Source organism: Lytechinus pictus, chromosome 1 (genome assembly GCF_037042905.1).
Source record: "Lytechinus pictus isolate F3 Inbred chromosome 1, Lp3.0, whole genome shotgun sequence".
Lineage (NCBI taxonomy): Eukaryota > Metazoa > Echinodermata > Echinoidea > Temnopleuroida > Toxopneustidae > Lytechinus > Lytechinus pictus.
The window spans coordinates 34,739,663-34,863,955 of NC_087245.1; the positions used below are offsets into that span (position 1 = coordinate 34,739,663).

At 36.1% G+C, this 124,293-nt stretch overlaps 3 protein-coding genes and 1 long non-coding RNA gene across 6 annotated transcripts; 2 read left to right on the forward strand and 2 right to left on the reverse strand.

The window, feature by feature from the left end:
• Positions 1-4,462: 4,462 nt before the first annotated feature.
• Positions 4,463-30,598, reverse strand: LOC129261572 (dolichyl-diphosphooligosaccharide--protein glycosyltransferase subunit STT3A-like). 3 transcript variants are annotated; one of them, XM_064101184.1, is made up of 16 exons: positions 30,513-30,598; positions 27,716-27,854; positions 26,124-26,306; positions 22,953-23,098; positions 22,190-22,387; positions 20,459-20,650; positions 19,764-19,920; positions 19,219-19,371; positions 16,429-16,511; positions 15,695-15,865; positions 13,772-13,960; positions 12,096-12,212; positions 10,759-10,861; positions 10,383-10,448; positions 8,317-8,439; positions 4,463-5,909 (listed from the first exon to the last, which is right to left on the reverse strand). In XM_064101184.1, the coding sequence occupies exons 2-16, from the start codon at positions 27,819-27,821 to the stop codon at positions 5,764-5,766; spliced, it is 2,133 nt and encodes a 710-aa protein (XP_063957254.1). In that variant the 5' UTR covers positions 27,822-27,854; positions 30,513-30,598; the 3' UTR covers positions 4,463-5,763. The 3 variants fall into 3 exon arrangements, with proteins under 3 accessions (XP_063957254.1, XP_063957264.1, XP_063957258.1); XM_064101194.1 differs by having other exon boundaries at positions 27,716-27,942; positions 30,233-30,552; XM_064101188.1 differs by having other exon boundaries at positions 27,716-27,929; positions 30,215-30,544.
• A 6,342-nt stretch (positions 30,599-36,940) lies between these two features.
• LOC135155696 (uncharacterized) lies at positions 36,941-49,585 on the forward strand. The gene is made up of 3 exons (XR_010294884.1): positions 36,941-37,076; positions 46,220-46,589; positions 46,815-49,585. It is a non-coding gene; the product is annotated as an uncharacterized LOC135155696 (long non-coding RNA).
• A 3,045-nt stretch (positions 49,586-52,630) lies between these two features.
• On the forward strand, positions 52,631-88,303 carry LOC129266311 (solute carrier family 12 member 8-like). Its single transcript, XM_064104412.1, has 10 exons — positions 52,631-52,720; positions 57,262-57,414; positions 66,526-66,717; positions 69,175-69,406; positions 70,405-70,694; positions 72,503-72,649; positions 76,155-76,629; positions 77,414-77,502; positions 83,079-83,254; positions 86,564-88,303. Exons 1-10 carry the CDS (start codon positions 52,631-52,633, stop codon positions 86,892-86,894), a joined length of 2,175 nt encoding a protein of 724 aa, XP_063960482.1. The 3' UTR covers positions 86,895-88,303.
• Positions 88,304-104,651: 16,348 nt separating this feature from the next.
• LOC129261589 (very-long-chain (3R)-3-hydroxyacyl-CoA dehydratase 2-like) lies at positions 104,652-118,982 on the reverse strand. The gene is made up of 6 exons (XM_054899649.2): positions 118,778-118,982; positions 116,403-116,520; positions 115,290-115,397; positions 114,565-114,726; positions 111,885-112,023; positions 104,652-109,852 (listed from the first exon to the last, which is right to left on the reverse strand). Exons 1-6 carry the CDS (start codon positions 118,876-118,878, stop codon positions 109,773-109,775), a joined length of 708 nt encoding a protein of 235 aa, XP_054755624.1. The 5' UTR covers positions 118,879-118,982; the 3' UTR covers positions 104,652-109,772.
• Between the last annotated feature and the right edge of the window lie 5,311 nt (positions 118,983-124,293).

Genomic DNA, 124,293 nt, shown 5'->3' on the forward strand with positions numbered 1-124,293 from the left:
TGCCAATCATTGCTCACTGAAACCTGGTTCACGGAAACTCCAAATTCCCTATGCACCCTCCCGAATTGTTAATAATAAAAATAATATATGGATTTATAGAGCGCAGAAACTATTCCATAAAGTATATATTCTACTGCGCTTTATGGGACTCCTAAAATGCTTGTTATTGATTAAATAGATGTGTTTTGAGCTTTGATTTACAGTTGTTTACAGATGGTGCTTTCGTAACTTCCAGGGGTAGGTTATTCCAGAGATTGGGGGCTACACAAGCAAATGCTCGATCACCTAGTGTTACTTTTGTTTTAATGGATGGAATCTGACAAAGCAGAGGATCCACTGAAATGCGCAAATTGCGACCATGATTACTGGTTTACCTCGATAATTCTGTAATGTAGCCAGGAGCTTGACCAAGAAGTGCTTTGTATACAATAAGTAAGACTTTGAATGCTATTCTCTGCTGTACTGGCAACCAATGTAGGTTTCTTAGTAGTGATGCGTGCATATTTTGTACAACCACATGTGATTTGCACCCTATGCAATTTCAATAATTGAGAGTCAGGGATCCCATACAGTAGACATTTTTACCGAAACGTTTCTAGCAAGTGAGAATGGTCTCAATGGTGTCAAATGCACTGCTCCGTCAGATCCATTAAAAGTAAAAGGGTGACTTTCTGAGAATCCATAGCCATTAACAGATCACTTTTTATTCTTAGCAGTGCAGTTTCAGTGCTGTAGAATTGTTTATATGCAGATTCGAGTACATGGCAAAAGAGAGTTGCGTCTAAGATGTTCTATAATCTGTTGGGTACATGTAGCTCCACCCTCGACCAACTTTGATATGTATTTCAGATTGCTTACAGGTCGTAAGTTCTAAAAGTCTGCATCAAGGACGGGTTTTTTCAATAACAGGAGTGATAAGAGCATTTTTCCATATTGGAAAGTGACCGGTCGAGAGAGATTGATCAATGATGTGAACACAGGAATGAGTACATCGACACATTGGAGTTTTGTGGGTATAGGATCTAATGAGCATGAATTTTTGCTGAGGTATTGGCAATGAGTTTTTCAACTTCGTACTCAGAAAGAGATTTAATATTGCTTAAAATATCTACTTCGTTGAAAGTGTCATCAGGAGGATCATTCCTGGGATCACAGATTGCATCTAGATGTGTTTCAATATTCTTTTGGATTTTCAAGACTTTGTCAGAAAAGTGATTACCTAGGTCATCGACGAATTCATGTTTATCAATAGTACATGGTATCGAAGGTTGCTTATTTGACATGTTCACCATTGACTTGACAACACTGAAAAGCTTCTTTTGATTATCCTTGTTTTCCAGGATGAGATCTCTGTGGTATATTGTGTACGAGTTTTGTTCAGAAGTTGCAGTGTCGCATTTCGAACTGACTTATATTTGTCCCAATCATTAGCAGCCCTAGTCCTTAGCCAATGCATTTCAGTTTTTCTCCTTTTCCTTTTTTCTATCCTCACACCGTTAGTATACCACGGTACTTGAGGGCGTACAGCTACCCGTTTGGTAACACCAGGAGCATGTTTCTCTAAAATATTACTAGGTGTGACATCATATAAGATGCTTATTCAGTTAGATCACCAGGTGTGTGCTTACAAAGCTCATTATTAGCTATGTCTGCATTGTTAAAAATAATATGAAAAACAAAATTGGTGGGGGACTAGCAATATATATTCCATCTTCATTTGATTATGCAATTAGACATGAATTTGAAAATATGAATATCATTGAATCCTTATTTGTAGAAGTAAATATAAAAAAAGATGAGAAATTTCTAATAGGTGTTATCTACAGACCTACGCAAACTTCTTGTATAGAGGAGTTTTTACTTGCTACTAATGAACTTTTGCAAAACGGTGAATTGCCAAATAATTGTATCATCACTGGTGATTTCAATATCAAACTTTTGACTAGTAATCACTCTTTAACAAATTACTTCCTTGAATTAATGTTATCCTCTACTTTTTTGCCTGTTATTTCCAGACCAACCCGTATTATTGATCATTCTGCTACGTTTATAGATAACATATTCTGTAACTCTCAGCCTCTTCCGGAAGCTGGTATTGTTAGTTAAGACAGACGTGTCTGATCATTTTCTTATTTTTACCCATTTCCAAACAAAAAATGGAAAAGAAATATAGAATCTGTCGCAACTTTTGTGATGAAAATATTGAACGCCTCCAAGAAGGCTTAAGCTCTACTGATTGGTCTGATGTTTATAAATGTTGATGACTCATTTGAAATATTTTTGAATTCTTTCAATGACTGCTTTATTAGATTCATGTTTCCTTTAAGGAAATATTGAAATTACAAATATAAACGTGTTCCAAAACTCCCATGGGTTTCAAAATTGATCGGAAAAATAATCTGTATGTTTCTTATAGATCAAATCCAAATGATTTTTCACAGAAAAGATATACGTCTTATGAAAATACCTTAACAACTACTCTCCGTTTAGCCAAAAGGAGATTTTAAACAGAAAAATAAAAACGATCTTAGATATACATGGAAAACTATAAATGGGGCTCTAAACAAAATTAGCAAATCTAGTGCTGTTAATAAATTATGTGTAGATTGAACTGTGGTTGAAGATACTCTACTATAGCCAGTGAATTTAATACATATTTCTCTCAAATTGGCCCAAAGTTAGCTGGAAATATTATGCCCGTAGAAAATTCTTTTAAAGGGGAATCCAACCCAAATAAAAATTTGTTTTTATAAGAAAAAGAAAAATCAGACAAGTTGATAGGTGAAAGTTTGGACAATATTGGACAAACAACAAGAAAGTTATGAATTTTTAAAAGTTGTAAATATTGGTAATCACTATACCCATGGAGACTTCAAATTGGCCGCATATGGGATGTCATAGTGATGTAAGGCAAGGACTACTCTTCCATGTACTCCAGTACATATTATGGCTAAAATGTCATTTTTCCCAAAAGTTTTATTTCAAATTATATTTTTCTTTCATGAGGACATAAAACAATATAGTACCTGGGTTATATTTAGATTACTGCCCCAGGGGAATGGGTACTTAGGAGAAAACCACAAATCCCTGATAATAAAGTACATGGCCTATGGGAAAGTTGTCCTTGCCCCTTGTCATAATTTGCTTACCCAGTTGCCAATTTGAAATCTACATACTATTAATGATCTCAATTTTAAAGCAGCTATAACTTTCTTATTGCTTGTCCGATTTCTTTCAAACTTTCACCATTCTGTTTAATTTATTTTTCTCCTTCCCGACACTACATTTTATGGCCAAGGCTGGATTCCCCTTTAAGGACTTTTTGGATGAACAAAATGAGAATTCAATATTTCTTACTCCAGTTCATAGACAAGAATAACTTGAGATTGTATCTAATTTGAAGGTAGAAAAAACTACTGGTTATGATAGCATTACAAATAGAGTTGTGAAAAACATTATACTTTCTCTCGCTGATCCTCTGCTTCATATATTTAATTTATCATTGCAGCTTGGCCAGGTCCCAAAGAAGATGAAAATAGCTAAAGTTATACCCATTTTCAGAAAGGGAGACCAATTAATTACTAGTAATTACCGCCCAAAATCTTTGTTAACTTCGTTCTCAAAAATTCTTGAAAGGACAGTTGCTTTCTTTCAAAAATATAGTATCATATCATATTCCGTTTTAGAGAAAAGCATAATACAACTCATGCTATTTTGACATTAATAGATAAAATATCTACTTTTGAAAATTCTGATCATGACATACCGTAGGGTTGTTCCTTGACTTCTTGAAAGCATTCGATACAATAGATCATGAAATACTTTATATAAGCTATCAAATTACGGTATCAGAGGGACAACTTTACAATGGTTCAGGAGTTATCTTACTCATAGAATTCAGTTTGTTAGGGTAAATGAATCAGGTCAGTTGCATGTCAAATTGTTTATACCTATATTAATTTATAAAATTTTGCTGATTATTTTACTATATTCATTATCATATATTACCCTTGTATATAATTTTGATAGGGGGTCTACATCTTACAAGCTTTGCTTTTTAGTAGGCCCCTCCACTTTTTTTCATTTTATCGGTACGTTTCAAAACTGCACATGCAGATGTTGTATATTTCTACTATAAATGATTTATTATGAAATGTACTTTTAGAATTTGTGGAATATGAATATTTGAATAAATAAATTAATAAAACCCCAACCCCTGACCCTAACCCACACCCATAACCCTAACCCTTTATACGTGGGCAGGCAAGACAGCGGGCAGCCAATGGCCGTCTTGCCAAGCTGTCCCGCCACATGAGCAATATTAAATTCAACATGAATTAAATGTATTTTCTTTAAAAATAGCTTTGTAATGTTAACCTACGCCTATAAATACAGCTTAGCTGATGAAAGAAATTAGCCAATGGAAAGTGACAAATACAAGAAATTACTCATTGACAAGTCATTCATCTATTCATTGTTTTAATCATGCCGAAAGGAGACAAACAATGTGTACAACAGGGTGATTTTATTACATCCCAATAACCATTAAATCCAAATATCCTCACAGATCACATAGAATCAGGATCAATGCTGGTTCTAAACTTCCAAAGAAAATATAATAACTGATTATGCCATTACCATGGTAATGCAGTTTCCAACACATTTAGAAAATGAAATTTGCCTGTCTTTACCACCAGATGAATATTTGTTCCAAATTTCATGAGCACTGGCTAAAAACTGGGGAAGTAGTTCGATCCATAACGAGTCTCCCTGGATTTTTTTCCATATGTTATTACCATGGCAACACAAGTCTAATAAATGTCAAGAATGTGTCTAGCCCCAACTTTACTCCAAGATTTGCGAGCCAAATTTTAAGATAATGTTAAAAACTGATGAAAAGGTTCAAACTGCAAGATTTTTACCAAATATTCACCATAGTATACCATTCCATCAACAACACAGTTTCCGGTACATGTTAAACATGTCTTGCAATCTTGACCTAAAGATCAATGTGTGATTAAATTTCATGAGAATCAGTAAAAAACAGTGAATTTGAACTGCAAGATTTTAAACCAATTTTTACCATATATGTTGCTACCATGACAACACACAGAAAAATGTCTTGCACATCTTTACTTCAAGACCAATGTGTGTGCCAAATTTTATGAGAAATGGCTAAGAACTGAGGAAGTTCGAACAAGAGATTTTTACCTACTTTTTATCATTCCGTTACCATGGTAACACAATTGCAGACATGTGCGAAAAATGGGCCTTGCACATCTGAAAATTGGAACATATATTTGTTTTGGTGTAAACCAGAACTGGTTAGAAATTGAAAAGAAGTTTTCCAATGGACCAACGAATCGCCCGATCACCAAACCGACCAACCTACCATATGCCGATCCCTACATTCCCTTGTAAAATTGTTTGGCAGAAGTATAGAAAACAAAACAAACGAAAAAACCCAAAATATGGACATGCTGTACAGCTATGGAATGATGCTCAGGACTGTTTTTGATGACCTCTACTTTATAATGCTTATATTTCTACAAATTTTTTCAGACTTTGGATGTATCATCCTCAACAGATTTCTTCACCTTTTTTTTCCATCTATGAATTGATTGAACAGTGACTATTGTTATTTTCTAAAAATATGATTTCTACATGATATACATGTCCAAATGGGGAGTTGAAATCACTGAAAAAAATGAATATTTCGGAAGTGGTAACTATGATGTACTATACTATTTGACCTATACCAAACTATAACCCCCTATTCTCTAAATCTTTTACTTTGTAGATTCTGACAAGCCAATGCTCAGTGGTATAAGCTTCCTCCAGTACATCCAGCTCAAAATCTTTGTTTCCAATCTCTGTGTTGCGCACCCTGTCGTATCCAGTGGGCTTGCCTTGATGGTGGAAGAGAAAATAAGAAAACATCATCATGATATGGGATTTTCAACTTGCATATTTGTATTTTGTGGCTCCTTGTCTTTCCATTCAGATAGCATGGGAGAGGTTTAGAGTTTACCATATTGTTAGTCACGAAAAGGACTGTTGGTGGCGAAAGAGAAAGATGAATGTGAGAAGTATTTTTTGTGGTGTGTATAAAGACTACAAATCGGGGGGGGGGGGGGGGGGGTGTTTCACAAAGAGTTAAGTGCGACTTAAGTCATGCTTAAACGCCAACACATAAAGTAAAGACTACAAACCAGGAGTGTGTTTCACAAAGAGTTAAATGCGACTTAAGTCATGCTTCAACGCCAACACATAAAGTAAAGACTACAAACCAGGAGTGTGTTTCACATAGAGTTAAGTGTGACTTAAGTCGTGCTTAAACGCCAACACATAGAGTAAAGGGATGTATCCCAGTTATTGAAGTAAATCACATTTTTAGTTTATATCATTCACACATCCGTTTTGGGGCACTAGCATAATACCATCCAGTAAAGATTTGGAATGTTGGGTGATTTAAGTTATGGAAAAAGTTATGGAAAAAGTAGTACACGACCAGTTGATGCATTATATAACAAACAATGATATTTTAACTCCGTGTCAATCCGGCTTTAGACCCAAACACTCAACGCAAACTGCATTGATAAATGTAACAGATCAATGGCTTTCTTCAATTGACAAAGGGGAATTAACTGGCTTGGTTATGATTGATCTAAAAAAGGCCTTCGACACGGTGGACCATTCGATCCTGTTGGAAAAAATGAAAATGTATGGATTTGATCATCACACCACTGAATGGTTTAAAAATTATTTATTTCATAGACAACAGTATACGTGTATTAATGGTATATCATCTCTTACAAGGCAGGTTAACTGCGGTGTGCCACAAGGCTCATTGTTAGGGCCCGTATTATTCTCATTATATATAAATGACCTACCTGATAAATTACACTGTAAAGTGTCTCTTTACGCGGACGATACATGTATATTTTATTCTTCAAAAAATCCCGAAGTCATAAAAAATAAGCTGAATGTAGATTTATCAACTATTTCATCTTGGCTAAAAGATAACAAATTAATCATTAACACCACTAAGTGTGAAACCATGTTTATTGGTTCAGCCCAGAGGCTTAAGAAGAATGAGACCGAACTTAATAGATGCAATGTATGTATTGATGACTGTGAAATAAAAAGAGTTCATGTTTGTAAATATTTAGGCATATATATTGACGAGTCTCTACTCTGGAATGATCATGTCCAGTCTCTACGTAAGAAAGTTATTAAAAGCCTATATCTCCTTAGAAGAATTCGTCACTACATTGATAAAAAAACTGCTCTCTTATATTACAAAAGTATCATCCAGTCTCAATTTGATTACTGTAGTACGGTTTGGGGTAATACGGGTAAAAACAATTCTAAACAACTGCAAATTTTGCAAAATAGGTCCCTTCGGTCAGTCCTTAAAGTTGACCATATGTATCCCACTAAAGTATTGTATAATACCCTAAAATTTGATAATCTTGAAGACCGTAGATCAAAACAGTTGGCTCTTTCTATGTATCGTGCCGTCTACAAACTTGCTCCTGATTATATTTGCAATACATTTTCCATTCGTAACACACCCTATAATACCAGATCTGGAAAAACCCAATTAAGGTTAATACATCCAAAGACGAATTATGGTAAAAGATGCTTCGTCTACCGAGGTGCCCAAATATGGAACTCTATTGAAAAGAAAATTCCCCCTTGTATCACTTTATATTCCTTTAAAACACATCTTAAAAACATGCTCATCCCCCCTCATCCTGATTATTGTTGTTAGCAACGCCTGCATCATTTTCCCTCCTCATTTTAATCCCTTTGCCCCTGCTTGAGTTTAGGTTTTCTTTAAGTTATTTTACTATTGGTTTACATTTTTTTTTTTTTTTTTTCTTTTAGTCCCATTTTGCTTTTATATATATTTTGCTTTTATTATCATATTGTATTTTGTTTCTTTCGCCATTATTGTATGTTCTTATGATTTATGTCATATGATTTTGTGCTTGTGCTTTTGTCATTACCATGGTTGATTGTATATTGTACATTTTTATTGTTGTGTGTATGGACCCCTACGAAAAACAGCACTTGCTGATAGGGTGTTCCATCCCACAAGTGGTAAATAAATAAATAAAATAAATAAAAATAAAAATTTACCAAGCTAGTAAGGCTTCAAATTACCTATATTCAATACTAGGTAAAATTTTCCTGATACTATAAAGGAACACTCCTTAAAATGCCAATTTTCTTAACCCCAAAAGTAGGAATGTTGGAATTAAATTAGAAGACTTGGCAGATATGAATTCAGGGGTTATTAGATCCTACCTGCTTCCGTGTAGACTCTACCAAAGCGATAGTAACACATCTTATACATGAGGCAGTTGAGCAGAGTTGGTGAACCATCTCTATCAATACGGAACTCTCCATGAGGTGTATAATAGTCAGATTCTAGTGCATGAAAACAAAGACAAAAGAGTAAAGGTGTAACATTATTTTTTTTTATCTTTGCAGTTTTTATTCGTCACAAAAACAATCAAAATATACAAAACATTTGTTGCACTTCAATTAAACAGAACATTGATACAAACTGTGTAAGTACATAAAAAATATCCTAAATAAATTGCTCTGTACTCAGAATAATTTAACTTGTACCCCAGTCCTGTCGACAGGACGATCCATAAACCCCAAAAAAGGGTACGGTATTCCTACATTATGCCATTTTTCATTATGGAAATATCAACTAGAAATAGATCCACTGGCCTTACGTGAAGAACATACAACAACGGGATGCCAGTGGCAAATGTATCCAAGGCTTGAATTTTGTTTGAAAGTAAATCACTACAAAAGAACAAAGTCCCTTTGACGGGATCCCTGGAAAATCACTACAAAAGAACAAAGTCCCTTTGACGGGATCCCTGGAAGCTCTTGGGTTCTAAATGCTCTCTGATGCAATCTTAGAATATCTGTGGAATGAGGGGTCTTTTTTCATATATTTAACAAATTTTATAATAAACAAGTGGAAAGCCTCTAGCAATCTCACCTGCATTACATGATTCAATATAGCAGCAGTGCTGACTTTGAAAAAAACAAATACTGAATTTATTCACAAAAACACCACTCATATCGTAAGGTTTGAAAATTGTAAGTTTAGTTCAGGGGTAAAAATGATAAAGTTCTCATTTGTAGCTAAAATCAATCAATCATCAAACCAAAGGGAAAATAAGTGAAACTAGGAGAAGACACAAATAAACTGAAGTTATGTGAATTTTTTAAAATATGCATAAATTAGCATAAACAAATTTCGAATAGAAATTTCAAAATTCTGTGTATAAGTTAGGCGAACCTCATGAATCAAAATCAGAATCGGTCAAAAAATTAAGAAGGAGAAACAATTTTCTAAGACCAATAGGTGAGTGACAAGTCTCATATTCATCACCAGAAAAGTGAGTATACTCATGTAGTACGATCAGAAGATATTCAAGGGACCGTATCAATAAAGGCCAATTGGCCTGTATTCTGCGGTCCAGTTTAAAGTGATTGGTTAACATTGGTTTGACTTTTAAAAAATCTGAGCTAGAAGGTCACACTTGTCACCTGTGTCTGTGATATGTTACAAAAATGAAGCCCAGAAAAAATTGCGTTCGAAAATAATTATTTAGTGCTTCAAAAATTGAAATAAAAAGTGAACGAAAACACCATCTTAATTTCATCCCATACACTTATGTGTACTATTTAGGCGTCTATTAGATGCCTATTTACAAAATCTGTGTTTGCCTTGTAGTTTTAGCTTTTCATTCTCAATAATGGTTGTTTTCAGGGTTTATTAGTTCTAATACATGCACTTGTACACATGTTTTATCTTGGTTTGAGAATTTTTTAAATCGGCTGCTCACAAAGTTAAACAATACCTTTAACTTAGACCAAAATCTATATCCATGATCAAATCATGAGAAGTAAAAAACTATCAATAATTTGTTTACATTATACACAGTAATTAGATGTAAGTATTCCTGATTCACGACAAAGTGCACAGTATATCAAGCACATTATCCACTAGAACCAGAAATACCTATCCAGTTTAATGGATTTTATTTAGCGAGATGAAAAAAGGCCTGACCCACTAACACTAGGTTTGCCAGAGTGTTACTCGCATGAAAAGGAAACTACATCGGGCAAATCATAACCACATAATGCTACATCTAAAAGAAGAAATCTTGTGATTTTGGGCAAATGAATCATTGATATTCACCCTTTTCATGCTTTAGGGGATCTATTATCTTGATTTCACAAAAAGAGATCGTTAGGTCTAGAATGTGGCCCAAAAGCATAAAAATGGTGAATATCAAACTAATTATTAAAATGGCTATCTGGAAAACACAACATTTTCTCACCTTTTATGTGTTTGCCTTCTTCTGTACTGCCACCAATACGAACCATCCACAAAAATTTGTTGATATCTGAAAATGGAAAGAAGTTGATTACAAAAGAAGGGGAAAATATAAATTTGCCTTTTATTTTACATAACATATGCTCATTTATGAAGTCACAGTTCCAAAACTTAAAATTCTAATAACTTTCTTAATCCTTAAGTGCAGATTTTCCTCTAACCTTTGAACACTAATATTTACCATTGTTTTTTCTTCTATTTCTACAACAAACTTTTCTTCAGGGTGAACTTCCCCTTTAAGATTTCAATGTTGACAATTAATGCTGCCGCCATCCAAAAGTGGCGCCTATAGTCTGGTTCTGTATGTATTCAAATCTTACCATCTGAAGAGTATCCAATAAGTCCACCGAAAATCACAAGAACATAGTCTACATCCAGCTCTCTCATAATGCCATAAGCATGGTCTTCAGGTGATGCCATGGCCTGCAGATGGAATAAAGCAAAAACATATTGACACATGAAATAACATATCATAACAAAATTGCATGTTTAGGGGACTGATTGTAGAGACAGGTAGCATTTTAGAAAGAACATAACAACTTCCAGGCAATTCTGTAAAGTATACAGGATGCTACGGCTATATAACTTCTTTGAAGCACTTGCCAGGTCGGGCAACTAAATTTCTAAATAGTTGCCCCAAAATATATTTCACTTGCTCGAAAAAAATCCTTCAAAACAACAAAGAATGAAAAAAAAGGAATGAAAGTAAAAATGAAGGAAAGAAAAGGGTTTCTTTAATTCTTTGAAAGAAAGATAGATAGAAAACAAGAAAAATATGAAGGAAGGATATAGCAACAAAGGAAAGAAAGAATAAAGGAAAAGTAAGAAAGAAGGAAAGAAGAAAATAGAGAGGAAGGAGAGAATGAAGGAAAGAAAGAAAATAATGGAAGGAAGGACAGAATAAAAAGAGAAAGGCGGAAAAAAAGAATGCTAGGAAATGAAAGGAAAGGGAGGAGATAGTACATCAAAGCAGAGAGAGGGGTTATAGAAACAAGAAAAATATATAGAAAGAGAGAGACGGCGAGAAAGAGAGAGATCAAGTGCTATTAATCGCTCTTACAAATGATGTTTCAGAGCAATTTTAACTCGACATGTACTTGTGGTCTCAAAAGAATGACGGCGAGAAAAAGAGAGAGAGAGAGAGAGATCAAGTGCTATTAATCACTCTTACAAATGATGTATCAGAGCAATTTTTAATTCGACACGTACTGGTGGTCTCAAAAAAATGTGCGAAACTTGAACATCACAACTTCCAGGCAATTCTGTAAAGTGTACAGGATGCTACGGCTATATAACTTTTTTAAAGCACTTGCCAAGCCGGGCAAGTGAATTTATAAATAGTTGCCCCAAAATAAATTTCACTTGCTTGAAAAAATCCTTCAAATGAATGAAGGAGAGAAATAAAAAAAGGAATGAAAGTTAAATGAAGGAAAGAAAAGGGTTTCTTTAATTCTTTGAAAGAAAGATAGATAGATAGAATGAGAAGAATGTGAAGGAAGGAAATAGCGGGGCAGCAGAAAAATTTGTGTGATAGAACGGTCACAAAAATGAGGGGGGGAGGATTCAACCCCTCCCCCTGTCCATTACAGAGTATAACTTGACTGGAGGCATTTTGTATGCAAAATATTCTCCATTGAGAAAAGGTCAACACACTCACCTGGCCCACACGTGATATGTGAGTATTATTCCACGTATTATTGTCCACTAATATTGTCCGATTCGCCATCGCTGTTATCTGATACCCATAATCCCACCATGACATTACCTTGGAATTCTAGAAATGATATAAAACAAAAGAAATTAGCGCATTACATGATCACCAGGCTGCTAAATCTTTCAGCCACATAATAATTGTCATTATTTTCTTCCTACTTTTTCCCTCCTCATTTTTCTAAAATCAATACTTTTCTACTTGTATGAAGCAATTTGAAAGTGATAACAGGTCACTTTCAACACATATCATGGGTCAATCCATGTCAAATCAACCAATGCTTGTCACCCGACCCCCTCCGATTTTCTTTAAACTCGCACCAAATGTGCCCCCAAATGTCTGATGGAGAATTCTGAAATATTTTGCCCCAAGGTCAAATGGTTGCTAAGATACGGCCTCCCTCAGAGGTTGCCAAGATACGGCCTCCCTTAGCAACCAATGCGCGGCCAAACAATCAATTTGAAATAAAATTCGCTATTTTTGATTGAATGCTTGAGCCAAGTTTGATGAAGTAGTGTACCGGTACTCATTTTATGTAAATTGGAAGAACTTTATAGTCTTAACATGGGCAGTATATTATGGCGCGGATCTGACCAGCCGTTACTGCGTACAAGGTCGCCGAAAATGGTGTTAAGTGTCCAAGTCAATGTTTTTGGGAGCACATTTGGAGGCTCATAACTACTAAATTCAATTACATTAGAACCGAATATAACGCATATTTCAAGACTATGACTTGCTCAAAAGACCTACAAAAAATTGGCCAAAACATGCGTGTCGATTTCTTGTAGGGCGCCCTCAAAATTGATTTTTTTTTTTCTCTCCAAAATTTGCCAAGTTCAAGGTCACAAATCGTCTCTCATCCCATCAAGGACCTACACCAATTTCTGTATACTGATAGACATTTACCAATATTTTCATGGGATACTTAAATTTTTTTGTGACCGAAATGTTTTTTGAAAATTGTCATAAACACCCCAAAATCAATGTAAAACAACACATACAAGTTTTCAGCACATTTTAAAGTGGGAATATCAAAAATGTAAAGGCAACAAACACTGGTATTGTCTGTAATGGTAGTCTGTAATTAGTCCTAAAAGGATATGCATCACAAATAGTTTGGCTTATTATATAAATATTTCAGATTTTTCTGTGGATTGACCCATATTCATCTTGTATTCAACTTGCTTCCAATATATCTTTTCAACCTATTTACAATAAATATTCAACCTGTGGGCAATTCCATGAAATACGCACGTCCAACCCCATGTATGTGGGACCTTCATGAAATTTTCTGTCCCTGATTTCTGGTCCTTATGACAGTCTGTAATGCTCTCAAATGACCATTACTTGGTCAGTTAATGAAGTAAAGTAAGAATTTAAAAAAAATAGGGTTTAGACATACAAAAAGGTTGATTTTTTAAAACAGAATTGCCCTCATACTTCCCTATATTCAACATAATTCAATTTCAAACAACCTATTTCTCCTATTTTAACAAACCAACATCATTATCATTTAACAAGTTATATATTATATTGTTGTAGGGGGCAAATGACATCCGATAGAGAAATCACTCTGACCCTAAGCTCGTGATGGTAAATACCAATACGATGCATATCTTTACCTCGTGTGTGTTTTGTCTTAGCCAATAGTAAGCTTCGCGGAAGTCGTCAAAGATAATCCTACCACCGTCTCCGGCCCTTGCCGACAAGACAATGGAAGGAGAAGAATAGGCCTCGGACGTGACCCAGGTGCAGTGGAAGGTGTACGTGATGAGGAAGAAAGTCATGAGGAGAATGACTGCTGTTGCAACCTGTTGACATGAAATAATAATAATAGTAATAATAATAATAATAGGCATTTATATAGCGCCATCTATCTAGAAATATTCTATTCCAAGGCGCGTTGTTATTATTATTACTACCCCTGTTTTAGCTCGAGCTGCCTTTCAGCGATCATGCATTCAAGGAATTAATCCTGCCGGGTACCCATTCACCTCACCTGGGTTGAGTGCAGCACAATGTGGATGAATTTCTTGCTGAAGGAAATTACACCATGGCTGGGATTCAAACCCACGACCCTCTGTTTCAAAGTCAAAAGACCAATCCACTGGGCCACAATGCTCCACATAAAGAAGGGTAAATTGCTAATAGTCTACACTTGCCTCATCTACTTTCCATGTGGTGAAATTGCCATCTACCCCTGACCATTTGATTTGATTTCCAGTATAGCTATACCCATATTGTCTATTTGCCCCCCCCCCTCCCCCTCTCTCTATGTAATAATTCCCTCTGTACCTCAGAATAGGAAACTAGATAGAAGGCACACCCTAAATGCTATATATTATCATTATAATACCAAGTGCCTTGAGCACATAATCTGGATTTGGTGTTTTAGAAATACTCTATGTTATTATTTTTATTTTTATTACTATTAATATTATTATATTTTATAAACCAAATTTAGACTAGATGAGAATTAGACCAAGTGTCGTGTAGAGCAATAAGACTAAACTGATGGAAAACCAAATGAATTTTGCCCATTTAATATTGGAGTACATGAGAAGTAGACTGAATGAATGTAAACCAACAAATAGTACATAGTTATATTACATTGAATGGCTCAGAATGGAATACCAGAAATATTCCAAGAGTTTGGGCAAACATTTATGTAACACTTTTTCACTGGACAAGCTCAAAGCGATTCATAATACAACAAACGGTAAAATTCTACTATCCAAGTGCTTACTCTGTATTATATAAAGGAGATATTACTGAGGAGGAAGAAATAGGTTTCTTAAACACCTTGTTTTTTAATACTCATACTGAGGATTGAAATGAACAGATGTTGATAGGGAAACTATTCCAGATACTGGGAACAGTGAAACTTTTACATTGCTGACCTTTCTTGGAGTTCATTTTAGGAATTTATATAAAGGATCTGATCTAGAATATAATGAATAGTGAGATTGTTGGACTGGAGAAAATAAGCATAAAATATATTGTGGTGTCAGGTTATTGAAGTACATGTACACAGACAAAGCAATTTTTATAAGTTTATAAGCAGTTCTTCTTCGGACCGGTAACCAGTGAAGTTCTTTGAACAATGAAGACACATACTAATATTTTCTGGCCATTGAAAGGCTGCATAATTTTGAACATGTCTGTTTATGTCCAAAATTTTGATATAAGACAAATGAGAATTAAAGTTGTTTAGAGGTCCTGACACCAGTGAAGAGCATATATTTATAATACAATTTGAAGTAAAGATCTTGAAAATGTTATTTTAGCCATTTTATTGGAGTAAATGGAAGAGTTGCCTTACATCAGCATGACATCCTTAATGCGACCAATTTGAAGTCTCCATGAGTGTAGCGATTACCAGTTTTTATAACTTTTATAAAAATTCATTACTTTCTTGTTGTTTGTCTGATATTGTTCGAAAATTGCCTGGCTGCTTATCTGAATTTTCTTTTCAATCTAAAAACAAATTTTTATGGGTTGGATTAATTATCTTTTAACAGTTTAACGTGGTAATGTCCACTAACCTCATTCTTAATTGGGTAGGTGTTGTCACTGTACTCTTTCTTGGAAGATTTCTTCTCCTGTTTGGTAATGTCAAGGTTTTTCATGTAGGTGTTGAGGACAGACGAGATACCGATCCCAGACAGGATGCACATGACAGGTGCAAGAACCAACATAAGACGTACCATCACACCCTATAACAACATGAAACGAGAATCTCAGTGATTATTATTACCTGAATGAGGCACCTTAGAGAACAAATATTAAAACATATTGTCTGTCTAATTGATTACCTCAACAAAAAATCCACCACAATGACCTAACAAGGCTTCAGGTTTTTGACTAGGTCCGTTATGAAAGTTCCATCATAAGTAATCGCAGGAATTTCAAAATTTGCTTAAAAGATAGTATAGGAAAAAGCGTAAGGGAAGGATTTGTGATGTAAATGACATAAAAAAGTTATGTCATTTAAAAACTTAACCTTCTGTTAAGATTTGATGTTGATGCCGTCAGAAAAGCGGTGCATATATAGCCTCGCTCTACTTTGCAGGCAAGACAAAAACACATACTTGGGGGATACTTTTGGGAAGGGTGGATTACGCAAGTACAACATTCTTTTTGCCTATTGGGATAGTTGTCCTTGGTGAACATTTGCTAGATGCATGTAATTCTTTGATTCCAAAATACAATGGTTAAGGTAGCCATAATAATAGGTTTTTTCTATATTGCTAAATCTGTGTACTAAGGTCATACTCACCGAGAAATAGAGACTAGTGATACCATAGAGGACAACAAAGATGTTAGCATCAGTGAGCTTCAAGAAGCAGTAATACATGCCAACTGTGTAAAAAGATAAACATATTTTGATCAATGCAACAAAGGTACCTGTAAGAAAACTTGAACAGGGGATTCATCAACAACCTCCTGAGGCTGTTAGGTTGAATAGTGCATTATTCACGGATGACACCGTTATCTCTTGTCCGATCTATGGCCCTGCAGATCAAGAGATTCTTCAAGATGACGTCAATGGCCTAGCTAGTTGGTGTGACAGAAACAAAATAAGTCTGAATAAGTCTCAAACTTAAGTCAAGAGAATAAATATCCTGGGAAAGGCATTATCTCAATGATACTCAGTTGGAGGAAGAATCCGAAATCAAATTCTTTGGTGTCATCATGAACAATCGTTTGAACTGTGATAGTCATGTTGGGATCTCTCGAGCGAATTGGTTACTCCTATGTGAGCACGAATAACTTGACACCTCACAAATCCCCAAGTTTAGAAAAAAATATGTCATAAACGCATTTAATCCTTATCTATGGCTGGAAAGAGTACCGGTATCTTCTCCCAAATAATATGATACCATATATAAGGGGTATGTGTTAACGCTTGGATGATCAGGAGGTATTCTTTGAAGCAGTGTTAATTTTGATTTGCACAAAAGTTAGGCATGACTGCACACATGACTCACACGTTAAGTCTGATGACTAGCTTAGCCTCGGGACTATATTCATTGGCTGTTTTCACCTTTATATACAAGATTTTGGTCCTATCCATTCTTGAATTTGGCCTTCCCATATGGACACCTCACAAAGTGAGCTCAACCAACTGGCTTGGCAACTTCAAAGATTGAATTGGAAATCTCTCAAGTTAAAGAACTTACTTGACCCTTGTTTTATTGCGAAGTACCTATTTAAACATACCCAGTGCCCTGTTGTAGTGACGAACACAAGTCATTTGGATGACCCGAGGTTCAAGCATCTCCTTGCACGCATTGATAGTTTGCATTTCAACCTATCTCATGAGTTCCCCAGACTCTGGAACTCTTTACCTTCTGACCTGTGGAACTCTATCCTTACTGTGTCTCTTTCCACGTAGTGCAATGACTTATCTTGTCAATGCAAATTAAGTGATCAAATTTGATATTCAATTCAATTCATCTTTATTTCACAAGCCTATTAAAAAGACTCTTTTAAAAACAATATAAATACAGTATAAACAGTTCAAAGATGACAATGTAGAACAGCTCATCACAGAATATGTAGATGTTCCATAATGCATTGAGGTAAAATAAAATACATGATAACTAATCACTACAGTGAAAAGGAAAAATAAAAAAAAGTGTTCTAAAAATAATGAAAAACTTGTGAAACACACCTAAAAAGGCCTAGAGGCCTGCAGGCAAGGTAGCCTGATAAAGAAAAAATAGCTCTAGATAAAAGAAAAGAACACAGGGTTAGAGCAAGAGGCTGAACAAGAGTGTCGCTAAGGCGAGCACATAATACGCCCGCCTGTAAAGCGGAAAATTGAGTTATTGGTCAAGCAAGAAAAGTGGAAGGTGGCGACTTCACCTTTGACTGTCGGACCTCAAAATCCAGAGGTTAAGTTCAACTAAAGTTATCGCGTTAACAAGGACTTCAGAGGGGTAAGATGAAAACATGTCAGTATGACCTTGACCTTTTGACCTAAAAATCAATAGGCTTCCTGGGATCATGCTAGTATCATACACACCAAATTATATGAGCCTAGGTTAAGTTAAAGTAAAGTTATCGCATTAACAATGACTTCGGAAGGGTAAGATGCAAACATGTCACTGTGATCTTGACCTTAGATGTTTTGACCTAAAAATCAATAGGCTTCCTGGGATCCATCCTAGTATTATACCCACCAAATTATATGAGCCTAGGTTAAGTTAAAGTAAAGTAATCGCATTAACAATGACTTTGGAAGGGTAAAGGCCACCGCACATCTTACGACTGGTCGGCGACTCGATTTCAGAATAAAATGTAGTAGAATTTGATGCTAATATTGAGACTTGGAATATCTTACTGTGTAATGTTCTAAATCATTGTACGAATACCTATGTTCAAATCTGTGACTATGCTATCATCCTCCTTAGAATAAAAGCGAATTCAATATTTAGTCGTAATGACGTCATAGCAGTCGTACGATTGACTACGATTTGAAACTAATTTGGCCTTTACTAAAAAATAAAAGCTTGCAATCTTTCAAAATGGTTATATTAGTATTCTTTCAATTGATTTCAACCTCAAATAAAATGATATGTTCCATTCACATTTTCAGAAAATAAGCAAAATGCGATTTGTTCCAAAATCGGATCGCGAACAGTCGTAAGGTGTGCGGTGGCCTTAAGATGCAAACATGTCACTGTGATCTTGACCTTAGATGTTTTGACCTAAAAATCAATAGGCTTCCTGGGATCCATCCTAGTATTATACCCACCAAATTATATGAGCCTAGGTTAAGTAAAACTAAAGTTATCGCGTTTACAAGGACTGCAGAAGAGAGATGAAAAAATGTCACTGTGACCATGAACTTTGACCTTATGACCTCAAATCAATAGGCTTCCTGGGATCCATGCTAGTATCATACACACCAAACTGAAGTTATCGCATTTACAAGGAATGCGGAAGGGTAAGATGAAAACATGTCACTGTGACCTTCAGCATAATGATCATAATGATCACCCTCATCATCCATCAAAATAATCTTCACAACCATCACGATCATCATCATGATCATCATTACCTGGGAACATGAATACATGCATCTGCAAGTCAAAGTAGAAAGAGCTCCATGTGGTAGGCTGATGTTCAGAGACGGAGGCAATGATGGGGATGTTATTCTTAGCGTAAGATGGATCCAGGAGGGAGTAGAAACGTCCAGTCCATGGGGAGATCTCTGTTCATCAAGCTCAGGAAACATACTCAATTCTTATTTGGTAGACAGTGAACCTGTGTAGTCTCTATGGATAGTTCACACAAGTATGGAGTACCCCAAGTTTTCTTTTAGTTTTCAGACCTATCTATGATAATTTAAAAAATATTAGTGGACTAGCCAAAACAATTTTTTATACTTTGGACTGCAAAATTTGTTAATGCTTGCTAATGCTTGGCAAACAAGCCAAAATACTGATGAAAAACAAGCAATTTCTTTTGTAAAATTTGTGTATGGTTTTTAAAGTGAAATAAATGAAATGAAATGAAAAAGTGAATGAATGTCCCAGTAGACTTGATTTGGGAAAACTCAGAATCTTAGAATTAGCTTTGTAGCCTGAAGTGATAAAAGGATACTGCCTGTTGCTGAGAGATAAGCTGTTACAGTTGCTAGGGCGGCACCGAATACTAGAACAGCACTTCGGATGAGAATGTTGAAGTACTGTGTGCTCAGACGTGACCTTACATACTCCACAAAGCAGTAGATCTGACACAGTCCAAACACACCCAGAGCCTGTAAAAAACAAAGGCAGTAGAAGGATCAATCTGTGGTCACAAGTTTTAAAAAGTATTGAAATCGCACTTCCCACTAGAATCTTTATAAGATTACATTACAATATATCTTGTGGTATAACATTGTTCGCTGACTTGTTTCATTCGTAGATAAGAACACCCCTTAAGCCCACCAAACCTGAAACCTCTACAGATTTATAAAAGTTCCTCTTCTATCCAAGTACTGTAAGAATCGATACATGTACTATAAGAATAAAAAGATTTTAAAATATTATATCTGTCAAAATAATAATGAACAGGCAATGGTCTACACCATCACATGACCAAAGATAGTTCCCAAATTGAGAAAAATGCCATGAATCCCAACATCTGATGTCACAAGAAGGGAATAATACCCTGAGCCGTAAATAGTTTTTGAACTATTTACGGCTTAAATGATGACACTGATGGGTTTCCATAGAGTTACGATTGATCGGATCGATCGTAACTCTTTGTAAGACGGGCCGCTGGACTACTGACTAACTAGCATTCATACTCACAGCCATGTGTTCGGAGGACTGGACTGGTTGGAATCCAACAAAGGGGATCTGCATGGAGAGGATGGTACCAAGACAGTAGACAGTGCAGTACACCACGTAGATCCTGTGGGTGAAGCGTCCAGTGGCCATCAGGGCTAGGGTGTGCATTGGGATCAGGTTGATGAGGAAAACGTAGCCTCCCCACGAGGAAACCTAGCAAATAATAATAATAATAATGTATAGCGAATATCACATTATGAATAATGTCTCTATGCGCTTCCAAAGGACTTGGATATTATTACCCCAGCTGTAGCTTGGCAGCCCTAATTACTCAGATTACAGTGCACACGCATTTCAAGGAATAAATTCCTGCCAGGTACCCATTCACCTCACCTGGGTTGAGTGCAGCAAAATGTGGATGAATTACTTGCTGAAGGAAATTACGCCATGGCTGGGATTTGCAACCAGGGCCCAGTAACACAAAAGATTGTGATGGATTCAAAATATGACAGAACCATCCTGCTTGGTTGCTTGTATTTTGAACAAAATAGCCTGCAACTGTGACATTGATTGGCCATTATAATATAGTGACTGATTTGCGAATATTTTGGTTTACCGGGTATTGAGCCCTGCTAGTGTCCACAATGTTTGGCATGAATAAACTAGCTGTTTAATACTGAGGTACTTGCATACACTCACCTAATTAGTTCATGAATTCAGATCTTGACCCCTTCCTATGCAGTATGTCTGCTGCATTTCCTTAAAGCAATACTGATATCATTTGTTTGTGGGAATTTAATCTAAAAGATTCGAAGATTTCTTAAGTCACTTGATTTTTTTTTTTCAAGCCATAATGTATGTATTTTTTAAAAGTATGCACATTTTTAGAAATAAGAAATGGTAGCCCTTTTAAGGATCACATATACATGAAAATGAAACTTATTCAGCATAGTATAAAATGAACAAAAAAATCTACATATTAATAATCTTGATATCGGATTGGTCAAAAGTCAAACACGAGATGAAGCTTAGTTTCGCCATCAACCATCACTCGTGGTGATGGAGTTTTTGTGTTTTGCTGATCACTTCAGGCAAAAGAGTCAGAACTAATTATTTTGTGTATGTGAGAAATAGCACTCCATTTTTTGGTTCCATCTTTTTTCATCACATGCAGCAACTACCTTACATGGTCTAGATATATGCACAATGATACGCACTATCAAGTGCACTCCCCTCAGTTGTTTTATTGCGAGGGTTAAATTCCTTTGTGAGCTCACAATCATCTTGCTTGAGCAGATCGAGAAGCGTGTACAGTTTACATACATTAAAACAAGCGTCGACTCAAGTGATTTTTTTTTCTCATGGAAACCTCAATTTTCTAAAAGATCGAAATTCCTTCTGGTAGAGAAATGTGTATATTGCTTACTCCTTTTATAGTGGTTTAAGATGTGAAAGATAAAGCAGATAATTACCTCTTCATTTCAGGAGACTGGGCCAACTATCATTTACTAAGCAAGCTGGAGGTATTATCAATCTCTCCTCAGCTTCACTTTGGAAAGATAGGTACATCCAGTTTACCTAAGAAGTGATAATTTGCCCAACACCTTTTCCAAAAGTGATTATTTGCTTACCAGATGAATGGTTCATTCTTTAATCCCGAGGCATCAACCTGAATGCAATGACATCACGCCCCCACCCCCCCCCCCCCAAAAAAAAGAGGCAAAATCATCAGCAATAATCAGGAAATATTACCATATAAAAGTAGGCCAGCGAGCAGAGAGCAGCCCAGAAGACAGATCCAGTTTTCACAGACTTGATCCAGAGTGCATATGTGAGCAGCATACAGAAGATGGCAATGCCCTCATTATCATAGGATCCAGCCACAGAACGGGATATGTAACCAGGAACGATGGAGATCATGGCTGCTGCTACTAGACCAGCACCGGTATCCTAGAATAAACAAACCAAAATTGAAGAAAAAATATATACAGCTTGGTATTAAAAAGGGCCTAGATGTTTATTTCGAGATATGTTTGGGTAACATCACAATAAAATAATCATTCTTTAAACGGGGAGCAAACTGACCAACACTTAGTGTGGACTCTTATTAAAAAAATAAAATAAAGTGCTCTTTAGGCTGCTGTTTCATTGATGCTTTAAAGTAAATGGCACTCCTAAATTGAATTTAATGGGGATATAAATAAATTTATCAAATTTGGGGTCTTAAAGAATAAAATTATTTTAAGGAGTGCCTAGCCACATAACAAAACTCAGCGATTGATTGTGGGGCTAATAAGCCTTATGACCACTGACCACGCTTTAATACGTTCAGGGCCTTGGGAGTATTTCATCAACGTTTTCGTCCAACAAATTGTCTGGTCAGACAACTTCCCTTGAATTTGATTGGCCGAGAGGCACTGTGACGATGGTAACTGTCGGATAAAACGGGACTTGTCAGATAAAAGGTCTAACATTTCCTCTGAAAAAGTATTCTGCTGGTTTGATGTGATCTTACCTTGAGCTCTTTGGTGAGATGGTAGGTGGCCAGGGTGGTGAGGGAGGAGAAGAGGGGAGCTAGGAATACACACACATTCCTCACATCAATACTGATGTGCAAGAAGTTGAGTACATGATAGATGATAGCAGAGGTCAACATCAAACCTGCATCAAAGACATAGAAATATCTCCAAAGTTCAGGTTGTACAGTATGACAATAATACTAAACATATGATCTACGCCTCTTTTTGTCTCGCGTGCATGATGCAATTCAATGTCGCAGGAGTGCTGACTTTGAAAACAACTAAGGTGAAGAACTATTCACAAAAAACATTCATATGAAAATAAAATACTAGGTTCATTGACCCTAAATGACCTTTAACCTTAACCATGTGACCTGAAATTTATGAAGGATGATCAAAGATACTTCAGTTACCCTAATGTCAAAGTTTCATGGACCAGATACATTTAGCCTACATTCTACTTTCAAAATCATAATATATAAACAAGTGGAGCGCCTCTGGCAGTCTCACCTGCATCACGCGATTCAATATAGCAGCAGTGCTGACTTTGAAAAGCAACCTTTAAAGGGATGGTCCGGGCTGAAAATATTTATATCTTAATACATAGAGTAGAATTCACTAAGCAAAATGCAGAAAATTTCATCAAAATCGGATAACAAATAATAAAGTTATTGAAGTTTAAAGTTTAGCAATATTTTGTGAAAACAGTTGTCATGAATATTCATTAGGTGGGCTGATGATGTCACATCCAGTGGCGTAGCTACGGGGGGGCATGGGGGGGCACGTGCCCCCCCTGAGATTTGGTGTGCCCCCCCAGGTGCCCCCCTGAAAAAAATTGGCAGAGCAAAAAAAAAAAGGGAGAAAGAAGAAAAGAAAAAAAGAAAAAAGAAGAAAGACAGAAGAACAAAAAGGAAGAGGAAGACGAGTGAATGAAATAATGTGAGGGGAAGACTTGCAAAAAAAAAATCTTTCATGTTACCATATAAAATTTTTGCTTGCGCTTCGCGCCAGAATCGCCTGTTCGATGAGATTCATATCTTGCTCAATAGGCTGATATGGAGCAAGTTTTGAAGTCTATATACATAACATATTTTAGCTCGGACATCGAGCTTTCATTATTTTTTTCATTTACAAATTTAAGTGCTCTGTAAAATGTTTGTTTTTATGGTCTACATATCAGCATTTTAAGCTCACGCTGCGTGGTCACATTGTTTGATTTGCCAAGTTCATATTGTCTAGGTGTATTCCATAATGTTCCATTAAACAAATGTATTCAGAATGCCCAGATTCTAGGTCTAAATCTAAAACATGCGCGGTGGCCTGCATGTTCTTTATTTAAAATGTACTTAAATTATCCAGTTTCACGTCAGAATATCAATAATTGTCTGCTCACGCTTCATGATCGCATTATTAATGATACCCAATTAACTATATCCTATTTATGATTTACAAAATATGAATAGAGTGTCCCGCTTTTAGGTCTGAAATCTAAATTTTCTACCTCTCGTGCTTCGCGCTCGCATCAATTGTTTAGTTACATACCTATCCCATTTATTAATACAAAAAGTGCTTAGAATGACAATTTTTAGGTCGGAATGTTAAAAAAATTTGCTCGCGCTTCGCGCTCGCATTATCGAAATATATACCGTCTTCGTGGGTAACTGTAAGCAGTCCTTAACAGGTCCCTTTTCGATAATGCTAGAACAGGTAATAAAAATTTCTGCTCGCGCTTGGCGTTCGCAGTAACCATCTAGTTACATACGAATCTTGTTCAGGATCACACATAACATTGCCCAGAATATTAAATTTTCAGGACAAAATACATAAAAGTAAAAAAAAAAAATCGCTCGCGCTTCGTGCTCGCACTTTTTATAAGGCTTATTTCATGTTAATGTTGTTTTATAAGAATAAAACTAAGAAGTGACTGATCGGGGAAAATATAGGTGAAAATTTCGGGCACCGTCCCCTATTGGCGAAAGTCGGATCCGCCCTTGTGACACATACAGTACACACACACACCGAAAAAATGGTGCCCCCCCTGAAAAAGCAAGGACCCCCCAGTGCCCCCCCAGGAAAAAAATCCTAGCTACGCCACTGGTCACATCCCCACTTCCGTCTTCTTATGTTATTACATAAAATCATAATTTTTTCATTATTTCATACTTGCGTGAATAATATGTCTCCCTTATAATGAAATAAGTTGCAGCAATAAATATCTAATGCACTTAATCAGTTGTCAGTCCAATTTTTCTTGTTCTTGGAGGAAAAATTTTGAATAAACTTTATTTCATATAATAAAATACAAAAGAAGTGGGGATGTGACATCATCAGCCCACCTAATGAATATTCATGCGACTGTTTTAAAAAAATATTGCTAAACCCAAATTCAATAACTTTGTTATTTGTTATCCGATTTTGATGAAATTTTCAGCATTTTGCTTAGTGAATTCTACTCTATTTTCTAAGCTATAAATACTTTCAGCCCAGACCATCCCTTTAAATAATTATTCACAAAAAACACCATTCATATAATGATACAATACTACGTTCATTGAACCTGAACTACATCTATCCATGACCATGTGACCTACATGTAAGACTTGTCAGTGATACTTGATTACCCCTATGTCCACAATTCAAAACTATATCAATAAACTTTGAAAGTTATGACAGTTCATTGACCTTAATGGCCTTTCACCTTGCGTCATGTGACCTTAAACTCACAGAGGATGTTCAGTGATACTTGATTAACCTTAAGTCCAAGTTTCATGAACTAGTTCCATATACTTTCTAAGTTATGCTGTCATTTCAAAAACTTTGTAATGATTTGATGTTGACACCGCAGCCGTCGTAAAAGCGGCGCCTATAGTCTCGCTCTGCTATGCAGGTGAGACAAAAACTCAATCTAAGATTTCGATGCTGATTTCCCTAACATGGTCTGAATTCATTGCAATATAATATTTTGTTTGTTACGAAGGCAATATGATTCCTGACACACACAAAAAAGGGGTCATGTGCATCTGTATTTTAAGACCAATATGTGCCAAATTTCATGAGAATTGGTTAAAAACTGAGGAAGTTGTTCTAACCACAAGAGACGAAAACTGTCTTACAGTCAGAGACGAATCTTGTTTTTCAAAGTGTACTAATGAACAATTTTAACATACCTGGGTATATGGTTCCCCCAATGATACGACCAAGAGGATACCAGGCACGATCATCAAACCAATTGTGGAACCGGTAGAAGCCCTCCTCAGCCAAATATCTGGTGGTACGGTAGTTGAAGTAAGGATCGAACTCGTGAATAACGCTCTCAAATCGCAAAACAGAGAACAGTCGTGTAGAGAAGGCTGAAAGGAATTACAAATAATAAACATCATTTTTCTGAAAATTTCTATTTCCCTAGTTATCCTAGTTCATAAATTAAATCAAACATTTTGTACTCATGAAGTAAAAACCCCAAACTGCCAGTTTCAGTTCTGAATACACACTGCCCTACAATTCTTACTGAATATGCATTGGGTAAAAATAAAGTCCTATGAATTTTGTTGGGTTTTGAACATTTATTTCACTTCAGGCTGAAATTTCTGAGCTGTAATATTGATTTCAGTTTGCTTCTTTCTTTTAAAAGTCAATCTGTAGCACTTCTCACAAGTGTTCTGCAATTGTCAACAGCAACAAAAATAAAAAATTATATGAGCTAAAATTCAAATTTAAAGCCTCAGAGAGTGAGTGCTTTCACACCGCAATCAAAATTTGGTCAGTCCCAGAGCAATTGGTCGCTTTAAGTTTGTGCGCATCATGATCAGCGCATATTTTACACTATGCACATTAACGTCATAAAGGATGCATGGGGCATTTTGATCGGTCGCTGAAGTACCTCCACGACCGTACTCAGCGACCAAACATTTTTTACCAAAACAATCGGTCGCTGATGAAATGCTTTCACATCATGATTTCATCAGTCGCAGGGTACGGTCGCTGCGACCATACCTCGATATGAAAGCAACAAAAGTCATTATAATTATAATAACTTTCATAGATCTGCAACTTCTCTGTGATTCATTTCAATACGTCTAAACAGGTGGAAATTATTGGTATATTAAGGGTCAAGTCCACCCAAGAAAAATATTCATTTGAATAAATAGAGAAAAATAAAATTAGCATAACGCTGAAAATTCATCAAAATCGGATGTAAAATAAGAAAGTTATGAACTTTTAAAGTATTGCTTATTTTTCACAAAACAGTGATATGCACAACTCAGTGGCATGCAAATGAAACAGTTGATGTTGTCCCTCACTCACTTTTTTGTTTTTTATTGTTTGAATTATACAATATTTCATTTTTTACAGATTTGACAATAAGGACCAACTTGACCAAACCATATACATGTAGTATAAAAAATGCTAATTCCACATGTTCAGGGAGGAATTAATCATTGTGTCACTTGACAATGGGGAGAAAATCAGAATATTTCTAATTTCATACAATAAAATACAAAAGAAATAGTGAGTGGATGACGTCACATGTTTCCTCATTTGCATACTGACCAGGATGTGCATATAACTGTTTTGTGAAATTAAGCGAAACTTTGAAATGTCATAACTTTCTTATTTTTCATCCGATTTTGATCAACTTTTCAGCCTTCTGCTTGTTGGATTTTTCTCTATTTATTCATATCAACTTTGTGTTGGGGTGGACTTGTCCTTTTATAAGTCCAATTTCAAAAAATTTACATTCCATAATATTTGAACTTACAGAGGATCATACAGAAGACGAGGATAGAAAGCTTTAAGAGAATCTCCTTCTTCTCATATGACATCCTTCCCAGAAACTGAGGCACGAAAGATGACCCAGTCTTCATGATGACCAGGGTGTGGTGTGTAGACAGGATGATCTGAAAAAGTATGAAAAGAAAAGAGAAAAAATAAATTTATAGAATTAATAAGATGTCAAACAAAGTGGAATGCCTCTGGCAGTCTCGCCTGCATTACGCCATTCAAGAAAGCATTATCTCTATAATGCATATCCATGTAGCTGAGCCACACCCGAACAAGTCGCTTCTTCTGAACAAAAACAACTCTTTGCCTAAAAAACAAAAAACAAGACTCCTAGCATTCAAATCATTGAGGTGAGGTGGTGATCAGCAGTGGAATGACATCATCAGCTTGTTATTTAGCTATCATGATAACATGAGCAAGTATTGTCTGTCAGAGCCCAGCTCATGCTTGGTACACTGCAGATTGGTGAAGCTTGTAGAGGTGCTGTGGCTCAGTGGGTAAGTCTCCGGACTTTGAACCACAAGGTCCGGGGTTCAAATCCCACCGCAGCACTGGCGTCCTTTGGCAAGGCGTTTATCTACATTTGCCACTCTCCACCCAGGTGTAGTAAATGGGTACCCGGTAGGAAGGAATTCCTTGAATGCTCGAGTGTCCGATCAGGATAGCCTTGCTAAAGCCGGGGTAATACTATGCAGCGCTTTGAAACATTTGTATTAAGCGCTATATAAATGTTCATATCATTATTATTATTATTATTATTATTAAGCAGCTTTTTCATGCTACCAAACAAAGGACACCAAACTAAAATTTTGAAATCACCTGTTGAGATTAAAGGTGCCGGTCTGAAAATGAAGACCGTCCTAGAAACTGTAGAAAGCTACGTCTTACGTCTATGTCTCCATTTTTTCCCTACACATTAACATTGAACATGATGCGCTGCACCACACGTTTTTGTGAAGGGAGATATATCTGGGGGTCGTTTCATCAACATTTTGGTCCGACAACTGTCAGCGCTATTTTAGTCAGCGCTGACTAAAATTCCATTTCATGAAGCCCTCCAACTAGCTCTGACAACTGTCAGAAGGCTTTCATTTTTTAAATTGTGTTGAACGTGGTTCTCTGACTAATTAGGCCATGCCCACTCCCACAGTCACAAAAAAGATTAAAATATTTGTTGATGTTTTCGCTGCGACGATTCAAAATGAAAAGAAGAAATGAGTGGAAGTGAAGGTCCCAGGAGAAATTAAGGATGTTGTTACGGTAAGTGAAACCCTTCAAAATGTTGTTTTTATTGTAGGTAAGGTGTTTGAATTATTTTTGGCACGTAATTATCAATTTAAATAATAAAAAAGAGGATGTGGGGGCTGTGATGGTTTTTGCGAGACAAGGAGCTTGACTGATATATCACATGATGTAGTACGATATGATCGATGAACTTGAGAATACATAACCCAGTCTAGTCCCATACTACCCGTGTTTCTGTGTCTGTAGAACTATCTCAGCTGCTTTAGACTTGTCCGTTTTAATGGGACGTTTTATGATCCGCACAGACTGCAGCTTCATAAATTTTGCAAAGAGAATTCCTTAAAGTGCTGTATTCTTTCTCTTACTTTCCTTTTTTTTATTTCCTTCATTCTTTCTTTCCTTAAACTTTTTTGCTTTCCCCCTTCTCCTTTTTCTTATCGTTCTTCCTCTCCTTCATTTTCTTTTTTTTCATTCTTTCCTCCCTATCTTTCATTCTTTATTTTATTTTTCCTTTTAATTCTTTTCCCTTATTCTTTCTTTCCCTTCTCCCCTTCCTGTTTTTCTTCTTTCTTTCTTTCAAAAAATGAAGGAAACATTTTTCTTTCCTCCTCCTTTTTTCTTACTTTCTTTGTACCTTTCTCTCCTTTATTTTTTTCTTTCACACAGTTATTCATCTTCCCTTCCTTTCTTTCTATATTCATTTCAAAGAATGATGGAAACCTTTTTTCTCTTTTATTCTGTTTCATCCTTCTTTTATTCTTTCTTTCAATTTTTTCTTTTCTTCATTTTCCCCTTAATTTTTTTCTTTCTTTCTTCTCAATTCATCTCTTTTCTTTCTCTCCTTCATTCTTTGTTCACCCTCCCTTTTAATTCATTATATTTTTTTCACAAGTCTAATGGTGTGTAGCCTTCTTTGTAGATCTTTTTTATTAAGACCTGGCTCGGTCCATCTGCTCACGCAGCGTGCTTTGTTGATTGTCCCGTATTTCATTTTGATTTTGTGAAATCTGGTCACCCTGCTGTGAGTGACCATGATGATGACCGTAGTAGTTTCGAAAAGGGTCCAAATTGTTTTATAGCCCATTTTAAGTTTGGGCTCAAACCCTGAAGAAAAAGAGTATTTTGGAGCAACATTATTGTTGCCAATATACTCGTGTAGAGCAATGCCTGGCATCCCATCCCTTCCCTTCGCACCCCTCCCATCCCAGATCCCGGCTTCGCATGGCATAGCCATAGGCCTAGGCCTAACGTTTATAGGTGGTTGTGATTTATTAGGTCCAAGTGCGAGACGGGCGCGGGCTCAGCATAGCTTCGGCTGTCGGCTTGCCTACGTGGCGGAAAACGGGCAGAAATGTTGTGAACTTCTGAAGTTCTGCCTTCTTAGCAACATACAAAGACAGATATACACCTCAAACTCATTCACTCGTTTATATCAACAAAGTCTCAATATATATTTTCGAAAGTGAGCGGAAAAAAGTGCGGTACCCAATAAGAAAGTAGAATTTTAATAGTAAAGTGACTACACATACCAAAATTTACAGACAAGCTCTAGTCTATCTACGGAAAGACAGTTAACACGAACGAACGTAGAGGGCAGCAACATACGATTCGATTGCAACGTGGAGGTGCCGTGGCCGAGTGGTCTAAGGCGCCTGGCTATACATGAAAAAGTCCGGGGTTCGATCCCCGGCCGTGGCAGCTATGCCCATGAGCAAGGCATTTAATCTCTAATGCTCTTTTATCCTGCTTTCAAATAAATGGAAATGCTACATGCATTAATGGTAACTAGGTGTGAACTTGTTTTAAAAAAAAAAAAAAAAAAAAAGTGTTCTGGGCCCCGTCCATAGAGATACTAGTAGTATGCATATAAAACAGCTTTATCCAACTCTATGGAGATATATGTTATCTCTATGGCCCCGTAAAGAGTGACGATTGATCCATAGATATGTGATCCAGTCAATCACAACTATGGAAAGCCAGCAACGTCAACATTTAAGATAAACGTTTCTTCAAAATATTTTCTAGATATGATGTATATTCATCCGATATTCATACATTCACTGTTTTCTTGACAATTATGCATGCTTATTTTTGTTTTCAAAGGACATTTTGTAAATTTCCTAAAGATATAAAAATCATGACAGTGATGGATTTCCATATACTTGAAATTGATTGTATCAATCGTAACTCTTTGAAGACGCGGGGCCCTGGTATCACGGGTCTAAAACATTTCCCATAGACTCGTGTGTTAAAGTGGTACTTTAGAACAAAATCATGAAAAATAAGGATAAAATTCGAGGGTTACTGGATAGGATATTATGTCTGACATTCCATATCTGACCAGAAAAGGGTCTAGACCGGCTCATTTAAAAATAAATCGGCATTTATGAAGACTACACCTGACAGCTATAAAGGATCAAATGTACAAGTATTTGTATTACAGTATCAGTTATATTTACATTTTTTCTTCTCAGTTAAAACTGATCATATCAACGGTATATGTGCAAATGTACATTATAGGACTATATCCATTGTCTGGGTCATCAATCAGGGCCGTCGCTAAGGGGTAAATCTGCGCTGCATGCCGCCGGGAAAAATGAAGAAAAGGGCAAAAAGAAAAAAAAGAAGGGGGAAAATAAAGAAATTAAAGGTAAAGAAGAGAAAGAGGAAAGAAAAAGAAAAGAAAGAAAGGAACTTGAAGAAATAGAAAGAAAGAAAGAAAGAAAGGAAAAGAGCTAGCTCAGGGAGAGAAAGAGGAAAACAAAAGGAAGGAGAAAATCAGAGAGAGAAGGGGACGGGGTAGACGAGGTATTGAATAGGTAAACCTGTGTTTCGGTGTAACTATAAAAGCTGCGGATTCTGAGATGTTGGAAAAATGATAAATTGTCTGGTATGCAAGCGCAGATTGTTGAACTGACGTTTGTCGGTTTGGCCGACGGTTTGTCATTTTTCCGACAGCTAGACGTCAGTCCAGCAGCCCTGCCTGTCGGGTCAGGCTGTTCCAACTGCTCCACTGTTGTGTTTGGTCGTTTTTAATGTCAAAGAAATGTCGAATTGCATCGTCATTAAATTGTGATTTTTTTTCGCGATGCGAACGTGGGGAGCTGTACCGACAGTTATTAGAATGTCCCGTTTTATGGTCTAAATCTAAAAACAAATTCAGCTCGCGCTTCGCGCTCGCATCATATATTAAGTGAGATCCATGTCCTCTCCTAGATTTTCCTTCATGTTGGACAGTACTTCAAAAGTTCCTTTCGGGTCAGTACATCAAAAATTTCAGCACGCGCTTCGCGCTAGCATAACGTTTGTTGAAATACACAGCAGTTACATATTCGGTATCTGAGTTTGTTTGTGAAAATGTTGTGTTTTTAATTAAAGAATGTCAAAAAGTTTTCTGCTCGCGCTACTGTACCGACAGTGATTATTTATTATGTCCTTGTTTAAAGTCTAAATCTTCAAATTTTTCAGCTTCGCGCTCGCATCATCATTTAGTGAAATCCATATCCTCTTGGACGGTGCACTGCTTAAAATGATCCCTTTTGGGTCTTTATGTTTATTTAGATAAGTGTCCAGTTACTGATGTGAAATTCCGACTTTGTTCTTAATATAAAACGTGTAAAAACATTATTAACTTAAAGTCAATATATATATATATATATAAATTTAGTTCACGCTTCGCGCTCGCATCATCCATTTTGTACCCTTCCTTTGCGTGATTACAAAAACTGCATAGGAATGCCAGATTTTATAAGTCTAAATCTAAAAAAAAAAAAAATAGCTCGTGCTTTGCACTCGCATTAATTGTTTGATTAAATTTCCATCGTGTTCATGATTGCAAAAAGTGTTTAGAACGTCAAATTTTCAGGTTGTAAGATCAAATGTTTTAAGCTCGCGCCACTTCTGTATCGACAGTTATTAGTGTTTCGTTGTTGAAAGGGATGGTCCGGGCTGAAAATATTTATAACTTAATACATGGAGTAGAATTCACTGAGCAAAATTCCGAAAATTTCATCAAAATCGGAAAACAAATAATAAAGTTATTGAAGTTTAAAGTTTAGCAATATTTTGTGAAAACAGTCGTCATGAATATTCATTAGGTGGGCTGATGATGTCACATCTCCACTTTCCGTTTTCTTATGTTATTACATAAAATCATATTTTTTCATTATTTCATACTTGTGTGAATAATATGTCTCCTTATAATGAAATTAAGTTGCAGCAATAAATATCTAATGCACTAAATCAGTTGTCAATCCAATTTTTCTAGTTCTTGGAGGAAAAAAATTAAATTAACCTAATTTCATATAATAAAATACAAAAGAACAAGCGGGGTGGTTGTTGTGCTCATCCAAGGTGTACTGTATGAAATTGTGTATTTTGCTTTCATTGATTTAATTTATTGCATATTTTAATTTCCATGATTCATTTATTTGAAGAAAAACAATCAGTTTTCACACTTTTTTAGATTACATCATGGCAAATTGCCAATTATTATGGTCTCAGGAGTAAGCCACTATCCCTTTAGCAGAAATGCTCGTTTTCACGCTGTGTCAAGGGGAAAAGACGAAATCAAACTTATACTGCGAAACATTTCTCATGCATTTCCCTTGCACTTTTCGTCAATTGAAATAAAACGGATACATTCAAGCATTTTGTAACAATTTTGCCACCCAAATTAAAATTTTAACACTTGAGCACAACCTTTATCCTTTTTGTGCCAGCTGGATCTGAGGACATAACTGAATCTAAAACAAAAGTTTATATCAGACATCTTTCCAACATTGTTTTACTATGTTTTTATCATTTAAAGTGGTTTTACATTTCATTTTTCATCTAAAACTTGTTCCTCCACAGTTTTCCCAAGCTTGACAATGATTAACAAAATGAAAATCAAGCCTAATACAATCCATTTCATGTTATTGTAAATCATGCAAATTACAGCTCACGCAGTGTAAGGCAAATGTCGTCACGATGGCCTCGGTGTGTGGGGGAGCCTGGGGAGGCGGCCCTTTTCGAAGTAGGGGGGGGGGGGCAGTAAAATGTATTGATGTATACACATGCGTGACCAAATTATTTCCAACTGAAACACCCCCCAAAAGAATTTTTCTCAGTGTGCAAAATAACCCCCTAGACAAGTTTTTTTGTGGGCTTCATTTACAAATTTGGCCCCCGGCCTAAATTGTCGCCAGAATATGACAAATTTTGTCTACCTGTTAACAATAAGCTTAAAGGACAAGTCCACCCCGACAAAAAGTTGATTTGAATAAAAAGAGAAAAATCCAACAAGCATAACACTGAAAATTTCATCAAAATCGGATGTAAAATAAGAAAGTGTCGCTTAATTTCACAAAACAGTTATATGCACATCCCCGTCAGTATGCAAATGAGGGAACTGATGACATCACTCACTCACTTTTTCTTTTGTATTTTATTATATGAAATTTGAAATATTTTAATTTTCTCTTCATTGTCCTGTGAGTCAAAGTTTTACTTTTCACTGAACATGTGGAATTACCATTACCATAACATTTTATGGTTCATTTAAGTTGGACCTTGCTGTCAAATCTGTAAAAAATGAAATATTGCATAATTCAAACAATAAAAAACAAAATAAATAGTGAGTGAGGGACATCATCGATTTTCTCATTTGCAAGTGACTAAATTGTGCATGTAACTACGTATATGTTGTGAAAAATAAGCGGAACTTTAAAATGTCATAACTTTCTTATTTTACATCCGATTTTGATGAAATTTCTAGCATTATGCTTGCCTGATTTTTCTCTATTGACTCAAATCAACATTTTCTTGAGGTGGACTTGACCTTTAATAAAGTATGCAAAAAGTTAGTAAACCTGTTGATCGCATTCAGGGGAGCATTCCATGAAAGGACCTGTCAAATGTTTTATCTGACTTATATAGACTGATTTATCCCTGACAGTATATATATTACAAATTTCAGATCTAGCTGCCTTCTGCTGGCAGTAATATGATTAGATACGCATATATACAACAATTACTCTGAGCGTTAATTTTCAGGTCTGAATGCATGATACTGAAAAAAAAAAGATCTTGCATGCCCTCGCATTATTTATTCAAGCGGCCGATCGGGGAAAATGTAAGGGAACCCCCCCCCCCGCCCCCGTTATTGGCGAAAGCTGGATCTGCCCCGAGAAGTAACCGAATAGGCCGGGTTCTCTATAGCTCTTTTTTAATTCGGAACCCCCTCACAGGAAATCCTGGCTACGGCCCGTAAGGTGTCAGAAAACTGACGCAAAATTATTCAAGCTCTAATCATACTGACGGTAAATTCTTGAACTAAGATGTCAGTGTCATACTGACACAAAATTATTGAAAAATTGTGACAGGGGTGGGTGCTCTTCAAAGCCTATAGCCTATACAGTGCGTATAAAAAAAAAGGTTTACACTTAGAAACAAATATGTAAAAATATTTTGTAATATCCTGAAGATTTTTCCACATTTTAACATTGGTACAGATCCATTTAAGCAAAATGACGATTCCGTGACGATATAACTGTCGAAAAATATTTCCGCTTGAGTAAGCACCACTTACTTTTGAAAAGTTAGTGAAAATGATTTGCGCGGAACTTTGAAATAGCTATGCGAATAAAAGTAGACCTTAATCATGAAGAACACGTGGAATTTAGCCAACAAAATTGATTTGAGATATCTTTTACCTTTTTTAAAAACTTGTTTCCTTGACCAAAACACTTCGAAGAGTGCATTGCGCCCCACCCCCCCCCCACCCCACACACACCCACCGAGGCCATCGTGATGATATTTGCTTTACACTGAGCTGTGATTTACATGAAATGGCTTAGGCTTGATTTTCCTTATTGTTAATCATTGTCAAGCTTGGGAAAAGTGTGTGGAGAAGCAAGAATTGATTGAATGAAATGTAAACCCACTTTAAATGATAAAAAACTTAGTGAAAAAATGCTGAAGATGTCGATATAAACTTTTGTTCAGATTCAGTTATGTCCTCAGATCCAGCTGGCACAAAAAGGGTAAAGGTTGAGCTTATTAAGTGTTGAAATTTCAATTTGGGTGGCAAACAAAATGCTTGAATGCATCCGTTTAAAAGTGCAAGGGAAATGTATGAGAAATGTTTCGCAGGGTAAGTTTGATTTCATCCTTGATCCCCTTGACACAGCGTGAAAACAGATTTCTGCGAGCTTTACAATAATGGACAGTGCTCACTCAAGTGTAACATTCTGTCAAAACTTTTACTTTCATTGAATAGATGAGACCCAAACCCAAGAATATGTGTGAAAAAATTACCCACATGTTGTATAGTATTTTTTAATTCCCATGGCTTTTTCAAAGACAGTGTAAACTTTTTTTTATAAGCACTGCATGTGTATGATCAGTATCAAAAGAGGAAAATTAGTTTGACAAAATTACCCTCTCAATTAACGGATCTTCTTTATCTTCTGAATATTGATGCGTTTGGATGCTAGAAGACCCCACGGAGCGAAGACGGCTGGTTTGGGGGGGTTTCGGGGGCAATTTTGGAAAAATCATTTTGGTCATATTTTGGCAAATTTGGCCAAGTCGCGGATGGGGCGAAAAATTAAATCTCAACGGGGGCAAAATTACCATTGTCGCCGGCATCCACAAGTAATTGCAGAAAGTAAATAACTCATTTTTTTCATTGAAAAAAGTTTTCAATATTGATATGATATACCGGTATTGTACTTTTCATCTTTGTGTATACCACCTATTTTAATGCCATCAATTATTGGAAATCAAATTTCTTCTTTGTATGCGTATACCGGTACTTGACAGAATCTTGAATCTTGAAGCCATGTACGGTATTGCTATGCTACCCTCTACGTTAGTAGATGGTAGCTATCCGAAAAACGTACTATACATACACTGCACTGACGTTGCTGCTGAGCTGGGATAAATCCGGGATCGGGACCGGGAGCCAAGGCCAAGCAAGGGATTTCTAAATCTAATATTACTCTTTGTAAGCAGGATCAAGAATAGATGCAGTTGCATGAAACCCGATTGTTTTACCAAATGATGAAATAAGAGCTTGCTGTGGATTTCGGCGCACTGGATTTCTTCAGGTATTTACCGTAGGCGTAACGTGTCGTTAGGCTTAGCACTGGCGTAAATCCGTGTTGATGGGTGGGGGGGATGACTGAAATATTTTGGCATTTTTTTGCAATCATGTTTTTAGATATGCAAGGAATTGTCATTGATACACAGTGGCGACGGTGGGTCACGGCATTGGGGGGGGGGGCACCAGCAAAATTTTTGAATGACTGAGTGAGTGACCTAATTGTATATAGCCTAGAGACATTTTAAGGACAATGCCCGGGGGGGCCACTTACAATTGACGAGTGGATACCATGCGCGACCAAAAAAAACACGTAAAAAGGCACTCATGGGATCAATGCATCTCGCGTGCGAAGGATTCATATGCACATGGTGCACGCGAATTTTTCACACCCTTTTTACTAAAATAACTAAGCCATTCGGCATTCCTTTTAAAATAATGTTTCTAATTGTGCTATGACACTTACCGAACCATATGGATCGTTTCTTGTCTTCTCTTTGGTGTGTTTTTAAGAAAAAAAATGCATTTTCTCGTGATCTTCACGTAGATACCGCAGGGTAATTGTGGTTGTAAACTTTTGCTTAAAGAGGGCGCGCGATATTATTCACAAGATGTTTGTTTACGGTTCTGCAGCTTGTACTGCTAGCTGCATTTTAGACGCTCAGCATTATTTTCCTCTTTCTGTTTTTTTTTTGCTGTCAAGCGGTATTTTCTATTGTAGCGCCATCAGCAATGATGAAATGTAAAGAGTCGCCTTGAAATGAAGAAAAATTATGTCACATTAATTCGTTAGTTTGTGTCCTATTTTTTTTCACTTTTTTCTTCTTCCTCATCTATGATCAAAGGTGAATACCTTTTTTTGATATAGCTGGACATTTTAAATATTTTGTTCAAGTAAATAAATCAACAGGATAGTAATCAAAATGCGATAGAGCTGCCCGAGCTGAAAATTCTGATACAAGGACTTGAAAATAAAACATTCTGAGCACTTTTTATAACCATGATGAGGAGACCTATATATATATATATATATATATATATGTGTGTGTGTGTGAAGTTATACATGTACTACTTTGGCAACTCTTTTATTTAAATATTGTGTGAAAGATATATATATATATATATATATATATATAAAATGCTTGATTTATTTACGCCTATATATATATATATATATATATATATTTATATATATATATATGTATATGAAATAAGCTAACACGAAAAAAATACGTTTTGGGGACTGTTAAATAAGAATTCATGAGTGGGATAGGTAACTATCTATTCTATTCTTGTTCGTTTTCTATTATTATTTGTGTGTTGTGTTTATTTTTCTTGAAGCACCAAAAGGTGGACATGTCCGCTAAGATATATTAACGAAGTCACCATTATTATCACAAGCTAACGGATCAATTAAAATGTGAGCGTGAAACGTAAGCTTCTTTTTTTCTTAATTCAGTCTTAACGATACTTTTTCATCATATTTTAAAGGTGAATCTCATGATTCAAAATGATAAATGCTTGTCGCACGGGCAGAAATAGCGGGACCAATAGTTATTTTCAATATTCCGAACTGCATTCTGGACGTTGTATAAGCGCCTTTGTATAACAATTAAAAGGGTAGGTCTATTTACCTTACAAATTATGCGAGCGCTGAACTTTTGGACATTTAAACCTTAACAAATGGACATTTTTTAAATATGAACAACATCATAAATGTCACTTACAAAAATGATGCCAGCGCGAAGCTCGCGCTTAGAGTTTTTGATATTGATGACAGGACTGTATCTAAATGAAAAATAATGCGAGGGCATTTGCGCTTAAGATTTAAATTTGGGATTTGAAAAGTCCGACAGATTACCTATACTTTTAAAAGAGGAATGACCTCCAGAATTCAAGCGCGAAGCGCCAGTAGATTTATGTTAAAGTTTAGACCTAGAACAGGGACGTTGAACCTTTATAATCATGAAAAAGATGGTATTTTTATAAATAAAACATGGGAGTCTAATTTTGTTTTAGTGTTAATATTCAGATCTTCAAACTTGACATTTTCCTATCCCCTTCATTATCCCCTCTCCTTCTCCCTTTCCCCATTTTCGTTCTCCCTTCTTTTCTTCTCTCCCTTTCCCTTCCCTTTTTCGCTTTTCCTTTCCCTTCTTTTCTTTCCTTTCTCCCTCCCCTATATACTCTTTTCTCGCTCTTTCCATTTTTCTTTCCCTCTCCCTTCCCCTCTTCCTTTCCTTTGTTTTCTTTCTATTTTATGGTCTCCTTTTCCCTCTCTCTCCTCTACCTTTCCCCCTCCCTTTTCCTTTCCCTTTCCCTCTCCTTTTTTGTGCAAACATTAACACGAACATCTTGCTTCCTACACACACACACAAACGCCCGCAATCTAACACACGTAATGCGAAACAATCGGGACATTATCATTTTATTCATACATATATATGTATATTTTCTCAATGAACATTTTCATCTATTTAAAGCTTTGAAAATTATCAAACAATGATTCCACAGGCGAAATCTCAATGATCATTAGAAAGGTACTTTACCCATTTTCATTTTATGTCATTGTGATTATTCCATACTAAGGCAACATATTTTGGATATAAAAATACGTGAAGGATATGTTGCTCTTCTGTTTTATACTTTAACAGAAAACATTTTGTTCAACCAAATTATGATTTGTATTTCCAAGTTCCATGTAATATTTTCATTGGAAAATCTCTTAAAGGTCAAGTGCACCCCAGAAAAAATTGTTTGAATAAATAGAGAACTATGTTGATTTTTGGTACAATTTCCTATTATGCGCCGACGACTTGAATCGAGAATGTTCGATAGGAAAATTTCGCATTTCGATTGTTGTTTGCGTAATTTCCACCGCAGTACGAAGGATGACTAAGGACGGACCGAGCGAAGTATCCTGGTTGAGATTTGGAGGTAAGCGATAAAAACACTTTAATAAATAATTTATAATTGCTTTTTGAAATAAACTTGATCATACGATCAAGATTAACATAGTGGACAAATATTGAAAGGTTTGGCGTAGTTTAGTCCCTCACATTCGTGTGATGGATGAAAACGTCAAAATGCACTATGAAATCACATGTGTTGTGCGAGGTTAGTATACTAACCTCGCATGTTGTGTGAGTGGTAAAAAGGATGTCTTTTTCAAGATAGGACACGTTAAGTACGTAACGTAATAAGGGTGTAAAAAACACTAAAATAATGAAAAAAGGGTATCTATTTTGCTAGGAAAGCTACGTGTTTAGGGTCGAATTTGCGAGGGTATAAAAATCAAGACTAAAATGTTTTATAAAGGATGTACTTTTTGCTCCAAGAGTCAACACTACGTGTTTAGAGTATGATTTGCGCGAGTTGGGCTGTTAAACCCATGCAATGATGTAGGTAAAGGTAAAACCGACGTCCGTGACATACCGCTGTACTTGTTTAGGGGTTCAATTCAGGGAATACTTGCAATTAGTATCGTTTTGTTTCCAATACTTGTTAAGGGTAGGGTTTCACACGCCAATACGTATTGAGGGGTGCAATTTTAGAATATGGAAAATACGTGTTTAGGGTGCTTATTGAGATCTCATGGTCGCGCATGGTATCCACTCGTGAATGGAAGTGGCCCCCCCGGGGGACAATGTCATTAAACGGATATGTATCTCACTGTCGTCACTGATCAAATAATGCGTGCGCGAAGCGCGAGCTGAAATCTTTTATATTCACACCTAAAAAGGGACATTATAATCAAATTTGTGTAATCATGATAGGTACCTGTCTCGCTTAACAATTCGAGCGCGAAGCGCGAGCTGAAAACTTAGATAATTCAGACCTAAAGTGGGGCATTCTAAGGTTCCTGAATTAACTAGGACCATATGTATTTCATTAACCAAATGATGCGAGCGCGAAGCGCGAGCTGAATATTTTTGATGTTCAGATCAGAAGAAGGGACATTTTAAGGACTGATTTTAGGAATTCATGAAGAGCAGACATATCTCACCAATCCACTAATGCGAACGTAATCACAGACAGGAAATGTTTCATATATATACGAAGACCTTAACATGGGGCAATCACTTTTGAGTCATGAAAAAGAAGCATATGTCACTACATAAAACAATGATAACTCAAGTGCTAGGAAATATATTTGGTTTATATTGACTTGAAAACGGGATGTTTTAGTACAACAGGATTATATATCTCGTTAAACAGACAATGCGAGCACCAGGATCAATGAAGACGTAGGCCCTGGGCCAATTATTTTTCATAAAGTTATGATAAAAATGTTTCTTATGTAATGTAACTTCACATAGTTATAATATAATATAACATTCTAATGAATAATATTTTCTTCTTTCCCACTACGTTTCTCTTCCTTTCTCCCTCTTTTCTCCTTTTCCCCCTTTCCCCTTTTCCCCCTTTCCCCGTTTTTTTTTTGTCAGCCGATGGGGGGGGGGGGGAAGATGTGCCCCCCATGTCCCCCGTAGTTACGCCACTGTATGTCCATATGGCAAATACCCCTCCAATATTATTATCTTTTTTACCCCATGATGGTTTAATGGTTTTATTAGAGATTACATTCAACAAATTTTTGACATTCCATCTTAATCCCTTCCCAAAGACCCCAACATTGATGAATTGGAAGAAATGGGGGTTTCTCTTCAATGTTATAATAAGGACATAAGTATTTCGTTTGGAAATGGTGAACTGGCTCTTTATTTGCATTTTATGATTCAATAATATTATTTTATTTGTTAAGCGGTATTTTTGGAAGAATTTTCACCAATAAAACAATTATCTCTTGTGATTTTTTTTTCATTTCTTTCGTAAAAAGTGGGGGGATGTTTGTACAGGCCATCCCCCCCTCCTTGAAAAGTGGGGGGGATATATCCCCCCATCCCCCCGGGATTTACGCCAGTGAGGCTTAGGCCCTACCCAGTTTTCATTGTCTTGTGTCCGGACGATCAATTTTTTCAGAAAGTCATTTGGAAAAAATTACAAGCGAAGTGTCATCAATTTTTAGTACAAAATGTTAGAAAATTATAGAGAACAAAATAGGAGGTGATTACAACTATTGAATTCATATTTTCAGACAAAAAAGACAAAAAAAGAAGGCTTCAAAAATATATATTATATATACACAACAAAAAAAGTAAGTCCCCCATGGTTTAAGCTTAAAAAAACAAACATCAATAATTTCCGAACCAATGCGAGTTTTTAATATATTTTTACATGAGCGTGTAGGTAATTTTATAAGCTACCCTCTGAGAAAATGTTATGGAAGTATTTTACGTCATGCTTCATTGAGCACCGTCAGAAGGCAAAAATGTCACTTTTCAAAAGTCACAAGCCAAATATCATAACTTCGATTCCATTTTATTGGAACTAATTCCACATTCTCAATCTCATCATGAAAAATAGTCAGAAGGCTTGTAAAAGGTACTTTCTAAAAGACGATGCAACTTTTTTGCTAAATTTCATGGGTGAATAAACGCAAGTCCAAATTTGCTAAAATTTGATTTTTTACACATTATTATCAATTAAAATGATAGAATATGATGGTAGTTATTTTTGGGAAGAGTATCTTCAACAATATTCATTGTTTCACGGTTCAATGAACAATTGTTGAAAACAAAAAATACGATTTTCAAATATCATAGGCAAGTATTGTTTCATTTCGGTTACTGGAACTGATCTTTTATCAACTTTTTTGTTGTGTTCATGAGCAATTAACATGCTTCAATGATTCAAAGGTGTTTAATTAAACATTCACGCTTGAATGAACATGTGGAATGTGATTAGCTCTTTTTTACGTTATTGGAAAAAATGCAATTTGTAACTATGGATATCTGTCACAAACCTCCTTGCATGGTTCATTTGATTTGATTTTTATGAAAATCCCGATGTTTAATGCATCAGTGAGCACACAATATTTGAAAATTATGCAAATGAGAAGAAAGTTCAAGGCCTTGGCCCCACTTTGTGCCGTATTGAATGGTTATTTTGGAGTGCGCGTCTTTTGTGCAAAAATGAACTCGATTTGTTTATTTATGCATGAGTGAGCAAGCATCAAAGTGGGAAAATGGGTATTTTCAATGTAACAGACTCATTTTAAAGGGTAATAAGGTGAATATTGGGGGCAAATTCGGTTTCAAATGTGACTTTAATTGTTTTTATCAACCATCATTTCTATCACCCCACACTTTCCGAACTTTTAACATTTTCATGGTTGAGCGAGCACATTCGAAAACTTAGGAATGAATACTCTTTATACTGCATAAATGTATTATTTTCCTAACAATTTTTATGATCAGTTTAATTTATGGACAAATCAGTGGTGGATCCAGAATTTTAAAATGGGGGAGGGGGCTATAATCGGGGGAGCCACCAACATTTTCAAATTTTAACATGACCTAACAAGTTTGTAGAGGATACTACCATAAACCCCTATGATATTACGTGTGGGGAGGGGCTGAGCCAAAAGTGGGGGGGGGGGGGCTGACCGTGCAAAAAATCACAATCGTATGGTCATTTTTACATTTTTGTACATGCTTTTGGAAAAAAGTGGGGGCTGAGCCCCCCACCCCGCTTCCGCGACCCCTGCAATATTGTGCTCACTCAACCATGAAAATAAGATATCAAAATTGTGTGTGAAGTGGCTAAATGATGGATAATAAAACAGCATTAACACCATAAAATTCACCTAAAAACAACTTTTGCCCAACTTTGTATTTGCACAATCTGAAAAACGACTCTTGTGACTTTCAAAAATGGTCATTTTTAATTCAATCTTTGATTACTCATGCATGACTCAACCGATCAGTCTCATTTTTCCCCATGAGTTGCTTAATGAGTGTAGGAAACCACTTACGAAATATCATATCTCAAAATAATTTCGTTCAAAAGTTACAGCAATTTGATTTGAATAGGGGGGACTTACTTTTTTTGTTGTGTATAGATCTACGTAAGTGTCAGTATACCCAACCCTCCATCCTACCCGGTATTCGGTAATCGGTATAGATCTAGACCCAAAAAACAAAATCTTCGGTCTCTGTGACTGTGATATTGGCTTTGGTTGGCTATAACCTCGTTTGTAGGATGAGTGGTTGTTCCTAGCCTCGAGGACTTCGTGATGATATTTTGCCATTTATACTTCTTCATCACGAAGCCTTGAAACTCTTCCCATAGTTATAGACACATTTAAGCGAGACTAGACAGCTGGCAGCTGTCTGTTCCAAGGAGTTTTTTAATTTTTTTTTTTTTTTAATTCTCCTCGTACACAGACGACTTGCTATCGTGCAGCCACCATTAGGGGGTTAACAATGCGAAATCCCCCGATGGGGCTCATCGATTTTTGTCTTTATTTCATAAAAATATAGAAAAAGAATTGTACCAAAATAAAGATTATTCAGTTTTAGCCTCAAATGCACCAAAACGGGGAAAAATAAACTTAAAAGGGGAAAAAACAGTGACTTACTTCGGCTGTCGCGCAACTTCACTTCCCTGTTTAGTCCGAACTTAATACATAAACATATGGCTATTTATAGTCCCTGTACAGATCGAGCTAGAACTTCGGTATCTGTATTTGGTGAGTGGAGCCAACGGAGTTCAGCGGAACAACCAACATAACAGAGACCGAAGCTTTTGGTCTAAAGCGAGACCTACACACCTGGATGGATTTCAATAGGAAATCCATATTTAGAGGGTGAAATCGATATGTATGTATTTTATTTATGAACCTACATACGCCTAATGCATATGTAGGGATAAAAATTATGTGAAAAATTAGAGGTTTCTTACCAGACCGATCTCTTGTAGATCCCTCGATCCGTTTGTCAACAAAGCAAATACAATAGAGTTGACCCTTGAACCGCTTCGTTATGATGTACCTTCGATTAGCGATGTTACAAAATGCCGAACAATTTATAGATAAAAATTATTATTTAAAGAAATAATAAAATCTAATACGTGATTATAAATAATTATTATTCGTATTACTCCGTTTGCTCCACTCAGCAATTACCAAAGTTCTAACTCAATCTGTACAGGGACTCAATAGCCATAGATCTACATGTTGTATGTATGAAGTTCGGATATACCAGGGAAGTGGAAGTTGCGCAACAGCCGAAGTAAATCACTGTTTTTTCCTTTTAAGTTTTTTTCCCCCCGTTTTGGTGCATTTCAGGCCAAGACAGAATAATAACTTTCATTTTGGTCCAGTTCTCTTTATATTCTGGTATTTTTATGAAATAAAGACAAAAATCAATGAGCCCCGTCAGGGGGGTTTTGCAATGTAAACCCCCTAATGATGGCTGCACAATCGAGAGCGGTCTGTGTACGAGGAGAAATTAAAAGAAAATTAAAATGTTAAAAAACTCCTCCAAACAGACGGCTGCCAGCTGTCCGGTGTTGGTGTTGGAAGCACAGTAATGTGGATTGCTTCCCCTAGCTCCAAAACCTATTCTGAGTTTTTTAAACTGATCCAAATCACATTATTGACACCCCAACAACTAGTGAGTGAATTTTCAGGACCATCTTAATTGTTTGCTGAACATTATATACTCGTGTAAAAAATGACGTAACAACAACACCAAAAGGTTAACACTGAACTTGAAATCACCCAATGCGGTCTGACTGGGAACTGTCTCAAATACTTTATAAATAGTAATCCATTTGACCCTACCATTCTTGAGCAGTGAACTAAAACACTAAAAGGCAGCCTTATTCACCCCATGCACTCTCCCCCAAATTGTCTGATAGCCTAGACTAGACGTATTGTCAGCTTTAATATAATTGCTAAAAAACCACTTCCATTAACAGCAAAAAATCAATGGAGAAATCTGAAATTTATTTGGAAGTATAAAATGAATGGGTGTTCGAAAGGCATGGTCATATGAGAAAATTTGTGGGGTTGTTTTTATAATTCTGCTGCTCATCAGATAAAAGTAAGCATTTCTCATAAAATGATTTTACAGTTTCTTGAGAAGTTCAGAAGGGTTTCCGAAAATAGCTACTGCTGCAACATACATGCATTGTGTGTTCCTCATGAATCTGTATTTATAACAAGGATTGTTGTAAAGGAGCAAAAGAGTAAAAAACAAAAACAAAAAGAACACTAAAATTGTTCTTTTACTCTGTTTACAGGAAATTGAGAGCTGCAGATATCCACTTGGACATCTGACAGGCATCCACCATGGCCGATGATGGCAATACCGCGGAGGGGGTTCAGTTAGTAGGAGATCCTAGAACGGCACCAGGCCAAGGAGATAAAGCAAGCAAGAAAGACGTTGACTGGGGCAGGTTTGGGCTGAGCGATGAAAGCCATGCCAAGTCCTACACAGAAAGCACGTTGACGGGATATGGTGGAGATGGTGGGTACCAGCAGGGGGAGGGTGGACAAAAGATTCAAGAGCTCTTTGATGAACAGCAGGTAAGCTTCTCTTTCTGTTTTATACAAGCAAATGAAACCAGTTGAATTCAGCTGGTTTCAGTTGAACTGGTTGAAATGAAACCAGTTGAATTCAACTGGTTTCAGAATTCAAGAAGAGAAAATCAAAGATCCTCAAATTGGCCATTTGACCAAGATCTTGACTTAATACATGTATAGCTTGTTGTTTGTCTGGACCAGACAGTAATTTCAGGTATTTTGTGTTTGATATTTATTAGTGAATTACTAAAAGAAATGTTACATGTACATTACAAATCACAAATATTCACAAATTTGCTATCGAATGCACAGATTTTGAGAAAATCCAGAGCAAAAGTTGATGTTTTTATCGGCTCAAGTGTCAGGACAATGGACCCCCATCCTACAACTCCCCCTATTTACATTTTCATAACTTTCTCTTATAAATATCTATCACAAGATCTTTGATGTCACACATGTACTTGTAACTTCCCCATTCCATATTCCACTTAATCTATCCATTAATGCTAAACTAGTATAAAGACTTTCCAATTGCTCCTAAAATTTGGCACAAACATTCATCTTGGGTAAGGACATGCAAGATTCACTTTCCAAGTGTGTTAGAAAATGGGTTGCTATTGTAATGACATAGGGCGGGTGTATTACTCATCTTTAGTGGTATTTCTAGTTTCAACCTGTCACTAGCAAATGCTGGGTTCCACTTCTTATTTCAGATTTTATAAGATTTTTTTTTTCAATCTTACTCTCACACCCACAAAACATGCACCATGGGCAAGGTCATAAAAACAGCGTAAAGAGAAAGTTAACTGTGTGACAGCAATTTTGTAGCTGAAAACAGGTGGTGGCCATAGACATGGTCACCAATTTTTTTCTGTGGAAGGTGTGCGGATGTATCGATAGCGATATTTATTTATTTATTTCAGTTTTATTTACGTAGGGTAGCCTTTTCAGTTATAGAAATGATTTACAAAGAGTCCCTGTGATAACGACATACGGTCACATTGTCTATACATGAAATGGTCTTGGCTCGTGATTTGATCGCTCAAGTATCAGTTGAAAATCATTGAGATGTGGCAATTTCATGCATATTCATGCGACGCACTGAAACCCGGAAATCAATTGACTTTTTTGCACGTTGTGATAGGTTATATAAACGCTAGCAAACACAAAGCACTATCGACGCTACATGTACTTCTTAAGATTTTGAGTTGATGGAAAAGCAAGAAGTAATCAAAATGTACCAGGTGCGGTATCGGTAAGAAAATAGATCCTCTGCAGATCCTCTAAAAATACCTCTCGTAAATCAATATAGGAAAGTGAAAATTCTATGTTGATTTTGCAGCTGTGTTTGATGGAGTACTGTGTGAAGCCCTGATAGGGGTGTACTGCACATGTATGCAGACTATATTTTAATTCATGAATAAAACAGGTCACGGTTTATAGTAAATCAACTTTTCTCAATGACCTTTGCGATAATATCGCATTAGGATGAGCACATACATGTATGCATTTTTTCAAGTATTTTCAAATGAAGATGTTGCGTAAGATTTCCCCGCAAAGCATTCAAATTCTAAGATCGAAAGCTATTCTACATGTATAGATCAGGGGCCCATTTCATAAAGAGTTACAACTGTTGTAATTTTGCCACTATGGCAACTACCATGGTAACCTTGATTTTGATTGGCTGCTGAGCCCTGTTGCCATGGTAGTTGCCATAATGGCGGAAGTTGCAACAGTTGTAACTCTTTATGAAATGGGACCCTGGTGACTAGAATAGTAATTGATTCGGCTTGGGCTTGGTTTGAGGCTGTATGGTTGAGATAGTACTATTCACTGACTGGTGGACTATTTTTGTGGTTTATTCGTAATAATGTGTTATATTATGAAGGGGGTACAGCCAGTTGAGAAGTGGGATAGGGACTGCGAATGTTCATGTACATGTAGCTGAAGGGGAAATAGTCTAGAGAGATTCATAAAGGTCAAGTCCACCCCAGAAAAGTTTATTTGAATAAATACAGAAAAAAATCAAATTAGCATAACGTTGAAAATTTCATCAAAATCGGATGAAAAATAAGAAAGTTACGGCATTTTAAAGTTTTGCTTATTTTTCACAAAACAGTGATATGCCCAACTCAGTGACATGCAAATGAGTCAGTCGATGATGTCCATCACTTACTATTTCTTTTGTTTTTTATTGTTTGAATCATACAATATTTCAATACAAATTTGACAATAAGTACCAACTTGACTGAACCATATACATGTAGTATTAAGCAATTCTAATTCCACGTGTTCAAGGAGGAATTAATCGTTTCACTTGACAATGTGGAGAAAATTAGAATATTTCATATAATAAGATACAAAAGAAATAGTGAGTGAATGACGTCATCAGTCTCCTCATTTGCATACCGACCAGGATGTGAATATAACTGTTTTGTGAAATTAAGCGAAACTTTAAAATGTCATAACTTTCTTATTTTACATCCGATTTTTTGATGAAATTTTCAGTGTTATGCTTGTTAGATTTTTTTCTTTTTATTCAAATCAACTTTTTGTTGGGGTGGACTTGTCCTTTAACAATTCCAGAGTCCATTTAGTAGTTTCTATTTAGATATATCAATCAAATATGCAGGGGTCTGATGGGTTTACTGTCTACAGCAACTTGATTATCAGCGGTTGTTAAGGATGAACGTTTGCTTCATGGTCGTGATAAGAACAACATGTATACATTGGATGATTTCAAGTCCTGCTTTTGAAATCTGGTGTGGTGTTTTAGCAGCACCAACACCAGCCACAACACCCTATTCGAAGTCAAAATGAGACTGGTGTTGGAATTTTACTCAGAAACCATGTATCCCAGTTGTAATGATTAAAGCCTGAGTTGATTATCGATTATTTTGTTAACCGGTGTTCGACAGCTTTAATTTGATCGAACATCGACGCATCAAATTTTGAAGTGGGGGGAATCAATTGATTTTTTTTTTGCTCCAACAATGCACACAATAGGCACTGCATGTGAGGGGTTAGCGTTGCAAAAGCAAATGATCGACAGAGCAAAGTGCATTTTTATCTTCCATGATCACCAAAAAAAATAAAAGGGACCAATACAGAATTTTTCCTAAAATATCCAAAACAATATTTTTGCAGGTGACATTATATACATTTGAAATAAAATAATATGAAGGACATGAATCACTCATAGTCGATCGGAACGATTCTCGGTCAATTCGCACACATACTAAAGCCCCGTACCCAGCCCAGTACACTCATTCTCTGGAAATGACAAGCGTGCTTGCTGGCCAACAAATGCTATACTAACGGAGAGCACCTACATGTACATGTACACTGTACCTTGCCTGAGATGTAGTTGGATCCAAAATGAGCTCCAAATTGGTGGGAATTAATATCATACGTAATTTTCTCTGGATGGTCATTTGAATTGGTATTCTTTGCTGATATAACGATTGTCAAGAAAATTTGTGGAATATGAGCTGTGACAATGTTCGAGAATTAAATCCTGATATGATTGATAATCCATTTTTGTCTCGCCCACCAGAGGTGAAGGCGAGACTTACATGTAGGGATCCAAATGTCGTCCTTCCGTCACAAACCTTATACAAATAACTCCGCAACTGTAAGTCACTTTTCAACCAAACTTGGATTTATTGGTAGATGGACTTGAGGGACCTGCATGTTATGCTGAAGTCGGAGGTCACATGGTAAGGTCAAAGGTCATTTCCAGGTCAAAGTTAAAGTTTACTTGCAAGACTTTCTTACGACACCTAACTCTGCAACCGTATTCACTTTTCAACCAAACTTGGATGGTAGATGAACTTAGGGGAGCTGCATATTATGCTGCAGTCAGAGGTCATATGTTTAAGGTCAAAGGTCATTTTCAGGTCAACGTTAAAGTTACATACAAGACTCTTATGACACCTACTGTAACTCCGCAACCGCAAGTCACTTTTCACCCAAACTTGGATTGTAGATGTAGTTAGGAGTCACTGCATGTTGTTGTGTTCAGAGGTATGGTCAAAGTTCATTTTAGGTCAACATTAAAGTTTACGTGCAAGACTCTTATGACAAGTGTTATTCCATCCCAGTCATTTCACAATGAAGTTTCGATACAATTCTGTTGCGTGCCCTCGCAAATCACGATATTTCTGGTTGTTTTCATAAGTGGGCGAGACACAAAATCACTTTTATGCCTTGTTCATGTTAGACACAAGTGCAGAGCAAGCGATCAAAATGAATATGAATGTCTCAATTCAAGCTCTAAATTTATATGAATGATAACTAGATGTAAATTAATGTTAAATTACTATGATTTAATAGAATTCTATGGTCATACTGAAAATATTGGTAATGTTGGCATTAATACTGTCATTCTTATTTCTTAAATTTTGAAATTTATATGAATGATAACTGGATGTAAATTATTGTTAAATTATTACGATTTAATAAGATTCTATGGCCATACTAAAAATCTTGGTAATGTCAGCAAAGTTAATGTTATGTTCAAATGGAAGTATTGATACTGTCATTATTTGTATTGTCTCACCCACCAGAGGTGCAGGCGAGACTTACATGTAGGGATCCAAATGTCGTTCGTCCGTCCGTCTCAAACATTATGACACATAACTCCGCAACCGTAAGTCCCTTTTCGACCAAACTTGGATGGTAGATGGACTTGGGGGACCTGCATGTGTGATGCTGCAGTTTGAGGTCACATGGTAAGGTCAAAGGTTATTTTCAGGTCAATGTTAAAGTTTACATGTACATGTACATGCAAGACTCTCTTATGACACATTACTCTGCAACCGTAAGTCACTTTTTAATTAAACTTAGATGGTAGATGCACTTAGGGGACCTGCATGTTATGCTGCAGTCGGAGGTCACATGTGGGGTCAAAGGTCATTTTTAGGTCAACGTTAAAGTTTACATGCAAGACTCTCTTATGACACATAACTCCTTATCCGTTAGTCAATTTCAAATCAAACTTGGGTTGTAGCTGTATTTAGGAGACCTGCATTGTGTTCGTAGGTCACATGATAAGATCAGCATTAAAGTTTACATGCAAGGCTCTTACGACAAATGTTATTCCATCTAGTTATTTCACAATGAACTTTTGATACAATTCTGATGTGTGCCCTTGCAAATCGCGATATTTCTGCTCATTTTCACAAGTGGGCGAGACACAACATCGCTTTATATGCCTTGTCTTTTTCAACAAAGCTTGATGAATGCTGAATTTACATGCACACATTGTTATCGAAATTGATGATGAAATGAAGGGATGGTGGTGCTTTAATGCTTTATGATAATTTGATGATGATGCACCTGTGAACTTCATATTGATATTTGATACCTCTTGTTTGTATATTCTTGAACCAAGATTCGCCTTGTGCAATCATTGCTCATTTGCATTACTTTGGAGAAGAAGTTTTCGATGGGTTAAATCAGAATGTTTAAAAAAAGGATTACAGACTGCATCAGAAAAAAAAACCTTCATGAAACAAATCTCCTCGGATAATCCCTGTTATTTGTGCAATTAGTATTAAATCGAGTGCGATCTTCCATTGATCGAGTGAGTGAATGCCGTGTCAGTGAAGTAGTAGTTGTGAGGAGTGCAGTGTAGTGGTGCGTCGAGACAGCTTGTGTCATGTGCAAATGGTTTCGAATTTAATTTTAAAGGGATACTCCAGGTTGAAAATAATATGATTGGTCAATGTTTGATATTCAAAGAAAAGCATTAAAAACTTGTATAATCCTTATGTAAGGGACACATTGTTCAAGGAAATCACATATTTTGTATAATTAATTAACTGATTCTGTCTTTTCAATTGCAAATTAAACCTGACCTGAGAGGGTTCGTGTCTATAAAAAGCAACTAGGTCAAAAATTAATCAAATTGATTTCAGGTGAATATTTTTTAGATGAATCCTGTCCCATATGTAAGGCAGTAAATTTCAAATTGTGCAACGAGAGCATCCACTTTTTCATAAATTTGCATAATTTACATACTGTAAATAAATTCTTTAACTCTTTGGCTACATTATCATAGCAATGGGTTTTACATGAAGTCAAAATGAATTTTTGACATCTGACGGTACATTACCTTGGACATCATGGAGTCTAACTCCAGGATGGTGGACATCAGATCAGGTGCATGCATACATGATCATGCAGCTAGCTGGCTGCACTGCCGTGCCCGTATAGTGAGTGATTGTATTACCGACCGGCCTTGTATTACCGAACGCGCACATCGTACGCATCAGAAAATAAATTCATATGCTCAAAATTTTGCAACATCCTTCCAAAGAGAACTTGAATAGATATTGATGAAAAATTGTCAAACACACATTTTCAAAGTCTTAATATTCTAACTATAATAAAATATGGTCAAAATAGCTCATAAGTGTTTTTGTTGTTTTGTCAACTTTTCTCATAGAAAACACACGTTCGGTAATACGATACCTTTTCAAGTGACCAAAATATTTCACGTGCGAAGAGGGGTCCGATTAGAAGCTAATATCGTAAAAAGGAAAAACAATTTTTTGGCAAAATTTTCACATATTTATATTTTGTAGGTAATTGTGTATTTATGTTTAAAGTTTGGTGAATTTTATGAGAATAACGTGTTTTATATGATTGAATTCATGAAAAGTGTTCGGTAATACGATCCACTACCATACCGCGCTAACCCTGAATGCTTGTAGCTTGCGGCCTGCTCATTCTACATGGCAGGGCCAGGCAGGGTGATACTTCTTGGTAGATATGTTCTTTGAAGGACACCATAGGAAAAATCGGCCAGCTGGCTACCTTCCACTCCACTTTACACAGCCTTTTAATTTTTGCCCACATGGCTCCCCGAAGAAATTTACCCGAAACTTTCACGCCACTTACACAGCCTTTTATAACAAGCCCAATTATATGCTTTTTACACTGCACTTTTTGTCCTAAATTGGTGGGGCTAAGGGGGGTCTTAGCCCCACCAATTTCCCGGGGTTAAGCTTAGCCCACTACGTTTTCACACTTTGTTTTAGCAAAGTGGGCTAGCACGGCAAATAGTACGGTACTATCTGGCCCTGCAAAAAAGCAGGGTTAGCCGGCATATTGTGGTGCTAGCTAACACCACAATTGCGGTGCTAAGAGATGCAGTGTGAATCGAAACCGGGCTAAGGAAAAGTGGGGCTAAGCATAAGCAAATCACAGAAGTCGAAATTGCACGTTAATCGCGCTCTGTATGGTAAAATCATCAATATTAATGAACTGTGTGATTGCCCGGGGTTAAGCAAATAGTATGGGGTTAAGAAAGACAGTGTGAATAAAAAAAAAAGATAGTATGGGGTTAAGGAAATGCAGTGTGAAAAGCATATTATTGTACTTAGTGCACATGTAAAAAGTATATTTTTGAAAATAGGGCCCAGTGTAGGATTTTCAACAACCAAAATTTGTACAAGAACTGAAATGTCAAAGGTTGGTTTCATGATGCCAGGTTTCCTCCTTTTCGATTACTCATTTTAAATACAGTTTTAATATTTATTGAGCTCTGATAGCAGTGTGTAAATATACACTGTACATATTTGGCAGAAATGCAAACTGAATTATGAGTTCATAAAGGTCACACTTTTCACTTCATGTTGTATTGGATAACCTGAACAAACTAGGATTCATTAATTTTTAATTTGTGATTGTACATGTACATGTATATGTGCTGTATTATGGATATATTTTTTTTTTTTTTTTTTTCATCTTCACATTTACAATTAAAAGAAATTATTCATATCTATGTCAGAATAACACTTTGATTGCAATGGATATACTCTTTACATGTACATAACATAGTCCATGTACATAACACAGGCTACATGTGCTGTACATGTACGTAGACTTGAGAAAACTATTGCACTGTGCACAGTCAGTCTATATCTACTCAAGACTGGAGTATTGTGTAAGCCTAGTATATGATACATGTATGTAGCATGAGTGTGTTGCTAGTGAGCTTATTACATTTTAGCATCCTACTTTATACCCACAGTGACCTCACGATGCTCGGTATGACGTCAATCTGCAAATCAGTGAATACAGCATAGTAAATTGGTAGACATGCCCTTGTATTAACAACAAACATATATTTTATAATATTAAATTGCGTTTACAATATGCTCCCAAGGAATTGAAAAAAAATGTAGATCGGCTTTCTACAATGTACATGGATGTATCTGAAAGAGTATGTTTGTTTTTACCATTCTCGGAAATGATGATGATAATGGTGATGCATGATGATGATCATGATGACGATGATGATAACAGACATGTGATTGATCATATTGATGATGGCAGCTCTAATGATAATAATGTTGATGATGATGATGTGTTCTTTCCATTTGCATGTATACATTTACATACTCTCTTTGGTTACACGTACCTTTACGATTAGGATTCCACAAATTTACAATTAAATCACAGAAGTACAATAGTCTACCAGTCAGTGACACTGTTCCAACCATATTGCACAAATATTCACCATGTTTTTCAGACACATTGCAGTGAATCACATCAAACAATAAGTATTTCAAGTATGTGGTCTATGATACGTGCTTGACACATGTAAGCCAACAGTCAATGCATAATTCTATGAAATCATAATGATTAATTTGTTAAGCTTTGCTTTGAATTTGATTTCCTTTATCATTTTATTAAAGAATTGGCTGTCAATGATTACATACAGTATGTAAATTTAATGAAACATCAATTTGAGTGGGAAGAAAACATGGTTTTCCTATTCATATTTTTGTAGTTTTTAAAAATCTGTTACTTGGTCCCCTAACACTATCATAAGGTATTACGATGGCAAATAGTGCAATTTGCAGTTTGTATATGTTGTAAGGTACTTCATGTACACACTCTTCAATATCATACATGCACTGATTGTAGTCAAGATCTACATGTACTGTGTGATGAACGAATGCCCCGTCTACAGTACACAACGTGAGTTAGGTTCAATCAATATATTTCACACAACTCTCTGTGTTGGGCTATTCATTAAATACCACGAGCAAAGCATATGTCACCCAGGCTGCCCAGGCAGGGTTTTAGCCTACCGTATGCTGTTATTATGCGAGATATCCATTTGGGTCGGAGTAAAATTCATGACAAGCCACTGTTCATTGATTATCATTGATCTACAGAGATTACATAAAGCGTGCACAAAATTCATGTCATCTAGCATTGTATATATTTTCCATAACAATTTACCATCATAAACTGTTCAATATACTGTTATACATGTTCATTATATGTTTCAAATGAAAACAAATCATAGGCCTACTGTATATGTATAGCCGTCATTATAAAATGCATAATGCCATGCATTTATGGCATTATGCATTTTATAATGAAGGCTATGTACATATACATGTATGTATATGATTTTTTTTTTCATTTGAAACAACAGTATATTGAACAGTTTATGATGGTAATTTGTTTAGGCCCTATTTATGGTAGATATCATACTCATCATCCTGATGCGGCCCCCATTGATATTTTTCGCGATAAATCTGCTGCACAAATTTGTTGACCGCGTCACTCGCTGACTTATTACTTTCAAGTCTCACAAAACTTTGAGACCAATATTGCGATCCCTGGAACACGGTTCTGAAATTACGCAATACTTCGTATTAGTGCATGTAAACCCAAAATTGCTCAAAAACATGAATTCGTGTACAAATCAAATGCAAATAGTGTTTTTAGCAAAAATTCATACATGTAGATGTGTCATTATTTTTCCTTTTATTAATCCAAATCAACTAATTTCATCGTATTTATCATTTAAATAAAGTCCCTGATAATTTCCATTGAAAAAACAGTAAAAAAACAAAAAGTTGAAAAACAAAAGAATACATAAGAAGTTGAGAAAACAAAATAAGGAAATAAATGTGACGTTGATATTTTTTAAAAGTACAATTGATCAGATTCCTATAAGGAGTCTGTGAACCAAAAATTAGCACTTTAGGGGCATTATTTAGTTGATTAGAGCAAAGTTTTGATATTACGCATGAATTATAATTAATTAGCAATGATATTTTTCGTCTTAATAGGCGTAGAAATAGCCCAGTCTATTTAGGGTTAAGGCCACCGCACACCTTATGACTCGACTGATCTGCGACTAGTTCAAGGTAGTCATAAGCCATCAAACACATTGCAATATGACTACCCTGGCGGCCCTGCTGTCAGTGAAAGCACATGCATGCGCTCTTGCTTTTTGCCATAGCAACTGAGAAAATAACACTTACTGCTGCATATGCGTTCGTTGCATATCATGTGCGTGTCGGTACTTAATACAACTGCTGTCTGATTAGCTGAAAGTTTGACTTGCGATCTAGTCGTTAGTATTTGATGTTTCAAATCCTTACCATTAGTCTGTGACCTGTATGTGACTCTGAAGCTGACAAGGGCTGTGACATGACATTTCCCGTCACTCAGTCATAGACCAGTCAGGTCATAAGGTGTGCGGTGGGTGGCCTTTAAAATGCAGTGATATTGCTGAAATTGATATCAAGTGGGTTTGCAGTTAAAACATTTTTTTTTAGCCAGTGTATATTGTAATGTATTAAATTGTTTTTGTGGAAATTCTTGGAATTCACAAGTGCCATGATTATACAAAAATCATTGTTTATGAAGTGTTTGCTTGACAATTCATGTTTTTTTTTAATTGGTATTGTATTAATGAAATGAAATAAATCTTCTATTGTAGGCTGGGCAGAGCAGTCATAGCCAAACACCATGGTGGAAGGCAAACTTCTTTGTGAGGGAACCTGTCCTCTTTGGAACATGGGATGGCGTCTTCACGTCCTGTATGATCAACATCTTTGGTGTGGTCATCTTCCTTCGGACAGGCTGGATGGTGGTAAGACTTTTTTTAAGATCATGGGTTAGCTAGGGGGTGCCTTAGGTGATGGCTCGTGTATGTTATACTACACAGACCATCAGAATGCGTCCATAGAAATTGGACAGTCTAATCACGACTTGTAACATTTTTTTATAAGAATAATATGATAGATAATACTCAAGTGATAAACTACATGTTCTATCAGTTTGAAAATCAATGATTTTAAAATGTTTACCTATTGAAACTACATGCAGTTGCTTATCACTCCAATACATTCTAAAGATGCCTGCTAAGTTCATTTTTTTGCATTGATTATACTTTATATTGAATTAAAAAATGTTACTAATAGTGAATCGACTGTCCAATTTGTATGGACTCACCCTGATGGTTTATGTAGTGTAACATAAATCATCACCTTTAATAGTTAGCTAGGGGGATGGAATATGCGCCTATTCCTGCATCTTCCGAGATGAAAAAAAAAGGAAATGGAAATTGACAAACTGATGAAACCTATACTACCAACAATTCAAATGGCATGTTGGTCTTCATACAGTACATGTATTTTTGACATACATGTAGGTCATCAAAATAACTACCAGTAATATTTGTGTAAACTCAATTATTCCAGGTAAGTTTACAGTATGTAATACTAGCTTTATAGTATTTACCAGCCCAAAAGTTGTTCTGCCGAGTTCCTACGGGAGTTGCCATTAAAAACACAACCAGAAAACAGTAGTCTGTACATGTATACAAATGATGCATGGGTTAGAGTGGGTCAGTAGGAACTGTGTGCACAAGGTAACTTTGGCATGGTTTAACCCACGAGGCGCAGCCGAGTGGGTTTAGACCATAATGCCAAAGTTACCGCGTGCACACAGTTCCACTGACCCACGAAAGAAACCCATGCATCATCTGTTTTATAGAATGGAAAAATTTTATTGAATAAACCACAAAAATTAATGATTTACCGGATGCATGATAATTTCATGCGTCCAGTAAATTCAATTTACTGGACGCATGAAAATATTTACTGGACGCATGATTTTTTTTACTGGACGCATGATTTTTTACCGGATGCATGAAAATTCCAAAATGTAATGCAGACCCTTTGATAACCCTGGAAAACATAAATATGTATGCCTAACTTGATAATATGTTGGCACAAAGGCATCATTATACCCAAAATGCCAGATACAGCTTTGCATTGACTAGATCTATGAGGCAGCCATAGCTGTGTGTGTATGCCCGGGCCGCTCCGGTGGCCAGTGCCTACGGCTGCCTGGGCCCGCACTGGAGATTTGGCTGTGCACAGCCAGCCCAGGGCAGTGCCAGTAGATCTATAAACGTTAGATCGTATGTCTGGACTTCTCAACTAACGAGTATGCAGGCAGTTTTAATCCCTATGACAATTACGGTAACGTATTTGTACTTACAGATCATTTTGCATCCTTTATTTGATTCATTCTGCCTTGATCGAAAATTCAAAATTTTGACGTAAACAAGCGTAACAGTACATGCGCGATGACATCACAATGACCTTTTCGGACGATAGCTTGTTTACAGTGGATATCGTTTTGATTATCGGGATATCGTTCATGCAGCCCAGTAAAAATTCTTGCATTGCTCTCAACCAATCAGATTGCAGGGATTTTCCCATCCATTCTATAATATCTATTGAAACTCCTCAATACAAAATACTGTTATGGGAAATAAATAAGCACAGAAAGTTTGTTTCTTATTCAGCCATATCTTGACAGGTTATGTACATGTATGATGATGACAATGATGATCATGGATGATGATGAGGAGGATGATGATGATTATGTTGATAATAATGGTTATAATGATGATGACAAAATATTGATGGTGGTAATACTGTATTTTTCTAAATTTAAAGTGATAGTTTTTGTCTCACCTTCATAGCAGAGAGAGACTATAGGCGCCACTTTTCCAATGCCAGTGGCGGCTACGGCAACATCGTTGTCAAAAATGAAATCTTAATCAAGGTTAAGTTTTTGAAATGCTATCATAACTTTGAAAGCATATGGACCTAGTTCATGAAACTCAGACATAAGGGTAATCAAGTATTACTGATCATCCTGCCTGAGTGTCAGGTCACATGACTAAGGTCAAAGGTCATTTAGGGTCAATGGACTTAAACTTATTGGAGGAATCAACATTAAAATCTTAACCAAGGTTAAGTTTTTAAAATGTCGTCATAACTGAAATTTTATATAGTTCATGAAACTTGGACATTAGGGTAGTGGTGTACCACTGAACATCCTACCTGAGTTACAGGTCACAAGAGCAAGGTCAAAGAACATTTACATTGTAGGGTCAACAAACTTTGGCCATGTTGGGGGTATTTGTTGTATTGCTGTCATAATCTTTAAAGTTTACGGATCTCGTTAATGAAACTTGGACTTAAGAGTTATCACTATTCAAAACATCTTGAGTGAGTTTCTGGTCACATGACTAAGGTTAAAGGTAATATAGGGTTAAACTCTGGCCACTTTGGGAGTGCAGAAGATGTTGATCATCGTGGTAGTAGAAAATCGATGTAAGAGTTGATCTGTTGTCTCACGATAAAGCAAACTGCTATTGCTACGTTTCAATTGCACCTGCTAGTCTTCGTCAGGCAATGTGGATAATCGCCGCTGCACACGCTTTTTATAGCGTAAGGTGCTGGGACCGCCATGCTGCGCCAACCAATCATAAGCTGTGGACGGTGCGATCGCCGGGCCGGATGCGGACGTCGGGGAAATCCCGGCAGCGTGGAAAGCGGGCGAATTGCGGCTGTCGAGGAGTCACTGGCGGTAGCTGCACAAATTTGGTTACATGCAGACGTTGGAGGGCGGTCAATTGGTGAGCAACAGATGGTCGTAGGGGGTGTATGTCGGCAGATGGTCGGAAGCCATTCCTCGGCAATGTCAATGCCGTTATCCCTATTGATATTATTTGGATAGCCTCTTTTACACACCGTGTGTGCCAGTGCTTATCCCGCACTATGCAGCTTACCTCATCCCAATTGATCTGCATTCCAAGCATGCTCTGCGACTGCTGAGCTATCTATGCGCTGATACTTGACAACTCTGCGATGTTTTAGCATTCTTTCGCTAATGGGTCTACCCGTTTCCTGATGTACACCTTGTCACATTTTTCACATGGTATCTTGTAGACGATGCCATCGAGTCTGTCAGGTAGCACAGGGTTTACGAATAGTAGTATCGGACTTGAAAACGGCGCGCATGCCATGCTACTCTAAGTGTCGGCGGAGCTAGCGAGAAATAGAATCAACGAACAGTATTACAACGGTAGATTTGTATTGCACAACCTCTTTGTCAGTAGCGTTCTTCCTTCGGCACGCAGCTTATGCTATAAAAGGCATGTGCAGCAGCAATAGTCCACATTGCCTGACAAAGACTAGCAGGTGCAGTCGAAATGTCACAATAACAGTTTGCTTTATCGTAAGACAACAGACCAACTCTACATGATTTGGGGAATATTTGTTGAATTGCTATCATTACCTTCAAAGATTACGGATCTAGTTCATGAAAGTTAATATAAGAGTAGTCAAGTATCATTGAACATATTGCGTGAATTTCAGATCACATGACCTATGTCAAAGGTCATTTAAAGGGATGGTCCGGGCTGAAAATATTCATATCTTAATACATCGAGTAGAATTCACTGAGCAAAATGCCGAAAATTTCATCCAAATCGGATAACAAATAATAAAGTTGTTGTAGTTTAAACTTTAGCAATATTTTGAGAAAACAGTCATCATGAATATTCATTAGGTGGGCTGATGATGTCACATCTCCACTCTCCGTTTTCTTATGTTATTACATAAAATCATAATTTTTTCATTATTTAATATTTGTGTGAATAATATGTCTCCATTATAATGACATAAGTTGCAGCAATAAATATCTAATGCACTAAATCAGTTGTCAATCAAATTTTTCTAGTTCTTTGAGGAAAAAAATTGAATAAACCTAATTTCATATAATAAAATACAAAAGAACAAGTGGAGATGTGACATCATCAGCCCACCTTATGAATATTAATGACGACTGTTTTCACAAAATATTGTTAAACTTTAAAATTCAATAACTTTGTTATTTGTTATCCGATTTTGATGAAATTTTCGGCATTTTGCTCAGTGAATTCTACTCTATTTATTAAGCAGGGCTCGACTTTAGCGGGAGCCCGGTGGCAATCGGCTCCCTAAAACCTTGGCGGGCTCCTTAGAAAGTAAATCAAAATGCCCGGCTTGCTCCTTAAGTTTTTCTAGTATCAGCCAAGAAAGTTCATTCATAAAAACAGTGAGTGACCTCGTAACTGTCAACATTGAGCCTGTGTTGCTTGGTTACAATAGGTGGTTTCAAACCGCCTCGATCACAAGAATCCCCGTTAAATTACGAGAACTTTTTTAGGCTGAAAAATACCCATTAATTATTCCTGCATTCACACCGCCCTGAAACATACCCTTCGGGATAAGTTCCTGAAGTTACGAGCATGCGCAGTATGGTCTGATAAGCAGCAAGGCGCGAAATTCAAAATCACTAGCCCAGCAGCAACCCATGCACGGCGCCGCACCCAACGACACGCTGGGCTAAAAATTCCCGTAATTTGCTTTCAGACCGCCAAAATACCCACGACCTTGGAAAAATCCCCGCGAAAGTTCTCGTAATTTCGCCAAGTACCTACTATTTATCGGGTATTTTCTTTCGGGGATATTACGCGTAGTTTGCTTTCAGACCGCCAAAATACCTGGTATTTTCTGATCGGGGTAAATTTCCCGATCAGAGAATACCTGGAACTGGCGAACTTCGAGGCGGTCTGAAACCACCTAATGGTATGTCCCCATGGCAGGGGTCATTGTATGAGCCCCTTGGGCATTCCTAGTGCCTGTGGCTGAGTTTAATGTAAACAAAGATGTCTTTTCTGAAATAATGGGTGAGATGAATGTGATTTGAGTGGAAATTGAATATGCAATGAAACAGATTGAGCAAAGGATGAAAATATCATATTTTGGGAAGGTTCTGAAAGAAAAGTGTATTCCTAGTGGTTAAATGCATTTTCAATAGTTTTTGTCATTTATTTTCCTCTCTGCAAATGATATTAATTATTGCTTGCTCAATCTGTTGAGCAATATTGAAGATTGAATGAATATAAATTTGAACAGACAAGCGAGGAAGAGTGACTTATCCAGTGCTATATCTCATTCTGATAAAACCTGAAGTCCAATGTTAGACTGTTACTGTAACAAAAGGGCTTCACAAAAGTCAATTGCTGTAAGATTAATTCTTCAGTTCAGTTAATCCTCACATTTACTTAATAATAATACACCTGGTATTGATGATTATAAAAACAAGGAATTGTGTTGGTGTGTTTTAATACTGACCATTGTTATGACCCCCCAAAAATGTGATAAACTTGGGCTCCCTGAACCCCTTGCGGGCTCCCTAAAAAAGTGGTTGAGGAGCCCGGCTGGCTCCCTAAAAAAAAAGTAAAGGTCAGGCCCTGATTAAGCTATACATACTTTCAGCCCGGACCATCCCTTTAAGGTCAATGAATTTTTGCCATTGAGTTTGAATTTTATTCATAAATCAACAACTTTTCTCTTCTTGAATGATGGTTGAAGGTGAAAACTCAATTCACAATAAAATGAAATTCAATATTCATTGATAGCAATTTAACATATCAAATTGCTGTTTGGAGAAATATGTACCTGTATAAATGCATTATTGAAACTACCAGCAATGTCACACTAAAAAATCTTATTATCTTTCATACTGGTATGAAACTGTCAACCTTCGAAATGAAATCTATTTTTTATTTCCAGATATAATCATCATACAATACAAGTTTGGTGGTTATAAGTAAATTGTATCTGGTTTGGTGATTTGGAAAAGATAATGGTATGTACCCATACTTGGTTAACTCCATTTGGAAATTGCATGCGTTTGATACATTCCCATTCCAGAAGGACAGCTATATTATATTAACCACTAACACCACATCTAGCAAGTAACACAAGAGCAAGCACGGTGCTTATGCACAGGTCTCCATGTATGGCTGTGTGTGGATGACTTCTCATGTCAGGGATAATTGGAAAAAGGCATGTAAACCAAGATAGATTATTACTAGAGTAGAAGGTGAATAGAAAGCCAAAATAAAACATGGGAAACTAATGACACTAACATACATATGCTTAATGGGAAATCTACTAACAAGAAAAATGCAAGTTTGTTACTGGGTTCATTAAACATAGAGATGCTGTTTTCCCTGGTAGTTAGGCCTGATTCATGATCATCCCATTTTTTTTAATTGGTGGCTGCCAAGGATTTTTTTGGCGAAGACTACTACTAATAATAATAATAACGGCATATTTACCCAGGGTAGCCACTTCAGTTCCGAAAACTGTTCTCCCAGCGAGCCCTGCTATTATTATTAGCACGGCTATCTTGATCGGGCGCTCGAGCATTCGAGGAATATCTTCCTACCGGGTACCCATTCACCTCACCTGGGTCGAGTGCAGCACAATGTGGATAAATTTCTTGCCATAGGAAATCTCGCCATGGCTGGGATTCGAACCCACGACCCTCTGTTTCAAAGTCCAGAGACTAATCCACTGGGCCACAACGCTCCACGAAGACTGGTGGACCGATGAAATAGAGAATATTCCAGTGCCGCCAAAGACTGAAGATTATCAGCCACTTTTTATATTTGTTCATATAGATCTACAAAAGGGACAGTTTTGTAAAGTTTGTCAAATTTTGTTTCAAATTATCATGTCAATATTTTGATGTTCATATATGCTCTGAAGTCTTATCTTTCAAATGCCACTAGAAGTTTTGTTAATGCTTGAACGAACACAAAATGTTTCTGTTGCGGGTTAAAAAAAAAACCTGCACCAAATTTCCAGAAAATCATAAATATGATCATCAGACTTAGTAATCAGAAGACTCTTCTCAATTTTTTCATTATTTTGCCATTAATTTCTAATGCTATTTATTCATCTGATTTTGTTTTTGCCATTTTTGTCTCACCAAAACAAAGTGCGGCAGAGACCTAGGATTTTGGTCTGTTAGTCTGTTACAGAAATGTTCAAGTTTTTGTTCAACTTGCTCGAATTTCTTTCTTTTCAGCATCAATTTATTTGTGAATCAATTTTAATAATCACACTTGGCTCAAATGATTTTTGGGTACCACGTGTGTGAACAATCTAGGGGTTAAAAGGTAAAAAGGTCTTGCTCTCATTTTATTATTTCTGCATCATTCTTGCTCAGCCGTGGTACATATATGATCCCTGTGTAATACCACATGTGTCCATGAAGATTAAGGGGTCAAAGGTCATCTAGAGTACAAAAGGTCAAATGATACAAGGTCATCCATCCTTTTTCAAAGTTTTTGTTTAACTTGCTCTCATTTCTTTATTTCTGCATCTAAGTGAGTCAATTTCCCTGATTAATGTGACCTCAAAGTTTTAGCTAGCATCTCAAAATAATCCTGGAACATGTTCCAAAGATCATGTCGAATTGATGTCATGATGCACATTTTGACTAGCCTAACAATCACAGATTTTGATGGTATTGTTGGACTAGTAAATTTGCCATTTCTGAAAAAGTTACTGGTCTGACAACAAGAGCGATTTTTACCTGAGACTGTCGGACCGGCGCTAGTGCCGCGCGCTGGTGTAATGAAATGTCATGCTACTAACCTCAAGTTAATAAACATCATTCAGTTTTCATTCAATGGCTAGCCCTGAATGTTAGACTTTCTAGACAATCAATAATTTCTGCATTGTTTGATTTTTGTATTATGCAAGTGTACATTTGAAATGTTAAAGTGTTATTTTATGAAAGCATTGATATCAGCTACAAAATCTATCCATCCACGTACCTGTAAATTTGTTTTAAAACTAAATCTTGTACGGTGCACCAGAAATTATAAATATAATTTTTCATATCTCAGTTTTAAAAAGATAGTCATGCAAAAAAGAAGCTATTTTTATTATTAGGAGTCTATGACATTTGGCCAATATCTGGTTTCATATTTCGTCATTTTGAAGATTTTCAAGTTAACATAACTATGTGGGCCTAGTTCATAAAAATTAGACATAATGGTTATCAAGTATTACTGAACATCCTGTCAGAGTTTGAGGTCAAAGGTGTTTTTGGGTATAATGAACTTAGACCATGATGGTGGAATCAACATCAAAATCTTAACCGAAGATTAAGTTTTTTAAATGTCATCATAATTTAGAAAGTACATGGACCTAGTTCATAAAACTTGGACATAAGGATAAAGTATATTGAACATCCTGCCTGAGTTTGAGGTCAAATATCATTGAGGGTCAATGAACTTTGGCCTATGTTTCGTGTTTTTTGTTGATTTCCATCGTAACTTTGATAGTTTATGGATCTGGTTCATGAAACTTGGACATAAGAGTAATCAAGTATCACTGAACATCCTTTGTAAGTTTCAGGTCACATGATTAAGGTCAATTAACTTTGGCCGTGTTGGGGGTATTCGTTGAATTGCCATCATAACTTTGAAAGATTATGAATCTAATTCAGGAGAAATGTGGACATTAGGGTAATTAAGTATCACTGATCGTCTTGCATAAGTTTTCGGTCACACAATCAAGGTCAAATGTCATTTAGGGTCAATGAACATGGAATTTTATTATCATATGAATGGTGTTTTTGTGAATAATTATTCTGTAGTCGATTTTTAAAGTCAGCACTGCTGCTATATTGAATCGCATAATGCAGGCAAGACTGCCAGAATATGCTTGTTATTTTGTACAAAGTTTCTCCTTTTTAATGTATTTTTCATGCTTATTCTTTATAGTTGAAAAATGTGCCTATAATTTTCATTGCTCTGAATTGTGCGCCAGACATTTAATTTGTTTTTTATCATCAGAATGAAAATATATCACATTTTAAAATCTAAGTACAAGATTTAATACCATAATAATGTATCTTTGATAGATCACTTCATTCATCTGCAAGTTAATCATTATCATTTTTATTCATCGTATATCATGTTGGAAATTTGTAAATTGCAGGTTGTTATCGGTTCTAAATCAATTATTTTCATTCTTCTCTGAACCAGGGTAACGCTGGAGTAGGACTGTCGATTCTAATCATCCTCATGACTGTGGCGGTAGCTCTTGTCTCGTCGTTGGCAGCCATCGGGGTCTGTGAGAGATGTAAGATGGAGAGCGGGGGCATCTATTTTCTCTTGTCCCATGTCCTTGGAGCTAGGATGGGGGCAACACTTGGAATCCTTTATTCCTTTGGGCAGGTAATTCACACAACGATGATCATATGATTATTCATGTCATTTACGTTTATTCACTTGGTCTAACATCAATTAAAATTATCAATTGAATAGCACTGATTTTCACCGTGACTTTCTTTATATTCTCAAGAATATTTGTTAATATTCGATCAATGTTATTGGTGTCACTTTTTTTGATATTTCAGTCTAACAGTCATTATTGATTATCATCAATATATTTTATTTTTAAACTGTTTATTTGATTCATATATTGGCAGATGAATTCTTATAATTCGTTTTTTATACGCCCGTCCCAGACAGGACGAATCATGGTATCACGCTCTGTGTCTGTCCGTCTGTCTGTCTGTCCGTCCGTTAACTTTTCCTAACGCGATAACTTCGGTTTTTCCTAGGCTCATCGATCTCTTACAAGTTTCCTCCAATCTACCTGCTCCAGAATGTCAGAAGGTATTTTGGCTTGTGTTAGCCCTATCTTATCAAGGTGTCCTTGAAGTGAAGGAGGGGATATGTCATATCAGGGATGCCACTTTTCCGTCTTTATACGGAATTCCGGCTTTTTCCCTGCCATCTGTCTTATTTCCGTATTTCCGACTTTTCCTGTTTTCTGTGTATTAAAAAACCGGAAAGTCCTCCCTTTCCCCCCTCTCTCATGCATGTCGGCTAGCCCAAGGAGCTCCGGCCCGATTTGCGGGCCGGAGCTACCTGGGTTAGCTGATACATTGTCTTTATTTACGGGCCAACAACTCTTCAGTCTATGTATTGGTGAGTGGAGCCAACGCGGTTCAGCTGAACAACCAAAATACAGAGACTGAAGCTTTTGGTCTAGCGTTCTATGAGAAACACACAACTAATTACCGTCAGTTTTTTAAACCTAATTGACTTTAAAGTCATCGATCACAACAAGGTAAGAAGCCACTTGGTCCTCCCCCCCTCCCCTAAATTTGAGGTGGGGGCGGACCCCTCCTCCTAATTTTTTTTTTTTTTTCGCTTGTCCAATTCTTTACCTGTGTCCATCCCAAAATTTAAGGTGGACCCCCCTAAATTTTTTTCTTTGCCTTCTTGGACACTGTCCCGGCCCGCGATAAGTTTCAGTATTTTTGGAGGACACCTAGTGGCATCCCTGCATATACCCTGTGCACGTTTCAGGAACATGGCCAAGATCAAAGGTCATTTAAAGGTCAATGAACTCTGGCCGTGTTGGGGGTATGTGTTGAATTGGCATTATGAATTAGAAAGTTTATGGATCTAACTCATGAAACATCGACATAAGGGTAATCAAGTATTAGTGGCGTTTTGCACATGTCTTAGGTTACACGATCATGGTCAAAGGTCATTTTGGGTCAATGGACATAGTATTTTATTATCACATAAGTGTTTTCTTCTGTGAATAATTAATTAGCTGTTTTCAAAGGCAGCACTGCAGTGCTGCTATATCGAATTGCGTAATGCAGGCGAGACTCCAGAGGCGTTCCACTTGTTCCTAGCCATTCATAACGATCTGAGACTCTACAAAACAGTTTGCAGAAAAAAGGGGACATGAAAAGAAAATTTGAAGCTGACCTGCCTGGTTACGCCTTTCTCGTCAACAGAGGGTATAAGAACCCAAAGTCGACACCAGCGATGTCTCGGCCTTACCCAGGCAGGCAGGTGCCTTTACACTATCAGACCCAGCCGAGCAACAAAAATCAATCAGACAGACAAGGTTGAAGGGTAGAAGAAAGCACACAGAATGTTAGGCACATGTGACTGCAGTGGCCATCTTTCATCTGGTTTCAATTATTGATGTGTGTGTGGGTGTGTGTGTGCCTTTCAACTTGTTTATCTCATGTTTCATTCCAACAAGCAGGCGACTGCATCAATTGTTCCCACCCTGTCTTTCCCTCTCTCTTCCTCTTATTCTCTCCATTTGAAGTCCTGCTCTATTATCTTTCTTTATCTCTTTCCCTTTTATTTTCATATCCCTCGTGTGTGTATCCATTTTTTTCTTGTTCTTTGTTTTGTCGCCTCTGTGTCCGTCTTCGTAGTCAGTTCTACAATAATTATTTAGAGGGGTCCACACAATACAAGCACTGCTTTTTAGTGGATCCCTCCATTTTCTCAGAATTTTATTTTATAATGATATTTTGCTTTAAATACTTTGTTTTGTTTTACTTATGGAAAAATATATATCTTACATGCCTCAATTTATATTGTCTGTATAAAGTTCATTGTAATTATTTCGACCACTTTACTTTGTTCTGTTGAAAATTAAATTTCTCTTTAACATCAGCCTCCGCTTTCTCTTTCTCAGTCGACAGTCCATTTGCTTCACTGCCGATAACTTTACAGGCCTGTGGTGAAGACCTTGTGACGGTGCAGGAAATACCAGCTACCTGTTTAGAAGTTATATATCTTCAAATCATGTGCTGCTATTACAACTGTTGAACGCTATCCTCTTATATTTTTTTTCTTTAATTTCAGACTGTAGCCTGCTCACTCTACTGTACAGGTTTTGGGGAGTCTGTTGCCAAGACCTTTGGTTGGGACAATGCCTGGGCCGTCAGGGGCGTTGGGATAGCGGTCATCTTGCTTCTACTGGCCATTAATATTGCAGGGGTCAAATGGGTCATCAAGATGCAGCTCCTCCTTCTGGCTGTCTTGGGCGTTGCTACTCTGGACTTCCTAGTTGGGACAGTAGCCCATACTGACAAAGGTACCCTTGTCCTTGAGTGCAAGGACGAATTAAGCATTTTGTAAATGATAAGGCACAGACAGGGGATGGATATCTTAAGGATGAAAGAGATGCAATTGCATAAAACAAAATTTCACGAGCAAAAAAGAAATGAAATGTAAGATTTGGCTCTTCAAAAGGGAAGACACAATGCCAATATTTTGAGCAAATAGGGCAGGTAATGTCCGTCTACTCCCTTTCTTACCTTGTTACATGCATGACTGACTGAGTGATAGGTAGGAGGTCAAAAAGTGTAGCTCTTCAAAATTTGTCATATTTCAACGAAGTGAAAGGTCTTTTCCACTCAGTAACGGGATGCTCTCCATTTTATAGTGAAAGGATGTACTGAAGTGCTGTTAACAGTGTTTTTTTTATTTCTCATTGTACAATTAAATCCATATAATGATTGAAATATGTTTTTTAGGTGAAGTCAAAGATTTGATATTTTATCTTTAAAAAATTATTCAATCATAGAGAGTGGATTTATTATCAGGTCACCGCTTACAAGGGTGATCGTTACTAACATGCTCAGTAACTGGTTATTGTTTATCCAACAAATCAACATCAAAAGGGAGGCCACCTAGGCTCATTCGATTAGAGCACCTGTTTTAGGTTCGAATCCTGCTCATGACAAATCATGTCTTACTAACTAAATAAAAAAGATCGCTGTATTCAGTGAAGATGTGAATGCAGTTGAAAAACATCACAAAAGACTCAAATGTTTGTCCCATTATAGGAGAGTCATAACCTATGCACTTTAAAACCAATATTCTATTTCGAAAGAGTAGGGTGTTCATCCAGTGTATTGCACCTGCCAGTCCCAGGCAAACCTCTGTAGTACGATGATACACCAGAAGGTGGTCTGTACTCTGAGAGGAAAGAAAAAGAATACCAATGACCAACATTTTTATTATAACTTTATCAAGTCCCATCTATACCACTCAAGTGCTTCTTCATATTTTCCTTTCCTTGCTATACAGCAAATGGTTTTGTAGGCTACAACCGCGCCGCCTTCCATAACAACACTGGCGCCGACTACCTACCAGGTGAAAATTTCTTCACGGTGTTTGGTGTATTTTTCCCAACTGCCACTGGAGTGATGGCAGGCATCAATATGAGTGGAGATTTACGTGAACCACACAAGAGTATCCCCAAGGGAACCCTATCAGCTCTTGGTGTGACAGCCGTCCTGTATCTTCTCTTTGCCATGCTTCTGGGAGCGACGTGTATGAGAGATTTCCTGCAGACAGATTACATGATAGCAGAGACAGTAAGCATTGCATTCCATTCCTTCAGATAGTCAGTGACTGGGTAGCTGGAAAGTTATTACCTTCCTAGGTTCTAATTTATTTCAGCTCCCGATCATCATTTATCTGTCAAATTTATAATCCTCAATCAAGTAAAATCATCACAAAAACGATCAGATTGACAAGTTTGGTCGCCCCACTCACACAGTGTGGTTACATTGTGTTTTCTCTCACCTGGCGGCGGCGTCAACATCAAACCTTAACCGAAGGTTAAGTTTTTGAAATGACAGCATAACTTAGTATATGGACCTAGTTCATGAAACTTGGACAGTAGGTTAATCAAGTATTACTAAACATCCTGCCCGAGTTTCAGGTCTCATGACCAAGGTCAAAGGTCATTTAGGGTCAATGAACTTAGACCATGTGGGGGGGTCAATATCGAATTCTTAACCTAAGGTTAAGTTATTGAAATGTCATCATAACTTAGGAAAGTATATGGACCTAGTTCATGAAACTTGGACATAAGAGTAATCTTGTATCACTGAACATCCTGTGAGAGTTTCAAATCACATGACCAATGTCAAAGGTCATTTAGGGTCAATGAACTTTGGCCAAGTTGGGGGTATTTGTTGAATTACCATCATAACTCTAAAATTGTATTGGTCTAGTTCATAAGACTTACACATAAGAGTAATCAAGTAACACTGAACATCCTGTGCGAGCTTCAGGTCACATGACCAAGGTCAAAGGTCATTTAAGGTCAATGAACTTGGCCACGTTGGAGATAATTATCAAATTGCTGTCATAACTTTCAAAGTTTATGGATATAGTTTTAGTTTTTATGAATTGTTCGACATAGGGGTAATCAAGTATCACTGACAAGTCTTAGGTCACATGATCAAGGTCAAATATCATTTAGGGTCAATGAATGAATAATGTTTTTTGTGAATACTTATTTTATAGTAGTTCTCAAAGTCAGCACTGCTGCTTCATGTATATTGATTCGTGTAATGCAGGTGAGACTGCCCGAGGTGCTCTACTTGTTTTACATGTGACCTCTCAGAAAGTCATCCCAATGTGAATATCGCCACCTAAATTTTCGCCACATACAAATCTTTTCGAATTGGTGGTAAATCAGAATACTCCATAACAGTTCCCTAAATAACAAGTTCACAATCAGAAATCATGTTTTGCTGTTGACATAAATTTTGTAACAAAACAATTTTAACACTGGGAATGAAAATGGATAAAGACCTCATTGTTGTGTAAAAAAAAAATATTTGAACAAAAGCATTGGAGATGAAAAAATATTTATCGTACCATGGTTCATGAATAATTGAAAATTAATATTCATGAACTATATAATATAATATTACTTGTTTTCAAATATTTACATACTTGCCAACATGGAAGAGTGCAAAAGCGGTAACCTTGGCAAGGGAGTGGAGCAACCAAGTGGGGGAAGGGTCTTGGAGGTGGGGAATCTCCCTCCCAGGGCGAGAGACATTTGCAGATATTGAAATCAATTTGATAAATTTTATAGCACTTTCAATTCTTAATTCAATGTGAAAGTACAAGCGTGATGATAATCTAAACCAGTAACCACCCTAATTGCTATCTCATTCAATAATGTAGTGTGCCTAATAAGATAAGCAAAATTTGCTGATATTAAGGCCTGAAAGCTGGACATTTTAAGCCATTTTGCAAGTATGAATAGGATGCATGGATTAATATATTAAGACAATCAGGCAATATTCACATATATATACCGCTATTCAGATTAGAATTTTAAGATTTTATTAACAAATATATATTTAACTTTGTGTTGTAGGTGTCACTAGTGGGATTCCTATGGCTGCTTGGGCTGTACATCTCGTCTTTGTCATCATGTTTAGGAGGGCTTTATGGAGCACCCAGAATACTCCAGTGTATAGCTAACGAGAACGTTATTCCCATCATTAAATTCCTGGGCCATGGGGTAAGTCAGCTTTAAAGGAAAAAAATCTTTTTATCGTAATTCTTCTCTGGAGTTTCTAAGTGAAGGTGGATTATATCTTGACACATTTATAGGATGTTGCCAGAAACTTGGGATGAATTCCATATGAAGCTTGAATAAACTAAGTGCAAATGCATTGATTAACCCTATCTAGGCCGGGGTATTTTGGGAGTTCATATGGCCAGGGGGGGCCTCCCGGGCCCCTCTTCGAAATCTCGGCCGTTGATTGCGCAATTGCGCCGAAAATTGGTACGCAGGTTGTCTTGGACATAATCTACAAAATTGTAGAGTAATTTGTTTCATGCAAATCACTATTAAGCGATTATGCTAATTTATGCGTATTTAGTATGCGAAATCGCACTTTTTCCTCTAACTCCCTAAATAACGCTCCAAATTATCTAATTTTTGGTATATAAACTCTTTGTGGTGTTCTTAGAAAATGTACGTGAACAAAATTGCAATATGAAATCAATTTTTTATGTATTACATTGTTTTTTTGCAATTTCTTATGTATTTCTCAATTTTTTGGACCTTTTGTTTTTATTTTTTTTTCAATGAACTTTGTCGGGGACTCTTTTGAGATCATAAACGGAATAAAATAAATACATTTGGACCAGCAAAGCTAAAAATAATCATACATTTATGATTTTTGGTTGAAAACACAATTTGCATTGACTTTGTACACGAATTACGCTTTTAGCAATTTTTGGTCTGACATGCACTTACAAAATGTTGCGTGATTTCGAAATCGCGTACCGGGCGTCGCAAAATTGGTCTCAAAAGTTGCGCAAGACTTGAAAGTAAAAAGTCAGCGAACGGCGGGGTAAAAAAAATTTGCGCGGGGAAAATATTGCACGAATCATTGAGGGGGGGCCTCCGAGGCCCAGCCCCCCGGCCTGGATAGGGTTAAATGCAAATTTTAGTTGATATGTATTCAGTTGCAACTCAATTTTCTACCCAAGCTCAATTATACTTAATTTTGGGCTTATGTTTGATTTGCAAATGAACATAAGTTTCTTGCAACACTGATAAAGATTGACTTTAGTGCCTTTCATGCCTTTGGCCACTTTACATTACATGTATGTGTCATAAAATAGACTGTGTCTGGACAATTATAACATCCATCCCTTCATTACATTACTCATTAAATCCCTATTAACAAAATTATAAAAATAATGATAATATTCCATTATATTTTATTTTGAGACACACCTTTCACATAACGTTATCTGTATTATTTTCCATGGCATATTTGGCTTTCTTTCACTGCACTCTCAATACTTTTTATACAACCGTCTAGACGGGACGTATATGTATTATGGTATCACGCTTGGTGTCCGTCCGTCCGTTAACTTTTCCTTGTAAACGTGATATCTTCAGTTCAACTTAACCTAGGCTCATATAATTTGGTGTGTATGATACTAGCATAGATACCAGGAAGCCAATTGATTTTGAGGTCAAAAGGTCAAGGTCACAGTGACATGTTTTCATCTTACCCTTCTGCAGTCCTTGTAAACGCAATAACTTCAGTTTAACTTAACAATTTTATCTTAACCGAGGCTCATATAATTTGCCTTTTCTGCTTCAAAATTAATAGCTCAAAAGTATGTACATTGATTCCCCAGGCCGTGTCAGACCAAAAGACATAAAAAGATGGGAGTTACTCAGGGAAAAAAATTAATTTTTTTTTTCGGGGGCTCCATTTTAATTTTTTTGTCAAATTTCGGGGGCTCCATTTCTACCTTTCGGGGGCTACTCTTTGCATTTCGGGGGCTCTTTTTGAATGCTACTTTTTTGTATTTTGAGGATTACCTGTTCACTTATTAATGAATTATTACTTTTTGTTTGATATTGTATGATTTTGTAAGTTATTTTTTTCATGCTTAGAATCTTGGGTGTGTGTGTGTGGGTGGATGTGTGTGTGTGTGGGTGTGACTGTGAGTTGGAATTGGATATAAATGAATTCAATATGTAATTTCTACTCAGTCTATTCCAGTACAATACCCTGTACTCGGCCATGTACATGTAATAAATGCCCACATTATTTATCAAATACCCTAACTTTTTGTGAAGTTCTTTGAAAACGCAGATCTCCATGAAAATTGCATTTCTCTATGGGGGAGTCTAAATTTGGTGAGAATGTATTCATTAAGAACTTAAATATACATGACAATGAAGAAATCATCAAACTTTATTGGCAGTTTTGAATAATATACCCGAAATGTAAACTCTGTCTGAAACAGAAAATCACCATCATTGAGGCCTTTACTGAGCGAATTGTCCCCCAGAGCTCTGGCAGAGAGACAGAGCTCAGACTGGCTAGCTAATACAAGCGCCAATGCGTGCGCCTGCCGCCGGCCTTGTAAAATAGATGGAGCTTTGTTTGATGATTTATTGTCTGATATTTACCACATCCCCGAGAAAAATAAAACAAATGAATTTTAAGTTATAATTAATAAATAAGGTAAGTTATTTTGGATGTTAATAGGCTGTTTTGAAAAGCAAAGCCGAATGACAACTCACCAATGATAGGTTACTAGACTCGAATTATTTTATCACAGAATTGTGATAACTGTAGGGGAAACATGTGCATTAGAAATTGCACATAGTGGTAGTCATAATTGACCCCTATACATGCAACTGTTTCCCGACCATCGCGTTCATTTTTTTTCCATACCTGGTACCATGTGTGTGGAAATACGTGGTACAGGAAAAAAGACGCAACTTCGGAATTTGAAACTGCGCTCCTCGCTATTTTCAAGGCTTATTCATGATTTTGAGTGTGGATTTTGGATGTTTTTTAAATGGTAAGCGGAGCTCGAGCATATGGCGCTAGTGGTTGGTTGAGTTGTTATCACTCGGCAATAATTTCGGGGGCGACATTCAGATTTTATGTCGCCCCCGAAAGCATGATTTTGGGTGATTTCGAGGGCGACTTTAGGCATTTCCGGGGCGAATTCGCCCGCCGCCCCCGTGTATTTTTTTCACTGGAGTTACTGCTACATGTACACTTTTTGACTTTCAACAATTTAAGAGATAGAGCTACATCAACCCGGCGCTACAATCAATTGGGCAAAATGATTTTTTTTTTTAATATTTCTATTCGCCGATTTCTATTTTGAAAAATGAAATATTTTTCCCTCAATATTAACAATATGCCCCCAAGGCATCCCATGAAATACTCCCTCAATTCTGATTTAATGGGAGCATTATGGTCTTGTGGTTCAGACTTTTGCATTTCAATCAGAGGGTCATTAATTCAAATCCCAGTCATGGAATCATTTCCTTTAGTATTGAAATTTATCCACCCTGTGCTGCACTTAACCCGGGTGAGGTAAATGGGTGCCTGGCAGGATTTTATTCCTTTAAGCACAGAATGGATGCACTTCTCAAGCCAGGGAAATTATACTAAACTATTGTCTTCTGTTAAAGTAATTGCTTCGTGGTTTATAAGTACTAATTATTTCTTTTCTTCAATCATACACAGAAAGGGCCAAATAAAGAGCCTATCATAGCCCAGCTCCTTGTGTGCTTCATAGCTATCCTCTTCATCTTCATCGGTCAAGTCAACTATCTTGGTCCTATCGTAACCATGCCTTTCCTCCTCTCCTATGCCGGTATCGACTACGCCTACTTCTCCCTGGCCATGAGCTTCGACCGCGTCGGCGGTGAGCCCGGGAAGGAGAAGGACAGCCTCCTCTCCCACGTCATCGATAAGAATCGACAGGATGGCACCTCGTACGGCGCCCTCGTCAACGAACCCGACGATGATTCGAACCGCAGGGACTCGCTCTCAGAATTCAAGCAGGACATCGAGAAGGCAGAAAAGGCATTTGGAGTTTCGGATGAAAAGAAAGAGGACGGTCAAGAGAAGAATTCGGTTGAGAATGGAGGAAATCAGTATGGAGGTGTGGTCGGGATCAGTGATAAGGAGTCACTTATTGATTCACAAAATAGAGGGGGTAAGTGAAATCTTTTAAAGTGAGACAAGGACATTTTAGGTTTATCAAACAACAACCATGCCTGAGATTTAAAGAAAAAAACCCATAGACTATAAAACACTAAATTGTCAATAAAATCACCTATATAGAGCGCAATGTTTATTTAAAGCAAAATTTTAGATGTACTTTTACTATGCCAATTTAAAGGCACTATTGGACTTAATCTCAAATGTAGATGTTTGACTTTGAAGCATTTTTGTTTACTTGATCAAATAGTAGCTGCCCGATCATGATAGTGATTTTAATTTTTGTTAGAACATGAAGCCAAAAAGTCATTAACCATAATGGAATTGAGCCTAAAAGAGTTGTAGAAATTCACTAAACCATAAAGCATTGGACATTGAATGTCAGCAGTTGTATTCGCACAATATACTTGCACACAATGTAAGTGGCTGAAAAAATGAAATTAATCAAATTGTATCTTGACAAGAATTTTATATGAACTAATAATGAAGATAAGAGGGAAAAGCATTCTTGCAGCATTATTACTACAGTTCTATCAAACAACTACCCTTTTTCCGCAAATCACATTTGATGTATGGTTATTTTGCTGCCTCGAATGAACTTTTAGCACAAAAAAAGAAAAATATTAAATAGTTATATAATGTTTTAACTATTTGAGATTGAAAAAAATCTATATGCATTTATATTGTGATATTGTTAACATACAAGTTGCAATCTTATATTCTTGCGTTGATCAAATATCATTGTTGGTTTAGCATGAAGATTATTACTTTCTTTTTAGATTCCAAAGGTCCATTCAGTACAGAGATAACTCGCATGCCCCCATCATGGTATTCAAGATTCTGTAACAGATGGGTCTCTCTTATAGGTGTAAGTATTAAGCTTGTTTTATACTCACAATCATGACTTAATGTAGAAACACACCCTATGAAGACGAAGATAGTATTATCACAAGGTTATAGAAATATTCTGAAATTACTGTGCTCATTATGAGGATGATTTAACTTTGTCAAAAGTAGACAATTTTGTTTCTGGTGGAATGAGGGATGTATCATATCTGTTTAATTTGTTTATTGATTATTTATTTTGTTATATTTATATGTTGTACCCCATTATAGTAGACCGGCCAAAAGTCAAAAAGTGCTCTAGATAAGGATTCGACGGCAAAATTTGTTAATGCTTGGCATCCCAGCTAAAAGTCTTGCAAAAATACCCAGGAATAGCGTACTGAAAGAATGTCGAAAATCACGCATTTTGATATTTTGACGGATTATCATCATATTTTTGGTTATCTTTCATATGAAATTATTTTTATTCAGAGTTTCAAATTATAAGTCTCATAAATATGCATTTCAAATTTGAATATTACACACACACACATATGGCACAGGGAAACATAAAACCGCGATTTCCTCATAATAAAAGTTTGTGAAAACTATCAATAGTTTGAAGTTTTTTTACGCAGCTTAAATTCTTCGATTTAACTGCGTTTATCCATCAAATGTATAGTAAATGTCCTAATGTCACAAATATTAAAAGAATTTTCAAGTAAGATTTAAGATATCTCACTTCATGTTATCCGAAAGGAGACAATGTGCATTTTACCAGGTGCGCATTTTGAAAGAAAAATTGAAAATACCGTACATTATGTACATAATTACATGTATAAGTACATACTAAAGCGAGTTTTTAATTACATGTATAAGTGCACTCTAAAGCGAGTTTTTAATTGGATAGCACAATTTGTCAATTCTTTGCATCCCAGCTAAAAGTCTTGCGGAAATCCTGAGAAATAACGTACGGGCGTATACCAAGTGCACTTTTGCGTGAAAGTATCATTTTTTGCGTAAAATTTGAAAGACTGTTGAAAATCATGCATTTTGATATTTTGACGGATTATCATCATATTTTTGGTTATCTTTGATATGGAATTATTTTTATTCAGAGTTTTAAATTATAAGTCTAGTAAATATGCATTTCAATTTGGAATATTACACACACATATATGGCAATATGAAATATAAAATCGTGATTTACTAAAAATAATAGTTTGTGAAAACTATCAATAGTATAATGTTTGTGTTCCGCATCTCAATTTCGTCAATTTTAGCGCTAACCGAATAAATACATAATAATTGTTGTCATGGCACATATAGTGAAAACAAATGTTGTAATAAGATGCAAGATATATCATTTTATGTTATATATGCGAAAGATAACAATGTACATTTATCGGATGCGCATTTCTGATAAAATACAAACAGCGCACAATATTACATCTATATTGCACATACTAATATCAATCAGTGCGATACTCGTCATGATCTTATATAGGATTATGTTTACTTTTGTAGAGTTCGATCTTCTTGCTATTTCCGCGAATTAATTGGTGCTGAACGTAAATCTACCTGTGGCGATATTCATAAATAGGTCTGATATTTAATTTGCCGTTACCATGGTAACATTAATTTTGTAGGAATATCTATATCCAAAATCATAGAAACAGTAGCGTACCTATAGGATTTTCCACAGGGGGGGGGGGGCAAAACCGTTGGCCAAAAAATTTGACAAGCAAAAAAAAAAGGTCTTCAAGCTCGTCAGGGGGGGGGGGCAAAAAAAGGTCTTCAAGCTCGTCGGCGGGGGGGGGGGGGTGTGGCATGGATACGTCTTTTGCATGGGTTGGGACTCGTCAGGGGGGCAGACTGCCCCCTCTGCTCCCCCCCCCCCCCGTAGGTACTCTAGTGCATAGAAAATATACATGTATGAATAAAACGATCGAATTAGCATGTTTAAACTACTCTGTCAATCTACATTTTACTTCAATTATTGGATTATCAAAGTCTAAAAAAATATGGCCGTTACCACGGCAATACCTATTTTTTGTCTCGCCTGCATGCATAGCAGAGCAGGACTAAAGGAGCCACTTTTCCGGCGGAGGCGACGGTAGTTTTGATATAACAGCGTCATATCAACCTTGAAATTTTAACCAAGGTTACGTTTTCGAAATTTCTATATAACTTTGAACGTATAGAAAAAAATTAATGACACTTATAACAGTATTCAGGTATTACTGATCGTCTTGCACAAGTTTTAGATCACATGATTAAGGTCAAATGTCATTTAGAGTCACTGAACTTTGGCCATATGGGGATATTTTTTCTTAATGTCATCATAACTTTTGAATTCTAAAATTGGGAAAATGAGCTATGGACACTGACATAAGCCTTTTGAAAGAAGATGCATGGAAGTGAGGGGGAGGGGAAACTTGCCCCCCAAAAAAAATCAAGAAAAGGCATAAAACAACAGAAGCAAAATAATAGAAAGCTTGTTGGGGAGGGGGTCATTTAGTTATTTATTTATTTAATTATTTATTTATTCTTTTATTTATATATCTATACATATTTATTTATTTATTATAACCTCAATTGAATGTAAATATTGTAATTCTAATTTTTTTTTTAAATTAATAAACACAAATTATTCCCTAAATTAAGGCTTTTGCTTAAAAGACTTGGTCAGTCAGCTCACTCACCAGCAGCGTAGCTAGGATTTTGTCAGCAGAGGAGCACGGGGGCGGGGCTTGGTATTTTGCAGGGGGTACCAAAATAGATTGATTCATCAAGTATTTATTATTAAGTACATATTAGCTTTATTCTCACAAGCACGATTAAGTATCTGACAAGGCCCATTTGAATAATGCGAGCGCGAAGCGCAAGCATTTTTATAATATGCAATGAAATTTAGAGCTGAAATTTAGAAAGTTACACAATTCGTAAGTGTAATCACGAACATTATTGTAATGTTAGAAATTTCAGAAATTTTTAATATTCTGACGTGAAAACGGAGCATTTAATACATATCTTAAAAAAATGATATATAGGCTATTGATGCGAGTCCGAAACGCAATCTGATTTTTATATTCCAATCCGTAAACTGGACATTTTGATGACGTTTTGAAATAAAGAATGTTATGTATCTGTTTTTAAAAATCCAGCACAAGCCGAGCTGGCTTTTTTTAAATTAGAAACGAAACATTCTAAGGCGCGATAGGGGCGATAGCTCAATCGGTAGTGAGGGGGTTTCGGATTCCGGTGGCCTGGGTTCAATTCCCACTTGGCGCGCTAGTGCCAAGTAAGGCATTTAAATGGTAGTAAGGCATTTTAGTCCTATAGGTCCCTCGGAGAGTACCTTAAGCCATCGGTCATCTGGTTGCTTGCTTAGAAGCATTCACGCTTTCTTAGCAAATGAGGTAAAACAAAAATCGTCAAATCATGAACAATGATCAGTATTTAATTATAGCATTTGATGCGAGCGCGAAGCGTGAACTGAAAATGTCGAATTAAACGAAGGATTTTAAACATGTTTTTAATGTAGAAAAAGATGAATATCTTACTTAACAAAAACGTTAGCGCAAAAGCGCGAGCTAAAATTGGGAGAGACTAAGAGCTAAAGATCGGACATACAGTATTCACATTTATTTAATAATGGACTGGATGCGACTGGATTCTGAGAAGTTGACACTTCAAGCAAGGTTTTTTTTAAACAGATAGCAAGTTGTTTATCTCATATATTAATGCCAGCGCGAAGCTCGAGTCGAAAATTTATTTGCCATCTTTTTGTAATCTCGTGTAGGGTGCCTATCTCGCTAAACCACAATAAAATATACACTCGAATCGCGAGCAGAATACTTTGGGTATATTACAGCGGCGTACCCAGGATTTTCCAAAGGGGGGGGGCAATTTTTTGGAGGATATTTCGTCCGCGAAAAAAAATTACAAGCAAAAAAAAAGGTTTTCAACCACAAATAAAGGATTTTGTACCAATAAAAAAAAATCGTCAGGGGGGGGGGGGGCCAGTCTGCCCCCCCTTTATGCTAGTGGTATATTATCTTGAAAACGGGATACTTTCAGCTCCATGTAATCCTTTCGGACACTACACATGACCTTAGGCAGCGGGGGAGGGGGGGGGAAGAGGCAGTTGCGGCCAGAAATTTTGTAACTCGTTTTAAGTATGTACTTATTCATGTAATTATGTTAACAATTTACAGTATCTTCAATTTTACATTCAAAAGGCCCCCCCCCCCTTCCCGCTAAATTTTGCATACCCCCTTTCGGAAAATGTTTCTTTCATCTTACTTGAAAATTCTTTTAATATTTGTGACATTAGAAACGATCGATATTCAATAGATGAACCAATTTAAATCGAAGAATTTAAGTTGTAAAAAAACTTAGAACTATTGATAGTGTTCACAAACTTCTATTTTGAGTAAATCACGATTTTTTATGTCGTATTGCCATATATGTGTGTGTAATATTCCAAATTGAAATGTATATTTAGTAGACTTATAATTTGAAACTCTGAATAAAAATAATTTCATATCAAAGATAACCAAAAATATGATGATAATCCGTCAAAATATCAAAATGCGTGATTTTCGACAGTCTTTCAGATTTCACGCTAAAAATGATACTTTCACGCAAAAGTGCACTTGGCATCCGCCCGTACGTTATTCCTCAGTATTTCCGCAAGAATTTGAGCTGGGATGCAAAGAATTGACAAATTGTGCTATTCAATTAAAAACTCGCTTTAGTGTGTACATATACATGTAATTAAAAACTCGCTTTAGTATGTACTTATACATGTAATAATGTACATAATGTACGGTTTTTTCAATTTTTCTTTCAAAATGCGCACCTGGTAAAATGCACATTGTCTCCTTTCGGATAACATAAAATGAGATATATTCCATCTTACTTGAAAATTCTTTTAATATTTGTGGCATTAGGACATTTACTATACATTTGATTGAGAAACGTATTTAAATCGAAGAATTTAAGTTGCGTAAAAAACTTTAAACTATTGATAGTTTTCACAAACTTTTATTATGAGGAAATCGCGGTTTTATGTTTCCCTGTGCCATATGTGTGTGTGTAATATTCAAATTTGAAATGCATATTCATGAGACTTATAATTTGAAACTCTGAATAAAAATAATTTCATATGAAAGATAATCAAAAATATGATGATAATCCGTCAAAATATCAAAATGCGTGATTTTCGACATTCTTTCAGATTTTACGCTAAAATGACACGTTCACGCAAAATTGCGTTTGGCATCCGGCCGTACGCTATTCCTGGGTATTTTTGCAAGACTGTTAGCTGGGATGCCAAGCATTAGCAAGCATTAACAAATTTTGCCATCCAAAGTATAAAAAATCGTTTTGGCCGGTCTACTATTAGTGATCATTTGTATTGTTTTCTAAGGAGCCCTATATATATACACTTGAACATTATTTCTCTTTTTGTTACTGTTGAACTAACTCCCGAAGGAACTCCAAAATCAATCTTACTGTTCACATTGTTTTTTTCCCCTACAGGCTTTAATATCTGTTGCAATCATGTTCGTCATCAATCTTTCTCGTCACTTGGTTTTCTTCTCCCTACAGGCTTTAATATCTGTTGCAATCATGTTTGCCATCCAATGGGGCTATGCTCTTGCCAACGTGTGCGTATACTTAATCGTCTACATCTATATTGGCCAGGCTAATCCGGGAGTAAAACCAGGCGTGGCCGACTTTCAGTTTTTCAGGTGGATAAAATCCCTGTTCCAGAGGCTTCTCAGGTATGAACATTATCCCTCATTTACCATCTTTCTCATCTTTTGCACCCCCCCCTCCCATGGAAAAAAAAGCTTTCTGTTCTTGTAGTTCTCAGTTTTTTTTTTTTTTTCTATTTGGCATCTTCTGTCTCTGCTGTTCTTCCCTACCATTATAATCCTTTTCTTCTGACATTCCTCACACTTCAGTAGTATTCTTTCTAAATGATCAGGACCACTAATACAAAGCTTTAGCCTTGAATATATTAAGCCTCTTTTGTATGCTTCATAACATTGATCAGTTTACGCAAATGATTACACAAATCAACTGTATGATCGATCGCTGTGCCACAAAGCCCTGATCAGCTGTAGCATATGGCATTCCATCTAGGTTTAATAGATCTCTCTATCATTTATAGATTAACTTTTTGTTTTTCTCTGCATGCTTTTAGAGAACTGAGGAATGCAATGTAGCTTTTATGCACATTCAAGTCTTTGTGCACTTCTCCAATCCTAGCTCTTATTCAAATTTTTGGAGTTAAAGTTACATTTTGTTAATAGTGCATGTATTTTTGTAATGGAGTAGTAAACATGTAGATTATTTTAGGTGTGGACGTGTGTATTGGAGGTTCATCGTGTAAGGGTTCTGTTTTGTGAGCCGGATATGAATGACAAGTTACTGTTCATACATTTTGAAATTGTGTTGTTTGAGTGGGTGAGAGCAAACTTGTCATCGCAATATAACATCTATTGTTGGTAACAGGTTTTATAAAACAAGCCTTTAATACTAGACACCTGCAGAAACAATAGTCCCATGGGTGTGTGTTGAAAATTTGTGATGCTGCAAAATGAAGAGTGAAATTTTTGTAAACATTTTGTAAAAGAACTGTAAACATCTTGATATGATAAAAAAATCAAGTACTCTTCTCATCCCTCATCTGATTCATGTGACCCTTTTTGCTGTTTGTTTTTTATACCCCCGCCTAGCAACGGGTCGGGATGTATTGTGGTATCACGCTCCGGTGTCAAAAGGTCAAAGGTCAAGGTCACACTGACATGTTTTCATCTTACCCTTCTGAAGTCCTTGTAAACGTGATAACTTCGGTTTAACTTAACCTAGGCTCATAGAATTTGGTGTGTATGATACTAGCATAGATCCCAGGAATTCTATCGATTTTGAGGTCAGAAGGACAAAGGTGAAGTCACCAGCTTCCACTTTTTTTGCTTGACCAATAACTCCATTTTCCAAGTTACAGGCAGGTGTATTATGTGCTCGCCTTAGCGACACTCTTGTTCTTTTAATGTATACCAAATAACAGCTCAAAATACTGTAAGAAATCATAAGTGCAAGAAATACAAGTCATTCAGAATACAGTACCGGGTATGTTTGTTTTGTTGAGTGTGATGCAATGTGTGTGACTCAATCACTATGCTAGGAGCTCTGTATGGCCCGTTTCATAAAGAGTTACAACTATTTTAACTTGCTATTATAATAGCAAATACCATGGTAACCTGGCTCGGTTTTCATGATAGTTACAATAATGCCAAAGTTACAATAGTTTTAAGTCTTTATGAAACTTGTCCCTAGTTTGTCTTTAAAAAAAAACTTGCAGCTTTAGAACAATGCAATTGACCCAAAAAAATGTAGCTATCAGTAAGTGCACTATTCTGAATAATGAATGAGACTTATTTATTTAAAACGATTTATTTCAACAAGGGTATCTATAGCGGCTGAAAAGCCGAATTGCATTACCCTTTACAATCATTTACATAAAAATACAATCAATATCAAATAAAAAAACTCAATTTACACAAATTCTACATCATAAGAAATATCAAAACACATAGAAAGGTTGTTTATCATGTTGGGGGTGCATGTATTAAATTACGACATTCATCCCCATCATGATAAACCAAAATTGAAAATACATGCGGCCAAATAACATAAAAACAATGAATTCTGTCGAACCAGAAATTAGCACGGAAGAGATGGGAATAAATAAAAGAAAAAAAAGAGGAAGAGAGAGAGAGAAAGTGTGTGTGTGAGAGAGTGTAACAATTAGAATTTCTACAATCATAGATCCTGGTAGATTTGAATGATTCAGTATAAGGTGTACAATATTTTAGTAAACTGGCCGCAAGAGACGAAACATACAACAATCCATAAATACACTTATAATATCACGATATAAATTAACTGATAAATTAATACTGATAGTACATGCATTTAGAGATAAAATGACAATTAAACATATTGGAATGTACACATGAAATCAAGACTCAAACATGTGGACAAGATGGTATGCATCACTGCTACAACTCATTCTACAGTAGACACAGCTTCCTCCTATACGGCGTCAACGCAACATTTGCTGCTGGTGGTGGAAAATAATATTTCTTCTTTTCATCTTAGGTTGGTGGATTTGATATTAACTATAAAACCCTCTCCTTACGCTTTCTGCATTCATCCAATTTCTAGATCTATAGAAATTTACAATTTGATTAGTTTCATAATTTTTTGTCCTATTCTCATTGGTGATGGGAGGAGGTTAGAAGTGTAGAAGCTGTAGTACTCATCTAATGTAGTTTTGATAAAGATACACGTATCGGTCACTTGTATATAGACACTTGTATGTAGTGCAAATTACAAAAAAAAAAAAAATAAATAAAAAATAATAATGAATAATCAAATTTTGTTAAACCAGTAGACGAAATAGTTTTAAGGAGCATGTTACTCTAATAGTAGTAAATTTTCTTATGTTTGAGGCTAATTTCGAGGCTTAAAATGAAAAGCAATGTTAACGAAATTATCAAATCTGCCATCCCCCAATCAGTTACATCGGGAGGAGAGACCTGCGGGTCACAGTGATTTTGTTTGCTTTTCGCCTCCCAGGCACAGGTGATGCTAAATGAAATAATGATAATGAATTTATGTCAATGTTGTTTTTAGCGGAATAAACCAAGATTGAAAATCTATAGCTGATTTCAAATACATGTACGATAAACCGATGTATCATCTATCACATTTAATGAAGAAACATATACTATTAATAAGAAGAAGGGGGGGGGGAACAGACTGCATATATTCAACAATAAGACCTTGATAAAGTGGGGAAATGCAGGTACTTTGCTGAAATTTGATTGGAATGATACATTCTTCTTGATAAAAAGAAGCTAATTTTTATGGCAAATACATGCATAGAAAGTTTTCTTAAGGAATTACTTTATTGTCCATAGGCTAAGTAGGATACTGCACTTCTGGAGGAGTGGGCATTTCCATAAATTCTTGGACAATATAGTCACATGACCACTTCCTTCATCAATATTAATCCTTAGGAAACCATCTCCGGTTCCTGAGCAAATGATCCTCAGTCCGTTCCCGGACAACATGGGCATAGAGGAGTCTAGTGTCAATCGGGATAATGAAGATTTTGCCGACCGCCATCGTTTCCACCACTCATCCGTCGTCGAGGGCAACAACTTGGTTGATGACCAGCCCTTGTCTGCCGTTCAGGCCATCGGTGGTGAATCGGAGGAGGAGTTCTCTCCTCAAGATAGTCTTCCACATTTACCACATACAAAGAGGCATTTAGAAATATTGAAAAAGGGTGGCGAGAGTCAACCTTTACTCATAGAGACAGATAAAGTATATAAACCCAGCATGTGATCTGTTTATTCTTATTTTTGTTTCATTTTTTGTTTTTTTTAATGCTTATTTAAAGTTTACTTGATTACTACTTTTACTAGTACATGTATTGCTCCACATGAATATAGATTTATCTGCTATTGAAAAAGTGGACAGCATCCACAAGAATTTTCCTGAAAAGCGGCACCCTAAACTATGATTCAAGAGCATGCCGTTATTAAAGACAACCTAATCACATATCTTGTGCGAGTGTCCTTGTTTTACACCTCTTAAAAAGGAATTTCATGTAATTTGGACATACAAGTATATGACTGTTTGATATAGCAATGGGGTTCAGATTTGAGATGTGAGGTTGGGTTTGCAGTCAACTTTTCATCAGGGTTTTATTGAGGTGGCATAAATGATTTCCATCCTCAAGTCAGTGCAAATTACATACCGTTTTGTTTAGTTTATCGTAATTTAAGGGCTTTTTACTAATTTTGGGTATTTGTAACACTTTATTTGTGTTGTGTGCATCCCACCCCCCCCCCCCAAAAAAAAAAAAAAAATAAAGCAATATATATTTCATAAATAAATGAATAAGAAATATATTAATCAATCAAAAAAAAAGATTAAAATGACCCTGAATTTTTTTTTTTTTTAATGTTGTCCACTCTTCATTGGCAGTGACCCCTTTGGCCATGGGCTACATCCTGTCATTTGACGCTATGGGCTAAAATTTGCCCATGGGGTAAGGTGAATCAAATCATGTGATGCATTATTTTATATTAAATTAAACCGACCATCTTGAATCTGCGCCATCAAGCTTTGAGTCAGTCTGTTTTTAGGAAAAGGGTGAAAATCTGTCAGTCTATTCATTTCATGAAATTATTGACTTAAATATGTACATTGTAAGATAAGATTTGAAGTTTCCATTGATATCAAAATCTTATGAAAAATGTTTAGAGTTATACTGCTAAACCTGAAGTGAATTTGTCAATGTGTGATGCTTTAAAGTTATTTAGTATTTGATATGAAAAAAAAATGAAAATCCATGTTTCATTGTTTAAAATGAAATCTGAAGTAGAAATACTACTGTGTAGCACCAGAATGACGTAGCTCTATCCCTTGAATTGTTGAACTTCAAACAGGGTAGCAGCAACTCCCTTCTTTTAACGTCTTTTGGTCTGACGTTGCCGAGCTTGAATTCCTGACCCCCCGGTTGTGAGACGGACGCTCTAACATCCCGGTTGGGTCAGACATGTTTTGTCAACTTTATTGATGAAAATTTATTTGTCAATAGGGCACGACTAGGACCCTGTTTCGTGAAGCTTGTTCTCAATTGCAAATCTTAAAATTCCTTGACATATTTCGTCTTATTGAATCATGTTTTTGTAGTTAAGTATAGTTACCTCATTGATGAAAGGTTATATTAAACAAGGAAGGACCATATACCGAAATAGTATATTTTTGTACGTATACATGTTACATGTGTGAGTTGGTTTTAATTCAGTCTGAGAATTGATGAAAAATGTATTCCGCTTTTTCAGCCTATTTCCATTATTCAGGTGGCTAGATATTTCTGAAATAAAAATTTCTAGAACTTGCTTTTAGAATATATAATAAAATGATTTAGTGATATTTTACATATATTGTGCATGATCATATTCCTTCATAATTAAGAAAAGCTACATGTTCAAATATTATACAAGGGGTCTTGGCCTGTAGAAAGTTGGTGGTATCACAGTCATTGTTTTTATTTACATGTAGCCCCATCAGTAATTTAAATATTGTTTACATTGGTGGCCTATATTACATAACAACATTGAAATACAACACGATACTTTAGTGGTATAAGCCATTGGAACTTAACAACTGAGGCAGTATTCAAACTTGGATTTGTTTCTAATTTCATATCCAGTTCAACATTTGGCTTTCTACTTTAGTCAGCCAAATAATGCCCAACGAATGTGTTGCACCAATTTAAGCGCTACTCTGTACAACTCAAGATTTCTGCATATTTAAAAACTAGATTTTTTTTCTTTATGAGAGATGTCTCAATAATAGGATAGAGAATTAGGTTTAAAAAAAAACCAATTTCATTAATGGTATAACCAATTCAGCCAAGTATTTTGTATGAGCCAAATTCTAACTAAAATATGGATTCATTTTTCTGACTGAACTATTGAATTGAATGTTGATCCTATATCAGTCTTAGAAGGGCACACTTGCCATCACTAATGTCATTTTTGAAGGGTACCATTTTTGGCAATATTACTAGATTCCAGGGTTCATGGTGACAGTATTTATTGGAATTCTGTATTGTATTTTACAGCCTTTCTTTTTCTCTTTGGTCAGAATAGCGCCATAAAATAAATTCAGATATTAATAATAATATACGGTTTGTAATGTTTTAGGCGCGATATCCATCTCGTCAGAGATGCTCAAGGCGCACAAGTGAAGGGGGAGGGGGCAAACAAACTGGCAAGTAACAGAAAGTCATTGATAAAATGAGTTAAAGAGGTAAGTTTTTCTATTCAAATCAATTTTAAAGCCCTTTACTGTTCAGGAATAGACTATCATTTCATGGACAATTGTCCCATTTGGAATAGTGATATAAGAAGAATCATACATCTAAGGAAGTTCATTTGCATAATAAAAACATTCCAGGAGAGTGCTTCATCAACATTTTCATCCGACAAGTTGTCAGATCTGACATCTTTATCTGATGTTGATTGGCTGAGAGGTACTGTTACTATGGTAACTGTCGGATAAAATGGGACTTGTCGGATAAAACGTCCGACAAGTCCCTTCATGAAACGCCCCCCCCCCAGAATGTCTTAGTTAAGCTTTGGTATGTAGGCATTAGGCAGAGTAATGATTGGTATTTGTATAATTTACAATGATTCTTGGTAGACATAGGGCCTGCTGGCTGCAGTGGAAAAGGACAATATAGGATTAGCTATTTTGTTTACATTGTTAATTTCACTGAGGTGATTCAAGAGTCTTCTAGAATTGAACTGCTCTAGAAAGGAGAATGTTCTTTTTAAAGACAATACTTTAGTATGCTTTCAGAATAGTGGAAACTTAAGCTGGCAGTTTCTACATCACCAGACTTTATGTCAGAGCATAGTTTATTTCCAACTGGAATACAACATTTATCTTCTGTGGAATTATTTGCACACCATCAATGAACTGTTTGCAGTTATTTTGAGAGAGGAATTCTCAGTTCTCATCGAGGTCATCAACCTGTTTTAATGAACCCTTTCAACCCATGGATTGCTGAAATCGACTGTTTATCATCACCAACTTTGTCTTCACGGACATTTCAACTCAGTACAGTGACTCTTATTATTCGTTGTGTTTCAACATCAATTTCTTCATCGCCAGCATTGTGGGCATTAATTTGAGGAACCTTTGCCAGCCAACTTGAATATGTATATCATTTGGAAATTTGTGGACTAACCAGAACTGACACTTCAAGAGATATATGTGTAAATAATTAAAAAGTAAAAATAATCTAATCAAAATTTTCTTTATTTGTTCGGTATTCATTATCGCAACAATTTTGATATATTTTTTATTATTTTTTTTTAAAGCAAAATTTTAATTCAAAACACAACTTAAGATAGCAAAAAAAATATGTGTGAAAATAAAAATGATTTAATTACTAATGACAGGAATGGATCCAGGATTTATCGGGGGAACACTTCCCCGACTTCCCCCTAAACTAAGAAGTAAATAAATAAAGCACACTTTTTGACAAGCAAAAAGTAATCTGATTTTCATTCTCATATTTATTGTTCATAATGGGATGTATTTAATCTACTTAGGGTTGTATGTGATCTTTTGCAATAAAGGTTGCAAGTATTCATTCTTTCGTTGTTAATCCTAAATTATAATGCTCACTTTTTTGGGGGGGAATTACATGTAAATTGTAATTTAAAATATTTATAACTTGATTTCTAATGTATTTATTTGAAAATCTATTTATTCATAAACCAGAATAAAATTAGCAACAAGGTATCAATTTCTTTCAATTTTGTTCTTCCCATTACAATCAAGTTTAAATCATTTTTTTATCACTATATGTTAAATCACCTTCTTCACTTCTGATGTACATCAAGTTAAAATTGCCATGTGATTACTTTCCCTTTTCTGAGGTTTGAAATTACTGATTTTAATCCTCAAATTGGTAACAACTACATGTATAAAATAACAAAATAAATACCCAGTTACATAATTTGAAGGAAAAAAAATGTGGATATAATACAAACTTATGAACAACATTTTCAAGATTCTATTAAAAGGCCACAAATCTTGCATTTTTGATTTTTGAAATAATGATTTTGTTGTTGTGTTGCCAAATTATAGAGTGTGATGATTGGCATCAGTTGAATAGGTATGCCAATTGTGGTAACGATCTCGAAATGAATATGAACAGAATCCAATAAAAATGACCACCCTAGTTTTTAATGTATGAAATAAAAATATGTGCCAAGTTCTCTGAAAGAAAATGTGTAATTGCTGAGAAATAAGCAAAATAAACATTGAATTCCATCAAATATCAGGTATTTTGCCAAGTAATATTAATTAACTTTCCCACATATTGTTAGTGATCCTAAGTGTTGTCAGTTTTGAGCTAAGATTTCATGATTTCACAAAGATAAGTTCATATTACTGTACCAGCTTTAGATGTATGATAATGGACAAATGGCCTTGATTTTAAAAACTTTTTCATGAAATAATGGTTTGCTGCAACTACATTTTTTTTACCTTTAAAAAGCTTCTTTCACTCGAAATGTTATTCCTTTGTTTTTAAAGTACATTTTTGTCCTTCTACCACATTCCATGTACATCCGTGCCTTGCTAGTATTGAGAATAAAAAGAAGCTGCAAAAGTATTTCATTGAGAATTTTTACCTCTATCTATGAATGAAACATATTACTTGAGGTATTTATATTGGGAATGATGTGCAGTACATATTTGAAACTGAAATTACTTATGTGATTTGTACAGAACTAAGAAGATGTATTATTTATTTTATTACATTGTCCTTTTATTGTGTCAAACCAAAAATACATATTTGTATATCAAGTATTCCTAAATTATACATTGCATTACATGTGTATATTCTTTTTGAAGATTGTATATTTCAATCAAATTCATACATGTAGTAATTTATTCATGTTTACATGTTAAAGTTGTGACTTGTAATTCGGTATATTGGACTGATTAAAATTCTGATATATGATCATAAACAATGAAAGTAATTATTTCTCGTAGATCTATTAAAAAAAACCAATATCATACCATTATAAGTATGTTGTTGGCCTTGTGCAAATTAAACACACTGATATTCATAAACATTTTAATTTGGCATAGATGTAGATAATCTTTCATTATGAATGATAGTCTGATTGTGCACTAATTGGAGGGTTGACCGGACTGGGAAATACTGGTAAATACCTCCGCAATATTTTTTTTAAAGGAAAATGGGAAATAGTTGGAAATTCAGGGAAATACTACAAAATGTTTTTTCTAATATTTTCCAGTGTTTCTTGAGTATATTAGCATTCATCTTTCCAGCATTTACGAGTTTCTCCCAGTATTTTCTACCTGGAGAGGAGGCACATGTACCTCATTCAATTCCCAAGAGAATGCCAGTCCTGACTGGATTATTTCCATAATTTAAAGTTGTAGGGAAACTTAGCATGTTTGTGTCATATTATTGTACAGGTAACTCTGCCCAAGTCCAATCTTTTGGGACCGCATAAATCTGATCGACTTCGATGAAATTTGATTTAAAAGAGGTGTATAACACATGTTTTGGATAATATGGTAAAAAAAATTTGCTTTGACTAATAGGCAAATATTCGACTTAGGCTGAGTTACCTGTATTTTACTTTACAAGTTCTGACCATGAACTTCATTGTCATGTTCAATTCAATTGAATTTTGATTTATTAGATATAAAACATATATATACAAACAATACAATGCTGTAGTCCGAAGACTAATTGTGCAATGTTTACATTGAAATATTATTTGCATTCGAAGATTGTATGTACACTTCAAATTATTTCACACTTAATGAGGAAACAGTTGGTTGATTGAGACATGCATAAGTGAGATTTTATTAGATGATACCAGCCTGGGATTCTGATAGTTGTGTATAGAAAAAAAATGTTTTAAAGTTAAAACATGTAACAAAAAGGTCAGAAATATAACTCAGATTTGATATGAAGTTATGAAATACAGATTTGGAATCAAGTTATTGCAACAGAATTGATCATAGTTAATAGAAAATTTATATAAAAAACAAAACCTTTGAGATATGAAATCCATTCATAATAGAACGGAGATTGCTTTGAGATATGTGGTCTAGGCTGGTAAAATAATGAATAGTAATTCTTAAGAAAAATCAAGATTTGAAGTGATGGTCCAGGCTGGAAAAATTTGTATCTCATTAAGTAGAGTAAAATCCATGGAGCAAAATTCTGAAAATTTGATCAAAATCGGATAACAAGTAACAAAGTTATTGAATTTAATGATTTGCATCATTCTGGTGAAACAGTTCTACATGTAGGCATGTTTTTATGAATATTCATTAGGTGGGCTGATGATGCCATATCCCCACTTATTCTATTGTATTTTATTATATGATATTAAGTTTATTCAAAATTTTTCTACCAAGAACTCAAACAGTTGGATTGACAACTGATTAAGTGCATTAGTTATTCATTGCCGCAACTTATGTCATCATAATTACACATGTATGAAAAAATGAAACATTTATGATTTCCTGTAATAACATAAGAAAAGGAAAGTTGGGGATGTGACATCATCAGCCCACCTTATTAATATTCATGAAAATGTGCATATTACTGTTTCCTCAAAATCGGATAACAAGTAACAAAGTTATTGAATTTAATGATTTGCATCATTCTGGTGAAACAGTTCTACATGTAGGCATGTTTTTATGAATATTCATTAGGTGGGCTGATGATGCCATATCCCCACTTATTCTATTGTATTTTATTATATGATATTAAGTTTATTCAAAATTTTTCTACCAAGAACTCAAACAGTTGGATTGACAACTGATTAAGTGCATTAGTTATTCATTGCCGCAACTTATGTCATCATAATTACACATGTATGAAAAAATGAAATATTTATGATTTCCTGTAATAACATAAGAAAAGGAAAGTTGGGGATGTGACATCATCAGCCCACCTTATTAATATTCATGAAAATGTGCATATTACTGTTTCCTCAAAATATTGATAAACTTAAAAATTCAATAACTACATTATTTGTAATCTAATTTTGATGAAATTTTCAGCATTTTGCCACGTGAATTTTGTTCTATTTATTTAGATATATATATTTTCAGGCCTAGTGGTTGGTCTAGTGTACCACGCACTCTAAACAGAATCACCAACATGATTTTTGCTAGTGATCATGTTGATGATCTTTTTAGAGTGCGTGGTACACTAGACCAACATGGTTATCACAGGGAATAAATATTGAAATCTTAACCAAGGTTAAGTTTTTTAAATGTTGTCATAACTTTGAAAGTATATGGACCTAGTTCATAAAACTTAGACATAAGGGTGATAGTGTATCGCTGAAGATCCTGCCTGAGTTTTAGGTCACATGATTAAGGTCAAAGGTCACTTAGGGTCAACGAACTTTGGCCATATTGGGGGAATTTGAAGGATTGTCATAACTTTGAAATTTTATGTATCTAGTTCATGAAACTTGGACATAAGAGCAATGAAGTATCCTTGAACATCCTGTGCTAATTTCAGGTCACATGACTAAGGTCAAAGGTCCTTTGGGGTCAACAAACTTTGGTAATGTTGGGGGTATTTGTGGAATTGTCATAACTTTAAAAGTCTATGGATCTAGTTCATGGAACTTGGACATAAGAGCGGCAATGTATCCCTGAATACCCTGTGTGCGTTTTAGGAACATGGCCAAGATCAAAGGTCATTTAAAGGTCAATGAACTCTGGCCGTGTTGGGAGTATGTGTTGAATTGGCATCACAACTTAAGAAGTTCATAGATCTAGCTCATGAAACATCGACATAAGGGTAATCAAGTATGAATGGTTGTTCAGGGACTCAGTTTTATAATTATGAGGGGAGCAATAAAAAGCTCTCCTAAAACTTTCAAGGGGAGCATTAGCGGAGCACTACAAAAAGCTCTTCTTTGACATACAAGGGGAGCTCTCTTGTCCGATTTCAAAATGGATGGAGGAACGTACGCTAATTTACAACCCACAACCAAAGGAGACAAACAATCAGATATAGATCTATGCAATATTAATCTCATTGAACTTTTTAATGTCATTCTTGCAAGTGTGTTTAATTGCTTACAATATAGTTGTGTGGTATTCACACAACCTTGACAGCGAATGAAGTTTTCAAGGATGACTCGAACAGTTTGGTCATCGACTGACAATCTTGTTAAGCAATTGCTGAGGCGAGTGATAAATCGCTCTACCAAAAATGGATTAAGGAGAGCGGTAGCGAGTGATCACTCTCACTCCCCTTAAAACTGAGTCCCTGGTTGTTTTGCACATGTCTTAGGTCACATGATCATGGTCAAAGGTCATTTTTGGGTTCAAATGGATATAATATTTTATTATCATATTAGTGTTTTCTTCTGTGAATTATTATTTATTGGCTGTTTTGAAAGGAATCACTGCTGCTATTGCTATATTGAATTGCGTAATGCAGGCGAGACTGCCAGAGGCGTTCCACTTGTATAGGAATGAATTCCACCCTCTCATCATGAAAAATTGTCAGAAGGCTTGTAAAAAGTACTTTTTAAAAGATGATACATCGTTTTTGTCTCGCCTGCATAGCAGAGCGAGACTATAGGCGCCGCTTTTCCGACGGCGGCGGCGGCGTCAACATCAAATCTTAACCTAAGGTTAAGATTTTGAAATGACATCATAACTTAGAAAGTGTATGGACCTAATTCATGAAACTTGGACATAAGGTTAATCAAGTATTATTGAACATCCTGCCTGAGTTTCAGGTCACATGACTAAGGTCAAAGGTCATTTAGGGTTAATAAACTTTGACCATGTTGGGAGAATTATTTTCAAAATCTTAACCGAAGGTTAAGTTTTTGAAATGACATCATAACTTAAAAAGTATATGGACCTAGTTCATGAAACTTAGGTATAAGGTTATTCAAGTATTAGTGAACATCCTGCTCGAGTTTCAGGTCACATGACCAAGGTCAAAGGTCATTTAGGGTCAATGAACTTTGGTCAAGTTGGGGGTATTTGTTGAATTACTATCATAACTTTGAAAATTTATGGATCTAGTTCATGAAACTTGGACATAAGGTTAATCAAGTATTAGTGAACATCCTGTTTGAGTTTCAGGTCACATGACCAAGGTCAAAGGTCATTTAGGGTCAATGAACTTTGGCCAAGTTGGGGGTATTTGTTGAATTACCTTCATAACTTTGAAAATTTATGGATCTAGTTCATGAAACTTGGACATTAGGTTAATCAAGTACCACTGAATATCCTGTGCGAGTTTCAGGTACCATGGTCAACGGTCATTTAAGGTCAATGAACTTTGGCTGTGTTGGGGTTATTTGTTAAATTACCATCCTAACTCTGAAGGTTTATGGATCTTGTTCATAAAACTTGTACATAAGAGTAATCGAGTATCACTGAACATCCTGTACGAGTTTCAGGTCACATGACCATGGTGAAAGGTCATTTAAGGTCAATGAACTTTGGCCGTGTTGGGGGTATTTGTTAAATTACCATCCTAACTCTGAAGGTTTATGGATCTTGTTCATAAAACTTGTACATAAGAGTAATCGAGTATCACTGAACATCCTGTACGAGTTTCAGGTCACATGACCATGGTGAAAGGTCATTTAAGGTCAATAAACTTAGGCCACGTTGGGGTAATTGTTGAATTGCCAGAGTGAATGAAATGAGGACATGGGTGTAGTTGACAAGTCTTAAGTCACCGTTCAAATGTCATCTATGGTCAATGAACGTGGTATTATGTCATTATATGAATGGTGTTTTTGTGAATGATTATTTTATAGTAGTTTTCAAAGTTAGCACTGCTGCTCTATTAAATAGTGTAATGCAGGCGAGACTGCCAGAGGCGTTCCACTTGTTTACTAAATTTTACGGTTGAATATTTAAACACAAGTCAAAATTTGCTATAATTGGAGTTTTTGCACATCTCTATCAATAAAATTGATAGAATGTAGTGACAATTATTTTGGGGAAGAGTATCTTCAACAATATTCATCATTTCACGGTTCAATGAACATTTGATTAAAACAAAAATAAAATTTTCAAATATAGGCCAGTATTGTTTCATTTTGGGAACTGAAATTATCTTATCAACTTTTTTTCGTTATGTTCATGATAAATTACCATGCTTTAACGATTCAAAGGCGTTTGATTAAACATTCAGGCTTGAATGAACTTGTGGAATGTGAATTGCCAACTATGGATATCTGTCACAAACATTCTAGCAGAGTTCATTTGATTTGATTTTTTATGAAAATCCCGATGTCTATTTCAGTGAGCACACAATATTAGAAAATTATGCAAATGAAAAGAAATTTCAAGGCCTTGGCCCCACTCTGCCGTATCAAATGATTATTTTGGTGTGGGCATCTTTAGGATAATGTCACTCTGCAGCTTTGTGCAAAGTTTTATGAAAAAAACTGTTGGCAGAAGTACCAAAAACCGTCCATGAAACAGGCGCTCATTTTACTTTTGTTAAAATTTTAACTTCCTCTCTCACGGACATTGTGTACACAATGGGTGTGTATATTTAAGATTTTTTTCAAGGCTGTCTTTAGCAATGTAATTTGGCAATAATGTTATCGTATGGGGAGAATTCTGAGTAAAAATGAAATCGTTTTATTTATGAATGAGTGAGTACGCATCAAAGGGGGCAAAATGGCATTTTCAATGCCACAGACTCATTTTGCAAAAGGGGTTAGATCCACAATGGAAATATTAAAAAAATATATATATTTTAAAAAGTTGAAGACAGATTTCTTTTAAACCCTATTTCATATTCACACGGCAGGGTAGTACATCATGGCAATTTAGTTTCTCATAAGAATATCGAAATATGGGAGAATAAAACACATGATTTTTCTCGGAATGGTCCAAAGTGGATCTAACCCCTTTTGCAACCAAACTCTTCATAATGTTAAAAAGAAACAAACAAGATTTGGTCCATTTCCGATGGGGCCTAGCCTGGACTACTGGTGCATTGTGGACAAGCAAAAGCTTGTGATGGGGCAGGCTCAGTGATTTTTTTTTTTTACGCTGGCGTTTTTGTTCTTGCTTGTCCACATGTCTTGATTCGTCGGCACAAGCCGTAACCATGGTGCACCAGGCAGAATGGTCTTCAATTGATTCTTCCCTGGTGCCTAGGTTGATGCCACAGCACTTCAGTGAAGATTTCAGAGGGCGGTGCTACACCAGCTCGAGTTTGCTCAATCTCGAGATTTTAGCCCTCTTGGCCCTCTTCATGATTAATCTCGAGATTCTAGAAACCCTGTCTCCACCATCGCAAGAAGAAAAATTCCTGCTCAAGCGAGGCATCGATGCATTATGGTCTCACGCCGTGAATAAATAATCCCGAGTGCGTCTGCACTTGCGAATTAGCGGAATAATTTGTAAAATAGCGCGCTATTTTGCAAATAATCCCAAGTTGACTTGGGATTGCAATCTCGAGATTAATCCTACGAACTAGCGCGATAATTGCGTCTCCATTACAAATAATCTTGACATTGTTCAGATCGGAATAATTTGCTGGATCAGAAATAGCGCGCTTATTTGAAAACTCGGGCTGGTGGAGACGGCCCTACAATGTCTTTAAAGCGCTTCCTCTCACCGTCAGAGCACTTGCCTTCAAGGTCCCTTGAAGAGGGCACTGAAGACCTGAGTCCTCTGGTTATTAACAAGTAACCTTTGTAGATGGGTGATATTACATCCACTTTTAGGCAAATTAGTGGGGGCAAAATGACTGACTCTTTATATTGCCTTTTTTTGCATTTTTCACTGAATTTTTTGTTCACATTTTACTTCCCCCCCCCCCTCTATTTCATTAGACGGTCATCACCCACCACCGAGCACATGGTCGTCCCGTCGCAGAATTTCGCTCCCAAGATGACCACGGAACAACTGACAGAGGATAACGAAGACTTTGCCTCTAGAGGGCGCTATCACCAGTCCATGATGAACCAGACGAACTTGGAGGATTACGAGTACGTCAATAAATAAGCATGAGAGGCTCTGGAGGGAGAATTATCAATGTGGACGATAATAAAGAGAAATATGATAGATAGCACAGGAGTGATGATGCATTTGTGTACCTTTTTTTGTCCCATTGTACATGCCAACCATTCTAAGATACGGTGTATTATGGTAGCACATGACCTTTGACTTGGTGAGCAAGGATATTATAAAGATCAGAATCCTTTATTTAAAACAATACTTGAAACCTGTGCCAAAGGTTCTCACAATGCAAATTCACTCTGTATTTTAGCTGACACCAAATGTTAAACTTGTCATAGACAGTGATAATATAATGTATTTTTAGCAAAGAAATGTATTCTTTTTCTTGTGTGAATGTATTGCTGTTGACATATTGTACTCTTGCCATGTACCATTGTAATCATTAATTTATTTATTCCGAGAACGAGTACTGGGTAGGTACTTTATGTTAGTTTAGATTGTTTTAATGTGTTTCAGAAAATTATTGTATTCAGGGATGGTCATATAGGGCAGTTTCAAAAGGAAAACATTGACAGTGATAGTTTATTTTTTTTAAATAAACATGATATCAATAAGATATTTCAGAGATCAGCTCAGCTGAGAACTGTTTAAAAACAAGACTGTATAATATATGCCATTATTTTGCATACAACAATCATACCTTTGTATTTTGTGCGTTATACCTGAATAATCAATTCACTCAAGAATCAGTGATATGCATAAATTACGGACATGAAAATGTATAGGGATACTTGGAAGTGAAGCAGGTGTGGTACTATAGCCAACGATTGAAATACAAAAAATTAGAAACGCATTGTTGCTAAAGTCCTTTACTCTTGTATATTTTATTTATTTCATTCACTGTGATATATAGGAATGGTAGTTTGCTGTGTTTATTTGTTTTGGTTTAGCCAGCTGTGACATTTAGTACAATCCTGATAAAGTCCAAATAATCCCAAGATTAAAATTGATAGAGTTGGTTTACGAAAGGCGGTGCTGCACCAGCCAGAGTTTACTCAATCTCAAGATTTTAGCCCGATCGGCCCTCTTCGTGATTAATCTCGAAATTCAAGAAACCCCGTCTCCACCATCGCAAGAAGAGCGATTCCTGCTCGAGCGAGGCATCGATGCATCATATGGTATGATGCCGTGAATAAATAATCCCGAGTGCGTCTGCACCTGCAAATTAGAGGGAGAATTAATAGCGTGCTATTTTGCAAATAATCCCAAGTTGACTTGGAATTGCAATCTCGAGATTAGTCCTGCGAACTAGCGCTATAATTGCGTCTCCATTACAAATAATCTTGAGATTGATCAGATCGGGATAATTTGCCGGATCAGAAATAGCGCGCTTATTTGAAAACTCGGGCTGGTGCAGATGGCCCTATTGTGCAGCACCCAACCCAGATTTATGAGATGAACAGGTGTGAATGCACTCAGTGAGCACTGCTGCAGAAGCAGTAGCTCAAGCCAGAGAAAATGTCTCATCTGTTTTGTATGTAAGCTTCAAAGGTTGTAAAAGGTTTATTCTGTATAATAAATTGGGTTAATGCTCTTTATGATATTTCTATGTGAAATAAATGGATGCTGAAATAAATACATATAATTTGCACCTGCATTGAATTATTAGAATTACTATCATTTTATTTTACATTATACTACTTTTCACGAATACGTCTAAATCCATAATATGCTGTGTCATTATTCCCTTCATATTTAACTATATATTGTGAAATACATTTGTCCTAATATGTGTATATATGTACTTGTTCCTTATCTTCTAATGTTGGCTATAAAATTGAATAGAAATATTGAACATTCCTTTTATTTCCTTTGAAAACCTATATGTAAAGAGCAAAGAGAGCATTGACAAGAATGAAATACTTTCAATGAGTGATTAATCAGTCTTATTCATTTGAGTTTGCAATCAGGTAAATTCTAATTTCATCACTAAAATTACATTTCTTCACAATAGAGATACTGCCATTTCAGATGATGATTTCTGTTCAAATTTCACAGACAATTCCTTCATATATGTGTCTGGGGATAGTAATTTCATTGGGAAATATAATTATAGGATGAAATTGTATCATTTTAAACTAGTTTTACACTTTATTGGACAGCTTATTTGTTTGTGGTTTTACTTGTGCAATGTTATTGTATGAATTTGTTTTGCCAAGTTGATTTTGCAGTGCATAGTATCTTTAGAAATGTGTGTTGGGAGTTCAATAAATCAGTATAGTAACAATTTCCAAAACAAAAAAATGATTATATACAATAGAAATTAAATTTAAATGAAATAACTATTAGGTGATAATTTTATTTATCACAAGAACAAATTGTTTGACAGCATTGAATCAAAAGTTGTATTCATGACATACTGTATTATTGTTTTTTGCTTCCTTCTTGAATTGGATTCATTGATGAAGGGACACTTGATTTAGATCTTATACAATGAATATCCAGGGTTCTGTTTTTTTGTTTTTTTTGTATTACAAGATGGTGCAATATTATGATGTTTTAAATCTTGTTTACATTTCATATTATTCAGCCTCAGATTCTCCTGAAGAGAATTATAAAGCCAATTGGTAAACATAATGAGAAGTTTGTTACATACGCAGACCTCCCAACTATCCTGCTTTTGGGGGTACCTTACCGTCATTCTGATTTTTACCCTAATTATCCAGCTAAATTGACATTTTCAATACTATGCATGTATTATGTGTAGGTATATCGCTTGATTTACTCAGGGTTCTGTATTGGGGCCTCTACTCTTCAGATTGTATTTAAGACCACTTTGGGACATTCAGAGGCACAACAATGTTGAATTTTATTTACATGCTGATGATGTCCATTTATGCTATTCTTTTTATTCCAATCCCATGTTCAGAATGCTTTTCTATTTATTTTCTCTTTTTTTTAAATGTGTTCGGGAAGTTAATGAATGGATGGTAGGAAATAAGTTACTCTTAAATGAAGAAAGAACAGAATCTCTATTGATCATTTCTCCTTGAGTTAGGCACTGCTTACCTGTCCATATTTAATCAGAACTCTAGTTGCTGAACCGGATTCGTCGCCAACGATGTCTCAACAAGTAAAGTCCCTTTGTAAAATGCTTAACTTTCACAATATATCTAGGGTCAGGAAGATGTTGACAGATGGCTTGCCATCATGCTGTTTGCTCACTGGTGTCATCTGGACAATTCTAGTTCTCTTTTGTCTAATATTAACATTTCAGACATAGACTGCTACATGTTCAGAATTGTGCAGCCTTTCAATGGCCAGAAAATGTTATGTGTCTCCATTCAAAGAATTGGTTACCGGTCTGAAAAATAATTACTCAAAGAATTGCTTTCCTTGTTTATATGTCTTAAATAACCTGACACCACAATATATTTCATACTTATTTTCTCCAGTCCAACAATCTCACTATTCATTATATTCTAGATCAGGTGGGCGTTTCATAAAGCTGATCATAAGTTAAGGCGACTTTAAGAATGACTGGTGATCCTTTCTCGTGGTAAATAGTATATTCACTGGCGATGGTTTGGCACATAAGAAAGGTTCACCAGTCGTTCTTAAAGTCGCTCTTAACTTAATATGAACAGCTTTATGAAACGGCCCCCAGGTCCTTTTTGTTAACTAATTCCTACAATGAACTATAAGAGAGGTCAGCAGTGTATTGGCTTCACTGGTCCCAGTATCTGGAATACCGGTAGTCACCCTATCAATATCCATACAAGTATTCAAAAATAAGCTTTAAAATGTATTTGTTTTCACAAGGTTATCCCCTTTACATTTTTAAAGCACTAGAGAGAGCAGAATTTACTTTTTGTCTCGCCTGAACAAAGTTAGGCAGAGACCTAGGGATCACTTTTCCCGTTGGTCTGTTACAGAAATGTTAAAGTTTTCGTTCAACTTGCTCTAATTTCCTTATTTCTGCATCAATTATGTTGATAATTGGTGCATGTGATACTTGGGTAATACCACATGTGATCCGTTGAGAATGATGGCGATCAAAGGTCATCTAGGGGTCAAAAGGTCGAATGATATGAGGTCATGTCCATCCTTTTTGTCTCGCCCACAAGAGGTGAAGGCGAGACTAAGGGATCCAAATGTCCGTCGTCCATCACAAACATGACATATACAACCGTTTGTCACTTTTCACGCAAACTTGGATTGTAGATGTTGTAGTTAGGAGACCTGCATGTCATGCTGCAGTCGGAGGTCACATTGTAAGGCCAAAGGTCATTTTCAAATCAACGTTAAAGTTAACGTGCAAGACTCTTATGACACATAACTCTGCAACCATAAGTCACTTTTCAACTTAACTTGGGTTGTTGATGTACTTAGGAGACCTGGATGTTATTGTGTTCGTAGACGAGCTGATAGGGCCTTGCTGTCATGACATATAATGAATTTTAACTAGCAAATGTTGGGAGGTCTGCAGAAAATTGCATGATAAAACATCCCTCCATCATGGATTGTGTATGTCACAAGTACAATAAAGTTGGAATGTATTCATTGTACATAAAGCATACATTTGTGAGATATTATCGACATGTGAATTGGGATTTTTCTTTTTTCTCCCCATAGGCAATGGATGTATTCATGATCTAAATGTTGATATATTATAAGTATTCATTAATACTAGAATTAGTACATGTACTATCAATACATTCTATTGGTATGAATCCAGCCTTGGTAAATTTCAGGCTTCATGAAGTTATATCCCATACAATTTATACAAGACCACGTTGATTAAAACATTCCTGCTAAATGTATAAGTTGGTTTTTTGGTGAACTAAACTACCGTATATGTGATATATTTGTAAATATGAATATCTTTAATGTGTAGGCAGAGTGTTTGTTGTCAAAACATGGATATAGATTTATATTATATAGATGTATTTTAGTTATATTGTTAAATATATTGAGAAAATTGCCATATTATTATGTGGTTGACCCTGGTTAAACTATCATAAAAAGCAGTGGTTTTGTGCTGAAAATAAATTGTAGAAATCAAGATTAGCTTTTGATGTCTTTTGTTGATTTCATATGTTTTCATGAGCAATCCTACATTGTTAGTGTAGACAGTGCCCCATACCTATCATCTTTTCATGAACCATCCTAGGTTTCAAATTCAGCTTTTGTTTTATGGCTATTGTGGAGGGCTAAAAGCACTTGCCTGAATAATAGTTTTAGTCCATTCAAAATATGAAATAATCCAAAACAAATGGCAACAGAAACGATTTTTTCAGCATCGATCTACTATAGTTAACAAAATAACATACTGTACATGCTGTTATTTTTGCGAATTGCCGATCGGCTGCGAATTTAACAATGTGCAAAAACATTAACACATATAGTAACCTGTGCCAATGTCCCCAACAGCAAAGCTTTGCTATTGCAAACATCATGTGTGGTGAAAGAGTCGACATTATGACTTGGAATAGAGAGACACCACATTATTAAAAACAAATTGCAACCTCCATCAAATTCAATTAAAAACAAGTACTTTTTATTTTGCAACCACACTTTCATTTCAATCCATGATTGATGTTGGTGAAATAATTACATTTTGTTTTAAATTTCATAGAAAATACAGAGTATTTCATATCTCCATTTATAATTTAGAGTAAAACTCCACATAGAATGGATTTACCCTGGGAGGGCTTACTGTATTCAGCATTGTACACGAAGCACAATTCCTTATATGAAATGCTGAATAGGTGTCCACTTAGAATTAAAGGTTGAATAATAATCATATTTTTCATTACTCTCCACAATGTATGTTCCATAATGTAAATTAACGCTTGTCACAGGTAGCCATATATGAGTTCAAACTTATATTTGTTCCTTTCGATCATTCTTTAAATGAAATCCTATACAAGTGAATTATAGGTAATGAATTATACCAATCACATGGAGCTGAATGACAACCTATATTACCTAGTTACATTAATGTTAAAGAGGACAACAATGTTTGCACAAAGATACCAAGTTCTGGTTTATGATGTGCATATCGGCTTGTATTATCTAAATATTTGAAAATTTGCCCTCACAAGCAATCAAAGAGTCAATTGATGGTATTTCTACAGTCACTCTTCAAGCAAAACCTGAATGAAAGTCTGTGCCACTTATTTATTTAAGATATGGAAAAAACCTATTTGAGGTACAACATGGCTATATCTAGATGATGCAAACTTTTTTAGATTTCATGTTCGATTAGAATTACACATCAACAAGGCTTGAACATACACGCATTAGATTAGACAACTTTTTGCTTCAAAAACCATAATTGAATATAAAATATTCATGTATATGACTGACTATACTCACTTCAATATTCCAATAAGTAAATGACACGATTTTCTCTGAGATATAACCTATCACTCCAGAATCAAACCAAATCAAATTATCCATACCATACTGAAAGATTAAAATGTACAGGTGAAAACAATGTAATGTAATGTAATGTTTGTTAGAGCTGGATCCTTAGATAATTTTTTTTAAGAGCAAACATACTTGTTCGTCCCCCCAGAACAAAAGCACAGACAATGCACAACAGATGACATTATCCCACACTGTGTTTCACAGTACTTAATGTGATGAACATTTTCAAATGAGTTTATTACTCATATTACAAATCACATTAACATCATTTTAAACACTATTTTACATAATGTTGCACAGATCAAGATATATGAATAGTTTATAGTCCAAAGCAAAGAGGAATCATTGTGCTATTACATAAGGGGTTCTCAATTACTTATGTAGAAGTACCATACGTGTCATTAGAATTGTGTATCCAACATGCATGAGTGAGGTCAGTATAACCTCACCTATACATGATCTAGGGACTCATCTTAAGGGCCCTTGGTAGTTGGTGGCATCGAGGGGTCAGAACCCATCAAAGGTTTTCAATACGAGACCTTTTGGCCCTATAATTGCTATTATTTTGTGATTATTTGTGTAAACAACAATGACTTGATCCTAAACATTCTACATAATTTTTTGGGGAAAAAAAATGAAACATCTTTATTCATGTTTCTTCATAGAAGCTTACATGCGCCGCATCAAAGGCCCAATACGCCATACATGGCATACTGCAAACTCACTGATAACCCTGCTATAGATGATGTAATAAAATATAGACCCTGTGACGTACGAGAGTTGAAAATTCCTGCCAAGCAATTAAACTATTTTTATCCATTTATTATATAGAAACCAGTTTCTTATTGATAAGTGTAGCATGTATTTGGACTTTTCAATAAACTCCTTTGACCCCCCCCCCCCCCCCCCGTCACTCGTAACTACCCCTAGAACTGCCAACTGCATAAGAAAAATCAAGGATAATATATTTGTAGTACAACTGCAAACATGATAATATAAGTCATAATAAAATTAACTCCTGGCAAGCAACTTTCCTCTTTATCTATAAAATGACTTTTCATTCAAATATCAAAGTCATTACTCAAAGTTGGTTTTAGTTAAAAGCAACAATGATTACGATGACAATGTGAGTTTTTATATTTCATTCATTCAAAGTACATCATGCAGAATCGTCTTGAATAACAATGTTTTGATATCCACTATAAAATCTCACAAAGTAAAACCGGCAACTGAACGGGCATAATCCCAACAAGTCTGAACTTTGGGTATATCAAGTTGCCAATTTTCCGTTCCTGCATGAATAACATACAACAGAGTAAAATCTAGGCGTTCCATTATTAGTCAGTCATCCAGGTTGTAAATCTATGCCCTGTCTTACAAAGAGTTACAATCGATCCAATGTATCGTAACTCTATGGAAATCCATCAGTGTCATAATTTTCTCTACAGGATATTTGCACAATGTCCTTTGTAAACAAAGAGAAGCACAGTAAATTTTCAAGAAAACAGTGCATGAATATGCATCATAGAAAGTATTTTGAACAAACATAATAGATCTTGAGGTTACTGGCCTTCCATAGTTGCGTTTGATCGGATCAATCGCAAATCTTTGTAAGACGGGGCCCAGGTTTAGTTCCTGACTACGGAGTTGACCAGATTCACCCTCATCCTCCCTCCACTTCACTCTTTCTTTACACCAAATTGATTGAATTTTGTGCATTATAAGACGAAGAACATCAACATTGGTGATGTACATATTTTTTTTCAATGAGACACAGTCACGATGCATTCAAGTCAAAATATACAGTGTGTCCCATAAAAAAACATGAATCTGAAATTGATCGATTATTTTTCATAACTTAATCACACTACAATAGACAAATGACCTGTCATTATAAAGCTTAGATTCTCCTCTTTCATCTGAAATAACTTCAGATTATTCCTCATGCATGCATGAGTGATCAAAAACAATTTGAAGAAAGGATACCTAAAAGTCACTCGGCGGGTGGTATCTGGGTTTAAATAAAAAATAACAAATTTCTAAAACTTCAATATCTGCTATCTGCTCTTTAATTTGCTACCTCAATTACAGAAAATGATCAAGAAATAACAAAGTTCTACTTATTTGAAATAAGGACCTGAATTTCAATAATTTCATGAAATTAAGAGGTTTTACAAACTTATTCGAAACTCAACTAAAAAAAAAAAAAAAACTTATTTGAAACTCTGTTTTGCTGACGATCAGTCATGCATATTTGTTAACTGTGTGATAGCTTTGGTTGGAAACCGATGGAAACACATTTATGGAAATACAAGCATTGTTTCGAAGGAACACCATTTTGTTATTTCTAAACCATTTTCTGTGAGTGATGAACCAAATTAAAGAGCAGACATTGGACTTTTTAGGCATGCAATTTTCTACTTGAAATTCAGATTCCCCCCACCAAATGACTTTTTGGTATCCTTTTTTCAAATTGTTTTTTCTCACTCATGCATGAAGAAATACTATATGTTACACCAGGTGAAAGAGAAGACTCTAAGCTTTACAATGATAGGTCATTTGTCTTATTTTATTTGCGATTAAGTTATGATAATTCATCTCTAAATCTCGATTTTGATTTTTGTGGGATGCACTTTATATGCCCATACACCTGGGCACAACCCTCAAATAAAGTACTTAAACATATAACGCTACTTCCAATAAAGACATCTTTGAACACAAAACATGATGCCTTCATGGACAAGTATTCAAAGATCAATTATTTACTACTTATCCTGCTTTGCTAAGGAATTTACATCAGTTGTATTACAGTTGAAGAATTAAGTGAGGCTTAAACTCTATAAAATTTTGTGAGAACCAAGAGCTTTTAACAGTGTAGTTCAATATATGAAAAAATTAACTTCTGGATTTCTTCATGATTTTGGCATCAGTTGTATTAAAGTTGAATACTTTTAACAGTGTAGTTCAATATATAAAAAAATTAACTTCTGGATTTCTTCATGATTTTGGCCAGTTGTGCTTCTTGAACCCTCTTCATGACAACAGTGGTGTATTGATAGATTTACCATTCATGAACAAAAAAGAGTGATTTTCCATAATTGAGTTGCAAGATCTTGTTACCACACAGACAAAAATTATTTGTCAGAGTTATACCTGCCATTCCATTGAATACATTGACAAGGAAAATTAATTTTAAAAAAGATTGTGTGTGTGTTGTGTGTGCAGTCTCCAATATCATGTGCCTAACATAGTAAAATATTAATTGTAAAATGGTTCTTTAATTTCTGAATACTCATCTGGTAGTCTATGACATGACTGCAAGGAGTCCATCAAGCAATTATTGTTTGAGATGGCCAAGGGCAACTCTCAATGGTAGACAACTTTACTTGATGACCCCCACCCTGACAAACCCCGTTATCCTTGGTTGAGTTCTCCTCCTCCCAGAACAGTGATGCAGGGAAAAAAATAACACGGGGGCTCGGGGCGATCTAGCCCCCGAAATGCTCACGAGCCCTGGAAACTTCATTCATTACAACATTAAACTATCCATTATTGCAGATTTAGGCAGAAAGTTGTGAAAAGTAACCCCATTTCAAAGCCATGAATTTGCATAGTGTACACAGCAAAAGGGCCACATAACATCAATGTTATGTTGCCTGAAACAAAAAAATCTCAAATCTATCAGATTTCCTTCTAAATATTGAGTAACTGGCAATTCCGTAATAATGAGCAAATTTGGGAATTAAGTAATCTGTAAAAGTCGAATACAGCAATTTTATGAAAACTTCCAGCCGATCTAATTAAAAAAAAACTTTTCTGTATTCATTATATAGTGAAAACGATTCTAATATATCCCCTCTCTCATTCTAACTCTCTCTACTTTTTCAATCCACGGTCAATAAAGGCATGGCAAGTTGAGCACATTCGATGTGTGTTGCCCAAAATTTATAAACCTTTGTATTTGAGAAATAATTTCATGTGGTACTCTACTGTAGATAAATCCTTACTTCAAATAATACTGACTAATGATATAAATGAGATAAACAATTTCCATATTTTCATTTCACGATTGTCTCCATTACCCAAAACGGCAGGGTATATTTGCATTGTAGCTCTATCCATCTATTGACATCAATGGTTTATTCATAGAATTCTAGCTCAAACTGCATCAGAAAATCAACGGAATTTACAAATGTAGAAAACTACTAGAGTGTGAAGGTGGGGTTAATCTCTCTTGGTTCCCGGGACGCCGCCAAGCATTTTCTTCCTCTGCCTCAGCATGTGTGAATACAGCCTTGGGAATACTGCGGAAAAATTTGGAAATGCAAGCAATAATCAAAATTCATGTATATATTTTCAATTGTATTTTGAATCACTGGACCCTATACGAGAATGTAGAATTCCTTAAGAAAATTTCCCTTGCCTATCAAATGGCTCAATTTCATCAGTTACTAAATGTAGATTAATAACAAAAACAGAGCCTTAGTTTGCATCCAGTGAAGAGATAAATTAGGCATTTCAAGATTCAAGTTAAAACAAAAGTGCCTTGACATGGATACGTCATGGACATGACCAAACAAATCGTTTTTTGCACACCAAGAGGTTACATGATGCTCCAAAACGAAAATTCACTGGAAATCGTAAGTGAAATAATCGGCGGCCATCTGGTCGCTATTTCACCTCCTGGTTCGTGCCCCTCCGTTATACTCCATCCAATTCACATATCTTATCTAAATATATAGAGTGCGCCATTGAATAGGCAACTAGATAAGGCCCCGAAAAATTGTTTACTTGGCGTAACCCGCCCAGACTCTAAAAATATCGCAGACCCTATGCTTTTTTTTTTCCCGATATCGATTGCGTAAATATCGATATCGCAATGCGGTAAAACCCTAGATGTTCTTTGCTTTCAAGATTTCAACAATTTCTGGCTCGTTCTGTGTCCATATATATCAGTGTGTGTATGTGGGGAGAACATATTGTGGTCTATCCATCATCAGATCATCCCCAAGGAAGGTCTGAGGACCTATCTACGCCACTGTATGTATGTGTATAAATTGATACTTTCATGTATGCAAATCTAAGCGACAACGACCCCTCAAAAAAAATCCGCCCTACCTACCCAAATTTTAATTGGCCTGGCTTAAGGTTAAAATTGTCAACATTTTTTTTTGGGGGGGGGGCCCTTATCGGTGCCTCATATATATTATGTAATTTTCCATGACATTGTGCTATATTTTGTTGTTTGCATTCATCCAAACAACGGAAAGTTTCAGTATTACAACAAATGGACTTAGAACTAAAACCTATTACCTGTTAAATCTCTGGTCTAGAATTGTGGTTTATGGCCAGTTGTGACAGGTATCTCCAACTGTATATGTTCAATTTGTTAGCTCATTTGACACTTCAATCATTCATAACTGACCGGGAATGATTACTGAAGTTGTTCTCATTAAAACATGAGGAAAGGGCCAAGATTTTTTTTTTTTTGGGGGGGGGGCTTCTGACAATTTCAATGCAGAGTTAAACTCTAATATATCTAATCTAATAAAGTTAAAGCAGACTTCAGAATATGGGCCATAGTATTTTCATAAATATATTGTTACAGTTAAAGGGGAATCCAACCCAAATAAAAACTTGTTTTTATAAGGAAAAGAAAAATCAGACAAGTTGATAGGTGAAAGTTTGAACAATATTGGACAAACAACAAGAAAGTTATGAATTTTTAAAAGTTGTAAATATTGGTAATCACTATACCCATGGAGACTTCAAATTGGCCGCATATGGGATGTCATAGTGATGTAAGGCAAGGACTACTCTTCCATGTACTCCAAAATGTCATTTTTCCTAAAAGTTTTATTTAAAATTATATTTTTCTTTCATGAGGACATAAAACAATATACTACCTGGGTTATATTTAGATTACTGCCCCAGGGGAATGGGTGAGTACTTAGGAGAAAACCACAAATCACTGATAATAAAATACATGGCTTATGGGAAAGTTGTCCTTGCCCCTTGTCATAATTTACTTACCCAGTTGCCAATTTGAAATCTACATAGTATTAGTGATCTCAATTTTAAAGCAGCTATAACTTTCTTATAGCTTGTCCGATTTCTTTCAAACTTTCACCATTCTGTTTAATCTATTTTTCTCCTTCCCAACACAACATTTTATGGCCAAGGCTGGATTCCCCTTTAAGGACATATTTGGTCAGTTTTAAGGAATACTAAGTCACCTTTCCCCAAATAGTTTAAAAGTTTACCAAAATTTGACAATGTATTTTGTGTTAACAGTCAGTTGCATGTCGGCAAAACATTGACATTCATTCAACTTACTTGGAATATAGAGAATCATGAGGAAGATAAGGACGCTGTAGTAATCAAAGGAAATGTTGTAGTCGTTTGGTAGCTCTAGAGAGTAGAGTCCTGTGCTCTTCACGTATGGTAATGCAAGGTAGATAGTCCACAGCTCACCCTGAACAAGATTCAATTCAATTCAATTATTTCACTAGCCATGTCTTTGTTTACAAAAAGCATAAAGTCACCTCAAATTGTCTGTGCCGTGAAAACTTTATCCCGCCGCAACGTAAAATAATAAAATAAAATGTTATTGCTACTTATTTACCAAAATGCTGTTCTGTATTGCTTTAAACAACTAAGAACTTTGTAAGGTGGTATCCAAATGCCCAAATGTCTAATCTAATGTTAATAAATTACATTATACAATTGTATGCGTTGCCTTCCTATCTTGTGTGGATATATGAAATATGTGTTATTTTTTATGTAATTTTTAATAAATAAATGAACTGAACAGACTTATTGTAACAAGTGGAATGCCTCTGGCCGTCTCACCTGCATCACGCGATTCAATATAGCAGCAGTGCTGATTTTGAAAACTACTATAACTCGCACAAGATGTTCAGTGATACTTGGTTACTCTTATTTCACGTGTTATGAACTAGACCAATACACTTTGAGATATGATGGCAATTCAACAAATACCCCTAATGTGGCCAAAGTTCTTTGACCTTACATGACTTTTGACCTTGATCATGTGACCTGAAACTCGCACAGGATGTTCAGTGATACTTGATTAGTCTTATGTCCAAGTTTCAAGAGTCAGATCCATCAACTTTCAAAGTTATGATGGTAATTCAACAAATACCCCAATTTGGCCAAAGTTCATTGACCTTTGACCTTGATCATGTGACCTAAAATGTGCACAGGATGTTGAGTGATACTTGATTACTCTTATGTCCAAGTTTTATGAACTAGACCAACACACTTTCAAATTTATGGCTGTAATTCAACAAATACCCCAATTTGGCCAAAGTTCATTGACCCTAAATGACCTTTGACCTTGATCATGTGACCTGAAACTTGCACAGGATGTTCAGTAATACTTGATTACTATTATGTCTAAGTTTCATGAATCAGAACCATAAACTTTCAAAGTTATGATGGTAATTCAACAGATACCCCCAATTCGGCCAAAGTTCATTGACCCTAAATGACCTTTGACCTTGGTCATGTGACGTGAAACTCATGCAGGATGTTCAGTGATACTTGATTAACCTTATGTATAAGTTTCATGAACTAGGTCCATATATTTTCTAAGTTATGATGACATTTCAAAAACTTAACCTTAGGTTAAGATTTTGATGTTGATTCCCCCAACATGGTCTAAGTTCATTGACCCTAAATGACCTTTGACCTTGGTCATGTGACATGAAACTCAGGCAGGATGTTCAGTAATACTTGATTAACCTTATGACCAAGTTTCATGGACTAGGTCCATATACTTTCTAAGTTATGCTGTCATTTCAAAAACTTAACCTCAGGTTAAGATTTGGTGTTGACGCCGCCGCCGTCGCCGCCGCCGCCGCCGTCGGAAAAGCGGCGCCTATAGTCTCACTCTGCTATGCAGGTGAGACAAAAATTGAGGCCTCTTATGGCAAATTTACCCTTAGCTGATCAGCTTATAACATTCGATTCTGCCTTGCCATAATTAACATGTTTTGGGGCTATAGATCTAAAGATTTTTTTTTCAATGGAAAGAACATATACATTACAAGTTTTAACTTGAAGGACATTACGATATATATAGTTTTTTTTTCTTTCATTTAGTAGCACCTTTCTTTAAGAAACTACATATTGGTACATTGATAGTTTGGAATTTTATTAGCTTGTGTTTACAAATATATGTTCAAGGCAGTTTTATTGAAGTAACATATTTCAAATCTAAATATACTTTTCAATCAAAACTAGATTCTGTTTCTTATGCGTACAATCTATCGTTGCAACAATGAACACAAATTTTCTCCACTTCAAGTACTGTTTGACTGCATTTTAGTAATTATCATAAGTACATGTACATTCAAAGTTGTTTCATATAAGTCCAAGTAGATACAAATAAATAAAGTATAGTGTGTATTGTGTATATATTCATTTCTAATAATACAATTAACTTCAGACAGTATTCAGCACAATACACTTACACATGTCTACATGTGTAGATGAGTTAAGGCCACCGCACACCTTACAACCCGACTAGTCTAAGACTGGCTTGCGACTGAGTGAATAGCGATGAATCGCAAGGTAGTCATAAGCCTCAACACCGCACACCTTGCGATCCGACTACCATGCTGTCTGTGACTCACTTATGCACTTTTTGCTTTTTGCCATAGCAACTGAGAAAATGGCGCTTACATGTACTACTGCGTACGCGCGTTGTAAATCACATACGTGTCGTGCAACTCTGCTGTCTGATTGGCTGGAAGTTAGATTGAGCTTGCGATCCAGTCATAAAGATTCAACATGTCAAATCCTTACGATTTTCCTAGCGACTTGTCTCTGACCGGTCTGCGACTCTCAAGCTGACAAGAGCTGTGACGTTGTATCATATCTCCCCTCACTCAGTCGCAAGCCAGTCGTAGACCTGCCGGGTCGTAATGTGTAATGTGGCCTTAATGAATTTAAAAAAGCATATGATTACACTACATTATGATATACTCACTGTTACACCAATGGGGTAAAGGACAATGAAGAGGGTGTATCGTAGCCACATTAACACGTATGGTAGACGGTTGAGCAGGGCAAAGACATAGAATGCATAGCGTATCACTTCAGTAATGGTCCAAGCCATTACATACAGAATAATACTCTTCTCATTCTGAACCTGCAGAAGATTTTTTTTTTTTAAAGAAGGAATAAATACAGTTTAACAGAAAGTCCATCGCCTTTTGAGATTTACAAAATTTAAAGGTTATGAAAAGCAATGGTGACAGCTAGGGGATACTTTTGCTTTAAAGTGATCTAAATTGGTCTCATACTATCTATTATCAGGGATGCCTGTCAGTTCTTATTCACTAGATATTCAGGAAAAAACCTGAAAATTAATGTTTTCAGGGGTTCAAAACTAAATGTGTAGGACTTTGCTCCACTATGTGCGGTACAATGTAAAGCCTGAAAAGACTAAAATAGGAAGTTGTCAGAGCTTGGAATCAAGCAAACTCCTGAAGTTTAGCAAATATCCATACAATGATGCAACACATCATATCATATGATATTCCTATCATGGTACTTTACTTTTTTTTTAAAGAATCCTTAAAAATCAAGTCAGCCTTCACAACTCTCGGGTCATATCTGCAGGTAGCTCCCAACATAGAATGTACACTTGGATCAAATACTTAAATTCAGATGAAAGGAAATCTCATAAGAGGTGTGCTACAATTATCTTACCTCTATTACACTATGGGTGACAGGCCACAGAATGACCAGACGGGACGTCACCTGAAATGCAGTTAGAACTGCCGAGGATGGCACAATTCCGATTAAGCAATGGACAACCTGCATTCAGTAGACAATCAAAAAACATATACTTAACAAGAGCGTCGCTAAGGCGAACACATAATATGCCCGCCTGTAACGCGGAATATGTAGTTATTGGCCAACCAAGAAAAGTGGAAGGTGGCGACTTCACTCTGACCTCAAAATCAAAAGAATTCCTGAGATCTATGCTAGTATCATACACATTAAAATATATGAGCCTAGGTTAAGCTAAACTGATGTTATCGCATTTACAAGGACCTTAGAAGGGTAAGATGAAAATGTGTGTTTTATTCATTTTTCTTTAATGTTCTTTTGATTCTTTTCTCTAAATTTTTTCTTATAAAATTTCTTATGTATTTGTTCTTTCTTGAACATTTCTTTTTTCTTTTGTTTAATTTCTCTTCTTTTTTAAAAATCATTTATGTTTGATTTGCCCTTTTATGCATTGCTCTAATTTTGCAGCATATTTTTCTGTGGTTTGATATGCTGCAACAGAGAAAACAAAAATAAATTTGATTTGGGGCCTGCATACTTTAGGTTTTGGGATTCAAAGAGGAAGAAAGGAAAATCATTTTGTATCTGAGTTTTGTTATGCATAATTTATTTACTTTACCATTATGAGTGTGTGTCTATAAGTAGATCAAAGAAAAAAGTCCACACAACCTGGGAATAATACAATTCTTTCTCTTTCAATCCTTTCATATTTATGATAGAAGAATTTATATTTTACCACAAATCAATTTGCAAAAGTATAATAACAGCAGCAAGGTTTACAAACAAGATGTACAAAGTGAAAGTAACTTGGTGGTCATGCCGGCTGCAAAATATCTTAGAAGTTTGTTTTATTCATTTTTAATGTTTTATTCATTTATTTTTTCGGGCCCCTAAACTTTAACATCGGCCACAACAAACTTTTATATGAAGGTGTAGGTGGCTGGAACGGGCCACCACCAAAAAGGGTAATGCGGAGCCTTGCATAACTTGCATTTGGGTATTGGGGGAGCTTGTTATGAGTAGACTTACCTCAAGAATGGCAGCTGTCTGAAAGGCCTTGAGGGGTAGTTCAATGGCATCATAGAGACCCACGTTGGTACCTTCTTGGAGATAGTAACGTACCCCCATTGCACCTACAGACAGCCATCTAATACAGACAAGGGAAAGACTTAGTCAAGCAGGTATCAAGGTATTTTGTTTTAAGCAGTCATGAGTATGGGGCAGAGGCCGCGGAACGGTTTTCAAAGTGGGGGGGCTGACCATGCAAAAAATCATATGGTCATTTTTACATTTTTGTACACGGTTTTGGAAAAAAGTGGGGGCTGAAGCCCCCCAGCCCTCCCCCCCCCCTGCTTCCGTGGCCCCTGTGGGGGGGGCAAGAAAAGCAAACAGTTCAACTTTTCCTAGGAAAACAAGTGGAAAGCCTCTGGCAGTCTTGCCTGCATTATGGAATTCAATAAAGCAGCAGTGCTGAATTTGAAAACAACTACACATTAAGTTGTTTAAAAAAAACCTTCTTATGATAATGAAATACGTTCATCGGCCCAAAATGACCTGTGACAATGATTATGTGACCCAAGACTTATACAAGACAATAAGTGATACATGTACATAATTACCGATCCACGTTTCATGAACCAGATCAATAAACTTTCAAAGTTATGATGACATTTTAACAAATACCCCCAACATAGTCAAAGTTAATTGACCCTTAATCATTTGCCCTGAAATTCGAACTGAACTGAACTGCTGTTTAGCCCCCATTTTTTTATTCACCCGCGGCGCATACCTACCACTTTAGTGGTCGAGTACCCCCCCCCCTTTTTCGGGGGGGGGGGGGAGGGGGTCCAGTGCGTGCCTCGATGTAAGGATCGATTCTGTGTCACAATAGACCTTCATCCATATAATTGAGGTAAGTGCCTAATTTATTTTTCCCCATTTATTTGGGGTGCTATAAGTAGGGTGTCTGGAGAAAAAAATTATTTTTCTTATTTCAAGAAAATATCACATTTTCTTTGTGAATTTGAAGAGAAATGACCTTCAGACTGACAGAAATGTAACATTTTTGAAAAAAATCCAATTATTGGCTGCAAAAAAGAAGAATGAAATTGGGTAAATTTTCAGCATTTCTCTGCCATAGACTGTGTAGTTAAGAAATGGACACACACAAATCCAAATTTTTAGCTTCCAAGAGCTGTTATAAATTTTTTATTAATGCCAAAAACTTGTCCATAAAGAGTCCAATAGGATTTTTAATGCTCTATCTGATGGTATGATTTTTATAAAGATTTGGAAACCAGATCACAATGAAAAATTGCGACAAAGTGAAAAAAATTGTGCAAAACAGAAATTTCATTTTCCCATAGAAAACGCATGGAGAAATGGCAATTTCAACACACACAAAAATAAGGGTTTGCAATTTATCTCTAAATCCTTATTTAAAATGATCATATAAACTTGTCCTTACTGTCAGAAGAAGCCCCTGAATTTTCTCTTTCCATACATGCCAAACACAAGTTAATAATCAATTCAGATCACATTTTTCTAGTAGCCTGAACTTCCCCGAAAAAATGTGGCATACTTTCCCCTAAATTAGCCTGTTTTATGCTGACACTTTTCAGTGTGGCTTCAGACACCCTACTATAAGTATTGCGACCCCATTCTATCTACCCCATTTTGGGGAACACCCATACGGCCATGTCTGCCTAGTAATATTACATGGACGAGTCCTGGGGCCGATCGCACGAAAGGGTCTTTGCAAGAACCGTCTTTCGTGTAGCCCATTTATTATGATGCACCATGACATGTGAAATGCATTTTAAATAATTGAATTATCTACAAACACATTTTATTCATCCGTTAAACTAAAGTAAACAAAATCTTTGTTTAAATAATGATGGCAAAAAGAAGCTGCTGAAAACTGCTTATCTAATAAAAGAGAGCCAATGGAGTAAATTTGAAAGTCAAAAAGGGGCCTAAAAGTTAAGCTTTATTCGATCCTAGCAGAATCTTCGTCGGAGGCAAAATGATGTGATATAAACTGATAAAAACTGATACCGGTATATCATTAAATTGTATACAAATTGATTAAAAATGCTAGCTAACAAATTTTATTTGTTTATCATACATTTCAGAAATATCCCGCATACAGCGCATCATAAAAGATGGGTGACACAAAAGACGGTCCTTGGTCTTGGAAAGACCCTTTCGTGCAATCGGCCCCAGGCCCAGGGGTCCGACCCGCTTCGCGGGCCGGAGCTCCCTGGGTTAGCTAACACAACAGTAAGACAGCACACGATTTTGATGACAGCCCTAATCCGAGTTGACATGTTTTCCTTCTTTATATTACATATTCATTTAGCTGTTTAGAAAATAAATTTCATACATTTGATTTGGTACATTACCCTGCACAGAGGACTACATTGTACAAGACAAGATACGCCGTTGCTAGGCCAGAAACCTTGTTTTTCCCGGCTGATTTTAAAGTTGAGTTCTCGGCCGACATGCCTCTAACTGCTAGCTCTACGCTGGAACTGCTGGAAAATAAGGTAACCTCGGCCTAGCCTCGTATCGGCCTTGCCTCAGCTAGCTCCTACTGAATTTTTGATTAACATCTAACGCCAGCTACGGGCAAATTATACCGTACGGTACGGTCAAATATGTTGGCCCATGCAATTTGAAGGCCAAGACCAAGGCTTGAAAACCTCAAATGCCAAGGCATATCAATTTTACACAGGCGCGTAGCCAGGGGGGGGGGGGGGCGGTGGGGGCGGTCGCCCCAAAAAAAAGTCCCCAAAAAAGAAAAAAGAAGGGAAAAAAGAGAGGAGAAAAGGAAAAGCGAAGGAAGGAAAGGGAAGAAAGGTAGCTTTGTGGGTTTTTCCTCTTATTCATTTTTTTCTCAAAAAAAGAAACTCCTTCACTCTTGCTCTAAATTTATATATATGAATTTTGCTTCCACGCTGCGCACGATTAAATGACAATATTGCAGTTCTCCTTTGTTTCCCTCACCCTTTCTCTAACCCTGTTTTTTTCTCCTCAGCTATATGTGTTTCTTGCCAGTTAAAGTTCAAATATATACATTAGGGCATGAAATTAGAGTAAGGATAGACCGAAGTATATGAAATAATATTTTTTTTAATTGGTCGCGCAACTTTTGGTCGGGTCGGCTCCGGGCGGGTAAAATTATTATATCAATTTTTGCCGTCACCTCCAATATAGGCAACTTCTCCCGCTTTTCAGCTCATTACTAAACAACCATAATTTGGGGGCAAACAAGTTCCTAATTTAAAAAGAGGAAGGTATAAAACTCGTGTCGTATTAAATAAAAAAGTACAATATTTTTTTATCAAATTCTACTAAACTTCATGTCATTTCCCTACACATTCATCTCCTGTCCTGTTTTGCGCCCTCAGTTTGAATAACACTTAATTTTCTTTATCATTCAAAATGAAGCGCATCAGGATAAGTCAAAGAAATTATACACCATCCTGTTTTATATAATTTAAATAAATCACAGAAGTTTCAACTTTTTGCGCACCATTTTCCTTGTAATGAAGTTCAATAGTCTTAGAGGGAAAACAATTGACGAAACGTCCGCCCTTTGAAATTTCAGAGTTTCATTGCTATGCACGGGGAGGAATATCTTCCTCCCGGCATATATCCTTCTTCTCCTCTGTTTTGCGAGTTAAAGATATGCACTGTCGCTAAATATTGTTTGTAATCAAATCTGATCTTTCCAAGGAAAGTATTCAATACTGATAACTTAAAGAATATACCCTTTTCTCGGGCCTTTTCTTTATTAAAAAAAATGATAAAACGCTTTAGCTTCCGCGCTTCGCGAGGGGTCAATAATGTTTTCATTTCCTCCATTTTATCCCTTTTTTGTGCGTTCACAATCACTTTTGAAAACCAAGGTTCAAAATCACAATATAGTCAACTGAATTGGGGCTAATATAGGTTCTAGAGACAAGAGAAACGGCTCCTTTCCATTTTGATTTATGAAACACCGAAAGATTCGCGCGGGAGGGGGAAACTCCCCCTCCCTAACTCCCCCTCCCTGCACCCACCCCCTAGAGAGCGCGCGAACTGTAAGTGTTGAGATGCTTTGCGTGCATTTACCGCCCCCTCCAAAATGAAATCCTGGCTACGCGGTTGATTTTACACTGTACAAAATAGGAGGAATAACAACAAAAGAAAAGCACTTACAAAATATGGATAAAAGGTGAATGAATTCACCGAAATCTATCTTTAAAAAGCTGCCAGTGAAAGTGAAGTTAGCCAAATACAATTTTGTGATATATTTTATGAAAAATAATTATATTTCACCCTCCCCCATTTCGTTTTCTTTATTTTTCTTGCTTTTTCTTGGTCATAAAACTTTTCCGGGTCCATGGTCACCTACATGCCAGTGTTTTTTTTTTCTTTCGAAATGGGGGTGTATGTACATGTTAAATTAAATTACAAAACTTCACAAGGACGAAATCCATTATGCAAGTGCATAGCACGAACTAAAATTTCTTTAATAGTGCCTAAAAATTGCCATTTTAAGGAATTCAGTCAGTTTTATACGGGTTCTTTCCCTATGTATACCCTCATTTCAAAAAGTTCTCACTCCTTTTTATTTCCTCTCCTTACTTTACGTCCGAACCTGAACAGAGAGTAGGGGGGAGAGTATAATTTATATAGGCCTAATAACAAACATGGAGTGATATATTCTAAAGAGTTGTAAAATACGCTTGGTTACAGGTAGGGGGAAATTTTGAAGATATTTTTTGTCACAACATTTTATCATACGTCGTCTAGATTTTTTTTCTTCTTCTTCCTCCATCCATCTGTTTCTGTGTCCAAATTTTTTGTTGCAATAACAATAAACTGCGGGAACAATGAAATGAATAGTCATGCATATACCATAATCACCGCACCATCACTATGATGTCGTGTTCTATATAGATTAGGCCTACTGGTGGGATGATATAATACAGCCCCCCCCCCCATGGGATAAATTCCCCAAGGATCGACAACTATATGGTTATTCACGTGATCATGAAATTACAAAGATGTTTGAAAGCCATAATCACTATATACCATCGTTATGACGTCGTGTTCTACCATAAAGTGGTGGGGGTGAAAATACAGCCCGTCCCCCCCCCCCCCGAAATGGGATATATTCCCCCAGGATCGACACCTATGGTTATTTACGTGATCGTGAAATTACAAAGAAAAATATGTTCGAAAGCATATCATAAAGTCTCCCTTTCTTCAAATCCTTCATTGGTCTTCCTTAATTGTAAAATAAACTTCACTGTCAAACCATATTATATTCACAAGTAAGGATTTTTTTTCCTTCTCAATCTGAGACACTACACTAAAAACACAATAGAAGAGATGCTGATTTTTAAATAATTACATTCAGCCCATGCAACTAGCCAACTGTAACACCTCATCCCTCCTTCTCCGTTGTGTGTATATCTCTCTCTTTCTCTCTTTCTTTTCTAAATTATGAATATCAAAATATGGAGCTTGGGACCAGCCCGCCCCAAAAGTTCAAACACCAAGATAAAATTGAGAAAAAGACAGAAAAGGAAAGGGAAAGGAGTGTATCATTTTCTAAGTGTAATAGTTTCAATGCCTTGATAGCTCAAAATCCCCAAGGCCAAGGCTTAAAAGTCCATGCAAGGCAAAGGCTTTGAAAAGGTAAGCTTTAAGATCAATTAAGGCCGAGCATCAAGGCACTTCAACGCTAGTAATATAAGAGGCACTTATAATATGAGAAAGTGCACCTATTAAGAAGGCAATTTAAAGTACTGTCTTGCTAACGATATAAATCGGGTCCTTCTCAGGTATGAGAAGGGAACAAAACACTTTCGTGAGGTCACTTTTTTTGTAAAAAGGGGCACGGATTCGAGAAATAAGCCGGCACCTCACAAGAAAGCAAGGGTGCACTTGGGACTTGCTCACACATAAAACGGGTCCTTCTCTTCCTAAAGGGGCACAGAACACGTATGTTCGCGGTGAGCATATTTTTTAATGGTAAAAATTGGGAGTGAGACAATTTTTTGTATAAATTGGCACTTAATTAGTCGAGAAAGGGCACTTGAACACACCTAAAACGGGTCCTCCTCAGGTGAAAGGGGCACAGTCCACGTTTGCGAGGGGGAATTTTTCTTGCGTAGAAAGTTTTTTTTTAATGCTTCAAAAGTGCAAGGGAGCACTGTGCCCCCCCCCCCCCCCGGGATTGCCGCCCCTGGAGTGGGGTAGATAAGTCATTTTTTGTTATAAGATAGTGCCCTTTTCGAAAGAAAGAGTGATCTCCCCCCCCCTTTTTTCCCCCTTTCAACTTCGCTCCGCCGCCCCTGCATGCCTAAGGTATAATTCCCTTGTTTCGGGAACCCCACCGCTTGCGAACAGAAAAAAAAGCAATACCAAAAGAAAAGAAGGGGAAGGGAGGTATATTCATTTGGGGATTCATTTAATGTAAAAAAAAAAAGATAAGAAAACTGAATGAAACAATTATTAGGGGCTGATATGCTCAAATCATCTGGCAATTCGAGTCTCAAAATTTTGTTTCGGCGAGATACGCATCCATCTATGTAATACGCATCCTGTCAGTGTTGGATATTCAGCTCTCGCTATACGCGGTTCCATTATTTTGATAAAGAAGATATCATTCTTGAATTCAAACATTCAAACAATCTTTAAAATATGTTAGCATAATTTATATCAATTATTTAAAGTGATTGTAAAACTCAAAGCATCAAACGGCAAGACAATATACAGAGTCATCAAAGATGAAAGTGGCTTACGTAATCTGGATGCCACTCCGACATCTTAACGGTTTGATGAACTATAGGCCTATAGGCCAAAGGCTTATTACATCCTGTCACTATCGTGACGTTGTTTATTTTTTAAATCTAGTTATTTCACTTCTTAAGACTTAAATAATAGTTCTGTTTGAAAGGCTTATTGTTCGATTAAGTCACGTAATTAGATAATATATTTTTTATATTACGGTGATATTACACATTATAAATATCATAGAGTCATTCTAAGACCTTCAATCATGAGTAACTCTGTATACTTTACTTATAGGTATCTACTCTTTATACCTTTACTAAAACTTACGTAATCCTATTCCATATATGGAAATAAAGTGTCCATGTGTTTGTTGTTCTGCTCTGAAGCACCTTGAGCATCTAATCAAGATGGAAAGTGCGCTATACAAATCTCATGTATTATTATCAGTTTCAGTTCAGTTTGGTTTATTTTCATTTCAACTCAAGTCAATTTAACAGTAAAAGAAATCCTTACAAAGATATAAATGAATATACAGTATGACAATATGGCATACATGAATAAATATTTACAATAGACACTAAACAATATAATAATCATATTAATAATGATATTTACAATGAACTATACACAACAAAAAAAGTAAGTCCCCCCCCCTAAATCAAATTGCTGTAACTTTTGAACGGAATTATTTTGAGATATGATATTTCGTAAGTGGTTTTCTACACTCATTAAGCAACCTCTGGAGAAAAATGAGATTGATCGGTTGAGTCATGCATGAGTAATTAAAGATTGAATTAAAAATGACCATTTTTGAAAGTCACAAGAGTCGTTTTTCAGATTGTGCAAATACAAAGCTGGGCAAAAGTTGTTTTTAGGTGAATTTTATGGTGTTAATGCTGTTTTACTATCCATCATTTAGCCACTCCACACACAATTTTGATATCGTATGTTCATGGTTGAGTGAGCACAATAATGCAGGGGCCGCGGGGGGGGGGGGGGGGCTCAGCCCCCAACTTTTTTCCAAAAGCATGTACAAAAATGTAAAAATGACCATACGATTGTGATTTTTTGCATGGTCAGCCCCCCCCCCCCCCACTTTGAAAACCGTTCCGCGGCCCCTGTATAG

Coding starts and splice junctions, on each gene's coding strand:
- LOC129261572 (XM_064101184.1), bottom strand. CDS start 27,821: ATGAAGACTGGGTCATCTTTCGTGCCTCAGTTTCTGGGAAGGATGTCA. Junction 23,099..26,123: donor TGGGGGAACCATATACCCAG/GTATGTTAAAAT, acceptor TCTTTGATGCAG/GTTTGATGTTGACCTCTGCT. Junction 13,961..15,694: donor CCTACCCAATTAAGAATGAG/GTTAGTGGACAT, acceptor TCATGTCAACAG/GTTGCAACAGCAGTCATTCT.
- LOC129266311 (XM_064104412.1), top strand. CDS start 52,631: ATGGAGTCTAACTCCAGGATGGTGGACATCAGATCAGGTGCATGCATA. Junction 66,718..69,174: donor TCCTTTATTCCTTTGGGCAG/GTAATTCACACA, acceptor CTTTAATTTCAG/ACTGTAGCCTGCTCACTCTA. Junction 72,650..76,154: donor TTAAATTCCTGGGCCATGGG/GTAAGTCAGCTT, acceptor AATCATACACAG/AAAGGGCCAAATAAAGAGCC.
- LOC129261589 (XM_054899649.2), bottom strand. CDS start 118,878: ATGTCGGCCGAGAACTCAACTTTAAAATCAGCCGGGAAAAACAAGGTT. Junction 116,521..118,777: donor AATGTAGTCCTCTGTGCAGG/GTAATGTACCAA, acceptor TGTCTGTATTAG/ATGGCTGTCTGTAGGTGCAA. Junction 115,398..116,402: donor AGACAGCTGCCATTCTTGAG/GTAAGTCTACTC, acceptor TACTGAATGCAG/GTTGTCCATTGCTTAATCGG.